Raw genomic sequence first — 144,179 nt, 5'->3', positions numbered from 1 at the left:
GTTTGTTTTTAGTTTTAGCTATTTTAGGGGGATATCTGTGTGTGCAGGTGACTATTACTGTACATAATTATTAGGCAACTTAACAAAAAACTAATATATACCCATTTCAATTATTTATTTTTACCAGTGAAACCAATATAACATCTCAACATTCACAAATATACATTTCTGACATTCAAAAACAAAACAAAAACAAATCAGTGACCAATATAGCCACCTTTCTTTGCAAGGACACTCAAAAGCCTGCCATCCATGGATTCTGTCAGTGTTTTGATCTGTTCACCATCAACATTGCGTGCAGCAGCAACCACAGCCTCCCAGACACTGTTCAGAGAGGTGGACTGTTTTCCCTCCTTGTAAATCTCACATTTGATGATGGACCACAGGTTCTCAATGGGGTTCAGATCAGGTGAACAAGGAGGCCATGTCATTAGATTTTCTTCTTTTATACCCTTTCTTGCCAGCCACGCTGTGGAGTACTTGGACGCGTGTGATGGAGCATTGTCCTGCATGAAAATCATGTTTTTCTTACCTTGCAGACTTCTTCCTGTACCACTGCTTGAAGAAGGTGTCTTCCAGAAACTGGCAGTAGGACTGGGAGTTGAGCTTGACTCCATCCTCAACCCGAAAAGGCCCCACAAGCTCATCTTTGATGATACCAGCCCAAACCAGTACTCCACCTCCACCTTGCTGGCGTCTGAGTCAGACTGGAGCTCTCTGCCCTTTACCAATCCAGCCATCTGGCCCATCAAGACTCACTCTCATTTCATCAGTCCATAAAACCTTAGAAAAATCAGTCTTGAGATATTTCTTGGCCCAGTCTTGACGTTTCGGCTTGTGTGTCTTGTTCAGTGGTGGTCGTCTTTCAGCCTTTCTTACCTTGGCCATGTCTCTGAGTATTGCACACCTTGTGCTTTTGGGCACTCCAGTGATGTTGCAGCTCTGAAATATGGCCAAACTGGTGGCAAGTGGCATCTTGGCAGCTGCACGCTTGACTTTTCTCAGTTCATGGGCAGTTATTTTGCGCCTTGGTTTTTCCACACGCTTCTTGCGACCCTGTTGACTATTTTGAATGAAACGCTTGATTGTTCGATGATCACGCTTCAGAAGCTTTGCAATTTTAAGAGTGCTGCATCCCTCTGCAAGATATCTCACTATTTTTGACTTTTCTGAGCCTGTCAAGTCCTTCTTTTGACCCATTTTGCCAAAGGAAAGGAAGTTGCCTAATAATTATGCACACCTGATATAGAGTGTTGATGTCATTAGACCACACCCCTTCTCATTACAGAGATGCACATCACCTAATATGCTTAATTGGTAGTAGGCTTTCGAGCCTATACAGCTTGGAGTAAGACAACATGCATAAAGAGGATGATGTGGTCAAAATACTCATTTGCCTAATAATTCTGCACGTAGTGTATAGTATGTATATGTCTATATTTACATATTGTTACCTCCGCTATAATTATATCCTTCTATACTTATGAAAAAGCAAATTGCTCTATCTCCTGATTCAGCCCCGCAGGTGCGATACTGTTTAAATTATAAATCCATTTGCTCTCATTTCTGAACATCAGTTTGATATAATCCCCCCCCTCTTGGGTCCTGTTTTATTTGTTCAATACCCCCAAAAGTAGAGCTCCCAAATTTCCATGTGTTCTCTAAAATGACGTTAAAGTGGGTGATCATAACAATTTTTGTTTATATTCCTTATATCCTAACTTATTCATGATTTTTAGTGGTTGTTTCGTTCTTCCCACATAATTTCTCACAGGGGCATTTTATATAGTAGAAAATTCCACTTGAGTGGCATGTAAGGTGACTCGTAATTTCTGTTCATTAATAAGTTCCATGATGGGTTTATTACATTTCAAAAATTGGCAAGCTTTACACATTTTACAGGGAAAAAAACTTTCATTTTATTTTTAATAATTTGATTATTTTGGTTTCCCATAATTGTATTCCTTTTGATAGAAGCAGCTATTAGATTCCCTAGATTTTTTGCTTTCCTAAAAATGAAACTAGGGTATTGAGATAATTTTTCTCCTATAACTTTATCTTGCTTTAAGATGTCCCAATGGCATTGTACAATTTAAAAAAAAAGTTTTTTCTTTCCATTATATTGAGTAATTATAGGGACTTTGTAATCAATTTCATTACTTTCTGTACTTACCCTCTCTTTAGCCACCTTTTGTAGGAGGGTATTTGTCTCAATTTGCTTTACTACTTGTTTTATTTTTTTCTAATTTATTTATTTTATAACCTTTTTCTTCTAATTTCATGTGATGGTTTCTTGCCTGGACAGGATTTACTTCACATCGCCAACGGCAAGTACTTATTGTGTTTTATATACATTGGTTGGATCTATTTATAGTCAGCACGGATTCTGCTCTTTTAATTATTCTTTAATGTCTGATTGCTTATTGGTTGGAAGAATTGCAATAAAGCTTTCCCATACTTAAAAAAAATTCTCAGTGTACTTTTTCTTCCCGGAGGAGGCCTCCACCCAATCCATCTTCATGATAAACGATAGCTTTTCTAAGAACAGTTTAAAAAAAAGCAAGTCTGGGTGTATCCATGTACACAAGGCTACTTTCACACTAGCGTTAATATTTTCCATTATTGAGATCCGTCATAGGGTCTCAATACCGAAAAAAAATAATAATAATAAACACTTCTGTTTTGTCCCCATTCATTGTCAATAGGGACAAAACATAACTGAACAGAACGGAATGCTCCAAAATGTATTCCGTTCCGTTCTCATACCGGAGAGCAAACTGCAGCATGCTGCGGTTTGCTTTCCATCCTGGGATATAGAGCAAGACGGATCCGGCATGACACACAATGCAAGTCAATCGGGACGGATCCGTTTTCTCTGCCACAATCTGCCACAATAGAAAACAGATCTGTCCTCCGTTGATTTTCAATTAAGTTCATGACGGATCCGTCTTGGCCATGTTAAAGATAATACAACCGGATCAGTAACGGAAGCATTTTTGCTCAACCCTACCAGATCCAGCAAAAATGCTAGTGTGAAAGTAGCCTAAGATAGTTTAGATCCCTGCCACAGCTATCATGTGAATGAGTTTTCTACTACCTGGCATAAATGGGAAATCAAGCTGGTCTCTGTAACCAAATATGGCCCAAATGGGTTTCATTGTAAAATATGAGACAAGATGTGTGGCTGCAAAAGTTGATATTCCTGTACCAAAATTGTTGGATAATTAGGCGGTCCCAGAGGCAGTGGTAAATATTAGCTGCATCAGCATGACTGCAGAAACTGCGATCTGTGGGAAATATACCCATTCTGTCACCTTGGACCTGAGTATTGTATGCCTTACGGACCACCTGGAGAACCAGGAATGTTCATTTATTGAAAACTGTATTGAAGCTGAAAATTTGTGTAGTCCGATGGGACATGAAGGTATTATTGGGTAGTATTGAGAAGTGTGTCTAGATATGTAACTATGAGCTCGGAGGTAAGGGAAGAATGTTATTTGAGCCTAAGGAAGATTTAATATGGAGATCAGACACTGAGAGCATCTTGTGCGAGTCCATATCCATGAGTTGTTTCAAACAAAGGATGCCCCTACAGCGCCAAGTATAAAAGGCTTGATGAGAGCAACAAGATATACAGGTGCAAAAAATTAATTTAATTAATTTAATTCTGTAGATTCATTACACACAGAGTGATCTATTTCAAGCATTTATTTTAATATTGATGATTATGGCTTACAGCTAATGAAAACTCAAAAGTCAGTATCTTCAAAAACCACAATATAAAGCCAATTAAAAATATTACTTTTAATATAGAAATGTTGGTCTACTACAGTATATGCATTCAATACTTGGTCGGGCCTTCTTTTACACAAATGACTGCATCAATGTGGCCTGGCATGGAGGTGATCAGCCTGTGGCTCTGCTGAGGTGTTATAGCTTCCTGGGTTGCTTTGCTAGCGGCCTTCACATTGCCTGCATTGTTGGGTCTGGTGTCTTTCATTTTCCTCTTGACAATACCCCATAGATTTTTTGTGGTGTTTAGGGCAGACGAGTTTGCTGGCCAATCAAGCACAGTGATACTGTGGTTATTAAATCAGGTACTTTTGGCAGTGTAGGAAGGTGCCAAGTCCTGCTGGAAAATGAAATCAGCATGGCAAACCATGCCCATATTTCAAATTTGCATGTACAATAGTCCAGGGAAACTTGGATCATAGGTGACAGGGCGCAGTCCAACTATGCCACCACCTGCTGGTTGAGGTTATGCTGCATGTCCCGCTGCTGAGTGCTCATCAGAGACTTCAGACTTAACTGGCTGCTTATGGAGCTGGTGCTGCTCCTGCCCCCCCTCCCTCAAAAGTCATAGAAGTGGAGTGTATGAGCAGAGGGTCCCCCTAGGTTACAACTTCCTGAGGACAGATGATGGTGTTCGTAGGCAGTGCCCAACCCACTTTAAAGCCTGTGCCTACAGTAGTCCATTTTTGCATCCCTCTCAGAAGGTCTAAAAAATGCCCCCATTTTTGACCATAAATAAAGGGTCTAACAATGTGAATAGCCAGTAGTCATCCATCTGCCGAATCCTGACAATGCAGCTGTCACTACGCAAACAAAAAAGCATGCTTCTGGCCATTGGCTCAAGGCAATTGGAGGGCCTCCCTGCCTCCATTTCCACTGCATACTGTCTTCGTCGGACTCGTCACCCTCCAGCTCTTCATGCTCCTCTCCTGTCGCTGGTGCAAATAAACCACCTAGTTATGTATAAAATTCAGGTACCACTGTGAACTGTGCCTAAAGGGAAGGGTGAGGACAAAGTGAAGGGCAGAGGAGGACATTGTCTCAGAAATCCCAGCATTACAACACACAGGCAGCATTGCCATCACCTGTCCAAGTTGCTGGTGTGCCTGGGCCGGAACCACATTTACCCAGTGGGATGTGAACAACATATATTGTCCTTCACCCTAGTTACAACTCCATACATCAGACACTGAGAGGCCCAAGGACTGGCCCACCTTCTGCTCAATGTACGTGTGCAAGGCTGGTACAGCTACATACAGGGAGTGCAGAATTATTAGGCAAATGAGTATTTTGACCACATCATCCTCTTTATGCATGTTGTCTTACTCCAAGCTGTATAGGCTCGAAAGCCTACTACCAATTAAGCATATTAGGTGATGTGCATCTCTGTAATGAGAAGGGGTGTGGTCTAATGACATCAACACCCTATATCAGGTGTGCATAATTATTAGGCAACTTCCTTTCCTTTGGCAAAATGGGTCAAAAGAAGGACTTGACAGGCTCAGAAAAGTCAAAAATAGTGAGATATCTTGCAGAGGGATGCAGCACTCTTAAAATTGCAAAGCTTCTGAAGCGTGATCATCGAACAATCAAGCGTTTCATTCAAAATAGTCAACAGGGTCGCAAGAAGCGTGTGGAAAAACCAAGGCGCAAAATAACTGCCCATGAACTGAGAAAAGTCAAGCGTGCAGCTGCCAAGATTCCACTTGCCACCAGTTTGGCCATATTTCAGAGCTGCAACATCACTGGAGTGCCCAAAAGCACAAGGTGTGCAATACTCAGAGACATGGCCAAGGTAAGAAAGGCTGAAAGACGACCACCACTGAACAAGACACACAAGCTGAAACGTCAAGACTGGGCCAAGAAATATCTCAAGACTGATTTTTCTAAGGTTTTATGGACTGATGAAATGAGAGTGAGTCTTGATGGGCCAGATGGATGGGCCCGTGGCTGGATTGGTAAAGGGCAGAGAGCTCCAGTCTGACTCAGACGCCAGCAAGGTGGAGGTGGAGTACTGGTTTGGGCTGGTATCATCAAAGATGAGCTTGTGGGGCCTTTTCGGGTTGAGGATGGAGTCAAGCTCAACTCCCAGTCCTACTGCCAGTTTTTGGAAGACACCTTCTTCAAGCAGTGGTACAGGAAGAAGTCTGCATCCTTCAAGAAAAACATGATTTTCATGCAGGACAATGCTCCGTCCAAGTACTCCACAGCGTTGCTGGCAAGAAAGGGTATAAAAGAAGAAAAACTAATGACATGGCCTCCTTGTTCACCTGATCTGAACCTCATTGAGAACCTGTGGTCCATCATCAAATGTGAGATTTACAAGGAGGGAAAACAGTACACCTCTCTGAACAGTGTCTGGGAGGCTGTGATTGCTGCTGCACACAATGTTGATGGTGAACAGATCAAAACACTGACAGAATCCATGGATGGCAGGCTTTTGAGTGTCCTTGCAAAGAAAGGTGGCTATATTGGTCACTGATTTGTTTTTGTTTTGTTTTTGAATGTCAGAAATGTATATTTGTGAATGTTGAGATGTTATATTGGTTTCACTGGTAAAAATAAATAATTGAAATGGGTATATATTAGTTTTTTGTTAAGTTGCCTAATAATTATGTACAGTAATAGTCACCTGCACACACAGATATCCCCCTAAAATAGCTAAAACTAAAAACAAACTAAAAACTACTTCCAAAAATATTCAGCTTTGATATTAATGAGTTTTTTGGGTTCATTGAGAACATGGTTGTTGTTCAATAATAAAATTAATCCTCAAAAATACAACTTGCCTAATAATTCTGCACTCCCTGTAGAGAGGAAGGGACTGTAGTACCAGCAACTTGGCCAGGTGCAAATTCAGCTTCTGTGCCGTTGGATGAGTGCACGCATACTGCTGTCTTTTTGCAATCGCCTCAGTGATCGATTGCTGTTGAAATAAGTGACGAGACGTAGCAGTAGGAAGAGCATCAGGAGCACTAAACATTGAAATAGTTGGGAAGGAACGACATCTTCATTCTGCTGATGTTGACAAGCACTGACTGCTTGACAGGGGGTGCAGGCTGGTGGGAGATGGATCAGGCTGTAACACTGAATGAGTGGCATGGTTTTCCCACGCCACTTTATGGTGACACTCCATGTGTTGACATAGGGCTGTCATGCCAACATTAGCACCCTGGCCCAGCCTCAACTTCTGCCCACACATCCTGCATACCACCACGCTAACGTCTTCCAATGACTTGGTAAAAAATGGCCATACAGCCGAGTATGGAATTTCCCTCTGCTGCTGCGTTATGTCTGCCTAGTGCTGCTTTAATGAACCCGTGCACTACAGGTGTGTTCCTCACAGGTAGTTTCCTGAGCAACAGATGGTGTACCCCTCCTGCGCTTGTCTCCAGATTTCCCACTCCTTCCACCCTGCTATCTGACGGGCAAGCTGCCACCCTGCTGTCTGACAGGCACGCTGCCTCCCTCACCCCCTAAAGGATGATTATGTCGCCTCTTTAACAGGGTCCCACGTGGAATCGGCTATAAAATCATCTACATATGTTTGCGAGTCACTTGTGTCACTGTCACCTGTCTCTTGTGCACGTCCCTGATCTCTCGCAACATGTGCTCCCACTCGAATGTCATCATCGAGTCAGTAGCGGAACTGTCCTGCAAGTCTGGGCTGGCCTGTACCTGCTGACTGTCCTCACAAAACTCATCCTCCCTGAAAAGCAGAACAGAGCTGGTGGCTATCATTACTTGGCTAGCAGAAGGAGCTTCCAAAGAAAGAGGCAGGTTCAGGACAGGTGAGGGCACAGAGGCAGTTCCTGGGCCATGCCAACTAATTGTGGTGTAACAGGAACCCACCTATTCCTGGCTGTGTATCTATTGTCACTTGAGATGATGTTGAAGAGTGAGTCAACCATTCCAGTACAGCTTGATTGTTGGTGAAAACAGGACCGCTGGATGACAGTGGCAGCTCTGGCCTGTTGCTACTACCACCGCCCCCTTCTTCTGCTGCTATAGCAACATTTTTGCCACTGCCTGTTCATTTGGATGGGTTAAGACAACTGTTGTTGGCCATAGTGTACAGTAACTGTATCACTAAAATAACGGATGAACTCTGAATGTCAGTGCACTAGAAAGTGATGCACACGGCGATACACTCTCCCTGCAGTTTCTCTGCACACTCTCTCCAATATTCTTTTTTTAAAACACTTTGCAGCAACACTGTCCCTAGCGCATGAGCACTTACCACATCTCTCCCTAAGTTAAGCTCACAGGACAATGGTGGAGACCGTGTGAGATGAGGGTTATATAGGGTTGGCAGCCTGCACGGCATTATGGGTGATCTTCCGTTCCCAGGCTTCTTACTTTCACTTTCACGTGGAGACCCATTTTAAGAAAAACTGATTCGTTACCATGAAGCGCAAGGAAATTCGGATTCATTTTCCTAAACTTCGAACCAAATTCTTTAAATGCTTCACTCAACTCTAGTCATGGAAAGGGGTTAACAAACACCAGGCCCTTCTGTCGTGTGTGGCAAAAAATGGCACCATATTGGATAACCTATTATGATCTTTTTTTTTACAAGGCCCCCCCCCCCCCCCTTCCACGTACAGCAATGAGTCGTTTTTGGGGTTCACTGGCTTCTCTTAAACTGATTTTCCGCGATAATTAAAAATTGGAGCAATGCACCTGAAGGCTGTAAAAATTGAAAGAGAACATGCTGGTGGGTTAACTAACACGAGTTTGCGATAAGCCTAGGGCACTACCAACCGTTCAATGGATTCACCTCGCAGTTGGTTTACTCGATACAACATCTCTTGATGAACCACAAAATGGGGAAACACCGACTCTGCCCCCGGTTGTTGTGTTTACCCATCTATTATTAATACATTTTCCCAGGCTAGGTATAGGGTTGGGTCCCGGTGTTGTGCAGTACCAAAATTATCCCTGGAGACATTGAGGTCGGCTAGCTCCAGACCTGGCAGCAAGTCCTCCCTGTCTCCCACCATCACACTTAGTGGGGTTGTCTCCCCCTCTTCCACCGAAGTGGCGGTCACCCATACTGCTGGCCCTTCGGACTCAGGTTCCCAGGGTTCTGGTCTCCCCCCTGAGCCGGGCTACTCTGCTAGTGTTACATTTGTGTCACGGGTTTCGGTAACTTTCATATCCGGCCATAGGAAGTCTCTCCCAATTATTAGTTCATACAGTAATTCTGTGGCGACAGCCACCTCATGTGTCCACCTGCCGGCCACCGTTGATAGAGAGACCAGGGCGGTGGGATAGTCTTTTAAGTCCCCATGAATGCACACAACGCCGACCTTTCGGCCAGTATACTCGACGGGCCACACCAGGGCAGCTCTTACCAGGGACACCGCCAAAGTGTCCCCCACTTCCACCTGGCACAGGTGGCTATTGTCTACAGTCTCAGAGGTACCTGTGTCACGCAGCTTCCTGGCATACAAGGAGTGGCGGTAGCCATAGATGGTATCCATGGGTTTACCCCGATGGGGACAGTCGGTCCTTATGTGTCCAGGCTCCTGACACCGCTAGCAAACCACCGGGGTTGGGTCTGCAGGGGACATTGCAGGTTTTGCTGGCACCGGCGGCTAGGTCTGGGGTGGAGATTTCCGGGTTTTGACTGGCCCCCTCCCAAAAGAACCCCCCGTGCAGATTTCTGGTAGCCTCATAGCGCTCCACCAGGTCGACCATCTCTAAGGCATTACCAGGAGACACCTGGCCGATCCAGTGATGGAGAGGGTACGGCAAAGCCCTTCAAAACACATCCGCCAACAGTCGGTCCAGCATAGCAGTGGGAGTCAATATGTCAAGCTGCAGCCATTTCTGCAACCGGTGTAGCAGGTCATAATATTCTGGTCTGGCGGGTTCAGCAGAGTTAAATTCCCACTGGTGCACCCGCTGAGCCCGGACGAATAAATTCACCCCCAGTCTCGCCAGGATCTTACCTTTTACGGTCGGGTGTTGGCCGCTTGATCATCGGGGAGATAAAAAAAACACTTGCTGGGGTCCAGAAGCCAGGAACGGAGTGACGACCTCAGCCCACTGGTCTCGGGGTAATTTTTCCATCATGGCCACCTTTTCGAACATCTCCAGATAGGTCTAGACATTATCCGAGGGGGACATCTAAGGGTACTTTCACACTTGAGTTTTTCTTTTCCGGCATAGAGTTCCGTCACAGGGGCTCTATACCGGAAAATAACTGATCAGGCATATCCCCATGCATTCTGAATGGAGAGTAATACGTTCAGGATGCATCAGGATGTCTTCAGTTCAGTCGTTTTGACTGATCAGGCAAAAGATAAAACCATAGCATACTATCTCCGGCGAAAAAAACTAAAGACACGCCTGAATGCCGGATCCGGCATTTTTTCCCATAGGAATGTATTAAATACCGGAATGCTGGATCCGTCCTTCCGGATCCGTCCTTGCAATGCATTTGTGAGACGGAGCCGTATCCGGATCCGTCTCACAAATGCTTTCAGTCAGCGGCAGATCGGCGGATCCGGCGGGCATTTCCGACGACGGAACTGCCCGCTGGATCACACTGCCGCAAGTACCCTTAGGGATCGCCGCAGACGGACAGCTTTCCGGGCATCGTGGACGTTCTGGGACGCTCAGGCCGCTTACAACACCATTACATGTTGTAATAACAGCGGGTTAGTTTCCTGCTGCTGCTTGTTAGCCTTCTGCTGCTGCAAGTTAGCCTCCACAAGGGCTTTCACGACCTCCTCCATTTTGTCAGGGGACACGGGTCGTAACCTTGCCGGCTTAATATAGGACATGCACTTGTGCCCAGGAAGAAAAAAAACTTTTCAGCCTTCAGGCCTGCCTCACTGCATTTGCCCGCATCCGACACCAATTGTGGGGTTTTGCTCTGGTAGGCAGGCCAGCGGACGCAGTATAGAGGCAAACACAAAGTCTTTAACTAAAACAGTTCGGTGTTTATTCACACATTAGGAAAAACAAAATGACCGTTCACAGTCTTGGTGTTTGTTCACACCATGCAATGTCCACAGAACAAAATCTTCACCTGGTTAGCAGTCTTTCCCCCAGCCGTCCACAACAGGCTTCAGGTGCTTATTTTCCAGCATGCGGCTTTCAAGCCTTTAGTACGGCACCAATTCACAGATCCCAAAACAGAGTCTCCACAGCTTCCCTGTCAGATGGAGAATCACCCACACACAGCTGTGACTGCTGGCTGGGTTTTATATAGGCCCAATAAAGACCCGGTCTGGAGCGTGGGGAGAAGCCACCCACCCAACACTTTGGCTACTCCCAGTAAGAGGAGGCCCAGATCGGCTTTACAGCCATACTAAACAACAAACGGTGTCAATCAGCACTAGCTGCCGCTAACACTTATAACTACCGGCTCTTACCTCACCGAGGCCAGGAACCTGGGTGACACGTACCTTCCATCAATGACGGCCCCTAGCGCCTTCCTACAACAGTGATGTCTGGTCTGGGGTCTTTATAGAAGGGGAGAATATGGTCTAAAGGTCTGTATGAGAGGGTCTTGGGCATATATGAGATATGTATGTTTGGGGTCTGGTAGGAGTCTATACTTATTGAAGGTTCAATTTTGGGTCTACATACAGGGAGGGACTGGTAAGAGGATATGTATGCAGGGGGGGTCTGGTCTGTATACAAAGGAGATTTATATAAAGCAGGCTCTGTATACAAGGAGGGTTTGGTCTGCGTTCTATAGATGGAGGAGTTTGGGGTGTGTATACAGGAAAAGTCTGGTGTTGGTATAACTCTGCCAGGAGCCCAACCCGACCTGTCTCTAATCTCCCCCTCATATTGTAAGAAATTATTATACATAAATATATATATATGAAATATATACTATGTATAATCAACCATCTTACTGGGTCTGATTTGAAGTTTGGGTGCAATATATGAGACACAAGAGTGACTGTATAAAAAAGGTATATTGTATAATGTGGAAAATCGATGTTACAGCTATTATTATTGACAAGAAAGAAAGTAATATTACAGAGATACCTGTACACAGCAATAACTCAACATCCTTAAACATTACAGAACATAGTTACCACACATGGGCCTCCGATCCCTGTCTCTCCTCTGGGCCCTACAGCTTCTTTTTCCAGCTCCCCCACCGTATGCCCAATGCATGGGTCTTTTATTTAAAAAAAAAAATTGGGAGTCAGTCAGCACATCCCAGCGCGCAGGTGCACGTCGCCATGGCTGAAAGCACAAAAGCAAAAAACAAATAACAAGGTAAATACAACAGTGCTATGCTCACTACAGGAAATGTAAAATGTTAATGCTGCGTTATAAATGTGAGATTCTCGGCAAATACATTTTGTAAAAAAATATTTGTGCCCATCTGCCGGCGTCAAGGCGATCTCTTTAGGACAGGAACCTACACCATACTGGCCTCCATTAAATTCAGGGAATGCAGGTTCCACATTCATGCTGATCCACACTACAGTATATTATACCTCTTATGCTGCCACAATTGCCTCCATTAAATTCAGAGGATGAAGGCTCCATATGCATGCTGAACCCACACTATAATGTACCTCTTTGGTGCTGTAGAAATTATCAAAGTATCCAAGTATCTGTTGGTTTCCCCACCTCATCAAAAATCTTGATCAGCCATTTATTTTAGCATTATGATACTTTGCCCTTATTTGCATACTTTGTGCCTTTTGTTCACTATTTACCAGCTTATATAAAAGATACAGGATACGCCAAGACCTTTATCTGTGAGAATTCAGAGTAAGGCCTCATGCACACAACAGGGTTTTTTTGCGGTCCGCAAAAAGGGGTTCCGTTGTTCCGTGTCCGTTTTTGTTTCCGTGTGTCTTCCTTTATTTTTGGAGGATCTCCAAACATGAAGGAAAAAAACAGACGCGGACGCAGATGACAATCTTGTGTGCATCCGTGTTTTTTCACTGACCCATTGACTTGAATAGGTCCGCGAACCGTTGTCCGTGAAAAAATAGGACAGGACTGGAAACACGGATCACGGACGCGAATGACAAACGGTGCATTAGCCGAGTTTTCCACGGACCCATTGAAAGTCAATCGGTCCGCAGAAAATCACGGAAAACGGAACAACGGACACAGGACACAACAACGGTCGTGTGCATGAGGCCTAACACAAAAGAGCTAGATACATACTAGTGAAGTGTATGCCATTCAGACATACACTCACATACCAGTGTCTCAATCTCTGATTCACACAAATAAATTAATTTTAATATATACACAATATAATAAAATATACTGCATATATTATTCCTAAAACTTGTATTTCTTATGATTTCTAAACTTTTGGAATGCTTGGGCTACTTTTGCCTAATAAGCTACCTGTCTGCTACCTCTGTTCTTGACCTCTGACAATCTGGTTTCCACCCTCTACTGAAACTGCCCTCAGTATAGTACCTAATGATTTCCTGACAGCTAGAAGTAATGGTAAGTATTCTCTACTGATTCTCCTGGATCTCTGCACAGCATTTGACACTTTAGACCACCAGCTATTATGCTCCAATCTATTAGTCTCAAGGACACTGTTCTCTCCTGGTTTTCTTCCTCCCACTCTCTCCGGCCCCTCTTTCAGCGTATCATTCTCTGGTTCTACTTCATCTTATCTTCCTTTAGCTATCACGGTTCAGTCCGAGGTCCTCTCAGCTATTCTCTCTACACGGCCCCTGTTGGACAGTCTATCAGCAGATTTGGTTTTTAGTACCGTCTATATTCCGTGAGATCACCCAAACACTACAACAAACAATCAGTGACTGCAGTCTCTAACATGTCCTCTCTCTATCTGAAAGTCAATATTCTCCCCATCCACTAACTTACCTAAACCAGATATCTAAATTTCAGTCTGTGCTACCACCATAACTCCTGGGCAGTAAGCCTGTTGTCTTGGGGTTATGTTTGACTTTCCTTTGATTTCTACATTTAATCACTTGTCCACTCATGTCACCTGCACCTGCTCCTTAAAAATCTGCCACTTTCTCATGGTGGAAACAGCCAGAAACTGTGTTTCTCTGATTTATTCTCTTCTTGACTACTGCAATTCATTACTAATCGGTCATTCCCTCACTAAACTCTCCCCTCTTTACTGTATCCTGATTGCAGCAGCCTGGCTCGTCTTTATGCCCAACCACTACACCAACACCTCCGTCTTGTGCCAGTCTTTGCACTGGTTACCCATCTACCACAGAATACAATTCAAACTTCTCACTCTCACCTACAAAGCTCTCCACAATGCTGCACCTTCTCCCTCAATTCTGTCTTCCACTCTAGCTGTGTTCTATGTTCTGCCTAAAAACATGCCTTAAAGGGGTTTGATTTAGCAGATTTTTTAGCACAAGCCTGCTGCCTGGCCCCTGAAACATAAGATTCACACTTACTTGCTCCCATCTGCTCCAGTCCTCCACACTGCCTCCATCTTCTGATCCCAGCAATATTTACTTCCATTGGGCCCATAGAAGTGAATGGGAGCGGTGGCCCGTCATGCACGGTGCGCTCCCAAAAACTTCTATGGGGAGAGCGCTTGGTGGTAGGACCTGCACCTATCAGACAATGAAGGCATATCCTAGTGATATCCCCCCATTGTCTGAGAGGAGACAACCCTGTTAAGGGAAAACAATTTGACCAGTCAGAAAAAGTCCAAGAAGAACCAAAGATGGAAGGGAGTAAAGAGAAGAAAAAGGGGATAGAAGAAAAGAAGGAAAAGGGAGAAAAAAAACCCACTATGGGGGTCATTTAATATACTGAAATACGCCTATATTAGGCATATTTCAGGCGCAGATGGCAGTGCATCTGTGACTTTTCCCGCTCATGCCAGGTCTAAAATTGTGGATGTGGCATCAGCGGGGACGGTCCGGCAGGCCCATCTGATTTACCATTTTCTATGCCTGTTTCAAAGGTCTAAATGTAAGACAGCAAGGAAGCAGTCTTACATTTAGAACTCACGAAGGATCCGTGGAAGTTATGCAGAGGCCAGTGCCTACTCATAACTTCGGCGGATCCACTGCCAGCTTAGGTCTTTATTAAAGGGGTTGTCCGAGTTCAGAGATGAACCAGGACATATGCCCATTTTTACCCAGGCAGCCCCCCTGACTTGAGCATTGGAGCAGTTCACGCTCCTATGCTCTCCTTTTCCCTGCACTGAATCGCATTTTCTGGAGTTCCGGTGACGAACCAGGCTCTCCATGGGGCTGTCAGGCGGAGGCTTCCACCCAGCAGTGAGCACGGTGACATCACTGGCACTGAAGGGCAGGGCTTTAGCGTTGCCCTAGCCTGTAAAACGGCTAGGGCAGAGCTAAAGCCCACCCATCAGAGCCGGTGACGTCACCGAACACACTGCTGGGCGGAAGCCTCCGCCCGGCAGTGTGCTATTGTAAATAAAAGAGCCCTTGTCCTGCGCGATCCAGCGCAGGGCAAGAGAGCACATCAGAGCATGAACCGCTCCGATGCTAACATCAGGGGGGCTGCCTGGGTGAAATTATGGGTATGTCCTGGTTCAGCTCTGACCCCAGACAACCTTTTTAAGACCGGTGTCTAAAATGCCAGTCTTAATAAATGTGCCCCTATGTCTTTGCTTTATCTAATTAAGTCACTTGCTTAAGAAGAATTACAATAAAGCTTTCCCACACTTTAAAAAATTTCTCCATGTACTTTTCCTCCCTGGAAGATGCCTCCACCCAATCAATCGTCAAGATAAACGATAGCTTTTCTAAGAACAGTTTGAAAGAAGGCAAGTCTGGATGCATTCACGTACGTAAGACAGTTTGAACCTCAGCCACAGCTATCATGTGAATGGATCCTATCATCTACTACATGGCGTACATGGGAAATCAAGCTGGTCTATGTAACCAAATATGGCCCAAATGGGTTTCAGTAGAACATATAAGACAAGATGTGTGGTTGCAAAAGTTTATATTCTGTACCAAAATTGTTGGATAATTAGGCGGTCCAAGAGGCAGTGGTAAATATCAGCTGCATCAGCATGACAGCAGAAACTGCGATCTGTGGGAAATACACACGTGGACAAAATTGTTGGCACCCTTCTGTTAAAGAAAGAAAAACCCACAATGGTCACTGAAATATCCTGAAACTGACTAAAGTAATAAAAAATGTATTTATTTTATGCATGTATATAGCGCTACTATATTCTGAAGCACTTTACAGACACTAACATCAAGCTGTCCCCAATGGGGCTCACAATCTTAGGTCGCTATCAGTATGTCTTTGGAAAAAAAATAAACATTTACTGATCAGACGTTGCTTTTGAATTGTGGTTCAACAAAATAATTTACAAAAACAAACTAATGAAACTGCCTGGAAACAAACGATGGTTCCTGTAGTCTAATATTTTGTTGCACAACCTTTTGAGGCGATCGCTGCAATCAAATGATTTCTGTAACGCTCAATGAGACTTCTGCACCTGACCACAGGTATTTTGCCCCACTCCTCGTGAAAAAAAAACTGCTCCAGATGTCTCAGGTTCGAAGGGTGCCTTCTCCAGACTGCATGTTTCAGCTCCTTCCACAGATGTTCAATAGGATTTACATCAGGGCTCACAGAAGGCCAGAATAGTCCAGTGCTTTGTTCTTAGCCATTCTTGGATGTTTTTCGCTGTGTGTTTTGGGCCATTATCCTGTTGGAGGACTCTTGACCGGCGACTGAGACCAAGCTTCCTGACACTGAGACACTGTTCTAAATTCAGCGTTTTTCAAGCAGCTTTGGCCCCATAAAAGTGATAGGGGCTTCAGTAAAAAACGCATTGGATCCGCAAGCAAGTGCGGATGCAATGCGTTTTTCACTGATGGTTGCTAAGAGATGTTGCTTGTAAACCTTCAGTTTTTTATCACACACGTAAAAAACGCATCAAGAAGCATCACACTCACGCGGAAAAAAACAGAACGCAATCACAGACAAAACTGACTGAACTTGCTTGCAAAATGGTGTGAGTTTCACTGAACGCATCCAGACCTAATCTGTCACGCTCGTGTGAAAGAGGCCTTAGAGAAGCTCAACCAGTATATACTGGAGCTTGGCCCACCAATTACGCAAAAAAATACATACAAATTTGGCTAGCTCACAGTTAATTTGTATATGGTATTTTTACTAAATCAATTAGACTGTATTACAAAACAGTGTTTCAATTAAAACCAGGGCCGGTGCTACCATAAGGCAGACCAAGCGGCTGCCTTAGGGCGCACCCTGGGGGAGGGTGGAAAAATGTGACATGGAGGGGGAGAAATGTGACATGGGGGGGGGGAGAAATGTGACATGGGGGGGGGAGAAATGTGACATGGGGGGCTGATGGCTGACATGGGGGCATGATGGCTTACATGGGAGCTCCAACAGTTGATGTATTTTCGCCAAGCTGCTTGGCAATTGCCCCGTAGCCCTTTCTAGCCTTGCGGAGGGCCACAATTTTGTCTCTGGAGTCTTTTGACAGCTCTTTGGTCTTGCCCATGGTAGTAGTTGGCGTCTGACTGACTGTGGGGTGGAAAGGTGTCTTTAAAGAGATCAGACAGGTGCTACTAAGTTAGATTAATGAGTGGAGTAGAGGTGGACCTTTTAAAGGCACAGTAACAGGTCTTTGAGAGCCAGAATTCTTGCTTTTTCTCAGGTGTTCAAATGATTATGTTCAGCAGTGCAAGACAAATAAATTCTTTAAAAATTATACAATGTGGTTTCCTGAACTTTCTTTCAGAGAGGGAATGCACCTACAATGTGAATTTCAGACCCCTCCATATTTTCTAAGTGGGAGAAATCGCAAGGTGTTTAAATATTTTTGTTCCTCGCTGTATACTCTCACTATACTCACGCATAAAAACTCATGTATATAATAAAAAGGTACGGCTTTGTTGTGCTTGTATTTCATTAATTAGGCATAAAGATCGTTTGCAAAGTCTGGGTCCGCGCTTATGCTGGGACCCTTGTCTTGACTCTATAGAGTCCTGATGATGTTTAGTTTACTGGCGCTCCTGTACATATGAAGGAACTTGTAGTGCCACTATACTCCCGCTTTTATACAGGGTACCTATAATTGTCTCAATATCAGATGCCCAGTAAATGACTCCTTATTAAATGTAGATACTGGCAAAAGTTCTGGGGATTGTAACTCTTGTTGAGATGCGGTCCTCCCTCTATGTTTGTATCGGACGTCTGCTCCGTTTAATGCCAGCTTGGATGGTTTAGCCGTTGGAGCCCCGAGACGCCGGAGACAGCGTAGATGTTGTTGTATAGATGGACTTCAACCGTAACTGTATGCCTTCAATATTCAACAAGTCGTGCCCACAAGACGCGTTTTGGAACATTGTGTTTCTTCCTCAGTGTTGACAAATTCTATTTTCCTATAGGGATCTGAAACAGCCTGGCATCGACTCTGTGTGAACTGACCCTCTACCCCATTAAAGGAACCCAAATATCTCCAATGCTGAATACAACCCCAAGGGCATCAAGGATCCAAATTCAAATATCTTCCTTGATTTACACTGACATTCTAGAAATGAAATACCCCCTCTCCAGTTCTCTTTCACTGACTGGATAGCCATGAACTTCATCCCCATTGGATTACTTGCATGACGTATTTTGAAGTGATTGGACGATGGGTGTTTCTCTGAACCTTTCTTGATGTTATTGACATGTTCAGTAATCCTTGTTTTCAGCGTCCTCTTTGTACGTCCTATAAATTGTTTTGAACATAGGCACTCTATTATATAGATAACTGCTTTACTATTTCAAGTGAGAGTTTCTTTGATCTCCCACTTCAAACCATTGACTGTGGATGTACCTATTTTTGTTTTTCTGTCAAAGTTTGTTTGCTTACAATATAGTCCACATCTATAAAAAAAAACTTTTACGTTTATCCAGGGAGTTATTATAGTTTTGTTTCTATTTCTTCTAACAGTTGTAGCCCCAAACTGAGAGCTTGGGTATATACTATTGGTGGTTGATTTGGGACAATGAGCCCCAAAATTTTGCCCCCTCAAAAGTTGTTCTGGGCTCTATGGTTACCATTCATATAATCCATCTCTTCAATTTTTCATCAATTTTCCTCTAGCGGCCATGTCTAGGAAGGTTCGCTACAGTCCCATAGACTTTAATCTTCTGAATAATATGTGTAACTGTAATAAAAAGAACATCAACCTGTGTGGAGATGATCTTATAGCCTTTACCTTTAACATGTTTGTCTATAATTTTCTTTCTAATCTCCTCTCTGATTACAAGTTTGAAGACACCTGTGATGCTAATTCCAGGGCACACCTTAGTTTAACATGTCCTTATTGTCAAATTATTTTCAATCTTTTCTAGCGATACCATCATTTTTGTCCAGGCCAGTTTCTCTAGGGAGAGTTCACATCTCTGTTTCATTTTCTGTTGTTCTGATCCGTCAGGATCCTGTTTACCATTTGGCATCAGTTTGAGCCATTTCCATAAAAAAAAACAAAAAAAAAAACGGAATGCACAGAACTTTTTTTTCTGCATAAAATACGGATCTCAGATGGAAATGGCTCAATGTGATGCCAAATGGAAAACGGGATCTGTTTTCTTTTTTTTTTACAGGATCATGTTTTTCTTCTTCTCTTCTTCTGATGGATAAGAACAGAAAATGAAAAGAGACGTGAACTCTCCCTAATTTTGTTTTTTAAAATAATTTGATTAAACCACAATTCAAAAGCAATGTCTAATTTTCATTGGCTGCTTTTCAGTAAATTGTTGTTTATTATTGATTTTGTCAGTTATTTCAGTGACCATTGTCGGTTTTTCGGTCTTTACCGGAAGGATTGCAGTAAATCTTTCTCGCACTCCACAGAACTTGCTGTAAGTAGGGTTCCAACTCCGTTTATAATAATTGATACAACTACAGCATTAGACTTTTTGCTCTTGATAATAGAGATTTTTATTATTTGACATGCGGCAATATTCATGTTACGTTTCGGCACGTAGAACAAAAGGGTACCAGCTAGTGTTGGGCGAGCATCGCGGTGTTCAGCCAAATGCCGCGTGTGCTCAAGCGCGATGCTCGAGTCTCATCCCCGCACGTTTGTTGGCTGCTACGCAGCCAATAAACGTGCAGGTAAGTACTGTCATTCACTGTAATGCCGTAGCAATGTTGGCTGCTGGCATTACAGTGATTGGCTGGCCGGAAACGCGTCATCGGGTGCTATATAGCACCCGATGACACGTGTTTGGCTCAGTATTAGTCAGGGAGAGCAGAAGAGAGAGATAGTGTAGGACTATAGTCCTTTTAAGGACTATAGTTGTATCTGGGAGCAATATATATTTTTAGCGCAACCTGCGCTAAATAGCTTGCAATTGTTTGGCCGCTGCAGACAGCGACATTATCTGCGCTACATCTCCTGTCTAACGTGTGCGCAGCCTAAAAATATCTGTGACATCCAGTGTACTTTTTCTGTAGACGGTGTCCACTGCGGACAGTTACGTTACCTGTGCTACATCTCCTGTATAACGTTTGCGTACCCGAAATACCAGTGACATTAATTCAGTGTAATTTTTTGTTAGCCGCTGGTGACAGCGACATTACTTGAGCTATACCTCCTGTTTAACGTGTGCATATCCTAAAAATATCTGTGACATTCTGTGTACTTGATTTGCGCATACACTTACAAAACCTGCGTTATATATAGCATATATACCATTTAATATGCGCAAGGCAAGCAGTAAGGGACAGGAAAGTGGCCGTGCTGCTGATGGTGCACGCAGAGGCCGTGGCCCTGGGCGCGGTGAAACTGTGCCTGCTGCCAGAGCACAAGAAACACACTCATCCACAATACCTAGCTTCATGTCCCAGTTTGCAGGGCGGTGCAGGAGTTCACTCTTGAAGTCAGACCAGTGCAACCAGGTGGTCAGTTTGATTGCAGCAAATAATGCTTCCAGTCGGTTAAGCACCACCCTGTCTTCCACAAAGTCCAGTCTCAGTAGACAAAAGTCTGGTCAACAGAATCCTCACCCTGATACTCCTTCCACCCACCATGGAGAGTCTTGGCAAACAAGTGATCCCACACTCGGATATTCCTAGGAGCTGTTTTTTATCACCATTCCTTAATTTGGGCCTTTCGCCAAGCCCGCTTGAAGAGGGACATGAGATCTTGTGCCCTGATTCCCAAACTCCGGAGCCTCTACAGTCAGAAGAAGATGATGGTGGGGAACGGCAATTACTGTTTCAAAGTCTGGATGATGATGATGATGATGAGACATAGTTGCCAATAAGTCAACCACAATTAGTGTCTCAAGAGTTTCATGATGAGGATGAGACGGTTGTCAATAACTAAGGTTGTTTTTAGGTTAACAAGTGAGGAGGATGACCAGAGTGAGGAAGTGGAAGAGGAGGTGCTAGACGATGAAGTCACTGACCCAACCTGGGAAGGTGGCAAGCCGAGCGAGAACAGCAGTACAGAGGGGGAGGGATCTGCAGCACCGCAACAGGCTGGAAAGTCAGTGGGGTGGCAAAAGGGAGAAGGCGGGCCACACCAAACAGGCCCACAACTGTTCCCCGGAGCACTCCCTTGCGGCAATCTCCCTTGCCAAGGGGTAGGTGTTCCGCAGTCTAGCGCTTTTTTGAGAAAAGTGCGGACGATAAAAGAATTTTCATTTGCAACCTGTGCCATACCAAAATGAGCAGGGGCGTAAACACTAGCAACCTCCCACCACCAGCATGATCCGCCACATGGCATCAAAGCACCCTAATAGGTGGGCCAAACGCCTGGGTCCACAACCAGTGTCTGTGGGTCACACCACTGCCTCCTCTTCCCCTGTTTTACGTGCGGCCAATCCCCTGTCCAAGACGCACACCCGGATGCCTCCTGCCATGCACCTGAACCTTCGCAAGCACCATCAGCTAGCACATCCACTTCTGTGTCCCAGCACAGCCTACAGATGTCCATACCCCAGGCCTTTGAACAAAAGTGCAAATACCCACCCACAGACTATAGCACTAATTGCGCACCTTTCCAAATTGCTGGCCCTGGAAATGCTGCCATTTAGGCTTGTGGACACTGAGGCTTTATGCAGCTTGATGGCGGCAGCTGTCCTGCGGTTCTCTGTCCCCAGCCGACAATATTTTTCACGGTGTGCCGTCCCAGCCTTACACCAGCATGTGTCCCGTAACATCACCCGTGCCCTCACCAACGCAGTTATTGGGAAGGTCCACTTAACGACTGACACATGGACAAGTGCTTTTGGCCAGGGACGCTACATTTCCCTGACGGCACACTGGGTGAATGTTGTGAAGGCCGGGAGCGAGTCGTACCCTGAGATGGCACAAGGATTGCGGGCCCTATTTCTATCAGGATTTCCGCCACCACCTACATTAGTGGCTGCAACCCCCCCTCCCCCTTCCATTCCACTTCCACCCCTGAATTATCATCTTTCAGCACCAGTCAGTAGCTGAAAGCAGTGTACCACTACAGTGGGGAAGCGGCAACAGGCCCTGCTTAAACTGATCTGCTCAGGTGACAAACAGCACGCTGCCGCAGAGCTGTGGCAGGGGAGAAAGGGACCAGACTGAGCTGTGGCTCTCGCCACTCAACCTAGAACCAGGCATGGTTGTGTCTGATAATGACCGTAACTTGGTGGCGGCTTTGGAGCTCGGCAAGCTCACACACATACTACGCCTAGCCAACGTGCTCAACCTAGTGGTTCAACGGTTTCTCAAAATCTACTCCAATTTGCCTGAGCTACTGGTAAAGGTGCACCACGTGTGTGCCCATTTCCGCAAGTCATCGACAGCTTCTGCCGGTCTGGCAACGCTGCAGCAGCGCTTGCAATTGCCAGCTCACCGACTGTTGTGCGACGTGAGCACGCGCTGGAACTCCGCGTTTCACATGTTGGCCAGGCTTTGTGAGCAGCAGAGGGCAGTAGTGGAATACCAGCTGCAACATGGTCATCGCCTTTGCAGTCAGCTTCTGCTCTTCACAAGCGACGAGTTGGCACTGATGTCTGACCTCTGTGAGGTTTTACGCAACTTTGAGGAATCACAGATGGTGAGCGGTGATAGCTCTATTATCAGCATAACCATCCCACTTCTGTGTCTACTCAAACGCTCGCTGCTCACAATTAAGGATGACGCTTTGCATGTGGAAGAGGTGGAAAGGGGGAAGACAGTACACAGTGCGATATACAGACCACCCTCAGTTGGTCTTCTCAGCGCAAATTGGATGATGAGGAGGAGAAGGAGACGGTTGCCTCCACTACAGAGGGTAGTCCCCATGGAGGTTTTATTCCATCTGTTCAGCGTGGATGGGTAGAAGAGGAGGAAAAGGATGAGGAGATTGAGAGTCATCCTCCTGATGAGGACAGCGAAGTCTTGTCTGTTGGGACTCTGGCACACATGGCTGACCTCATGTTAGGATGCCTTTCCCATGACCTTCACGTTATACGCATTTTGGCCAACACCGATTACTGGTTGTTCACCCTTCTCGACCCCCGCTACAAAGAGAACTTCTCATCTCTCATTCCTTTGGTGGAGAGGACGAGCAAAATGGTGCAATACGAAAAGGTCCTTGTGTAAAAATTGCTCCAAAACTTTCCAGCTGACAACGCTGGCGGCAGAGTACGTAGTTCCTTGGCCAACCTAGGAGGGGAGAGAAGGGGAACACACAACAGTTCCAACAGAGGCAGGGCAACACTCTCCAAAGCCTGGGACAGTTTTATGACACCCCGCCAGCACCCTCAACCTGATGCGTGGCCTAGTGTCACAAGGAGGGAAAAATTTTGGAAGATGGTGAAGGAGTACATAGCAGACCGTGTCAGTGTCCTCAATGATCCCTCAGTGCCTTACAACTACTGGGTGTCCAAGCTGGACACATGGCACGAACTGCCGCTCTACGCCTTGGAGGTGCTGGCCTGCCGTGCTGGCCTGCCCTGCTGCCAGCGTTTTGTCAGAGCGGGTATTTAGTGCTGCTGGGGGCATAATAATAGATAAGCGTATCCACCTGTCAACTGGAAATTCTGACAGGTTGACTCTTATAAAAATGAACAAGGCCTGGATTGCCCCTGACTTCTCTATTCCACCAGAGGAAAGCAGCTGAACATAAAGGCACTCTAAAATGTGTTGTTTATAATGTACTGAATACACTGTATTCCCATGCATCCCTTCCACCACAAAAAAGGGTATATGGTTCAATCTCCCTTTTCTCGTCCTCCTCCTCCTCCATCATATCAACATGCTTATTAGGCTGCCCTCGGTCCTAATGTTTTAGAGGGTCAGTTCAGCAGCAGGCCCTCACCCATAATGTTTTAGAGGATCACCAGCAGGCCCTCACCCATAATGTTTTAGAGGATCACCAGTAGGCCCTCACCCATGATGTTTTTGAGGGTCACCATCAGCTCAGCAGCAGACCCTCACCCCTAAATGTTTAGATGGTCAGCTCGGCAGCAGGCCCTCACCCCTAATTTTTTAGATCAATGATGGTTAACCTGAGGCTCTCCAGCTGTTTCAGAACTACAACTCCCAGCATTCCCACACAGCCTACAGCAGGGGTGTCAAACTCAAATTCATCGGGGGCCGCATCAGCAGTTTGGTCACCCTCAAAGGGCCGGTTGTATCTGTAGGACTATGTGTCCACTCTTTATTATCATAAATTATTGTCACTGCATTCAATTATTACTGTTTTTTGTAATAATGTAAGTAATAACTACAATCTGTGGGTGACTCTTATGGGGGATCTGTGGGTGGCTCTTATGGGGGATCTGTGGGTGGCTCTTATGGGGGGGGGGGATCTGTGTCATCCACAGATCCCCTCCATAAGTGTCCCAGTAGTAGTGAATGACCCTCAATACACGGGCTAGAGGCCGGCATCTGCTTTTATAATGACAGCGGGGCCCGTGCAGTGACTATTCTACTACACGGGCCCCGCTCACTGTATAATTGTATCTCTAATAGTTACCGTATGTATATAATCGCATAAGGAGCGCTGTGTATTACCGGTACTTACAACTACAAGCACTCGCCGAGAGGAGGCAGGAGGCAGGCCAGGAGGACAGGCGCTGGCAGCGTGAGTCATAAGTCATGCGCCCACGCCGCCTGCTTCATTCATAAAGTGGGCGGCGCAGGCGCGTGACGTATGACTCACACTGCCAGCGCCCGTCCTCCCAGCCTGCCTCCTCCCTCCTCTCGGCGAGCGCTTGTAGTAGTGATAATAAAAGGTGAAGGCTGGCGGCCGGAGGCGGCTACGCGGGCCACATGACAAGGTCTGGCGGGCCGGATTCGGCCCGCGGGCCTTGTGTTTGACACCCGTGGCCTACAGCTATCAGCCTACAGCAGGGCATGGTGGGAGTTGTAGTTTTACAACAGCTGGAAAGCGGCAGGTTGGCCATCCCTGTTTTAGATGGTCAGCTCCGCAGCAGGCCCTCGCCCCTAATGTTTTAGAGGGTCACCAGCAGGCCATCAATCATAACGTTTCAAGGGTGTATGATGCCCTCCTTTATGTGTAATAAAGGGTGTATTGTAGTGCCGGTTCCTTGTAATTTTTGGCAGCCCTTTCACTTAGTGCATAGGCTTTATGAGGGTAGGAGTCCCACTACCTGAACAATTGTGCCACAATGTGAATGAGGCCCTCCTTTATGTGATATACAGGTTGTATCGGAGTGCCTCTTCCTTATAATTTTTGGCAGCACTTGCACTTTACATACAAGTAAATATACAGGAAAGAATGTTTTTCCTCTAAAATCGATTTTATCTTTGTAAAAGTGGCGTACTACTCGGACAACATCGTTCCCACGAGTGACCTGGGAGTCCAAGATGCATCCAGACATCCTCCCCATGCTGTTCCAGAACCATTTTAGTGTTGTTTCAATACATTTCTGACCCTTTTCTGCGAACCAGACACCCTCCCCTCTTCAGAGCAGGGGTGCCTGGTTTAATACTCTGGTTCTCCCATTGTGCTCTGTAGAGTACCCGAGCATCCCGAGGTGTTCTACTCGAGCCCCCGAGCACTTTGGTGCTCGACCAACACTAGTACCAGCAATTTTTTCCACCTATGTATACCCATTCTGCGACTTTGTGGAACGAATCTTCTGGATTGTGGACCCATTCATGTCCACAGCACAGGTACGGGCACACATGCTGGAGTGCATGAGCCCTAAAGCAAATAGTCTAGATATGTAACTATGAGCCTGGAGATAAGGGAAGAATGTTATTTGAGCCTAAGGAAGACTTATAGGGCATCTGTCAGCAGATTTGTACCTGTGACACTGGCTGACCTGTTACATGTGCACTTGGTAGCTGAAGGCATCTGTGTTGGTCCCGTGTTCATATGTGTCCGCACTGCTGAGAAAAATTAGGCTTAACCTCTAGGACCAATGGGGCTGTTGCCGTTACACCTAGAGGCTCATTTGCATATATTTAAAGGATAACTGTCATATTTTCACTCAAAATTCAATTTTCATATATGTCGTTACTGCTGTGGTGATAATCCATAATCACTAATTATTGTGTTCACATACCCCTTGTTTAATAAGATTCCGTCCATAGCAACCGCTCCTCACAAGACTTCTCTCAGACTATCTTCTCAAGATGGCCGCCGATGCCCTTACCCTGAGGCTAAGACCCAGAATTACTTTGGCTCATCTCGGGAACGCGCAGCCTCACCTCAACCAATCGGCTCTTCGCAAATTTTGATCACGAATATGGGCACTATCCCGGTCCTACGGGAGCGCGCACGCAGCGTTCGGGACTGCCCACTACTACGTCCTCCCTCTTCTGTATATAGAAGATAGGAGACGGAGGACACCTAGCAACGCTGTTTTAGCCGCACCACGGAAATGCCTGGGGGAGGAAAGAACCTGCTGCAATTACTGGGTAATTCAATACCTCGGGAACTGAGGTAAACTCAGACCAATCCAATCACTATCTGCTGACAGATGCCCTTTACGGTGGGTTTGGCCCGCTGGGTACTGGTCCGGAAAACCCTTTCTAAATAATAATAATAATATTAATTTTATTTTATTTCTTTTTTTTAATTTTATATTATTTACAATTTATAAACCGTTTCTAAATAAATACTTAAAAAATCTCCCCATACAGGTGAGGACCCCCAGATACCAGCCCAAGTCTGGGGGCCTGATATATATAGAAATGTGTCATCCAGCAGCCCCACCCACCGCCTGTCAGCCGTAGTATGAATCCCATCCACTACACTGCAGTACGTGTATCGCAGGTAGACATCACAGTCTACGTCTATTACAACTGTGTGCCCCCCCCCGTAACCTAGCAACCGCCTGAACGATGTGCTCTATGGGCTGCAGCTTCTGCATATACCTCGCCAGTAGTGGGACGCGCGCACTGATTGGCTGAGTCTTCTACTTCTCCGCTTTCTATTGGCTGACGCTCTCTGGCCATACAACGTCACTTTCTCACACCATTCCATAGTAGTGTGCCGGCGAGCCGCTACGATTGGTAAGTGTGAGGCGCCGGTGGGCGTGTCCGACAGGTTCGTGCGGTACCCGCTGCGCTTTCCTATTGGCTGGGAGGCGGTGTCAGTCAGGCGGAGACCTTGCGGTGGCGCGGCGGGGCAGTGCTGAGGATGGTGCGGTTATAAGGACCATACTGCAGCTGCTGTGCACAGAGGTGAAGCGGGCAGCCAGGCACCAGCACCGAGACCCCAGCGTCCTATCAGCCACGTCCAGGTGAGGGGGGCACACTGCATGCAGGGGCAGCTATGAGCACATTGGCACCTGCAGCTGTGGGAGAACTAGAAGTCTCAGAATGCCATGCCAGCATGCTGCTGTAGAAGTAGTGCAGAGCTGTGAGTGTGGGACTACAAGCCCCAGCATGTATGGATGGATTCTTATGGTGTATGGTTTGTAGCAGATCAGTCCAGCTGTGGCTCTTCTCCTGTCATAGAACCAGAAGTCTCAGCATGCCTGGCTAGCTGGCTGTGCAGATCTCTCATTGGAGAACTAGAAGTCTCAGCATGCCTGGCCAGTTGGCTGTGCAGATCTCTCATTGGAGAACTAGAAGTCTCAGCATTCACTGCCAGCTGGCTGTGCAGATCTCTCATTGGAGAACTAGAAGTCTCAGCATTCACTGCCCGCTTACTTGGGGCAGGTGAGCAGTCTATGGCTTTCCTGATGTGTGGGACTAGAAGTCTCAGCATGCCTGGCCAGCTGGCTGTGCAGATCTCGCATTGGAGAACTAGAAGTCTCAGCATGCCTGGCCAGCTGGCTGTGCAGATCTCGCATTGGAGAACTAGAAGTCTCAGCATGCCTGGCCAGCTGGCTGTGCAGATCTCTCATTGGAGAACTAGAAGTCTCAGCATTCACTGCCAGCTTACTTGGGGCAGATGAGCAGTCTATAGATTTCCAGATGTGTGGGACTACAAGTCTCAGCATGCACTGATGGCTTCCTATACCAGTAGTGGAAGGGGGTAGAGCCAGATAGCTCCTTGTGCCATTTTGTCGTTCTCACGGATTTTGACTCTCGCCCGCTCCCCACTTTTCTATGATAGAAATCTCTTGTAATTTCCAGTAGGAGAGCATGGCTTCCGAATTGGGTGGCACCCCACATTGGTATGGTACCTATGGGACTGTGGTACCATTAATATCAAGGTGCCACCCCACTCTCAGTGCCATGAATACCATGCTGAAACCTGTAGTCCTACAGTAAACTAGCGCAGCGTCTATGACTGGGTCTCCGGCGTGAGGCTGGTGTGACGGAGGCGGCTGCACAATCTCATTAGCCGGGAGGATCCGGCCGTATTACCTTGTCATCACCTTCCTAGCAGAAAGCACAAGATGCGTATCTGGATCTAATCCTCCTCATCGACCATGCGCTGGCTAGAGAGTAACCGCCCCGCTGCGTCCAAAATCCCTGTACAGTACTCAGGGGCGTAGCTAAAAGCTCATGGGCCCTGGTGCAAGAGTTCAGCTTGGGCCCCTGTCCCTCAGTGCTTGTTGGCAAGGGGCAGGCGAACACATATCCTTCCTGCTGCCTGAGGTAAACATTAAAAGGGCACCCCCTCATGCCAAATTCTTAACCTAACCCCTTCCACCCAGAGGTGTAAATTAACCAGTATGCTCTTTCTATAATGCCAGTGTCTTATGTGGCACAAGGGTCGTTGGGCCCCTCAGGCTCCTGGGCCCGGTAGCGACTGCTACCTCTGCACCCCCTATAGCTACGCCCCTGATAGTACTGCCAGATACTTATCAGTACCGACTAATACTAATGATTCCCTGCAGGATCCCCTCCTACATGACATGAACGCTCAAAGATGGTGGGAATGACTCCTGTCTTATCACCCCCCACAGCCCCCGCCCTCATATACCACCCCCCATATTTCACAGGGGACCCACAGCCCCCACCCTCGTATCCCACCTCCCATATTACATAGGGGACCCTCACCCTCGTATCCCTCCTCCCATATTACACAGGGGACCCTCACCCTCGTATCCCACCTCCCATATTACACAGGGGACCCTCAGCCCCCACCCTCGTATCCCACCTCCCATATTACACAGGGGACCCTCACCCTCGTATCCCACCTCCCATATTACAGAGGGGACCCTCAGCCCCCACCCTCGTATCCCACCTCCCATATTACACAGGGGACCCTCACCCTCGTATCCCACCTCCCATATTACAGAGGGGACCCTCAGCCCCCACCCTCGTATCCCACCTCCCATATTACACAGGGGACCCTCACCCTCGTATCCCACCTCCCATATTACAGAGGGGACCCTCAGCCCCCACCCTCGTATCCCACCTCCCATATTACACAGGGGACCCTCAGCCCCCACCCTCGTATCCCACCTCCCATATTACACAGGGGACCCTCAGCCCCCACCCTCGTATCCCACCTCCCATATTACACAGGGGACCCTCAGCCCCCACCCTCGTATCCCACCTCCCATATTACACAGGGGACCCTCAGCCCCCACCCTCGTATCCCACCTCCCATATTACACAGGGGACCCTCAGCCCCCACCCTCGTATCCCACCTCCCATATTACACGGGGACCCACAGCCTCCACCCTCATATACCACCCCCCATATTACACAGGGGACCCACAGCCTGCTACCGCAGTACAATACATAGTAGCTTGTAGTCTGCAGATAATGTATCAATTTTTCTGGTGCCGATAGCAGAATATATATAGATTGTATGCTTTGTGCAAAAGTTTTTTTTACAGATTTGTGTGAGTGCATTGCTCAATGCCTATCAGTTTAGATGTCGTAGTAATCTCAGGGTACAATTGCATCCCCCAATTTTCCCCCGATATGCAGATTTGGGGGACAGATTAGCGGAACGGCTTAAAGGGGTTGTTTCACATGAAAGCACTTACTAATGTATTGTTATTACTATGGATGAGCGAATCGACTTTAGATAAAACATTTGAAGTCGATTCACATAAACTTTGTTTCAATACTGTACGGAGCGGTACCTTGGAACTGAACCAGAGTTCGGGAAATGTCTTTTTACAGTATAAATCAATTTATGAAGTTATTACCTGAAGTCTTGCGAGACTTCGTGTAGTAATAACTTTGGCTCATCGGAGCCAATACAATCTAATACGTCGCTCCGTACAATATTGAAACAAAGTTTTATGCAAATAGACTTCGGCTGTTTCATCCCTAGTTATTACCCATATTGCCTCCTTTGCCGGCTGGGCTTCATTTTCCATCACATTATACACTTCTCGTTTCCATGGTTACGACCACCCTGCAATCCAACAGTGGTGGCTGTGCTTGCACACTGTAGGAAAAGGCACCAGCCTATGTACACTGTGGCCTTTTCCTAGTGTACAAGCACAGATCCACAGATCCACCCCATAACGGTGTCCTCCACAGATCCCCCCATAACAGCGTCCTCCACAGATCCCCCCCATAACAGCGTCCTCCACAGATCCCCCCCCATAACAGCGTCCTCCACAGATCCCCCCCCATAACAGCGTCCTCCACAGATCCCCCCCCATAACAGCGTCCTCCACAGATCCCCCCCCATAACAGCGTCCTCCACAGATCCCCCCCCATAACAGCGTCCTCCACAGATCCCCCCCCATAACAGCGTCCTCCACAGATCCCCCCCCATAACAGCGTCCTCCACAGATCCCCCCCCATAACAGCGTCCTCCACAGATCCCCCCCCATAACAGCGTCCTCCACAGATCCCCCCCATAACAGCGTCCTCCACAGATCCCCCCCATAACAGCGTCCTCCACAGATCCCCCCCATAACAGCGTCCTCCACAGATCCCCCCCATAACAGCGTCCTCCACAGATCCCCCCATAACAGCGTCCTCCACAGATCCCCCCCATAACAGCGTCCTCCACAGATCCCCCCCCCCATAACAGCGTCCTCCACAGATCCCCCCCCATAACAGCGTCCTCCACAGATCCCCCCCCCATAACAGCGTCCTCCACAGATCCCCCCCCATAACAGCGTCCTCCACAGATCCCCCCCCCATAACAGCGTCCTCCACAGATCCCCCCCCCCCATAACAGCGTCCTCCACAGATCCCCCCCCATAACAGCGTCCTCCACAGATCCCCCCCATAACAGCGCCCTCCACAGATCCCCCTGCAACACAGCGCCCTCCACAGATCCCCCTGCAACACAGCGCCATCCACAGATCCCCCCGCAACACAGCGTCATCCACAGATCCCCCATAACTATGTCATACCCAGCCGCGTCAGCGGCTCATATGGGAAAATCCAAGCAAATAGACCTCTAGCACAATTCCCTTAAAATATCGCATCTCATATCGTTATCGCAATTTTTAGGGCCCTAATCGCAATCGCACAAAATTCCCATATCGTGCAGCCCTAAACCCTATCAACACTAAATCAAGAGAAATCAAGGAGGCTGTTAGATTCCTCCACGCTCAGCCAATCTCCTTGATTTCCTGACATCAGTCACCTGAGAGACCGTGACAGTATGTGATCCGTTTTTTGCAGATCGGAAACTGTAACTTATTAATCACCAAACACATGAGCAATATGGGCTGGGCATAGCATTTCTACAGTATGGATCCGCAAAATACGGATGTGTTCAGTGTGCGTTCTGTAAATTTTGCGGACCCATTGACTTGAATGGGGCCTCGGACTGTGATTTGCAAACGATAATAGGACATGCACTACTTTTTTGCGGAACGGAAAAAACGGAATGCACACAAAGTACCTTTAGTTGTTTTTACGGACCCATTGAAGTGAATGGTTCCGCATACGGTCCGCAAAAAGAACGGAAGCGGAAAGAAAATACGTTCGTGTGCATGAGTCCTTACAGACATGTGGCCAGTCTTATGCGTTAGGTGGATTGCCCCTTTAATTTGGGACCTTTCGGTTGCAGTGAGTACGGTTGATTTTTAAAAATGTATCTGCCACTCCATGGAAGGATGGGCATCCACGCCCACTGCTGGTTTTGGTTGGTATGTCTTCTGCTTGTACTCGGACACACAGCCACACGTCACTGATGTTTTACTTAACTATTATCCCCCCCAAAAAAGGTTTATTTGGGGTAATGCAAAGAGATGGCGACACACGCGGGTCACGTCTTCCTACTGTCTCATGGCACTGACACCTTTAGGCTTTGTTCACACATAACGGACATGCTGTAGATTTTCTGTCCACATTTGTGGGTGGAAGGTCCACAAAGTATTACATTACCAGCAAAGTGAATGAGATCTTGATAACTTTCCTCCAGGTGCCACGTAAAGATTCCTAGCTGACACTGAGCTTTTAAATCAACAGCACATCAGTTATTTGTGCTGGGATTTACCGCAGATTTTATGCTTTGCACATGTATTAGGTTTTTACACCCCGTGTGGGTGTAGGCTCTCCGCTCCGCTCCATGGTTTACCATATAAGTTTTCAGCCCCAATTGATATCAAGAGGAGCTTTTGTTTAGATGCTCTTGGGGTCTGGGGTCTTCGTCTTAGACACACATACAGGGACGGACTGGGAACTTAAACTGGCCCTGGAAAAAAAACTAAAAGTGGCCCCATGTTATAGGAGGGTACAAATTGACAGAAGGCAGAGCAACACAAGTAGGCGGGGCTAGCAATACCATAGTGCAGCGCAAAATACTGCCGCCTCTCTGTAGTATTTAACTGTATAACTGTCCCAAGGATGAGTATACAGTTGAAATCAGAAGGGGACCTATGGCCGCCAGCCAGATGCATAATTAATTAAAGGGGTTGTCCCCTGAAAAACATTCTACAGTTTTCAAACCAGCACCTGGATCTGAATTGTTTTGTAGTTGTATGTAATAAAAAATTTAGCATAGCCACTGAGTTATTCAATAAAATGTATCTGTATGTATTTTTTTTTTTTACCTGCTCACTGAGATGGCCGCACATGCTCAGTTTCATTCTTCAACTGCCTCCTGAGCTGTGATAGGGAGGGCATGGACACGCCCCCTTAGCTGTGATAGGGAGAGCATGGACACGCCCCCTGAGCTGCAGCACAAAGGACACTCCCCTTGATATAAATCTAGCAGAGCAATGAATGGGGAGATCTCTGGATCCATGTGAGGTACAGGGCTGGTTCTTATTACTGCCTAAATAAAGTACGTTAAAATTATTTTTATTAAATTATATATTAAGATATCTGCAACACATTAGGCTTGGTAGGGTGAACAGGGATATCACAGACTGATGATGCTGATCCCTATAATCATCACTACCACTAGAACTCCATAAAAAAAGGAGTCAATAATATATGGCGTATTCCTTAATTTATCTGGGGTAAACTGGTAGCTTCCATACATAGGCACCTGATTGAAACAGTGGGTGAATGTGACAGGTCTCTAGTATAAGAGACTCTGCACACCACACAGTGTCAGGTAGCACTACTAGGATAGCCCAAACCCCACTCGATAATAGTATAGGAAATAGGCCGTAGGCTTCTGCAGTCAGCAAATCAATCTGTAGTTGTAGCCACAGAGAATGATTGCTCGACGCGTTTCTCTTGTCCAACCTGTTGGTTGGTTCATCAGGAGCAAATAAATGAAGCCTCTGTTATCACCGCATGTCACCCTCTCACACCGGGTGCATTACAGAGTAACAAGAGGTCTCAGAGATCATTTGACTAAATGAAGAACTATATGCAGTTGGTATAATGTATACAGTCCTACATTACACATCAAGCTCACTGCCACCGTTTTAATATCATTCCCCTTACACTGGGGATAACGGTTGTTAATGAACTGGGTGTTTTAACAGAATGTGCTGGACGCCACTGATGACGTGCGTGCAGCAAGAGCCTTCGGCAATGTGGCTGGTTCTGGCTTTGTTAGGGCTCATGCACACTAATGTATTTTCTTTCCGTTCCGTTCTTTTTGCGGACCGTATACAGAACTATTCATTTCAATGGGTCCGCAAAAAAACGGAAGTTACTCTGTGTGCATTCCATTTCCGTTCCGCAAAAAAATAGAACATGTCCTATTATTGTCTGCATTACAGACAAGGATAGGACTGTTCTATTAGGGGCCAGCTGTTCCATTCCGCAAAATACATATGGTCGTGTGCAAAAGGCCTTAGAAAGAGGCTGTCATGTACTCTGTCTGATTTTCATTTTTTAAATTAGTCATGGAATAACCCCTTTAATGCCGGGAGTATCAGATCGTTATGTACCCAGCCGGCAGCTGTGAAGAGCGGCGGCCCCTTCCCGGGCTTCTTTTTTTCTGTAAGGTCAATGGCCAGTCCGCACCTGCACACATACAAGCAGGATTTCTAACTTTCCTCTACGTGGAGTCGTTCCCTTTGTTTGGCAGGATATATGCAAACATGGACTTTCTAGTAGCACGAATATCAGCCATACAGTTCTACCTGCAGAGTGCTCTTTATGCAGCCATAGGGGGAGATTTATCATCTTCCTTGCGCCTAAAAAGTGGCGTTAAAAAGTCGCAATTTACTTGTTTGAAACTTTTTAAATCTCTGTTTCTTTACTCATTTATGCAGCTACCTGTATAATGCAGTTCAATGCTGGCTGCCACTAGGGGGAGCACTCTACACACTCGGGTATGCAGCTACCTGTAAAATGCGGTACAATGCTGGCTGCCACTAGGGGGAGCACTCTACACACTTATTTATGCAGCTACCTGTATAATGCGGTACAATGCTGGCTGCCACTAGGGGGAGCACTCTACACACTCGTATACAGCTACCTGTATAATGCAATACAATGCTGGCTGCCACTAGGGGAGCACTCTACATACTCAGGTATACAGCTACCTGTATAATGCAGTACAATGCTGGCTGCCACTAGGGGGAGCACTCTACACACTCTGGTATTCAGCTACCTGTATAATGCAATACAATGCTGGCTGCCACTAGGGGAGCACTCTACATACTCAGGTATACAGCTACCTGTATAATGCGGTACAATGCTGGCTGCCACTAGGGGGAGCACGCTACACACTCTGGTATACAGCTACCTGTATAATGCAGTACAATGCTGGCTGCCACTAGGGGAGCACTCTACACACTCGGGTATACAGCTACCTGTATAATGCAGTACAATGCTGGCTGCCACTAGGGGAGCACTCTACATACACATTTATACAGCTACTTGTATAATGCAATACAATGCTGGCTGCCACTAGGGGAGCACTCTACACACTCGGGTATACAGCTACCTGTATAATGCGGTACAATGCTGGCTGCCACTAGGGGAGCACTCTACATACTCAGGTATACAGCTACTTGTATAATGCGGTACAATGCCGGCTGCCACTAGGGGGAACACTCTACACACTCAGGTATACAGCTCCTGTTTGAGTCTATGGGAGCAGTGTAAATATATTCAGTTAGCTCCCCCTAGTGGCCAAGCAGAATTTTGCGCAACCTCCGATTCCTCGCAGTGTTAAAATATATTGCAGTGCTTTTCCCTAAACATTTGGGCAGCTTTTATGAGGTTTTAGGCCATTGTCCGTATTTAATGACGTTCCGGGTCAGCCCTGGCTGAGCTGCTTATAGCTTCGCTCGGCGCTTTCAACGCTCATGGTTGTCAGCCTTTTACGCATGCGCTGTGAATGTGCCACGCACAATATGGCGGTTGGACCGTAGTAATTAGTCACATGACGCGCAGTTGACCTTCCTGGAGAAGCCGTCGCGCGGCTTCACTGTGTGGGAGGTTTCTTGCCCTGATCAAATATGGCGGCACGAGGCGTCGTCTTTGATGCCGCAGTGAGAGAAGCGCGCATGCGCAGTGACGGGCTGCGCCCGGCTGTGTCAGTGCAGGCTTGTGATGAGACCTGAAAGCGTGTGACCTCTCCGCAAAGTGACTGCTGGGGACACGGGCGAGCTGGCCGGTCATTATCAGCGGTAAGGGGGACAGCCACTGGGCTAGACTGCCGCAGCAGATGATGGGCTCCAGAAGAACTAGAAGTCTCAGCAGTCTTGTAAACTGGTAGCCAATAGCATGCTGTAATAGTCACTTGTAGCTTGTTGCTTTTGTGAGACTTCACTCCAATGCTGAGAGTTGTAGCCTCTGCAGCCATAGGGCTCGTTCACACGACCGTGCTGTTTTTTGCTGTCCGCAAATTGCCCCCCATGTGCCTTCCGGAATTTGCGTAACAGAACAGGAGGCCCATTATATAAATGCCTATTCTTGTCCGCAAAACGGACAAGAATAGGACATGCCTCATAATTTTTGCGGGGCCACGTAACGGAGCAATGGATGCAGACCGCACACGCATGTTTTGCTGACCCATTGAAATGAATGGTGCCAAAGACGTTTGTGTGAACGAGCCCATAGTCAGTGGTTTAGGGACCCATGTTCTGTAATGCCATGATATAGGACAGCGCTGATGGGGGCGAGAATGCTGGTGGCCCTGGGCGCTGGATCGGGGGGGCGAGAATGCTGATGGCCCTGGGGCCTGGATCGGGGGGGGGCGAGAATGCTGGTGGCCCTGGGCCCTGGATCGGGGGGGGGGGCGAGAATGCTGGTGGCCCTGGGCCCTGGATCGGGGGGGGGGGGGCGAGAATGCTGGTGGCTCTGGGCCCTGGATCGGGGGGGGCGAGAATGCTGGTGGCCCTGGGCGCTGGATCGGGGGGGGGGAGAGAATGCTGGTGGCCCTGGGCGCTGGATCGGGGGGGGGGGAGAGAATGCTGGTGGCCCTGGGCGCTGGATCGGGGGGGGGGAGAGAATGCTGGTGGCCCTGGGCGCTGGATCGGGGGGGGGGAGAGAATGCTGGTGGCCCTGGGCGCTGGATCGGGGGGGGGGAGAGAATGCTGGTGGCCCTGGGCGCTGGATCGGGGGGGGGGAGAGAATGCTGGTGGCCCTGGGCGCTGGATCGGGGGGGGGGAGAGAATGCTGGTGGCCCTGGGCGCTGGATCGGGGGGGGGGGGGGGGGAGAGAATGCTGGTGGCCCTGGGCGCTGGATCGGGGGGGGAGAGAATGCTGGTGGCCCTGGGCGCTGGATCGGGGGGGGGGGAGAGAATGCTGGTGGCCCTGGGCGCTGGATCGGGGGGGGGAGAGAATGCTGGTGGCCCTGGATCGGGGGGGGGGCGAGAATGCTGGTGGCCCTGGGTGCTGGATCGGGGGGGCGAGTTTTTTCGGGAATGTTCCTGATAATCTTATAATTACTGTCTGTAATACCCAGGATATGTAACGAGATGTAACATTCCCACCGCGACACACCCAGAGATTAGGTCTGTAATTGTGTTACCGCCAGACGGTGGGTGACGGCACACCGGCGGTCATCGCCGCACCTGCTGGGATCATCACCGACTTGTCCCAGGACTCTCCTAGATTCCTTGGTGAGATGTAATGCTGACCATGTATTTGTCTCGATCAGATCACCTATAAAACGGATTACGTCACACTCGGGCAGGAGCAGAGGACGCTGGTGGTTGTAGTATAATTATTATTATTTTATTTTTTTGCACGGTCCAAAGTTCTCCTGTCCCCGTTTGTGAATTTGTTTGGTCTTATGGTCAGACAGTCTGCTGGAGTGATCCATACAGTCTGTACACCGCTGGGGTGCGTCTGTTTCCCGTCATTGCAGAATTGCCATTGTTTTACGGTAGTAGAAAATCTCATCTGCCGCGTGTTGCTTTATACTGCGGGTTTCCACCACAGGTTTCATTATTTGCACTGCAGAGGGTAAAATCCACGAAATCTGCATGTAACTAAAGGGAGATGTACCGTTCATGGCTGCCACTTGTCCAGTGACAGGTTCCCCTTAAGGGGGCTTTCTGATTTTTGGATGAATAACATTTATGTTGTAACTTGCCTTCTTCAGCCGCTCAGTCCTCTAGAGGCTGGATCTTGGAGAGTGTCCGGGATCAGATCTCCCTACAGGTCCAGGGAAACCTTAAACCTATCAGCAGGTTTGTCCCTATGACACTGGCTGACCTGTTACATGTGCACTTGGCAGCTGAAGGCATCTGTGTTGGTCCCATGTTCATATGTGCCCGCATTGCTGAGAAAAGTGATGTTTTATTATATGCAAATGAGCCTCTAGGAGCAACGGGGGCGTTGCTGTTACACCTAGAGGCGCTGCTCTCTTTGCAACAGCCACGCCCTCTGCCCTTTGATTGACAAGTCGAGACTGAAAACGTCATCAAACCTGCCTGGCCATGTCAATCAAAGTGCAGAGGGTGTGGCAGTTGCAGAGCCTCTAGGTGTAATGGCAACGCCCCCATTGCTCCTAGAGACAGGTTTCTGCCATCCTCTGCTACAGTTCAGAAATTGGTGCATTTCCTCAGGTTTTATTATTCTTGGAAGTGATTATTATATATATATTTTATTGTTTTTTTTTCTTTTTCTTTTTTTTTATGGACTTTTTTGGGAATGTGGCGCACTGCACGGCGAGCGCACGGGGGTCATTTGTTTTTGACCATTTTCTTTTTATCCTTAGGAAACTCACTTTTTCCTGTTTTCCTCCCTTCTCTGTCTAGATTGATCACCATGCCTGGATCTCTTCCTGCCTCCGCTGAAGCCTCTTGGCCTAAAGATGTGGGAATTGTCGCTTTGGAGATCTACTTCCCAGCGCAGTACGTAGACCAGGAAGAGCTGGAGAAGTTTGATGGGGTCGGAGCAGGGAAGTACACCATTGGCTTGGGCCAGTCTAAGATGGGCTTCTGCTCAGACAGAGAAGACATCAACTCCCTGTGCCTGACCGTGGTCCAGAGGCTGGTGGAGAGGAACAACCTGTCGTACGACTGCATCGGAAGATTAGAAGTGGGAACGGAAACGATCATCGACAAGTCCAAATCTGTAAAGACTGTTCTCATGCAGCTGTTTGAAGACTCTGGAAACACAGACGTTGAGGGCATTGACACGACGAATGCTTGTTATGGGGGCACCGCAGCGCTCTTCAACGCTGTGAACTGGGTGGAGTCGAGCTCTTGGGATGGTAAGCTTTATATCAGTGGTCCCAAATCTGTGGCCTGCTGGGGACCCCTTTTTGTGAGCTCAGTAGAGTTCATGTGACCCTCTGTTACGTGGTCACACATTCATCTGAATGGGCGCCTTACAATACTCTTTCCCATGCTGGAGTTTAGCAGGACTCCCCCAGCCTTCCATCGTAGCTGATCAAGGTGGAGACTACCTCCTTTTAAGAGGGGGTTTTCGGCCCAAGACGATCCCTTTAACTCTCAGAATTCTGTCCATCCAGGCTATTTCGGCAGCACCCTCTTGAACTGAATGAGACTTATTTATTGGATTTCTTTCAGCCTAGCTCCGGATACTTTATGCATTTTCTGTCTAAATCTCCCTAAGACATATCTGTTTAACCCTTTCCCACCCAAGCACCATACATCTTGGGGCAAATTCACATTGCATTTTTGGCGTTGTTTTTCAAGCCTCTAAAAAACCTCCCATTTATTTCAGTAGGGGGCAGAATATGTTTTTTTGTTTTTTTTTCCCATGCTGGAAAAAAGCGCAGCATGCTCTCTCTTGGTGGGGAATCCGTGCAGATTCTCCCATTTGAAATGAAGCGCCAAGACCGCGCTGAAAATTAGCCTGTTTTTCAAAATCCATTATGTGAACTGACCTTTAGGGAGATAACGGCTGCCAGTTAAAGTTGCGCCCTGTAAATGAGCAGCCTGGGATACAGATTTTATTTGGATACAGCTGCCACGCTGATTAAATGGCCAGGGCCAATTCCGATATTGGCCATTACACCCCTTAGTTGCCGCAGTGACTGTTGACTGCGACATCTAAGTGGCTTTGCAGAGACTGGGCTCTCCCCCTGTCACCCCATCCCAGACTGGCAATTGTTTTGTCATGTCGGCTTATTAAATGCCCCTGTGTCCGCCATGTATATTTGCCACTTAGGCGCTGCTTTATAGATGGTCAATATGACATTCGAAATGGTGCCATTGAAATGTGCCTTTTTGCTGTGTATAGTAACATTGATCCTTTTCCTGCAGGACGCTATGCCCTGGTGGTTGCTGGAGACATTGCTGTGTACGCCACAGGAAGTGCCAGGCCAACAGGAGGGGCAGGAGCCGTTGCGATGCTCGTGGGGCCAAACGCTACCCTCGTATTAGAAAGAGGTTAGTTTATTTGAGTACTTGTTGCCTGGACACAGCCCTTACTATATATACCGGTAATGTCCTTCACTATGATGGATGATACAATGCCGCCCCCTAGTGTCCTGAAGCAGAAATTGTAGATTTTTGGGTCAGAAATCTTTGAAAATGTAATACCCCCCCCCTCCCCCCCCCCCCAACAAACACGCTGAGCGGTGTCTTTCCTGATATTGTAGGGTTGCGTGGAACACACATGCAGCATGCTTACGACTTCTACAAACCGGACATGGTGTCTGAATATCCAGTTGTTGACGGGAAGTTGTCCATCCAGTGCTATCTCAGCGCATTGGATCGCTGCTATTCCACTTACCGCAAGAAAATCCAGGCACAGTGGCAGAAAGGTAAGTTGTCTTCTGGCTCCCGGGCAGAATTGATGTTTATGTGTGTCTTCTGCAGAAATGATTACATAATTTATTTTCTTATTTTTTTTTATATATAGAGGGAATTGATAGGCCATTCACTCTGGATGACTTCAGCTTCATGGTTTTTCACTCTCCTTACTGCAAACTTGTGCAGAAATCTCTTGCTCGTCTGTTACTGAATGACTTCATTAGCGATCCAAGTCCAGACACGGAGAGTGGAGTCTATGCTGGCCTCGACTCATTCCGGTAAGAGTCTTTATATAATTGACAAAGTATAAACTGACGGTGGTGCTGGGTCAATGATCACACAACCAAGGCGGTGCCCCCTTTATTTTGGGTTCTGCAGCACGGTAGATGTTGAGGCAGGGTCACATTAAATTCTGGGTGGCATTTCCCGTTGCTGTGATACAGTTTGCCACTGAGCGATTATACAGATGCTGGATATCCTCCTGTGGTCATTCAAAGCTCTTTTAGCTTGGACCTGTAGTTCAGCCAAGGTGGTGGGAGATCCGTGTTCCCCCCCCCCCCCCCATCCAGTCCCAGACATTCTGGATGTGGGAGAGATCTAGTGATCGAGCTGTCACTACTGAAGGTCACAGTGATGGAAATCGCCTACTGCCATCATGCATAGTGCGGGGACACACAGGAGTTCCAGTCTGATCACGGGTCTACTGTCCTGTACTTACAGTACATTTGCAGTCGGGTTTAAAGCCACAGCATCGTAGATCATATGATGCTGTGAGTTTGCCTCGGGCAAGCTGTGGACATCTGGGAAATAAGGCTGTCACGCAGCATGTTTTCATGGACCACATACAGCACTGTGGAAGCATCCGTCTCTTTGGTCAACGGCTCATGCACACGACCGTTGGTTGTTTTGCCATCCGCAAAGCATGGATACTAGCTGCGTGCATTCCACATCCAGATCCTAATAGAACAGTCCCATCCTTGTCCGTAATGCGGGCAATAATAGGACATGTTCTATTTATATGTGGAGCGGCCATACGGATACGGAATGCACACGGAGTCATTTCCGTCGTTTTTGCTGCCCCTTTGAAGTGAATGGTTCTGCATACAGGCCGCAAAAATAAACGGCACGGAAGCAGAAAAAAAAGAATACGTTTGTGTGCATGAGCCCTAAGTGACTATTTGTGGTGCTCTCTGTACCCTGGGACGGTCTGTGGAATGGTTATGTCCCAGGATACAGGAGATCGTTCACAGTAGACGGGAGCCGGAGCCCTCCTGACACGTCTGTTACACCGAGCACTTGTTTCCCTGTGAAGTTACAAATCTGCAGCATTTTTCACTCAAGCTGTTCGGTAAAGGCTGTTTTGCCTGTTCTCATTTTAGGGATGTGAAATTGGAGGATACCTACTTTGACAGAGACGTAGAAAAAACCTTCCTGAAGTCCAGTGCCGAAGTCTTTGATCAGAAGACAAAAGCGTCATTGTTGGTTTCCCGAGAGAACGGCAACATGTACACCCCCTCTGTATATGGCTGCCTCGCCTCTGTGCTAGCTCAGTGAGTACTATCTCTATGCAGACCAAAACCTGACGTCACAAAAACGTAAAAATGAATTTTTATAACGCTGGGTATTTATTTTTTGCTTTTTAGGTATTCCCCTCAGCAGTTAGCAGGGCAGAGGATTGGAGTGTTTTCCTATGGATCTGGTTTTGCTGCTACTTTATACTCTATTAAAGTTTCCCAAGATGCCACGCCTGGTAAGAACAGAATTGTCTTTTTATTATTACTATTGTCCAAGACTTGGAGAAGAGGCAAAAATGTAAAATTGGGGAATTCTTAGTTAACAGAGGAGGTTCCTCATTCAAGAACGTCATCTTTCATCCAGAACGAAGAGCTGCAAAGGCGGTTATCACTTTGGAGGAGCTGGCACTTCGTTGCATTGCATTGTTTCAGTGCCCTCTGTGTAAAGCTTTTTTTCCCATGTGCTGGCACTGCTGGAGACTTAAAGGAGTTGTTCATCCATGGGAACCTTTTCTGCAGACTCCCCTCCCCCCCAGTGTGGTTGGACTTGCGGTGGAAGACATACTTATCTGATCCCACAACTGTCTTCCATCCCCATTGTGCCACCTTGGCCTCGGGTCTCCCCATGTCAACATCTGGTGACTGGCTGCAGCGGTAACTTGTCACCCATGTGTCAGAAGTCACTGCTGCGGCCAGTCACTGGCTGCAGCAACCACATGACCAGGGTCAAAGTGGGGGGTCTGCAGAAAATGTGCCCAGTGGAGAACAACCCCTTTAAAACACTTGCTACTGGATTGCAGATCACAGGGGTCCAAGCAGAAGGACTCCTTATTGTAGAGGGATTCTCTAAAGCAGAGATGATCTGAGTAGTAATTCATTTGGTATTACATATCTGTCATCTGTAGTGGAATTGTAATTGTGAAGGTGTAGCGATAAAGAAATGGTATGTGTGAGAATCGCTCACTTATATTCTGCCCGGACTGTAGCGTACGTCTGAGCATGCACCATGCTGTCTTCTGTAGGCTCCTCTCTGGATAAGCTGACTTCCAGTCTGTCTGACTTGAAAGCAAGATTGGACTCCAGGAGAAACGTTCCTCCCAGTGTCTTTGCAGAAAACATGAAGTTAAGAGAAGACACTCATCATTTAGGTATGAGCTACTGATGAATTACTAAAGATGATGGATCGAAATGATCTTCTACTTTATACACCTAAACAAAGACTCTTTCCATTTGACTAGTTGGTTGCTCTTTTCTGAACCTTCCTTTCTCCTGCAGCCAATTACATACCTCAGGGCTCTGTGGATGACCTGTTTGCTGGCACATGGTACCTGGTGCGGGTGGATGAGAAGCACAGGAGGTATTATGCATGTACCTCATTACTGAATGATGGTCCTCTGGAGGCAACGCTGGAATCGGTCCACTCAACAAACTCTAGTGAGGTAATTACACCTGTATACTGGGCAGCCCTTGACAATTTTGACAGCTACGCTATTCATGCCCCTAGTGGTTGAGGGCAGATTGGCCACAGAATTTGGGTTAGTGCCATGGCCTTTTTCTGTGTCTGTGACGTCTCACATGGTCTTTGTGCAGATCAGTCCCATTCAGGACTGGCAATACTAAGCATATCCACTATACATTGTACGGTACTGCGGTTCTGGTAGTGAGCTAGGAGGCTGCAGCACTCTTCTGAGCATAGCCGCTCCTTGAAACAGCTGTACAGTGCCTGGAGTCCGATCCCCACCAATTAGATATCGATGACCTATCCAGATAACTCTCAGAAAACCCCTTCAGCACCGCCACCGAACATCATATGCAAGGTTTAGAAATAGCTCCTGTTTGCAGGCGCCATAGCTGCCAGGTTTCTGCTGTTTTAACAGTAGAGATCCGGGGTTAATGTCTGCTATCAGTGATGATGCCGATAGCAAACATTTGAAGGGGTTATCCAAAATCTCTGATTATACTTACCCCGCTCGTGTCGCTCCTGATCCCTGCACGGCCGCCGCTGCATCTCCCTCATGTGTGATGATAGGGAGACTCATCCCCTAGCGGGGGACGGGGAGATGCAGCGGCGGCCGTGGGGGATCAGGAGCGACGTGGGTGCAGGGAAGCAGGTAAGTATATGAGGGGTGGGCATTAGGGGGGCATGTTTTAGACATTGGATAACCCTTTTAACCTCTTGTCTGAGGCAGCTTTACCTGGTTGCTCTTTTTTTTTGTTTGTTTTTTCTTGTTTTTTTTAAGAGTTCCAGGCTATTACAGCTGTTGTTCTACTAGAGGCCTGCAGGTGGCAGGCCTCCATAAGACAATAACAAATCTGCTATAGATTGTGATGCTAATTCATTCCATTGTAAAGGGGAAGCGATCTGAAGATTGCATATTCAGGATTCAAGTCCCCTACAGGAGGCTTAAAAAGAAGATTAAAAAAAATGTGGACATATTTAAAAAATATATATATATATATAAAAAGAATCTAAAAATTCAAACCCCCTTCTCTTTTTCCATGATTGGAAAAAAAAAAAATATATTTGCATCGCAGCATCTCATAATGCCCAAACTATTAAAATATAAACTTATTTATCCCATACGGTGAATGCTGTAGCAGAAAAAAATAAAATAAATAAAAGCAGCAGATTTGTCGGTTTTTCATCGCTTGATTGACCCACAATGCTATTAAAAACCTGCAGATAGTCACCTGGCTCCATAGACATAACTAAAAAAAATAATAAAAAATTATGTGGGGGTCATATGGTTTATGTAAAAAATCCGTTTTTGTTGAAAGTCTTTTTATTTAATTTTTTTAAGTATTAAAACACAAGAAATAAAACTATACAAATTTGGTATCGCTGTAATCGTACTGACCCTGGGAATGAAGTTGACAGGTCAGTTTTACCACCTAGGGAATTCCATAAAACTCTGGCGGAATTAAATATTATTTTTTTTTTCAATTCCTCCCTATTTGGAATAGTTATTTTTCTGCTTCACACTACATAGTATGCAATATTAAATGGTGCCATTAGAAAGTACAATAAAAAAAAAACGCAAGCCCTCGTACGGCTATGTGAACAGAAAAATTCAAAAGTTATGACCCCTGGAAGTAAAAAAGAAAAAAAAAAAAAAAAAAAAAATGGAGATGCAAAAATGGAAAATTGCCCGGCCCTGAAAGAGATAAAGAAACAGCAAAGCTGCAAGAGGGTGCTGACACTGTCTGGTCTTCTATAGTAGACAACGCACTGGGGTAGGGCTACTATTGCATCCAGTTACCTTACAGCCAGATACAAGTTTGAACTGGGTTTAAAAAAAAAAAAAACAAGGAAGGTTTGCTTATTTGTGTTAGATATTCACAGTTTATGTAGTGTTATGTCCTAGTTGTAAACCTGCTTTCTTTCTTCTTATACAACAGCACTTCCCAAGCCCTGCTAAGAAGGTGCCAAGAATCCCCACAGAGAAAGAGGCCATTTCTGTCGAAAGCGGAGAGCACTGACATGCCTCTTCCCGAACCGACGCATTTCACGTTCGTGGATTCAGATACAAGATCAACAACCTCCCTGCACCTTTATCATTTTTAACAGAATCGCTACAGAATATAAATGGTTATAGAATAACTATACATCTATATTGTACATAGGAAAGGGCTTTAGCACCTGGTATCGGCCGTCTTCAGAATATTTTCTATCTTTTTTAAGAAAATGTAAAAGGTATTTGGTACCTTGGCTCAGTGCTTTGGTTAGCTCCACTGCTTTCTAGGTATGATTGTTCAGGGAATGTCCCTGTCTTCTTTAATCTGGAACCATTGTGTTTTGAACAGTGAACCCGTCATTTTAAACGTGTAATTTGTCCACTGCCCACCCCAAGGGTGGCCACACGAAAGCCTCTGCTCTATCATTGTGCAGCACTTTACACAAGCTCTGTCGTGGTTGAACAGTGTCCGTGAATTGCTCAAATACACAATTTCTCCTCTTGTTTCAGCAAGTCGTCCAGAAACCCGGTCTCTTACAGTATTTATTTTTTTCCTACCTGCCTGGGTTGTGTATGTACAGAATTGTCCCCAGGAGAAAGCTTTGACGATCACATTGGTGCTAAACATTTTGGGTCATACCAAACTGTAAAAAATGTAGAAAATTAATGTAAATTGCATTTTTTTTTTCCAGTTTTGTTTAATTTTCTTTATTTCTTGTCTTGAACTCTTATCGGTTCCTTACACCTAGTAGAAGCAGCCATTTTGTACACACATAGATCCTAAAGGAAGAAGTACATTTCCTTTATACTTCTGTCCTCCTCGGGATTTAGAGCAATTGGAACTGCAGCCCACAAACGACACAAAACCAGTGACGTTAGTGTGGCCCGTTTCCCATCGAGGTAACCAGTGCTGCCTCCCCTGTGTGAACCTGACCAGAAACTTCTTAAAGAAATATCCCTTAAAGGCCATGTCCACCTTCACAACCTTTTATAATGTATTGTAATTGAAAAATAAAACAAATTTACAAGTAGTCGTGATTGTAAATGTCCTTTTGTTGATCCATGTGTCTCCATGGTAACAGACTACAAACAAACCCTGTGTAGTCTGATACTGCAGACATACTCTTTCTGTTCCCTATTAGCTCGAAGTAGAGGACTCCCAGGAGTATGTTAATATGAACACATACGTCTACATAGGAGCTGTATACACACAGGACATTTTTAATGAAGACCGTTTGCTAAGTTTGTTAAAATTTGCTAAGTTTGCTTTCTATTTTAAACGGTACAGTAAACTAAAATTAGAAATGTGATTTTGAAGGTTGGACATAGCCTTTATAGGCAGCGTAATTTAGGCTACTTTCACACTAGCATTAATGTTTTCCGGTATTGAGATCCGTCATAGGGTCTCAATACCGGGAAAAAAACGCTTCCATTTTGCCCCCATTCATTGTCAATGGGGACAAAACGTAACTCAACAGAACGGAAAGCTCCAAAATGCATTCTATTCCGTTCTCATACCGGAGAGCAAACCGCAGCATACTGGTGTTTTCTTTCCGTCCTGGGATGCGGAGCAAGACGGATCCGTCATGACCCACAATGCAAGTCAATGGGGACGGATCTGTTTTCTCTGACACAATAGAAAACTGATCCGTCCTCCATTTACTTTCAATGGAGTTCATGACGGATCCGTCTTGGCAATGTTAAAGATAATACAACCGGATCCGTTCATAACAGATGCAGACGGTTGTATTATCAGTAATGGAAGTGTTTTTGCTGAGCCCTGCCGGATCCAGTATAAAACGCTAGTGTGAAAGTAGCCTAAAAGTGCTGTATTTTACAGGGATATTTTCAGTTCACAAGTCGCATTAAATTTTGTTGTGTAATTTTCTCATGATTTGTATAATATTTTCTGTGTACTACTCTACTTTGTACAGTCTGATTTTCATTTTTTTTTGTTGTGAAGCAATTATATGAAATGTACAGTACACGAATGTAAGGTTAGTGCTGATGTTTAAAATATAGGCAAATGGTTCTAATAAGGATCCCTTCTAAAGCCAAGGGAAGGGTAAGAAACAAAATCGCAAGTGATGTAAAAACTTTACAAATAAAGTTTTCACTGTAGTTTGTATGGCTGGTGTATTATTATTATTATTATTATTATTATTATTATTATTATTATTATTTATTTATTTTTTATTTTATTTATTTTGTTAAATCGGAACTCTCGCCAGCTTCATAATACTAGAGGCAGTAGGCAGTCTAAAGATGCGCCAGTTCCATCACTGTGGCTGATTCTGGATGGTACATTTGGGTCATCTTTAGACCAGTATATACCACTTATTTGTTGGCTTACTTTGCGCCAAAATTATGGCTCACGGGAAGGTTTATCAAACTGGTGTGAAGTAGAACTGGCTTTGTTGCTCATAGCAACCAGTCAGACTCCACCTTTCATTTTTCACAGCTCCTTTGGATAATGAAAGGTAGAATCTGATTGGTTGCTTTTGGCAACTAAGCCAGTTCTACTGTACACCAGTTAGATAAGTCTTCCCCCCCACAGTGTTGCCAATTGAGACACCCGTCTCCATTACTTGCCCAGAGAAGCAGATAAAGTCTCGAAGGCTCTTAATAAATATGTTACTCTGTTGGCCCCATAGAAGTGAATGGGGCTTCTGTGAAAAATGCATTGCACCCGGAAACAAGATTGCTAGGAGATGCTGTTTGTAAACCTTCAGTTTTTTATCACGTTAAAAACGCATTGCACCCGCGCGTAAAAAAACTGAACGCAGTTGGAGACCAAACTGATGGAACTTGCTTGCAAAATGGTGCGAGTTTCACTGAACGCATCCGGACCTAATCCGTCACACTCGTGTGAAAGAGGCCTAAATGTCTTCATGGCACCACTTATCTTTCTGAGTAATTTACATTTTTAAATGTAGTGTTTCACTGACATTATTTCTACTATTAGAAGTAAATTATGGAGGTCATTTATTAAGAATGGTGTTTTAGACGCTAGTCCTAATAAGCCCCTGCTCTGGCGGTGGATCTGCCGAAGTTGTGTAGAGGCGCCGCACTCTAAACCTCGGCTCATCCAGTGCTGGTCTAGATGTAAGACCGCTTCTTAGCTGTCTTACCTTTAGATCATGTTCTACACCCGAAGCAGGCATAGAAGATGATGAATGAGACCGGCCTGCCGGACCATCCCCTTCCACACCCACTTTTTTAGACCTGGCATGAGCAGGGAATAAGACGCAGCAATAACCTTTGCGCCGCAATCTGCCAGAAATGCACATAATATAGGCATTAGAGATGAGCGAATTTCATGCTATGAAATTCGTTCACGCTTCGTTTGGTGGTAAAAGCAGAATTGCGTTATGGATTCTGTTACCACGGACCATAACACAATTCTTTGAAAGAATACATAAGCGCATAAGGCTCCGTCCCGTTTACGTTTTGCAGCCCATAGACTTCTATTATGACGAAATGCCTCTAAATAAAGGCATTCTGTCATAGAATTGCGCTATGGTCCGTGGTAACTGAATCCATAACGCAATTCTGCTTTTACCACCAAACGAAGCGTGAACTAATTTTAAAAATTTCAAAATATGAAATTCGCTCATCTTTAATGGGCATATTTCTGATCGTAAATGACCCCCTATGGGTTTATGAAGACCAGCAGACCACCGGTGGTTGCATTTAACTTATGACAAGGTGATGGCTTGTCAGTCCATGTGCCTGATTAAAATCTGCTCCAGCTCATCGCTGGCGTACATCTGTCATCATTTATGCCAGCAAACTGGTGTATATGATGATAAACGAGTTGGAGCTGAGTGCGCTCACCCGACTCTTAAAGTGCCCCCTTTTTTAAAAGTGGTGAGAGCGGCAAATAGGGTAAATAAATATCCCCCTATGTCTCTATAACCACTGGTAATCCAGAAATTGGTCTCATTAAAGGGTTTGTCCCACCATGACTGGGTCGGCATTTGGTACTCCAGCTGCATGAAACTACGACTCCAAGCATGTACACTTTTTCACCTGTTCTTGTAACTCCCATAAAAGTGACACATTTGGGAGTGCAGGAGGTTTCTGGTCCCTGCACTATTGCATGCCCTGTGCATATGTCCGATTAGGGTACATGGGTGTCAGAGTCCTATCAATGGCTCGTGTTCTGACAGACCCAGGCTTTCGATTTGAATGACAGTCATGTAGTACTCCATTTCACCTGCGGGAGCCACTGCTCGAGATGTTCCTGCCTGATCCAGGCCGAACGTCCTTTACCTTAATTTCTTTTTGTGTGCAAGTGATATTGTACTGTTAAAAAAAAAAGCCATTAATGACCATATGCAAATGATAGTAAAATAGTGATTTATAGAACACATTTAACATCGGAGACCAAAATAACGCTGCAAGGCATTCATTACAACCTGCACTGAATTACAATGGGTGTCCTTCAGCATGCACTACAGAATAACACAAAAAATACAAAATAATACAATATTTAAATATTCAGTCAAACATGGTGCAATAATTTACAGTTAGAAAAAAAAAAAGCTCAAAATGAGGTTAAAGTGCACAACCAGTGAATGATACGGTATAGAGCCATGTGGAATATTGCTGCTGAATGCACATATGAGGATGCAAAGAGCTTACAGGATTCTCAAGCAGATTGGAGGATGTGGCATCAATGCTGCCGACTACCCGGGGACCTTATACGTGTGTTTGCCATCCTTTTTCTATAGTGGGTACTGCATCCTAGCACTAGATAGTAGACCGTTTCCTATGATGGCTAGCAGGTTTGTCAGGGGTCCTGTCTGTGTACAGAACTTTCTCCACTGCAAATAGCATATATCAATGGGAAAGATATGGCCAGAATCGGTTGATTGAATCCTTGCACAGGATGGGCCTTCTGAGATGTTCTTCTGACACATGATAGATGTTAATGGTGTAAACGCAATGCCATTGAGCTGGATCATTAACATCCTTGCCCTTCTGCTTTCTGAGTCTGTATATGTATCGGTTCTTGGATCAGGATTCAAGCAGATTTGGGGATCTCCCCAATCGTTTCCAGGTCCTGAAGGTGACCTCTGAGTTCTTCAGTACCATATGTACCTGCAATGCATTACAAAGCAAAAGTTAAAACCCAATCGCTTTGCCAAAATGATGAGCTGCTAAAAGCCGCTATGTAGAGGGAAGGATTTCAATCTGAGGGCACATTCACATGACCATTGCCGTTTTGCAGTCCGCATTTTAGTCCGTAGCGTTTACGCATCCGTTGCACAAAATACTGCCCTGTGAATGTACCCCAAGCTGTAGATCAGGGGTCACCAACTTTCGGCACTCCAGCTGTTAAAATTACAAATCCCAGCATGCTCCATTTATTTCTATGGGAGTTATGAGAAGAGCAGAGCAAGCGTGCATGCTGGGAGTTGTAGTTTCACAACACCTGGAGTGCCGGAGGTTACCCATGTTGTAGATGAAACGATGATTGTTTTATTCAGTGCATTGCAGGTCATTATAGTAAAAAAGATCTGAAAGGCAAAGACTGTCATAAAGGCTTTTCATGCTATGCCTCCATAGCAACTTTTGGTCTTGCGATGGTCGCTCAACCTCCGGGTTATCCTATAAGGCAAAAAAGTTGTGCGACAATAGCAAGAATGCGCCATAGAACGGACTTCCACTTCCTAGCCTTAAAGAGGTTGTATGAGATGAAAAAAAGATGTTTAATCGGGTATAAAAAATCATGGTTAAAAACCCCTCAGAGGTGGTCCCAAGCCTGGCTAGTACTCGCTAGAAAACTCTGCCCAACTCCTTACCCTTGATCAACGGCGACATCGCCATTGCCTGCACTGAAAGATCCAGGTATGAGCATCGCACCTGCCGGGTTTAGCACCATCCTTGGGTTACTTGTGGCGCTATTAACTAGTGCAAATATAGTATGTGCCCACATGTTTCTAAGTGCTCTGTGAGTCGCTTGGCAGGCATAATTCCCCTGACTCAACACATTGGGCCAGATATATCATGACTCTGACAGCTCACTCCACTTTCACATATGGCTAAAGTCAGTTTTAGCCAAGTCAGATTTATGATCGGCCCTTTAAGACTGTAATAAATGTGGTTTGACGGTAGCAGTTTATCCGTCAGTAAGCAGCTTTACAAAAGTCGCACATCTTTACGAAAAAGTCGCACGTTTTTATGAAAAAGTCGCATGTTCTATTAAAAAGTCTCATAAGATAAGCCGATAAGCATGGTCCTCACTGGAGTGAAATTGCGCAATTTTTTGCGACTTTTTTGCGACTTTTTAAATAGTCTCAATAGTAAATCTGTGTAGAGATTAATTTACATAAGAAAACACGCCCACTTTCAGAAAACTGGCGAGCATAGTGCAGAGCAGAAAAAAGTCGCAATTTTTTGCGCAGTTTTAGTGATTGCTCAAAAATTTGCGACTTTTTCACTCCATTATTCTGACTTGAGCTAATGATAAATCTGGCCCATTGCCTGCAAGTTCCCTTCTATGGGTCTCTACATCACTCAGAAGTCATTGTCCGGCCCTTCAGTACGTTCTGTCCTCGTCTAAAGGGTGATAATGAAATGTTATTATTGTTGCACCACCATAAGAGCGCTAGAGCAACATTTTACTTTATGGCAAGCAGTAAATGCAATTAAGTGTATGAATCCTTTCTGACATCATTAAAGAGTTTGGGGTTGTGATGTAGATGGCCTATCCTCCTAATAGGTCAGTAACTGATCTGTGGGACACCTGGCACCCCCGCCGATCAGCTGTTTGAAGAGACAGTGCTGCTACCATGATTTCTGCAACCTACTAAGCGCAGCGCCGTACATTGTATAGTGGCTGTGCTTGGTATTGCAGTCGAGGCCCATTCACTTCAACGGGACTGAGCTGCACAAAGGTCATGTGACCGATGAACGTGACATCACATGGCCTATGAAGAGGAAGAGCCCGCGGTGTGTCGTAGCCTCTTCAAACACCTGATCGTCGGGGGTGCCTGGAGTCAAAGTCCCACCAATCACTGGTGACCTAGATCAGTGGTGGCGAACCTATGGCACGGGTGCAAGAGGCGGCACTTAGAGCCCTCTCTGTGGGCACCCACACCCTGGAACAAGTCTAAGGTGTACCAATATGCCTTAGGCCTCAAGGACAATTTGCGGTCCCCAATGCATGGGCGGCGGCCGGGACGGATCGAGACCCATTCAACTTAAATGGGTCCTTGATCCGTCTGCACCACACAAAAAATAGAACATGTTCTATTTTCTTGCGGTGCGGAGGCACGGACAGAAACACCACGGAAGCACTCTGCACCGCAGCTCTGGATTGCGGACCCATTCAAGTGAATGGGTCCGCATCCGTGATGCGGGGTGCACTCGGCCGGTGCCCGCATATTGCGGACCCGCTGTTTGCAGCCCGCAATACAGCCATGGCCGCGCAACAGCCGTGTACATGAGGCCTTAAACCTTTCCTGCCATTCACCAGCACAGGGCGTGCTATAAACAGCACAGGCAGCGCATTGATAGGCAGGCTATTATAGCTAAGTGATAAAGTACATGGAAGATATACTGTATCGGACTGTAGTATTCAGGGTAAATTGCTGTGTTGGCACTTTGCGATAAATAAGTGGGTTTTGGGTTACAGTTTGGGCACTCGGTCTCTAAAAGGGTCACCATCACTGACCTATACTGAGGATTAGCTATTAATATCAAACATCTGGTAAACCCCTTTAACCTACAGGATTAGTCAACTCTAAAAATGCTACAACCGAAAATACACCCAGGAAGACTATTTTTATCAAAAATAGTGATTTCCCCAAAAATGATCCTGCCAAACAGCGGTCACCAATAACTGTAAAGCTTAATTGCTTGCAAATGCCAGACATAGGAAAACTACTTCATGTTATCAAAAAGTTTAGTAGGAAATCCTATCAGGTAAACATTATATATATGTATAGGGACAAAGACAAAGAAAGTAACAATTAGGCCTCCTGCACACGGCTGTGTGTCCCCCGTGGCCGGGTTCGCAATACACTGGACACCTGCCGTGTGCATTCCGCATCACGGATGCATTCACTTAAATGAGTCCGGAGATACGGAACGGAAGCACTACGGAGCGCTTTCGTGGGGTTCCGTTCCGTGCTTCTGTTCCGCAAAAAGATAGAACTTGTCCTATCTTTTTGCGGAACGGACGGATCGTGGACCCCATTCAAGTGAATGCGGTAGCAATCCGCATGCGGCAGCCCCACCGTCGGTGCCCGTGCATTGCGGACCGCAATTTGTGGTCCGCAGCACGGGCAGCACACATTCGTGTGCAAGAGGCCTTATGTTGTGACTCCAGGTTGCTTGGCAAAGCCTTGTAACATGTAGTTCCATGCAATGAAACAGTCACAAGAAATTCTGCCATACAGTAGTCCGCCTCTCCTGGGTTCACAGACTTGTTTCAGGTCCCTTCCACTCAAGAGAACAGATAAAAAAAAAATCCCACTACAAACGACACCATATTATGGCGGTTTTTACCCCTAGAAGCATTGCGGAAAATGTAATTGTACAGTATCTTCAGTATTGTCCTAAAAGATTTCTGGAATTTTTGAAAAAAATTGCCAAAGAGCAGAGAATGTGAAAAAATTCTACACTCACCGATGAATCCCTGGAGTACTGCCATTCTGCAGGTCCCAGCCGTTCTGTGTTTTTTGCCCGGCAAGGATGATCAGTGATTGGCTGCAGCGGTCATGTGTTCATGTATGGTAACATCACCAGTAAACAGGAACCGTCAGACACCACTGGACTGGAGCAAGTGCTGCTTGGGTTATTTTATTACGTTCCCTGCTCATGGAATTTTTTAAAATCCTGGAAACCCATTTAAGGGTCCATTCACACGTCCGTTGTTACTTTCCTGATCTGTTCTGTTTTTTGCTGAACAGATCTGGACCAGATCTGGATCCATTCATTTTCAATGGGTCCTGAAAAAAAATCTGACATTGTGCTGTCCGTTTTTTTTCAGGACCCATTGAAAATGAATGGGTCCAGATCTGGTGCAGATCTGTTCCGCAAAAAACGGAACAGATCAGGAAACAAACAACGGACGTCTGAATGGACCCTAAGGAGTATATTATGTCATGGGACAAGCAAAGGAGCAGGGAGGATTACTGTGATCTTCCTATCATCTTCATTAAAAGATATTGATGACTTATCCTCTGGGTGGTTTATCAGTATCTGATTAATGGGGGTCAGACCCCCAGCACCCCTGCCGATTGAAGAGACCATAGTGCTCTGGTGGGCGAGGCGGCCTCCTCACAACTTACCAAGCACAGCGATGCACATTATATAGCAGTTGGTATTTCAGCCACTGAACTGCGCCTAAGCCGCGTGACTGATGAACTTGATGTCACCGGCCTGGCAAAAGGCTGTGGTACTCACTGGACCACCGCAGCCCCTTCAAACAGCTGATCAGCGGGGTTGCTGGCTGTCAGACCCCACCAATCAGATATTTATCAAACTCCTGGAAAACCTGGAGATGTCACATGTTCACGTACCCTGATGTCGTGGGTGTATATGAATTGTTAACCTGTCTTTATCTAATGTTCCCCAACAGTCTGGACAGCATCATAGACAATAAACTAATCTAATATCTGGGGCAGTTTTAGAGAAGATTTGCTCAACCTCATGAAAGAGCAATTCCACCAGCAAAGTACTGATACATAAATCCAATAATCATCCATGATGACAACACATCATTGTAGCACTTTTTTTTTTCTTCCAATGTCTCCCCAAAAGCCGTTTTTCTTGGTTCCAAAATTGTGGACTACAACAACCTGCAGCAAGGCACTAGAGTCAGGCTTCTAGTATGGACAGCTCTCTGTGTTCTGTTCTCATATGCATTGCCTACCTATTTACATGATTGTAGCACTGAACAGAAGAATTATGTAGATGTATCATGCCCCTGGTAGACTACCAGGACCCTGATGTGTCCTATTATACGTCAACAGGCTCAATTGGTATTCCATGTTATAAACAGAGCCAAGATACCAGTATGAACCGTGCAATATACCACTGCATTAATGGAAACTGCCTAATGTGTGCCCCTATGACATTCATACTGGTGTGTTCACCCATGTTATCCTGTCCCATGGCCAAATGCTATCCGATAGTGTTCATTCTGTCACGAAATGGAAGGGTAGCATAGCCTGGTGTGCTATTCTACATGGTTAAAATATGGAAACCTGAATTTTTTTTAAATAGTATTTTGGTTAGAAAACGTTATCCCCTGTCCACTGGGAAGAGAATAATTGTTAGATCAGTGGGGGTCTGAATGCTGGGACACCCACAACCATGATAAGGAGGCCCAGTTTCCACAGTGTAATGGAGCGATGGTTGAGCATGCCCACTACCATGGCTATCTCTAGTAGTCCAATAGAGATAATGGTGGGGTATTGGGCATGCTCAACCCCATGCTCTATTCCTACATGGTCTGAGGGGCGGTGCATGACACTGAGATTTAAAGAATACCAAAGAGTAAATACCTCTGTCCCGCCGCCCTCAGGCCTGGACGAGGCATATGTTTTACCTGGATCATTGCATCTGTTACCAGTGACAATGAGAACCCTGATCTAGAGATCTGGTTGACCAGTCTTTTGTACAAATGATTCATATTTTACGATGGTCCGGTAAGTCGTTTGTCACTGGATCCAGACACAGAGGTCTGAATCTCTAGACCAGGACTATTATTGGCAGCAGGAACTGTAGAGTAATGGTGGAACATACTAAAAAAAATAGTAACCCAATATTTCTAATGTCATAATAGTCCTTCCCTTAAAGGGGTATTATGGTCGCAAGAAGATATCCCCTATTCATTGGATAGTAAATAATTATTTGATCAGTAGTAGTGGGACCTCTCCCCAAACATGAGAATGGGCGTCCCATGCCCCCATCTGAATGAAGCCAAGCATGTACACTACTCCTTCATTTAAACTCTGGACTGGGATAGCTGAGCCCTGTACTTGGCTATCTTCAGCATACGCTTCGAATAGAGAGGTGGTGTGCATGCTCAACCATTGCTCCACTCAAATAAGGGACATGGGATCACTCTTCTTGTGATCGCTGGGGGTCCTTGAGGTCAGACCCCACACTGATCTAACAGTTACTCCCTATCTAATGGATAGAGGTTAACTTCTTGTTACCAGAATACTTATTTAAAGGGGTTGTGCAGGTCACCACTGGAGCCAGTGATTGACTAAGCAGTATTTCCTGTGTGTCAAGTGGAAACAGGAAGTAGAGATCAGTAATGATCCAGTAGAAGGTAAGGACTAAGGCTACTCTCACATCAGCGTTGTGCTGACCGATTTTGACATCCGGCACAGGATCTCAAAACCGCAGCACAACGCTTCAGTTTTGTGCCCATTCATTGTCAATGGGGACAAAACTGAACTAACCGTAACGGAGTGCACCAGAATGCACTGGGACTACTGTTGCTTCTTCTATTATTGTGTGGTTGTGAACTTGATAGCATTGGCACATTGAAACCCCTTAGAGCAAGTCATTTATACAGTAGCTGTTTGTGGGTGAAATATTTGCAAAGGTGTTAAAGGCATCACTGAAAAATTGTGTAAAAAGATAAAAAGTAAGCAGCCTGTCATCTCTGGGACATAGTCCATTTTTAAAAATTTGAAACATTTTATAAAATGGAACAAAATTTAGACGTGTGCCTGATTTCTCGGCGGGTTCGGTGAGGCCTCTTTGTGGGCTTTTCTTTCGGTTCTGGATTGGTTATGATTGGAACGCTCTCCACTGTTCTTTTCTTCTGGACTCTGTGGAGTACAATCCGATATATCCCCGTTATTGAGCTGCGAGAGTCTCTGCCCTGGTTGTTAAGAATATGATCCTCCATAATGCCCAAATTTTCCAAAGTGTTCTTCACTTCTGTTTCATCGTCCTTAAGGGTACCTGTATCCAACAGGTGTTTTGGATCCAGACTGAAAGGTTCTAATGGTTTTGGATACTGTATACCATGCATCCATTCACTGTTCATGATATAATCCACACTGCATCTTTCCGAAGGTGCAGGCTGAAGCATCCCTTTGATCAGCCTCTGGCAGGGTTCGGATATGTACGGAGGAATGGTATACGTTCCATCAAGAATGCACTTCTTTAATTTGGCCACTGTGTCTGCTCGGAATGGCATACTGCCTGTCACCATAAAGTATAGGAGAATGCCCAATGCCCAGATATCAACAAAAATGCCGATGTAGTGTTCATCTCGGAAAAGTTCTGGGGCAGCATATGGAGGAGAGCCGCAAAAGGTGTTCAGAGTCTCGTCTTTTTTACTAATTGTGCTAAATCCAAAGTCTCCGACCTTCACGCATGTGTTGCTGGTGTAGAAGACATTTTCGGCTTTCAGGTCTCTGTGTATGATTTGGTTATCATGCTGAGGATTAAAAACAAAGTTAATCAGAGGCATAATTAAAGGATTAAACATCTTATAATTATTCTTGGATGGATCATTATGAATAAAGAACAGAATGTGCCGAACTGATTTGTAACATGGAGCAGAAGAACAGATTTGTGAATTTCCATTGACTAGTAATCTGAGATTTCTCTCCTGCTGCCCCCATTCTTTGGAACCTGCTCTTTGGCATCACAAGGTACTTTAAGGTTGCAGTCCCATCTCAAAAATGTATGGTTTATTGTTAGGATGTGGGGTCAGTAGAGTTTAACTCTAGCTGCATCTTGAGAAGGAAGGAGTCACAGTGCCGATTCAGTGCTGCGGCCCCTTCACAGTCTGTTCCTGCACAGTCATCCACGGAGCAGCACAGCTCAATTCAAGTGAGGTGCAGTGCTGAATCAGCAATGTGCCCCTTCATTCTTAGGGGTCCCAGGGGTTGGACTCCTACTCAATGGTGTACCTTTAATGAAGACAGGCCACCACTGCTATGGGGCCTGGGGGGAGGGCCCCACACTGAAGTGCTTCTTCTCTTATGATATGCAAACACTGAATTTTCATGCAGCTGCCACTACGGGGAGCTCAGTGCAACAAGATTATTACAGCTTCCATGGTAATTGTATTATTTCCTATGCACTGAGCTCCCCCTAGTGGTGGCTGCAGGCAGAAAGCTTTGTAATAGAAGGGAAGAAGAAGATTTATCAATGTATTTATGCCAGTTTCCTTAGCAAAATGGTGGTCAGAACGAGCGCCATATTTTTGAAGCACCTGTTCCACTTTTCCCAACATAAAAGTCAGATAAAATGGGTGAGGCCAATGGTGACCTTCACTGGAAATCTAGAGCGTGGTGCTTTGCTTTCTGCATTGCCTGAGAGTAATTGATGCACACATACTCTGAGACTAGGTAGGGCAGGGGGGGCCCCTACCAAGTTTTGCTATAGGACCTTATGAGATCTGTATACACTCTTGCTTCCACAGATCATAAATTGATGCCAAATCCTACTGAACTGTTATAATTTTATTCTCCTTAAAGGGGTATTCCAACACAAAAGGTACTGTTTAATGGGATATTCCCACACAATATTCCATAATTGCCTGATCGGTGCAGGTCCTGGGTTTGGTGATTTTCACACATTTCGTGGTTGAGCTTACAATTTCATAGCTCCCATAAGCTATATTGGAGAGGGCTACACATCACAAATGGCAACAAGTGGTCTCCAGAGGTGAGACCTGCACCCATCATGCATGTAAAACGTGTTCCATATGTATGCCATAAATTCCTATGATGGGAATCCTATGATGGGAATCTGAAGACTTCTGAACTCTGCAAAACTTTTTGAAATATCCTGAAATAAACAGATGTGAAGACACGTGAAGGAAACGCCACAACTATAAATTTGGAAACCATGCCTTACCATATGCTTCACAGCAGACACTATCTGTGAAAAGATCACTTTGCTTTCCGATTCAGATAATTTTCCGTCTGTGTTAATTTTGGCAAAAAGCTCCCCTCCTCCCGCGTACTCCATCACAAGATGCATCTTAGACAGAGTCTCCACCACCTCATAAAGTCTGATGATGTTAGGGTGATGCAGTTCCTCCATACTGGAAATCTCTCGTGACAACAGGCGCTGTGTCTTCTGGTCCAGCTTGGTCTTGTCCAATATTTTTATTGCCACTTTTTCTAGAAAAAAAAGAACACATATATCTTTAATTCCATTAAATAGAAAAGATACAAGAAAATGGTTAGACTTCAGAGATCTCCTTCCCTGGTGTGACACCTGAATACGGCAGGGTTTTCTGGGATTACTATAGTTTTTAACAGATATGCTCATGTAGTTGCTTAGCTGGTGTACATCTCCCTCTGCTTTTTTTTTTATCACTTTGGACTCTCCTGACCTCACCATGTAAACCAATTCCTCTGGTTTGTTTCCATCCTGTAGGCAGCACTTCCTGTTCCTGTATCCAACCAAACCCATGATGCACTTCTCCAGCTCCAGCATCAGCTCCTCCCACCCAGCTAGTTACATAGACACTTCCCTATGACTGCCCCGCCCATGGACATAACAGCTGCATGGACATGGTCACGTGACCACAGCCCAGAACAAGAGATAGGAGCAACAAACATACATGACAAAATTACAGATAATAAATGATTGTTTTAAAAAATGTTGATACAAACTGGAAAACCCCTTTAAGGCAGAGTTCACCATTTGGACATCTGTATGAAACTAACTCCAGAAAACGTCATCATAAACATGCCCAATTATTTTCCCTGACATCTGTCAGTCATCTGTCAACCCCGCCGAAATTAGCAGGTTTACCCATACACAGTGTTGGACTGACTTACTAGAGTACCAGAGTATCCTCTGACCCCAAAGGTCCAAAGAAAAAAATAAAACATTTGGAGTGGTCTTTAATGCAGACATTAAATTGCCACTAGTGTCTATATCTTTATTGATGATTTGGGGGTTGGGCCCCGAGGTTAACTTTCTATGGTGGAACCCTATTCTGACCCTGGCCTTACACATTAGATGTACCTTGGGCTGAACCTGCCAATTTTTGAGGTACTTGCTGGCTATCTAATGGGCGTTACAAATGGTCCCCTAACTTTCCCACAATGGCAGTTGTCATGGTGAAAGAAGGATAGCGCACATTGGATTTCAGTATGCCTAATCCTTTCCTCCCAGAGTTTTAATGCTTCTCTACCCTTTGAAAACACATGCACTTTTGGCAAAGGCAAGCATGAAAGTCTATGAAGGAAGGCGAGAGATGACCATCCTCCTGACCATTATCAAGACAGCTTCATTTTTTTCATGGACACTGGAAAAAATTCCCCTGTTTTTATGGACTCTACAGGAATTTATGGACCTTTGCAACCCTGACTCGCAGTGGTCCTCTAGATTTATTACACATTCCCGTAGAGCAGTGTTTAGCAATATGAGCCGTGGCACTATGCCCATCCCCAAAGTTCAAAAGTGAACATTTCCCCCCCAAAAAAACATATAAAAGTTCTATTTATTCTACCGCCACTGTAGTAAAGTCAACGGCAGCTTTAAACTGCTGCACTTTCTACAGTGTGAATCATGTAGCATTCATCTTGTGCGACGGATGACGGGAACTTGTATCTCTGCCCAGAAACAGCACAGTCAGGATCAGAGTGGGTGAAGGAGGCTGACAGGAATATTTAGGGACTTCTGAGAATCCACTCTATAGGGTCTCATGTGTCGTGAGCAGCCCAAGTGCTAATTGTTATATACAAAGCGAAACACTTCACACACCCAACATATTCTAATAAGAGCGATTAAAGGGGAGGTGCAGCAAATAAAAATTACTTTTTAAAGTTTTTTTTCCAGGATGTTTTAACTGATATCCTATCCTTTGGATAGGTCACCAGTATCTGACTGGTGGGGGTTCGACACCCAGGACCCCCACTGATTAGCTGTTTGAGAAGGCACTGACGCTGGCAGTAGCGCCTCTCCGTTCTCTCAGATTACCAAGCACAGCTCCGTACATTGTATAGCGGCTGTGCTTGGTATCACAGCTCAGCCTCATTCACTTCTATGGGGCTGAGCTGCGCCTAGGCCAAGTGACCGATGAACGTGACACCACATGGCCTAAGCTCCGAGAAGGCCGCGTTGCTACTGCAAGCGCCAGTGCCTTCTCAAACAGCTGATTTGCGGTGGTCTTCTCGGGTGACGGACCCCCACCAATCAGATGCTGATTATAGTGAATGGGGTCGGGGCGGACTTCCGGCAGCACATGTGCAGACGTTAGTACGGATCTGGCAGGGGAACAATCCTAATGCCAGTGTGAAAAAAGCCTAACTGAATTTGTCAGTTCACATGGATGATTTTCAAAATACCCGTGTAAAAAATCAGCGCTGAATCCAAGCAGATTTTTACTCCTTTTTGCGGACAAGAATAGGCAGTTGTATCAATGGCTGCCTGTGCCGTTCCGCAAATTGCGGAACGCACGCGGACGCCATCTGTGTTTTGCGAATCCGCAATTTGTAGACTGCAAAACACACAACGGTCGTGTGCATGAGGCCTAAGGCAGAAAACAGTCCATCTACTGCAACCAATAATGTGCATATCTCTTATATATATAAAAATTTGTTTCTGTCTGTCTAGATGTTCTTTATGCGCGACCAAACGACTGGACCGATCTTCACCAAATTTGGCACACAGGTACATCAGGTGTCCGGGAAGGTTTTAGACTGGGATTCAGCTCGTACCGTTACTGAGATATTCCCCAAAAATTTGCCCCCCCCCCCCCCCCAAATACAAGCCTGCAATTCTTTCTCTTCAAAGCCCAACTGCCATAAACACAGTTTTACTCCAGGTTTCCATAACAATCCAGCCATATTTCTTTACTGCTTAAAGGGGCGGTCACTTTGAAAGTCACAGGTAAAGGGGCCGGTCACAGTGAAAGTCACAGATAAAGGGGCAGTCACAGTGAAAGTCACAGTTAAAAGGGCGGTCACAGTTAATAGGGGCGGTCACAGTGAAAGTCACAGTTAAAGGGGCGGTCACAGTGAAAAGTCACAGTTAAAGGGGCGGTCACTGTAAAAGTCACAGTTAAAGGGGCGGTCACTTTAAAAGTCACAGTTAAAGGGGCGGTTACTGTGAAAGCCACAGTTAAATGGACAGTCACAGTGAAAGTCACAGTTAATTGGGCGGTCACAGTGAAAGTCACAGTTAAAGGGGAGGTCACTGTGAAAGTCAGTTAAAGGGGCAGTCACAGTGAAAGTCACAGTTAAAGGGGCGGTGAAAGTGAAAGTCACAGTTAAAGGGGCGGTCACAGTAAAAGTCACAGTTAAAGGGGTGGTCACAGTTAAAGGGGCGGTCACAGTGAAAGTCACAGTTAAATAGGCGGTCACCGTGAAAGTCACAGTTAAAGGGGCGGTCACTGTAAAATTCACAGTTAAAGGGGCGGTCACTGTGAAAGTCACAGTTAAAGGGGCGGCCACTGTGAAAGTCACTGTTAAGGGGGCGGTCACTGTGAAAGTCACTGTTAAAGGGGCTTTCACTGTGACAGTCACTGTTAAACGGGCGGTCACTGTGAAAGTCACTGTTAAAGGGGCGGTCACTGTTGAAGGGGCAGTCTCTGTGAAAGTCACTGTTAAAGGGGCAGCCACTGTGAAAGTCACAGTTAAAGGGGCGGTCACAGTGAAAGTCACAGTTAAAGGGGCGGTCACAGTGAAAGTCACAGTTAAAGGGGCGGTCACAGTGAAAGTCACAGTTAAAGGGGCGGTCACAGTGAAAATCACAGTTAAAGGGGCGGTCATAGTGAAAGTCACAGTTTAAGGGGCAGTCACATTGAAAGTCACAGTTAAAGGGGCGGGCACTGTAGAGGTCAATGTTATGGGGAAACTGTTGATATTTTTTTTACGACACACGGAAACATAAAATGAAATAGATGATATATACCCGTGCGAAGCCGAGTCCTTCAGCTAGTATTATATATATTACAAGAGGAAGGCAAAAAGAAATCCTTCCAAACTCAAATCCCTGGATAATCACTAATCTAGTCTAGTGATCCTTACTCCTTTATCATAGTGGTAATTAGGACTTCATTTGAAAATCAAATATCTTCTGTCCAAGAGTTCCATAATCTCACTGCTCTCACAGAAGAAACCCCTTACGTATTTGTATATGTAGTCAATGCCACCTTGCCATGGTTGCATGCATAGGTAACCAAATTAAATAGACCAATTTTTTTGATTTTGCACGGTACAGCAATGCCATTGCAGGAAAATACACAAAACCAGGGAGGGACCACCAGAGTATTGGCACTGAAGAACTCCCAGACAACTCTTTTAGGGTACATCCACACAGGAGGACTCCACTGCTGAATTTGTGTTGCAGAAATTCTCTGAAATCTCCAAAATCCACTGTGTACACTGAAATCTCATCTACTTCGTCGGTGCTGTAAATGCTACAACCTATCTGCATGCAATTTCAGTGCAGGGATTTCACAGCATTTACGTTGTATGTAGCTATACACTAAAGGTTATCATGAAGCAAGAAATCAGAGGCCTAACTTGAAGCTCTTGGGAACCCAACTATCTAACAGAGGCAACTTCTGCCTGACTCTGTCCAGCCCCTATAGTTACGCCTCTGCAGAAAATACATGAAGGACAACCTGAAACCTGCTAGATCTGTATATGTTTTAAATAATAATTTATAATCTTATAGAATAGACATGAATGTTACCTTTGGTAAGTACATGAATCCCAAGTTTCACTTGTGAGAAATTTCCACTTCCAATTTCTCCACGCAACCTATAAAGACCGATTCTTTTACCCAGAGCCATCTCCTTGACTGTCTTCTCGTCACGTGACATGTCTTGGTTGAGCTTCTCAAAGGGTGTTAGCTTGCGCTGTTTCCCCTCTCCATCTTTTTCATAGCACTCTGACCGGACATAATCTTCCAAGCTGTCCTGGCGGTTCCAGCGGGAGTACCGCTGGTTGCCAGGACCTCCTCCATTCATATACATTGCCGTCATGGTCAACATTTGGGCACCTTTTGTTAGTCGTCTTATTATACAATGGTAGAATATAACAGTCACAGACCACAGGTCACAGCCAGATGGTATCAGAAGTGTTCAGAATTGGGGGAGGAAGCTCATATATTTGGAACAAAATGTCTTAAAGTCCCTTGAATGGTAGCAGCGAGTCTTATAATCCCCTTAGAAAATAAAAGTTCTTGTCTTCAGACAGTGCTTCCAGGAGACCTCATGTAGGAGACACTACGCCTCCCCTTGTCGTTGCACCACATGAAGATATGTCAGAGTTCTTCTTATGTCTCATTCTCTAGTTTGATGCAAGCACTGCCGTACCCTACCTCCTCGGCTCTGAAGTGTCTACTCTTGAGGCACAGCTTCCAGCCTTAGAGAAGGATGCAGAAGGTCTGCAGATGCTGGCTTGTGCTCCTGGGATAATAAGTCACTTTCTGAGTCACATGATGGAGCAGGATTAAGCGGCTGCAATGTCACATTAGCCTCCTTAGCATGGACAAGTCTGCATTAGACGCTTGAGCCTTCTGAAAAGTCTGGAGAGAGATAGAGAATGTCATTAATACTTAAGTAAACCATGTTTTCCAAACATATGGGGGCCTGGTGAATGAAGGACAGAATTAATGTAAGAAATGTAAACCGCCTAGTAATTCCTAGTAAATAATACCACATATGTTTTTTTACATGACCATAGTATGGTTCTATACATGATCCAAGTTGTATGGAGCCGTAATCCTACACTCATAGAAGTCTATGGAGCTATAATGTACCTCTGTATGCCTCAGAGGTTTACACGCTTTTATTTCATCTTTCTTTCATCCTTCGCAGTTTCATGCATTGCTGCACTTACATTGGCAGCTCATAGAGAATTCATCCAGAGCTTCCTGGTTTATGAATATAATGCCACACACAGCAGCCATAACTACAGGCAGTAGGAGACTATATCGCAGAGCACACTTCACATGAGGACAACCATTGACCATATGTTCTGTTAGCCCCATCATGATGATGATGATCTAATGGACATGGGCTGTTCACTTGGTGGTCAATCATCTGTATGGCTGCCATGCAAAACTACATAGTCCCTGTAGCAACCCCTGCAGGAAAAATTATAAGGGGATAGCATGGTACCTCAGCAAAACAGCTGCATATCCAGGGTCTCGGGTGTCGGACCCAAAACCATCAGCTGATTGTCACAATGGCTCTCACATTAAAGGGGTTGTCTATGAAGAGAGACCCCCTTTAAGAAGTTATATGGCTGTAGGGACCAGAAGAAACTTTTTATTTTGGCTTCCTTCGGGCAGTTATAACATTTTTTACTTTTGCATTTAGGCAAAAGTATTGGGCTTTGTTTTTGCAAGACGGATTGTCCTCTTTGTTCTGATGGATGGTCTATGGACTGATCTCATTCATTTGTTTGCGTCCAACGTATCAGCTTGTATTTGTCTTGTTAGGATGTAAATTATCATTTTCCCCCAACCCAGTATTTGTGACTTTTTATGCACCACTGTGTTTTGACGCCACCCATGCCATTTTCCAAAAAGAGGGGGCGTGGCAAGGGAGGGGGCGAGGCCAGAAAACCCGGCATAGTTATCTCTATTTACGCCAGTTCTCTGGCGTAAATCAAGACAGAAATATACAGCAGCTTGGACCGCTCAGACTGCCAGAGGATGCACTTAACGCAGTGAAAAAGTTGAAAAGGTATTCATACCCTTTAAACTTCTCCCCCAATTCTTTTCACGTTACACCCAAAAATTAAAAAAATAATTATTGGAAAGTTATGTGATAGACCAACACAAAGTAGCAAGTATGTGTGAAGTGAAAAGAAAATAATACATAATAATAAAATTTTAATAAATAAAAATCTGGAAAGTGTGGAGTGTATTTGTATTCAGCCCCCCCTGAGTCAATACTTTGTAGGACCACCTTTCTCTACCACCAAGTCTCTACCAGCTTTGCACATCTAGAGGCTGACATGTTTACCCATTCTTCTTTGCAAAATAGCTCAAGCTCAGTCAGATGGGATGGAGAGTCTTTAAACTGAAATTTTTAAGTCTTGCTACAGATTCTCAATAGGTATTAAGTCTGGACTTTAACTGGGCCATTCTAACACATGAATATGCTTTTATCTAAACCATTCCATTGTAGCTCTGTAGCATTGTAGTTTAGGGTTGTTATCCTGCTGGAAGGCGAACCTCTACCTTAGTCTCTAGTCTTTTGCAGCCTCCACCAGTTTTCCCTCCAGGATTGCCCCGTATTTAGCTCCATCCATCTTCCCATCAACTCTGACCAGCTTCCCTGATGAAGACAATAATCCCAACAGAATGATGCTGCCACTACCATGTTTTTATGGTGGGGATGGTGTGTTCAGTGTGACGTGCAGTGTTAGTTTTCTGCCTTACATATTGTTTTGCATTTAGGCCAAAAAGTTTAACTTTGGACTCATCTCACTACAGCACCTTCTTCCACATGTTTGCTGTGTCCCCTGCATGGCTTATGGCAAGCTGCAAACAGGACTTCTTATGGCTTGCTTTCAAAAATGGCTTTCTTCTTGCCACTCTTCTATAAAGGCCAGATATTTGGAGTACACAACTAATAGTTGTCATGTGAACAGATTCTTCCACTTGAATGACCATGGCCTCTTGGCTGCTTCTCTAATTAGTGCTCTCCTTGCCTGGGCTGTCAGTTTAGATGGACAGCCATGTCTTGTAGGTTTGCAGTTGTGCCATATACCTTCCATTTTTGGATGATGGATTGAACAGTGCTGTGTGAGATGTTTAGAGCTTGGGATATTTTTTATAACCTAACCTGCTTTATATTTCTCCACAACTTTATCCCTGACCTGTCTGGTGTGTTCCTTGATGTTCATGGTGATGTTTGATCACTAATATTCTCTAATAAGTCTCGGAGGCCTTCGCAGAACAGCTGTACTGAGAATAAATTACACACAGGTGGACTCTATTTTCTAATTAGGTGACTTCTGAAGGCAATTGATCACACTGGATTTTATGCAGGGGTATCAGAATAAAGAGGACTGAATACAAATGCGCACCACCACACTTTTCAGATTTTTAATTATTAAAAATGTTGAAAACCATGTATCATTTTCATTTCACTTGACACATACTTGCTACTTTGTGTTGGTCTATCACATACATTTCCAATAAAATACATTTAAGTTTATGGGTGTAACGTGAAAAAATGTATATGGAGAGGCACATTAGGCAAATCCTGCGGCAGGGCAGGGGATAAAAACAAACAAAAAAAAATGGTATATGATATATAATTCTCCCCTAAATCTCTGGGATCTATAAAAATGTTTTTTTTTTAAATCATTTAGCTTAATTGAAAACAGATTGGACAACAAAATCAAAATGCATTAAATCCTTTTTCATCAACTTTTGCTACTGTACAGTCAGAGGTCAAATATGATATGCTAGTCAGTACCTACAGGAGATGATTACATGCCATTTATTTTCCTCAGATCACTCCTTGGCTGCTTTATAGCTCAGCTACATTAGTGTGAAGCTGTGATCTGTAACTGCAGTTAAGCTACAGTGACTGTAGGGAGTTAGAGGTAGTCTGAGACACTCCCCCTGTATCATCATTGGTTCATGCTGCTGCTTAGTCCCTCCCCCTGCAGCACTGCCTTTACAATTTGTCTTCTGTATATCTCAGGCTAGCCAGGATGTCAGCGCATGAATAGCTGATTCCTGATAAATTAAGGGCAGAAAAATTATAAAGTACAGATTACTAAACCAGCAAAGATGATTATAAGGTAGCTGACACATATTTATTGGAGGAAATCCCCCCCCCCCCCCCCACACACACACACACACACACCCACACCTTACACACACATTTATATAGAGCAAATTGCATTTATCATGTAGAGGAAGTTAATACAAGGCACTTACTAATGTATTGTGATTGTCCATATTGCCTCCTTTGCTGGCTTGGTTCATTTTTCCATCACATTACACACTGCTCATATCCAGAGATTACGACCACCTTGTAATCCAGCAGCGGTGGCTGTGCTTGCACACTATAGGAAGAAGGGCCAGCCTATGTGTGCTTCAAAAGTCCCGGCCACTAGAGAGAATGCCACCTTTTCCTATAGTTTGCAAGCAAGACCACCTCTGCTAGATTAAATGGTGGTCGTAACCATGAAAACGAGCAGTGTATAATTCCATGAAAAAAATGAATCCAGCCAGCAAAGGAAGAAATATGAACAATCACAATACATTAGTAAGTGCCTTGTATTAACTTTCTCAACATGATAAATGCCATTTGCTGAAATGAGACAATCCCTTTAATAGGAAAACAGTGATTGTTCCATGGACACCAACGGCAAACAACTGGGGGTTACAAAAATGTTTTAGAAAAAAGCATAAAAAGCAAAAGAATAAAAAAAATCTAATCAACCTCAATAAAACTGAAGTAAAAATTATGCACACTCCCAAAAAGTTATGCACACTCCGAATATGAATAAAAACTATAGCTCACCCCACAAAAATACAGCCCTAATGCAGCTCTCTGAACGGAAATTTAAAAAAGTTATGGGTGTCAGAATATGGCGATGCATAGATATATTTTATTTTTCAAAGTTTATTGTTTTAAAGGATAACTGTCATATTTTATTTTATTTTTTGCTAAAGTGTAGGGCAAGTGATAGGTAACAATTTTGCAATAGACTTTATTTAGCCAAAACGTTTATTTTTGGTAGAAAACTGGGTCTGAAATGGCCCTTAGCAGCACTCTTTAAAAGAGCGTTGCTAAGGTCCATCCGTCTCCGATTAGAAAAGGGGAGACGGGCTGTGCAGACGCTGTGCTTCTGCCTCGTGCTTCCCTGGGAGACAGAAGGCTGGGCACAGGGGTCTTAGGAGTTAAAATTACATGTATATTCCCCCTTTCTATGCAATCTAATGCTCCGTTACATTCACTGACCTGCGATCCCTGTGATAATAATTCATGAAGCAGCCACCGGAAGTAGAAGCACTGTGCGCAGTGAGCCGGCTGCTACATGAATTATTATCACAGGGATCGCAGGTCAGTGAATGTAACGGAGCATTAGATTGCATAGAAAGGGGGAATATACATGTAATTTTAACTCCTAAGACCCCTGTGCCCAGCCTTCTGTCTCCCAGGGAAGCACGAGGCAGAAGCACAGCGTCTGCACAGCCCGTCTCCCCTTTTCTAATCGGAGACGGATGGCCCTTAGCAACGCTCTTTTGAAAAGTGCTGCTAAGGGCCATTTCAGCCAGTTTTCTACCAAAAATAAACGTTTTGGCTAAATAAAGTCTATTGCAAAATTGTTACCTATCACTTGCCCTACACTTTAGCATAAAAAAATAAATAAATGACAGTTATCCTTTAAAGCATTAAAAAATAGCAAAAACATTATAAATTTGTAATCGTACTGCAGAATAAGGGTAATGTGTCATCTTTACAGCCCAATAAATGCCATAAATACGAAACCAATTGAAAAATGGTGAAATTGCATTTTCTTTCCATAATCCACTTCCTTAATATTTTTTTCCAACATTCCAGATGATCGTAGTGTCTTTAGAAAGTACTTTCCTGCAACCCCCCCCCCCCCCCCCCCAAAAAAAAACAAGACCTTATACAGCTATGTGAATGGAAAAGGTAAAAAGCTATGGCTCTTGAAAGGCAGGAAGACAAAAAAAATTTATTGCCTGCACTATTAAGGGGTTACTTAGCGTGTGTCTAGCAGTGGAGTCTGCTTTCATTCCCATGGAGGTTACCATAGAGAACATGGAGAATGTCAACACTCCAGTGTACCAAGCTTTTCCTCACTGAACCCTTCTTACCTATTCTTATAGGCTCCACACCAACCTCCCAAATGTTGCCTGATTCTTGCACAAATGGAAATGTGGGCATGTCAAACAACGCTTTGGCTGGACTGGCACAGAACCTCGTTCCAGCCCAGTTTTACAGCTGTAGAATTAGTGGAAGGTGTGATCTACAATCTGTTCCTTCCAGCTTTACAACATCCCTGACAGCTTGGCATTTATGATGTTGTCATAAAGGTATTTTTTAATCTTCTGGAATGGATTATTTATGGACCATATATAACGCCAGACGTCACCCAATGTAATAAAAGTGAGATGGGCCCTAAAGGTCATACGTCATAGGGAGTGCGCACAATGATGCATGCACCATAGGGACATCTTATACACCTGCAGAGGTGGTCCAGCATCGGTTTTGTACATGAACGGGGTTGTCCAACCCAAGAAGAAGAGGCTTCCACTAACCCTCTCACCTGCTAAAGATTTTGGACCTTAAATGCAGTGCATGTAAGAGGGGTGAACCAAATACCCTTCACAAGATAATGGACTGCACTCTATCCTTTTACGGATTACTGTCTCTTCACAGGGACTATTCGTTTGTGAGGGATACCATTTATATGTGTGATGTACATCCTTGTATATACAATGTGCACAGTATATATACCGTATGATTTTCTAGTTTACAGGTCGGCTGGATGGCAGGTTGTGGTGCGCCGGGATACCGCTGTGTGAGGCTGTGACTGTACGAAGGAATGAGTCTTGGATTGGAGTCTTGGAGTCTGGTCATGTGCACTCACCAGACATCTATGGCGCTTCTTATCACTGAGGAAAAACAGGAACACTTATCAGACAATATTCATTTTTCTTCATTTACAGTTGCATCAGATGTTTGGCTTTTCCAATAGACATAGGCTGTCGGTGGGATTCTGACCAAAATCTGCCTAAGGGCAGTGTCACATACCGCTATACAGCTGCATTTCAGTGTCTGTACTTCTGCCATAACAACAGGACAACCTGTAGTCCTAATGAACCTCCCTTAGGATTCTACAGTAAATCCTAATACAAAGGCTAAAATACTGATATACAACCTCCACAATCGCCTAGAGCTGGCCATACACCAGCAGTCTGAGTCGTTTATCTGAGTCTGCATGTGTTCTCATTTGGGAGACTCCTTTGGTGGGGGCTCATCTCCGATTAATACAAAGGTTTGTGCGCGGTTGCAATTCATCATGTCCAATCCTTCTTTACCCCATTGTCATTTATCTGGGGAGTGTACCCATAAGATACCTGGTTTAGCCGAAATCTGTGGGTCTGGCTGACTTTGATTGTATGAGAACATGCGCTGACATTGCACTGACACCATGATGGACCTCCTTTCTCATATGTGACAGGATAAGGACTCATCATTCTGCAGACGGGCTGGCTGCACCTATCGAACAATTGACATTGAAGATCTCTCATGGGACGGCCACCCATTCATAGCCATAGTGAGATTAAATAGGTCTTCCGGGAGAAGAATATTGATGACCTGTCCTCAGGATAAATGATCAATATCAGATCAATGAGGGGTCTGACTTTGCTTGGAAATAAGAATTGCTAATTTTCTTCTACAGGTGAAACTCGAAAATTTAGAATATCGTGCAAAAGTCCATTTATTTCAGTAATGCAAATTAAAAGGAATTGCATTAATGCAGCTTAAAGTTAGAATTTTGTGAAAAGGTTCAACTATTCTAGGCTCAAAGTGTCACACTCTAGTCAGCTGATTAATCCATACCCCCTGAGCAAAGGGCACCTCAAAATGGTGACTTTAGGGTTTCATAAGCTGTAAGCCATAATCATCCAAATTATAACAAATAAAGGCTTGAAATATCTCACTTTCCATGTAATGAGTCTCATATATTAGTTTCACCTTTTAAGTTGCATTACTGAAATAAATGAACTTTGCACAATATTCAAATTTTTCGAGTTTCACCTGTATGTATTTGAAAATGAAGACAAATACGGTACATAACCCCCCCAGAAGGTTCACCAGAATAATAAGGTGATGCTAATTAGTGACCTTCATTATCCTTCCTCTTACTTAAAATCTATTATTGGCCCGCTTCTGATCTTAACCCCTTAGTGACCAGCCTGTTTTGGGCCTTAGTGACTAAGCCATTTTTTTCAATTTTTCATTGTCGCCTGCGAAGAACTATAACTTTTTATGTTTCTGTCGATGTAGTTGTATGAGCCTTTTTTTTTTGCAGGACAGTTTTTAGTTTTTAACTGCACCATTTTGGGGTACACATAACTTACAAAATAACTTTTATTAAAGGCTGTATTACACCTAGCGATAGTCGGGCAGAATATCGGTAACAAGCATTGGTTTGTAATACCAGCCTAACTTCTGGAAGGGTGATGGGAAAAAACTGCAATACCACCACTGAGTTTTTACCTTCATATATAAATAACAGGATAACTTTCTATTTTGGGTCTGTACAATTACAATGATACCAAATAAACCAAATATTTTTTGCAAATTTTATATACTTTTGCACCATAAAAAAATATAAATATATAAGAAAAATGTTTTTGCATTACCGCATCCCAAGACCTATAGCTTGTTATATTTATTTTTTCAGTGGCGCTGTGTGAAGGCTTGGATTTTTGCAGAAAGACTTGTAGTTTTCATTGATATCCTTTTGGAGTACATATTATTTGATAGTTTTATCCTCCTGACTTCAATGAGAAGCTGACTTTTGTAAGGCCTCATGCACACGTTGTTTTTCTCGGCCTCCGTTCCGTTTTTTTTGCGGATGGGGACCCATTTATTTTGATGGGTCAGCAAAAAAATGCTGATAGTTCATCCGTTTGTGTTCCGCGTCCGTTGTCCGTGTTTCCCTTCAGCAAAAAAAATTGTGCATGTCCTACTTTTTTCACATTTGCGGACAAGGATAGGCATTTATTACAAGGGATTTTTGGGAAAAAAACTGATCCTCTAAAAAAAACGAATGCCGCATCAGGCTTTTTTTGCGGACGCACAATTTGCGGACGCAAAAAACAATTCTAAAACCTTCAATGTCCTCAGATCATTAAAATACAGTCCTTTAAAGGCCAACTCCTCCTTTTAAACCATTGTGATTGCATTGCTCAAATGCACCAAAAATAAAAATGCAACTCTGCAAATAATCTTGATTTAAAAAATTCCTATTATTTTGTATCTACAGCTTCTTTGCAGACCTATGTGTCTCCAAGGTAACAGACAATAAGCAGCATTTTTTGCTTAATTACATTTAGTAAGTTTGGTAGAATACATCTGTAAAAGCTGTTACACCACCAAGCATCATCTTCTTGGACCGCTTTGACATGAAAAGGAGAAAAATAGGGTACAGTCACGCAAAGAGATAATGGTATGCCAAAAAGCGTTATGACTGTATACTGGCAAAACCGTATGTAAAGAATTGCAGTCTCACCATGTGTATAACACATGTGGTGGTGGTGTGGATTCCTGCCGACACACATTAACATTCCTTGATGTTAGGCTTGTTCTAAAGCATCAAACTAGATAAATGCTCATCATAGAAATGTTGAGTTTAGCCGGTAAACATAGTGTTACTAGGAATTCAGCAGGGAACATGAAACTTCAAAGGGATGCCGCCGTCTCAGGAGGGTGTTATGTAACTGCCAGACTATGAGAATACAGTGCACAACGTGAGGGCTACACCAGGATTGTCCTCTTATGGAAGTGAAGAACAGAATAAAAATAGTGCCGGTAGATAAACGTCAGTGTGCTCGCCGCTTCTGCCCAGCGATCTGTTATTTTTTGTCACAACATAATTTATTTTAAAGACTGTTACGTAATACAATGTACACGGTCTGTGTTGTTTTAGCATTTCATGATGATGATGATGATGTATAGTCTTGTGTACACGCAGTCTTACCCTTAGGGCCTCGATGCGCTTAGCTGGCTAATTCAAGAAGAAGGCATGACACTTTACCATGGGCCGCAAAGGCCTAGAGGATAAGGCACCTATTCCAGAGACCAATTTCCTAGCACTTATCAAATGGAGAATCAAGAAAAAGGAAGGGAAGGTAGGGGAATCTCAAGGTTCAAAGGGTTCGGACGAGATATAGAGAATGTGAAGAGAACAAAATTAATAAACGTGAGGAAAAGGGTATCTTTAAAATAGAAGGGACATTATGTCACGAGGGTGTCAAGAGCCACGCCTGACTCCGTTGTACCCGGGGTCAGGAGGTCGCAGCGGTTGGCTGCACGCTCTATGTCAGATAGGGAAGTTTCCTTATTGTAGCTTTCTGGGTTTGCTTTACAAACCCTTTTGGCTCACTCAGGGATCCGTAGCTCCTTCTCTCAGCTGTTCCTTGTCCAGCACTCCCAATCCTCCTTATATTCCCCTCTCACACTTCTCTGGTTGCCAGATATAGAGCTTCCTGCCTGGACTTCTATTCTGACCCACTGGAGCTGTGTTGCTGCGTTCTCTGAATGTTGCCTTAGAACGCTACCCTCCGGATCCCTGTTGGACCTTTGTGGACAATTGTTGCCGTCCACCTGGGTGTTTGTGTTTGTCTGTGTTTGTCTGTCCTCTCCCTGGTGTTTCCCTCTTAGTGCAGTGGTGAGGACTAGCGATCCCACCGGCCCGTTCATTATCTAGGGCTCATTTCAGGGAAAGCCAGGGTTTAGGCACGTGATCGCCGCACGGGTGAGGAACCCGTCTAGGGACGTCAGGGCAGGCAGGTGCCAGCTGCAAGGTGAGTTAGGGGTCACCACCTTTCCCTCTCCCTTGGGCAGGGCTTTCCCTGTTTTCCTCCCTGTGCGTGTTGCCGGTCATTACACATTACCAACCGTGGATTTATAGACTAAGATTTAGGGAAAAAAAACAACATTATATGAACCAAAAATAAGTGTTACATAGGAAGATCAAACGCCTGTTTGAAAAATAAGGTTTTCAGTGCACGTCTGAATGAGAGAAGACTGGGAATCATTTTCAGGGCCAGAGGTAGGTGGTTCTAAAATCTGGCCCCTTGAGCCGAAAAGGATCTACCTCCACGTCTGATCTTGTTAACTTGTAGGATGCTAAAATTTGCAGAGTTACTAGACCTCAATGTCCTCAACGGGGCCCCACACCATGGAATACCCTGGAATTTAAAGAGAAATTGCCTGTGATCATTCTGTTCCTGCTGAAGGTCCCGGATACCGTCACTGCCTGGAAAATTGTTTGGTACTTGTAAAATTCTGCCATTGTTCCCGCTACACATTAAGTGGCTGAACCCATACTCTGGCCAATCGCTACACACATCCAAAGAGTCGCGGATGTTTCAAACTTTTATGTTTCAAACTTTTTATAAAGCAATGATGAGAGTCCAAAATATTTTACCCCAGAAAGCACAGTAACCCTTTCAGATGATCAGTGTTGGTGGTCTTGTTTGTGCTATTTTGCCGTTTTAAAGTAGATAGTAGAAGCCCCTAATAGCGAAGGACATATGTTAGATGCCCTTTTTGCCCCTGTTATAACTTACTCAGGGGCGGAACTAGTGCCGTAGCAGCTGTAGTCTGCCACCACATAAAGATAACTGTGTGTGTACTGGCAGGCGAGGCCCAGGCCGTATGGATGTCTGTCATCCGTTACAACCCAGCCCTCATTTCCTGACCATGCTCTCTCCAACAGGCGTGATGCTAGGGAATGGCGCTAGGTGTTTATTGCTGCTTTTTATTTTATTTATACCACAGGGGCTTAGCTAATGTAAGGGGGGCACTATGGGAGTACAATTACTGTGAAGGTGGCATACTACTGAGTGGTTGGGGCTTGTTTGGCAAATGTCGGTGGTCTTGACTAGCCGCGGGAGGGGAGGTTACAAGAAGTTGATGGGAAGGAAGGCATAAAAAAATAGGCCATAGTGGCCAATCTTTTCTAGTTACTCCTCTGAATATACTGCAGGCCTGTTTTCAGTGCCCTCTAAGATGCATTCACAGCACCGTATGTATTTTGTAGTCCGCAAAAATGCAGATCTGCAATAATGCAGACTGTCCATGTGACATCCATCTTGCATCTTGCATCCGTTTTATTTGTGGACCTATTGCAACAATTGCGGACAAGTATAGCACATGCTCTATCATTTTTTGAGGGGTTGCGGAATGGACATATGTTTGCGGTCTGCACATGGTGTGCTGTCTGCATTTTTTTTTTTAATTAATGGATCCGCATTTGATCAGATCACATGTTGGCCAAACATACGGTTGTGTGACTGGGGCATTACACTGTAGAATACAGATGTATATACAGACAGAGTGGTTTTACTGCCCCACGAGGTTCCATATTAAATAAAAAGAGAAAGCATTGTGCATTTCATTTTGGAAAGTAGGTGAAATACAATCCTAAGAACCCGGTGATTATCATAAGACAATTGGTTAGTGCTGAGCATCAAGTCTCCTGGGCCAGACAGGATTAGATATAACATTGCTAATGACACACAGGTGAAACACCTACAGGCTTATGCAAATCCATGAACCAGACTGACATTATGAACGGCTGCCAGGAAAAAGCCAGCACACGATATTCCAGAGCAAAGCACACAGCTGAATGCTGACTACAAAGTGCCGGGCGAGCTGCATCAGCCGCGGGAAGAATGGTGCTTTTGGGTTCAAAACAAATTTCTATTAAGAACAGCAGGTAGAGAATTGTTTTCCTCGTGACTGTGGAGAAGATTTTCATCAGATCTGAGTCACGGGCAGCCAGTTTGTTATGCAGCAGGGAATATAGTTTAAAGAAACACCAAAGAATAGGGACATGACTACCTGGATATTGATTCTGACAGAGAGCTGCCATGGGGCCCTGCAGACATAGGGTCCTGCCTCAACCAAATTCCTTAAAGTGCATTTACACGCAACGAGGAGTAGCCAATTGTCGGGAAGGAAGCATTCCTTCCCGTCAGTTGGCTGCTCGTTAAGTGGAGGTCAAGATCTGCATTTTCATACGGCGATCTCCTTCACAGTATGAGGACGAGGGATTGCTCGTCCCCATATAGCTGCATTGTTTCTGGGCAGCAGATCGCTGTTTAGACAGGACGATCTGCTGCCCAGACACAAAAATGTACCTGCCTGCACAAACTACAGTATCACCCGATGAATGTTCGTTCCTGATAGTCTGCCCGATTATCTGGGAGTCTAAATCCACCTTTAGGCCTCATGCACACGGCCATTGCGCGGCCGTATTGCGGCCAGCAAATAGCGGGACCGCAATATTCGGGCACCGGCCGTGTGCTCCCCTCATTATGGATGCCGACCCATTCACTTGAGGGTCCGCAATCCGAAGCTGCGGTGCGGAATGGAGGCACGGAACCCCACAGTAGCACTACGGAGTGCTTCCGTGGTGTTTGTGTCCGTGCCTCCGCACCGCAAAAAAATAGTTCTAATTTTTTACGGTGCAGACAGATCACGGACCCTTTCAAGTTGAATGGGCCTCTATCCGTCCACCACACGGATGTTGCCCGTGCATTGCGGTCCCCAATGCACAGAACGGTCACACAATGGCTGTGTGCATGAAGCCTTAGAGATGAGGGGCAATTAAATGGAAGGTCTGCCTTCAAAATCAAGGCACTCTGCCAATAGTCCTTATTCAAAATATCCTATTGTTTAGTGTCTCTGGCCTTTATGCCAACCAATTTGTTTCCATAGTAACAGACTACAAACCCTGTGCAGTCTGATCCTACTGTTATATTGCCATCTTTCTGAAAGGGGGGCAAAAGCTAAATGACCTGCAAAACGGAACCTTATCCCATGACTATGTCTTACGTGAACTATGTTTACTTTGTTTTGGACTGATGGTATCCTACTGAGGTTAAAGGGGTTCTCCAGAAATTAAGAAAATGAAAATACTTAAATATTACTTTAGTATAAATATATTTCCAAATAAATTTCATTAGCTAAAATGGTTCATTTCGTCTAGGAGCAATCATTAGGAGAAACAAAATGTCCGCTGTCCTATTAGTAGTGATGGATGAACATCGGCCGGGATGTTTCGCAAAGGTGCGTTCGCAATCAAATGTTCGCAAACCAGGCATTCACGGTGGGCCCCATTCACTTTAATAACAGGCGAACCTGAAAAAGCTTCAGGTCATATTTGCAGCCACCAAATACTTACTAGAAGTTCACAAATAGCTCCACAACATGGACAGTGACATACCAGAGGGGGATCAATGGCAAAAATTCCCACAAAAAAATATGTATTTTAATCAGGGGCCATTTTTATGCGTCTTAAAGGGAAACTCTCAAAAATGTGCCCTGCTGGAGCCTAGAAAAATGTTATTTTAGGCCACGGGAGTACAGGCCTCAAAAATTGTGCATTCACGTGTCAGAAAAGAACAAGTGATTATGTGGCTGGAGCTATATTAGATGGTCATTGAATAACAATTTTACTGCAGGCCAGTGGGACTACAGGCCCCAAACATTAGGCATTCACCTGACAGAAAAAAACTAGTGATGATGTGTCTAGAGGTACATTAGGCGGTCAGTGGATAACAATTTTACTGTCGGCCACTGAAGTAGAGGCCCAAAAAATTTGGCTTTCACCTGACAGAAAAGGCCTTTTATGCCGCTGTATATACATAAGACAAGGACCATTCTTTGTTCTAGGTGGTAGAAGAAGGTATATACCACCCCTCAATCAGTATTTTGTGGAAACAGGTATATAGAACACCTAAATCAATATTTGGTGGAAGCAGATATATTCTCACCCCTCAATCAGTATTTTGTGGAAGCAGGTATATTAAACCCCTCAATCAGTATTTTGTGGAAGTAGGTATATCGCACCCCTCAATCAGTATTTTGTGGAAGCAGACATAGAGAACCCCTCAATCTGTATTATCTGGAAGAAGGTATATCGCACCCCTTAATCAGTATTTTGTGGAAGCAGACATAGAGAACCCCTCAATCTGTATTATCTGGAAGAAGGTATATCGCACCCCTCAATCAGTATTTTGTGGAAGCAGGTATATCAAACCCCTTAATCAGTAGTTTGTGGAAGCAGGTATATCAAACCCCTTAATCAGTAGTTTGTGGAAGCAGGTATATCGCACCACATAATCAGTTTTTTTGAGGGCAACAAGTATATCACACCAGTTGCAAATAGTTGTTCCAATAACGCTTGTCCCTCTATATACCTGCTGATCGCAGCAGAACCGCACACAATTGCTGCACAATACAAATGCACTATAATATACAGTACTTTCTATGTTAGAAAGTATATTATAGGTATATCACACCCCTCAATCAGTTTTTTTGGGGACAACTGGTATATCACACCAGTTGTAATTAGTTATTCCAATAGTGTTTGTCCTTCTATCTAGCTGCGGTATCGCGGCAGAACTGCACACAACTGCTGCACAATACAAATGCACTATAATATACTTTCTATGTTAGAAAGTATATTATAAGTATATCACACGCCTCAGTATATCACACCTATCGATAGCAGACCTATACCAGTCCTTAAAAGAACTTTTTGGGCCCTATTAGCTAGCGTTTTGTGTCTCTAACAGTCTGTCCCTGCTCCACAAAGCAACCTCTCCCTACACTGGCAAAACACAGAATGTAAGATGGCTGCTAGATCGGGTTCTGTTATAGGGTGGGGGGGGGGGGGGTGTCCGTCCATGTGCTGAAACGTCTCAATTTGCTGTCCTGTCCCACCTGGTGGATGTGTCATGGGTCAAAGTTCGGCGCAATGCAAAAGAATATGGGCATGCGACATCGCCATATGTCGCATGTCCGGCGAATCGCGAACGAGCAAAGTTCGTCGCGAAACGACCGCCGGGCGAACCGCAAGGCCATCTCTACCTATTAGTACACACAAAACCTGTCGTGATCGTAAAGAGCTGCCTCATCCTTCTCTCTGCTCTACTGGTCAGTGATTATGATCCTGAATACAGATGATCAGATCCTCAGCTGAATCTCTGTAGGAATGGAGTTCATGAGGAGACATGAAGTAAAGAGAGGACGGACAGGACAGGCTGTAAGCTGTGGTAATGGAGACTGCATACAAGTGCTCCTGCTTATTATCTACAACCCCACTATCCTCTCTGTACTTCATGTGTCCTAATGAACTCCATTCCTACAGAGATTCATCTGAAGATCATATTAGTTTTGAAAAAAATCCTGGATAACCTCTTTAAGCACCAAAATGTAGTTTTTCCACTTTGGACCCACAGTGAAAGTACTATTTTCAGTTTAGGACTCCCTTATTATGGCCCAGTCCATATGTTTTGGATACAGTGGAGAATGGTTACAGTGAGGATCTTTACACAGATTGTTCATTGGTTTGAATGGAAAACATGTAATTCTTACTTTCCCCTGTGGTGGCGCTGTGAAAACAGAACACTTACTGACCTGTTTCCGCATAGATTATAGCTGATTACAAAGTGTGGAAGTTTGGGTTGGAACACAGTTAGTTTCTAGGTTAGTATTGTAATGATACATGGTAATCAGGTAAGAGAGTGCATTATGGTAAGGTGAGAGGCAAACAATAATTGGATTATAATGAGTTTAATAAGGCATGGGATTATAGATCTAATTGTGATGTACTATTTGTACCTTTAGGGCTCTTTCACACCTGCGTTCTTTTCTTCCGGCATAGAGTTCCATCGTCGGGGCTCTATGCCGGAAGAATCCTGATCAGTTTTATCCTAATGCATTCTGAATGGAGAGAAATCCGTTCAGGATGCATCAGGATGTCTTCAGTTCCGGAACGGAACGTTTTTTGGCCGGAGAAAATACCGCAGCATGCTGCGCTTTTTGCTCAGGTCAAAAATCCTAAAGACTTGCCGCGCAAGGCCGGATCCGGAATTAATGCCCATTGAAAGGCATTGATCCGGATCCGGCCTTAAGCTAAATGTCGTTTCGGCGCATTGCCGGATCCGACGTTTAGCTTTTTCTGAATGGTTACCATGGCTGCCAAGACGCTAAAGTCCTGGCAGCCATGGTAAAGTGTAGCGGGGAGCGGGGGAGCAGTATACTTACCGTCCGTGCGGCTCCCGGGGCGCTCCAGAGTGACGTCAGGGCGCCCCAAGCGCATGGATCACGTGATTGCATGGCTCTGACGTCACTCTGGAGCGCCCCGGGAGCCGCACGGACTGTGAGTATACTGCTCCCCCGCTCCCCACAACTACTATGGCAACCAGGACTTTAATAGCGTCCTGGGTGCCATAGTAACACTGAACGCATTTTGAAGACGGATCCGTCTTCAAATGCTTTCAGTACACTTGCGTTTTTCCGGATCCGGCGTGTAATTCCGGCAAGTGGAGTACACGCCGGATCCGGACAACGCAAGTGTGAAAGAGGCCTAACAGTGAATACTGGGAATTGTTTCTCTGGTGCTACTCTCTCCCTGCAGGCATCAATTTTCCTTTCATCTTGGTTTACTTCGGGTTTGGGGTTTGGAATGAAGCTCGGGGTTTTGGTGGAGCCCTATCTAGACAATGTGGTTCTTTATTTTTTTTAATCTTCTTCGTTTCCCTTTCCTCAGGCGGCAGGCACCTGGTGCTCACTGGGTGGGTCCCATAGGCGCCAAGGGTGAAGTTCTTATCTATTCACATGCATGACCTAAACTCCCCTCAAAAGAGATGTCCAACATGGAGGGAAGCAGTCAAATCTGGTTGTGAGTCCCATTTAATAAGTAAAAACAATATCAGGTTTTTAACTAGCTTTTTTCCCCATATTTTCCTTGCAAATGATCCAAAAAAAAAGAGTGATGTTATAATAGCAATCAAAAACAGAGTAGCTATAAATTAATTGAAGTGAAAGATGACATGGGTAGATTCTTATTAGTTAATTGTAAAATAAAGAACCAGACACATACTTTTGTGAATTTATATGCCCCAAATTCCGGTCAATTATAGTTTCTTAAAGAGGTTTTTATGTAGAATCTAAGAATTCAGAGGGGCCCATGTTATTGTAGCTGGAACTTTAACCCCTTCTACATCGGGCCAGTTTTCACCCTCCTGCCCAGGCCATTTTATGAAAATCTGACATGTGTCACTTTATGTGGTAATAACTTATGTGGTCATAAACTTGAGTCAATATATATGAAAAAATCCCAAATTTACCTTTTTTTTTTAAATTGCAGTTTTCAAAATTTCTATTTCTTTGATTTAAAACAGAAAGTAATACCTCATAAAATATTTATTAGTTAACATTATCCATATGTCTACTTTATGTTAGCATAATTTTGTAAATGTCATTTTTTTTTTAGGACTTTAGAAGGCTTAGAATTTTAGAAGCAATTCTTACAATTTTTAAGAAAATTTCCAAAACCCACTTTTTAAGGACCAGTTCAGTTCTGAAGTCACTTTGTGGGGCTTACATAGTAGAAACCACCCATAAATGACCCCATTTTAGAAACTACATCTCTCAAGTTACTCAAAACTGATTTTACAAACTTTGTTAACCCTTTAGGTGTTCCAAAAGAATTAAAGGAAAATGGAGATGAAATTTCGAAAATTTCACTTTTTTGGGCAGATTTTCCATTTTAATACATTTTTTCTTTAACACATCAAGGGTTTACAGCCAAACAAAACTCAATATTTATTACTCTGATTCTGCGGTTTACATAAAAACCCCATATGTGGTCATAAGCTGATGTAAAGGCACACGGCAGAGCCCAGAAGAAAAGGAGTGCCGTATGGTTTTTGGAAGGCAGATTTTGCTGGACTGGTTTTTAGACACCATGTCCCATTCGAAGCCCCCCTGATGCACCCCTACAGTAGAATCTCCTAAAAAGTGACCCCATTTTGGAAACTACGAGATAAGGTGACAGTTTTATTGGTACTATTTTGGGGTACATATGATTTTTTATCGCTCTATATAACGCTTTTTGAGGCAATGTAACCAAAAAATGGCTGTTTTGGCACCTTTTTTAAAAAAAGTTTTTTACAATGCTTATCTGACAGGTTGGATCATGTGCTATTTTTATAGAGCAGGTTGTTATGGACGCGATAATATAAAATATGTCTACTTTGTTTCAGTTTTACATAATAAAGCATTTTTGAAAAAAATTATGTTGTGTCTCCTTTTTCTGAACACCATATTTTTTTAATTTTTCTGCTGATCATCTTGTGCAGGGCTCATTTTTTGCAGGAAGAGTTGAAGAGTGGAACAGTTTTTATTGGTACAATTTTTTGGTCCATATGAATTTTTTGGTCCATATGAATTTTTTGGTCATTCATTATTACACTTTATGGGGCAAGGTGACCCCAAAATTTTTTGTTTTGGCAGTTTTTATTTAATTATTTTTACAGCTGTCACCTGAGGGGTTAGTTATTGATATTTTTATAGAGCAGGTCATTACGGATGTGGCAATACCAAATAAGTATACTTTTCCTTGTTTATTTAGGTTTTACACAACAAAAGCATTTTTGAAACTTATGTTTTAGTGTCTACATAGTTTGAAAGCCATAGCTTTTTTAATTTTTGGCCAATTGTCTTACGTAGGGTCTAATTTTTTGCGGGATGAGGTGACAGTTTGAGTGGTACTATTTTAGAGAGCATACACCTTTTTGATCGCTTGGTGTTGCACTTTTTGTGAAGTAAGGTGACAAAAAATTGCTTTTTTGGCACTTTAAAAAAATAAAAATTACGGTGTTCACCTCAGAAGTTAGGTCATGTGATATTTTTATAAAGCTGGTTGTTACGGGTGCAGCGATACCTAATATGTCTAACTTTAACCCAATAATAGCATTTTTAAAACAAAAAAAATGATGTTTTAGTGTCTCCATATTTTTTTTTTATACACAGTTTCTTTTTTTTACAGTGTTTATCGGACGGTGTGAACCATGTGATATATTTATAGAGCCGGTCGTTACGTACGCGACGATACCTAAAATGTGTGTTTTTTCATTTTTTTTTTAAATTTTTATTATAAAATCTGGGGAAAGGGGTGTTTTTTCTTTTTTTACTTGAAACTTTATTTTTCATTATTAAAAACACTTTTTTTTTACTTTTTATTTTATTTTATTTCTGTCCCACTCTGGGACTTCAACTTTTGGGGGTCTGATCCACTCTGCAATGCATTACAATTAGGAATGAGTGAATTTCATATTTGGAAGTTCGCTTGGGGGTTCGTGTTGTGGTATTTACTGAATTGCGTTATGGATTCTGTTACCAGGGCCATAACGCAATTCCAGAGAGGACTCCAGCATAACGAAAACCGGACGGATCTGTTATGCAGGCCATAGACTTCTATTATGACGGAATAAATAACGGAATGCCTCTAAAGGCATTGTGTTATGAATTCCGTCATGGAATTGCGTTATCGTCCGTGGTAACGGAATCCATAACGCACTTTATTAAATATCACAACACGAACCTGCACACGCACTTCAAAAAATGAATTTCGCTCATCTCTAATTACAATAAATCTGTATTGTAATCCATTGCCTGTTAGTGTATTACACTGAGTAATACGCTAACACAGGGATGGCCAACCTGTGGCTCTCCAACTGTTGTAAAACTACAACTCCCACCATGCCCTGCTGCAGGCTGATAGCTGTAGGCAGTCTGGGCATGCTGGGTGTTGTAGTTTTGCAACAGCTGGAGAGCCTCAGGTTGGCCATTCCCACGGCTAAGAGGTTGCCTAGGAGACAGGCCTGGGGCTTGATCTCCTCGTCTTCCATAGAAAGCAGGTCCCGATGCCTTGCAAGGCATTGGGCTGCCTTCTTACCCATCGGGTCCCCGTCACCGCAGAGTGAGAACCCAATGGGCTCCTTCACTGACAGCAAACGCCTTCTATGCAACGCTCAGCGCTGACCGCCGCATAGAAGCGGTTAATCCGTCGGCATTGGCTTTTACAGTAGGGGCCCGGCTATCAGTGACTGCCGGGCCACTGCAGTAATTGGGCGGGCACCGCTCTGGTGCCTACCTGATCACCATGACTTAATAGTACGTCAAAATGTGGCAAGTCATCTCTCGCCATGACGTACTATTACGTCATGTGTCAGGAAGGGGTTAATATGGTTATCAATACAGATATGGACTCCTCTGGAACAGCACAGTAGTCTAGAGAGTGGGGAGTTAGGCTTCACGATATTTGCCGTTATTTAAATGGTTCACATAAGGATTAGGCTACTTTCACATATGCTTTCTGACATCGGGCATGAGGTTCCGTTTTGTCCCCATGCATACTGAATGGAAAGAGATCTGTTCAGGGTACATCAGGATGTCTTCTGTTCCGTCAGCATTCCGTTTTGTGTCCGGTCATTGAAACTGAACAAACCGGATCCATCACTAAAAACAATGGTCAATAGGATCCTAAAAAAAATGGATCCAACACCCATTAACTTTCAATGTATTTAGTGACAGATCGAGTTTCTTCCGTTTCGATTTCACACAACCGCATCCTAACGGAACAGATCCACCCTGATGTGCAAAATCAAAGCAGAACCGTTTTGGTCAGGTTTTGAGATACTCTGCTGGATCTCAAAACCTAAAACCAAAATGCAGTGAAAGTAGCCTTACGTATATTTTTCCGGTCGTCACAATTTGTATTCAAGTATAGATTTTTTGAGGTCTAAGTGCACATGACCTGCCCAGAGGAGGCGCATAAAAGAGATCCCACTATGACACCACAAGCTGGACTTTGGGTGGGTATACTGGATCTATTTTAAAAGCACAAGTTAAGCAATATGAATTAGGGGGAAAAGTGGGAAGAATCTTGAGTAATAAAACTAGAGATAAACATCAGATTACTATGACATTCATTACAAATAGATTGGGTATAGATGAAATCTGCCTGTTAGATATTGTAAATGTGTTTGCCGATTACTACACAGACCTTTATAATTTAAAAGGAAATAGTTTGACCTGCCAGCCAAATGTTACCGATATATATAGAGGGCTTTCTCAATAGTGTTAACTTGCCAAACTTAAAGGGAACCTGTCACCGGGATTTTGTGTATAGAGCTGAGGACATGGGTTGCTAGATGGCCGCTAGCACATCCACAATACCCAGTCCCCGTAGCTCTGTGTGCTTTTATTGTGTAAAAAAAACTATTTGATACATATGCAAATTACCCTGAGATGAGTCCTGTACGTGAGATGAGTCGGGGACAGGGCTCATCTCAGGGTAATTTGCATATGTATCAAATCGTTTTTTTACACAATAAAAGCACACAGAGCTATGGGGACTGGGTATTACGGATGTGCTAGCGGCCATCTAGCAACCCATGTCCTCAGCTCTATACACAAAATCCAGGTGACAGGTTCCCTTTAACGGCTGACCAACTGAAGATATTGAATCCACCAATTGATCAGGCAGAAGTTTTGACGGCAATAGCGCCTCTTTATGTAAAGGCGAAGAATTACGTTGTAGGAAACATTTCTGGTTAGGATCTTTAGCCATGCATGTGTAGGTGTTCCATTTCCAAAGAAATTTACATTAAATAGGGGATAACAGTTAGATTGGTGGGAGTCCTACTGCTGGGACCCCACCGATCATGAAAGAGAGGGCACCATAACCTCTGCAGCCGTCTGAAATGAACAGAGTGGCCACGCACATTCCTGACCGGCCGCTCCATTAATTTATATGGGAGTTCCAGAGATAGTCGAGTACAGCACTATGTGTGATGACATTTTTACTGCCTGGCCCAAAGTGCAGAGGGTGTGGCAGTTGCAGAGAGAGCAGAGCTTCTAGGTGTAATGACAACGCCCCCGTTGCTCCTAGAGCCTCATTTACATATAGTAAAACTTCATTGTTCTCAGCAATGCGGGCGCATATGAACACGGGACCAACACAGATGCCTTCAACTGCCAAGCGCACATGTAACAGGTCAACCAACTTCATAGGTACAAATTGTGAAAGGAACCTTCGAAGCAGCAGAAATAGTACAAAGCAGAAACCCCTTTAGGTCTCTTTCACACTTGCGTTGTCTGGATCCGGCGTCTACTCCATTTGCCAGAATTACATGCCGGATCCGGAAAAACGCAAGTGAACTGAAAGCATTTGAAGACGGATCCGTCTTCAAAATGCGTTCAGTGTTACCATGGCACCCAGGACGCTATTAAAGTCCTGGTTGCCATAGTAGTAGTGGGGAGCGGGGGAGCGGTATACTTACAGTCCGTGCGGCTCCCGGGGCGCTCCAGAGTGACGTCAGAGCGCCCCATGCGCATGGATGACGTGCCATGCGATCACATCATCCATGCGCGTGGGGCGCCCTGACGTCACTCTGGAGCGCCCCGGGAGCCGCACGGATGGTAAGTATACCGCTCCCCGCTCCCCACTACACTTTACCATGGCTGCCAGGACTTTAGCGTCCCGGCAGCCATGGTAACCATTCAGAAAAAGCTAAACATCGGATCCGGCAATGCGCCGAAACGACGTTTAGCTTAAGGCCGGATCCGGATCAATGCCTTTCAATGGGCATTCATTCCGGATCCGGCCTTGCGGCAAGTGTTCAGGATTTTTGGCCGGAGCAAAAAGCGCAGCATGCTGCGGTATTTTCTCCGGCCAAAAAACGTTCCGGTCCGGAACTAAAGACATCCTGATGCATCCTGAACGGATTTCACTCCATTCAGAATGCATTAGGATAAAACTGATCAGGATTCTTCCGGCATAGAGCCCCGACGACGGAACTCTATGCCGGAAGACAAGAACGCAGGTGTGAAAGAGCCCTTAATGATGTATTTTGTGTCTGTTCCATAAACATCTTATCACTTTACGGGACAAGCATCATTTTGTGCTAAAATATCAAGCCTCTCTATCACAGCGCCCCCCGTGGCAGAATGTATGCTTGCATGTTCATGCCTACATCATGCTCCCACTCCAGCCCTTCACCTTCCCCCACTTCCTGAAAACAAAAATGGAATGCTAAGAAAACGACTACGTTTCTAAAACCATAAACAGCAATGAAGTGCAAGCCGCGAAGAGCAAACATGAACATTTTTCCGTTACATTATTTAAATAAATCTGTATACAGCAATTGCACATTTTTTTCCTGAGTAAATGTTGCCAACAAAGACACATTTGTAAAGCTCCAGTACTAAATGCTGCACTGATTGTGACCCTCCACGAGTATTTCTGAAGGTTCCTGAAGGACTGTACATGTTGCCTGTTTTCTAGATATATTTTTACCCATTTATATAGCAATCACCTATTCCGCAGCGCTGTATACAGATTGTCATGACCCCTTTTGGGCTCACAATTGAAAATTCCTAATTAGTATATTTTGAAGTGTGGGAGGAAACTGGAACCCCCCAGAGGAAACTCACACTTAGGCCTCATGCACACGACCGTTGTTTTTCTCGGTCCGCAAAACGGGGTTCCGTTGTTCCGTGATCTATTTCCATTTTTATTTCCGCGTGTCTTCCTTTATTTTTAGAGGATAACCAGACATGAAGGAAAGTAAAAAAAAATCTAAGTCAAGTTTGCCATGAAAATTATGGGAAAAAAACGGACGCGTGGACGCGGATGACAATCTTGTGTGCCTACGTGTTTTATCACGGACCCATTGACTTGAATGGGTCCGCGAACTGTTGTCCGTGAAAAAAATAGGACAGCTCCTATTTTTTTCACGGACTGGAAACACGGATCACGGACGCGGATGACAAACGGTGCGTTAGCCGAGTTTTCCACGGACCCATTGAAAGTCAATGGGTCCGTAGAAAATCACGGAAAATGGAACAACGGACACGGGACACAACAACGGTCGTGTGCATGAGGCCAAACAGGGAGAGAACATATAAACTCCTTGCAGACATTGCACTGAGTTGGATTTGGGACAAGGACCCCAGTACTGCAAGGCATCAGTGCTAACCACTGAGCCACCGTGCTGCCCGTGTTACATACCCCATAAATATTCTCCAAGGTGACAATATTGCGATCGCATCATACTTGCCAATTTTTGCTGAAAACAAAGTGAGGCAACTTGAAGTGCAGTGACAACATTTTTTCTGAGCTTTGACGCACCCTTTTTCTAAGAGTGGGTTCACATGACATTTTTTCCATCCTTTTAACGTATACAAAAAACGTATACGTTAAATGGATGCGTCAGGCTGATGCCATACAATGGCATCCATTCACCATACAGTTTCACTGTAAAAAAAAGTATGTTTTTTTACCATTTAAAAAAAAAAGTTTTGTTTTTTTTTTACCAGACTGTGCAGGATATATGAATGTTTTTTTGTATCTTTTTTCTAACGTATATGTCAAACGGAGGCATAAAACATGAAGTGAACCCACCTTAAGACCACACCCCCTGATGTCATCATCGTCTTTATTATAAAACCATGCCCCTTTTTAATAAGAGCACATCTTCTTTATTATATAACTATGCCTTTTTAAAAAGGGCACACCCCCTGATGTCAGTCACATCCTCTTTATAGTACCACACCTCTTCTTTTATAAGGCGACACCCCCTGATTTCATAGTCACCTCCTCTTTATGATATCACCACGTCCCTGTTTTGTATGGTGCACCACCTCCTCAATACACAATGGCTGCTGGGGCCATATCAGATAGAGTGCATGGACAACTGCTTTCCAGAAGAAACAATCCCTTCATGTGAAACTTGGGAGATTTGCCACCTTTCGGCAGTCTGGGAGATCTCTCCTTTTTCAAATAATATCCATGACATTCCAAGAGAGTTGGCAAGTATGGAAAATAGTCTGCACATGGCATGGTCCTATCAGGTAGCTGTAGGGAAAGCATGGGCCAAGGGTGGCACCAACAAGCCATTCTGCCTTAGTCAGGGCATTTAGAAACAGTGCTAAGACAGCATGCTGAACTGGGCCCTCTAGCCTGATAAGGCTCAAAAGGTTCTCCTGCCCCATAAAAGGTGACCAGTCCTATAAACTAGTAGCTAAGGAGTCGGACACTGTCATAGATTCTGCATTAGGACCTAGGAACTTGTTCGATGGTGTTACCACTGGATCCACAGATGATGAGCAAAAGATAACATTACAAGTCATCCATGAAAAGCAGTGAATGGTGGTGGTTTTGTAAAGCTGAGGCCACCTTCTAAGTGATAGAAGGTGGTACAACCTCACCTCAATGGACACTTAGCATGGGTCTCTCTCTATAGACAAGACATTGAAAATCATTTTAAAAACATCTGGTGTTCCATTTAAAGTGGATGTTACTTAGGGTACCTTTTTAGGGAGAGCTCGGGAATTTTTTCCTGTCCTCGCCGGAGCTCTACCCCCCTTGTCTAGACTCCTCTTCCTGCTTTGTGTAAATAATAGAGGATGTGAGAACAGATCTGAACGCCCAGGCGACTTCTTACATTCCACCACTTTACTGGGACGCTTATTTTTCTTTCCACTGAAGATATGGTAGAAAGTTCTCTTATTGTGTCCTGACATGGACAGAATCAGCCACAATAATACTCATAAAGTTGTTCTCCTGCTCTACATCCCTTCTTTATAAATCTTAAATGTCACCTAGTGAGATATAGTCCCATAATACATACAGTACCATGAGAGGTGCAGTTTATAGGGATTGCAAAGGCAGCAGGCTTATCCGGGCTGGAGTGGTGGCTCCATCTGCTACATAAGACATTGGTATTAGAAATGGCACATGGTCAGTGGGTGCCTTCTACAAATTTTACATTAGGGCCCAGAAGCTTCGAGAATGTGACCCGGTACTTCTTTTGACCACAAAATCCACAGACGCCAATGAACTGTTTTATGTGTAAGAAAAGTGTAAGGCCACGTTCACACAGCCGTAATATTGCCACACTTAATTATTCGTATTATGGTCATAACACATAGTTCCGCATGGTCTATGCTGATGTAAATCTGCTTCAGCAGAATGTTACGCGGCCCAAGCATTGCAGGCGTCATACTGGCGCTAAATGGACAACCGTGTGGTAGTAATCTTACATTTTATGCAGGTAAACACAAGAACAAGGGGGCACAATCTGAAATTAGCTGGTGGTAAGATCAGGAGCGATGTCAGGAAATATTATTTTACTGAAAGAGTGGTTGATGCTTGAAAAAAGTTCCAGCAGATATGGATGGGAAATCTTCAGTAAGTGAATTCAAACATGCCTGGGATAAACACACGTCTATCCTAAGATAAAAAAAAATATACAAAATGAAATAATATAAGGGCAGACTAGATGGACCGGTTGGTCTTTTTATGCCGTCAGTCTTCTATGTTTATATCTGATCTCTGAATAAAGTCCTTGCAACATTTCCTCACAGACCCTCTGCATTCCATGGAAGAGGCGTTCTAAGAGGTCTCCAGATGTACCTTCTGCCATACTCTCTGAAAATGGAAAAGTACAAGACAACCCTCACCCACTGGAAGTAAAAGAAACCAACCAACGCAGCGTACATTATTCCAAGTTGACTTAATAGTCTGTGCCCCCCAGAGGACTTGCACATCTTTATAGTTACCAAAATTGCAGTCACAGGCTTAAAGAAAATCATGTTAAAGGGAGTCTGTCACCAGGAAATTCACTGATAGACCAGGCATAATGTCTTGTAAGGCTAGCTTGCAAATAAGCAGTTAAGTGCACCGAGGGCGGGCCCAAGCTACTCTGTGCAGCCTTGCTCCTCCTGCTTTCTCTGCCAGCCCCTTTGTCTCCATTTTGCTTGACAGGACCAGGCAAGGTGTATATGCGGGGACCTGGTCCTGTCAATCAAAAAGGAGAGGGTGGGGCTGGCAGAGAAAGGAGGATGAGCAAGGTTGAACAGAGTAGCTTGGGCCTGCCCTCGGTGCACTTAACTGCTTATTTGCATATGGATTAAAAGTAAAAAAAATGTAGCAGTAGATCGCTAAAGTGAAAGGTATCATTGCATTAATCTGAGCTCACCCTACAAGGCCATATAAAGCTATACCTGGATTATTAGTGTTATATGCAGTGGCTGGGTATGGGTCTTCCTGACACTGTTGAGGTGCGATAACATGTTCCTGCTGAGGGGATGGTAAGGGGTGGTGCACCCCAATGCGAAATAAGTCCAGAGAAGTCAGGGTCCTCAGTAAATCAGTGTACTTCTTTACTGGAGGAACTCAATTGCAAAACAGTATAGGCTAGGCTCTCAGCTGGCTTCTCCAGTCATCTCCCGGGCCAAAAAAGGTTTAATGCTAAGGAAATGCCTGAGCTAAGCTGTCCCTCTCTCTCTCAGAAGGCTAGTACCCTGGCTAAAGGCTGGTGGTACAGGGTCTGTGGGTCAGCATCCCCATCTCAGCATTTTCTTCTGGTCATTCATGCAGTCTGGCAGAGTCTCTCCTACTAAGCACTGGTCCCTATCTGCAAACAACTAAGGCCTCGTTCACATCACCATTTCTCCTTTCCATTCTCCGGCTCCATTGAGGAGCAGGAGAACGGAAAGGATGGATTCTGCAGATAACTGAGACCTAACTGAGCGCAACGGAGCCTAAAGACCCCATAGACTATAATGGGGCCCGTTTGGTGTCCGCTCAGAATATGATTTTTGAGCGGAGACAAAAGTCCTGCATGCTCAGTTAGGTCACAGTTACCTCTAGAATCTGTCCTTTCCGTTCTCCTGCTCCTCAATGGAGCCAGAAAACGGAAAGGAGAAACGGTGATGAGAACGAGGCCTAAGGGCTCTAACTGCTCTTATAATATACAGTTTCTGGCTGAACTAGAACCTTCTAGTGGGAGGGGTGGAGTGGAGAAGCACAGCCTAAACAGAAACAATGTTACAATTTTGGTCTATCATGGACTTGCAAAGAGCTTTAATGCAGGTCTATGGAAATGAATAAGCAGTTTTTCCAGACATTAACAACAGAGCTAAATCAGACAGTCATAAGGCGAATATGCCTTTTTTTTTCCTTCCAAAACTTTGCATAGGTAGAAACTCATAAAGTCTTGGTATTAGCTGACTGTGCATTAACCCTTTCAACAGTGCAGTGCAGCTATAGTGTGATAACAGTGCAAATGAACAGGATTCATTACAGTAAACATATAAATGCAGTTCAACAACATGAACGTTAACCAACAGTGCACGTTAACCCTTCAAAGTGCAATAAAGTAGGGAGTTGATGACTTTGCAAAGTAGTAATAGTGGCAAATGACCACAATTGTCGATATTCCAAAGTACCCCTGCTCCAAGGCACTGCATGTACACCAAATAAATTTGTAACTACATCATCAGAATCACCACATTGAGAGGACGTGCACTCCGTACACTACGGTCTATCATCCTTATATATAAGGATGGTTGAACATCAGATAAGTGATACAAGATTGATTAAGGGTTAATTTGATTTATCAAGAATAATTCACTGAAGACTTCAAAAGACAATTAGACTTCAAAGGACGGAAATATAAAGGCTGATTATGATTACAGAGGCACATCCACAATACCTTTGTGATTGTTCCCTATTGTCACCTCGCTGCTCAGACCCGCGCCCTCTCACTTTGAACTTCTCAGCTCTCGGCTCATCCACAGGAGACAAGCATCAGATTAATGAGTTCTCCCCACATCATACGATGGTTCTTAGGAAATATACATATATGGCTAAAACACCATTTGGGAATGTGACTGTGTGCTTGGTAAATGCAGATGTAGCAGGTTTGAATTTGCTGTTTAACTCATTGAGATATCACTATGGTTTATAAACTCAGCTCTGCTGTATCCAGCGTGCACACATGGAGGTGTCCACAGGGGTCTATAGAGGAGTATGTATCAATCAATACACAGTGGATGACATATGCACAAAACAAAACTCGCCCTCCCACCACCCCCTCTGCAGCTGCGGCCCCCTCAATACCAGTGGAGCTGGATTTCGCCAGAATACACGATAAACTTATGGCGCATTCAGTACTTTCTATTTTAGCCATATTATTATATAGATATAGCAGAGCTGATCTTGCTATATTATCAACATATTCTCATTTACTCTCATCATACCCAGAATGCACAAACAACACAGCTCCGAAGAGTTTAATGACCAATTCCTTTCTGCTCCATCTGTATTTCCCGATGCCTCTTTAAAGAACCAACAATGATATGATTTATTGCAATAAAATCAACATCACAGAAAGACGGGTAAGGCCTGTTTCACATCTGGGTGTTGCCGGAATTCCATCAGGCCTATTAACTATAATGGGGACCAGCGGAGATCAGGCCGCAACCTGGCAAATATGCTGAAAATCAGGCCGTGTCCGGCATCTCTGGCAGGGAGCATCCTGCTGTCGGAGATGTCAAACGCAGATGTGAAATAGGCCTAACTAGATGCAGCATATGAACAGGACCCGCAAGGATCTGAAAGGACTTTACTTCTGCAATGAAGATGGGGACTTTGATTTCAAGAAGTATTGGAGAACAAATGTGCAACTTGTGCAGCTGCTGTGGGGAACAAGAGTATTGATGGTACCTTATGGACACATCTACATGGGACTGAAACAATGCTGTGGGACTCAATATTTCACATTACGCGGGGTGTCAATTTTCTGCACCGGATTTGACCCGCCATGCGGATTTTGAAACCCACAACATGTCAAATGTTTGGATTTTCATTGCAGATTTTAGCCTTTGCAAAGGACAAGAACGACAGCAAGTAACACTTGTGGATCTTGGTGCAGAAATGCAGCGAAATCTACACAGAAATTTGCATGCAAAATGTGCATAAACTACACCCTAAATCTCCCTAAATCTGCAGCACGTCAATATATCCTGCAAATTTTCCCTACAGATTTCAACCTTTGCAAATCTGTGGCAAATCGGCATGTACAGTACATCATCCAGATTTTGCTGCACATGAGCTGTTAAATTGTAGCACCAGTGCTGCAAGACTATGCTAGAACTACACAGCTCTGTTCATTTGCAGTTCCCCAGAGGACTACTGCAAATGGTTAATTTAATGTTGCCAAGTCAAATAAATTATTTTTAAAGCACTTATTACTTTATGCACTGTGTATACCTAATACCAATGTATGGGCAACAAAGGGTTAACACTGCAGGCTGTTTAGGTTACCAGAGTGATAAACTGGGTCTTCCCCCTGCTTAGTAGGTTGGAGCATGAGCTACAGAAAAGACCTACATGTGCAAGACTAGGCCAAAGTCCAGAGAACCGTTCGCTTTTAGACTGCAGCTGCCCAAAAAGCTCTAGAACAGGCATGCTCAACCTGCGGCTCTCCAGCTGTTGTAAAACTACAACTCCCATCATGCCCTGCTGTAGGCTGATAGGTGTAGGCTATCCGAGCATGCTGGGAGTTGTAGTTTTGCAACAGCTGGAGGGCCGCAGGTTGGGCATCCCTGCTCTAGAAGATCTAGAACCACAATCAAGGCCTTTTAAGATAAAGACAGCTAGGTATTTGCTCTTTTATGGCAGAAAGATTTTGCTGCTATGGAAATGGTATATTACTTTGGCACCCACCACACTTTGAGATGGACTGGTAATCCTTATCTAAATTCTGTACCCCTCAGCTCGGAAATTGCAGAAAGGGTTAAAAAGAACAGGATATCATATCTATGGTCAATTTGGAGAGACTGTAACGTGTACTTTGAGAGAGACAGGGAGTACGACTACCATCATTGTTGCTGCCTATTGAAAGGAGACTATACGGTGATATACTTTGGAACTGTGCTTTTTGCTGCTGTGTGAACTACTACTCTCATCATTGATATAGTAGACTATGGGGGCGATTTATTAAAACTGGTGTGCAGGAAAACTGGCTTAGTTACCACTGCAGCCAATCAGACTCCACCTTTCATTTTCCAAAGGAGCTCTGAAAATGAAAGGTGAAATCTTATTGGTTGTTTATTGCAACCAACCAGTCTAATTATTGACCCCTTCATCTATCCCCTGGCCCTGCATCCGTCCTCCTGCCTTGCACAATGCCATTTAGTCGTGTAACTAGAAATGACTGGGTCCCACAGCAAATTTTTGAAGGCGCTCCAGCACCTTTTTTGCAACCCCCTCCTCCCGTGCAACCCCAACTTCTGTGGCTAGTCTAAATCACTCTTTTAGATGAAGCCCGGCAGCCGCTCCATTGGTTTCTTACACATATACTGTATATAATGTTATTATATAATACTGTTGAGGAGGCCATGACAATAAAATCTGTTAATCCTCCTCCTGGGTGGGTCCTTTCTGAGTTTGGGCCCCAAAGCAGCTGCTTCCCCTATAGCTACACCCCTGCTGCCAATCATCTACCATCAAGTTCACCCCAAGTACCCCAGACAGGAGCCCCAGAAATTCAGGGAGTGCCATGAGGGAAGAAAGAGTGCTCCCTCCATTCATTGTGCATGGCCTAGGGAGCACCAAAGTGAGGACTGCCACCGTGAACTACTACCACCAACATAGCCACTACAACTCTTCCCATCATCGCCTTCCTTCCGAGTCACTGCACATTGTGTAGCAGACAGAACTGCAGCGCTGCGCCTTCACTTCAATGAACCATGGGACCAACATAGCGGGGCACATTTACTAAGATGGGCTTTTTATGCCGATCCTAATTTCCCCCTTGCGCTGCTGTTAGATTTGTCTAATTGAGGCACATCTTTGGCAGTCCTTGTGCCTGGCGTAAAAACTATTTTTTTTGCTAAATTTTTTGCCTGTTTTCTGGCATAAATGTCAGTAAATTTGCTGGGGCCCCTGACACGTCCCCAATCCCCATTACGCCCCAACTGGCAGACAAGGCTTAAGACTGGCCTTGCAACTAAATATTGTCACACGGCTGGTTAAAAAAAATTGGACTTGCAACTATTTTACGCCTAAGTAAATGTGCCCCAGTGTTCTCGAACAGGGGCCCTATGTTGCTTGTACCATTTTGGATCAGTTAAGGTGGAGGCTGAGCGGGGGATCCCTGCATGAGGCTTTCATAATGGAGCTCCGTACAGACAAATCTAATGTCCTTATTGTGCTTTTTTTCCTTTTTTTTCTTTTTATTATGTAGGTAAACCCCTATTCCTATGTACAGCACTCTGGAATTAAAGGTGCTTTAAATAAAATAATAGTCTACGGAGCTGAATACTACACATTGAGTCTTAGCCCTGTTTGATTGTAGCCACTAACACTATTAAAGCCTAGTTTTATATGTACTACCCCTTTAAGTCAACTTACCTTATATATGATTGACAACCTCAGCGAACAGTGGATCCATACTACTAGTTCCCCAGTAGATTTCGACTCTTAGTGATCCTAGAGCTTCTCCAGAACGTGCCGTCTTCTGTCGGGGTCTTGAGGCGTGCTCCCTATTTATTCAAAAGGCCATAAGAAATCAGAGCTGTGCAGATAATCTGCTCCGCCAGCCTGGAATACTACAAGCGTTGTGATCCGGCTGGTGAACAAGACGCGCGCTTGGCTGTGTTTGTGCAGTTTCCTCCGATTTACGTACTCTCACTAAGCCAGCCTGTCTGGCTCTGAATCTTCCTGTGCTGTTCCTGCAGGTTACACAATGCACTGCTGTGCTAGATAATTGACACACTCTTCTCACGGAGCAGAACCTCAGGAATAGCACATCATGGGGAGTGGCTGACATTCGGAGGGTCACGCAAGAGTCAGACAAGGACAAAGGGTTAAAGATAGAAAGTAGCACAAAACTTTCAAGCTGGTACAAAGCATCTTTATATACAGAGCATGCTAAGGCGTAGTTCACGGCCAAATCTTCCATCCTGTTGGGTCTGAGTAATGAGTAACCGTACACATGATATATATCAGAGCAGCAAACAACTTGGCAGGAATGCTCCTGCTGTAGCAGAGCGGTGTTTGTGACTTGGCACAAGACATCATCCTATCGTGATGCGATATCTGTATGTTTAAACAGTTAACGTTTACAAATTGAACTCTGCTACATTTACATTCAGCTACGGTTGCAAGAAAAAGTATGTGAACCCTTTGGAATGATATGGATTTCTGCATAAATTGGTCATAAAATGTGATCTGATCTTCATCTAAGTCACAACAATAGACAATCAGTCTGCTTAAACTAATAACACACAAATAATTAAATGTTACCATGTTTTTATTGAACACACCATGTAAACATTCACAGTGAAGGTGGAAAAAGTATGTGAACCCCTAGACTAATGACATCTGCAAGAACTAATTGGAGTGAGGTGTCAGCCAACTGGAGTCCAATCAATGAGATGAGATTGGAGGTGTTACAGCTGCCCTGCCCTATAAAAAACACACACCAGTTCTGGGTTTGCTTTTCACAAGAAACATTACCTGATGTGAATGATGCCTCGCACAAAAGAGCTCTCAGAAGACCTACAATTAAGAATTGTTCACTTGCATAAAGCTGGAAAGGGTTATAAAAGTATCTCCAAAAGCCTTGCTGTTCATCAGTCCATGGTAAGACAAATTGTCTATAAATGGAGAAAGTTCAGCACTGCTGCTACTCTCCCTAGGAGTGGCCGTCCTGTAAAGATGACTGCAAAAGCACAGCGCAGACTGCTCAATGAGGTGAAGAAGAATCCTAGAGTGTCAGCTAAAGACTTACAAAAGTCTCTGGCATATGCTAACATCCCTGTTAGCGAAGCTACAATATGTAAAACACTAAACAAGAATGGATTTCATGGGAGGATACCACAGAGGAAGCCACTGCTGTCCAAAAAAACATTGCTGCACGTTTACAGTTTGCACAAGAGCACCCGGATGTTCCACAGCAGTACTGGCAAAATATTCTGTGGACAGAGGAAACTAAAGTTGAGTTGGTTGGAAGAAACACACAACACTATGTGTGGAGAAAAAGAGGCAAAGCACACCAACATCAAATCCTCATCCCAACTGTGAAGTATGGTGGTCAGGGCATCATGGTTTGGGGCTGCTTTGCTGCATCAGGGCCTGGACAGATTGCTATCATCGAAGGAAAAGGAATTCCCAAGTTTATCAAGACATTTTGCAGGAGAACTTAAGGCTATCTGTCCACCAGCTGAAGCTCAACAGAAGATGGTTGTTGTAACAGGACAACGACCCAAAGCATAGAAGTAAATCAACAACAGAATGGCTTAAACAGAAGGAAATACGCCTTCTGGAGTGGCCCAGTCAGAGTCCTGACCTCAACCCGATTGAGATGCTGTGGCATGACCTGAAGAAAGCGATTCACACCAGACATCCCAAGAATATTGCTAAACTGAAACAGTTCTGTAAAGAGGAATGGTCAAGAATTACTCCTGACCGTTGTGCACGTCTGATCTGCAACTACAGGAAACGTTTGGTTGAAGTTATTGCTGCCAAAGGAGGTTCAACCAGTTATTAAATCCAAGGGTTTACATACTTTTTCCACCTGCACTGTGAATGTTTACATGGTGTGTTCAATAAAAACATGGTAACATTTAATTCTTTGTGTGTTATTAGTTTAAGCAGACTGTGATTGTCTATTGTTGTGACTTAGGCTACTTTCACTCTTGCGTTCGGTGCGGATCTGTCTGGTGTCTGCACAGACGGATCCGCACCTATAATGCAAACGCTTGCATCCGGTCAGAACGGATCCGTCTGCATTATATTTCTGAAAAAAATCTAAGTCTAATTGTAAGGCCTCTTTCACACGACAGTATGTCCATTTCAGTGTTTTGCGGTCCGTTTTTCGCGGATCCGTTGTTCCGTTTTTTGTTTCCGTTGTGCTTCCGTTTCCGTTCCGTTGTTCCGTTCCGTTTTTCCGTATGGCAAATACAGTATACAGTAATTTCATATAAAAAATTGGGCTGGGCATAACATTTTCAATAGATGGTTCCGCAAAAAACGGAACGGATACGGAAGACATACGGATGCATTTCCGTATGCATTCCGTTTTTTTGCGGACCCATAGACTTTAATGGAGCCACGGAACGTGATTTGCGGCCAAATATAGGACATGTTCTATCTTTAAACGGAACGGAAAAACGGAAATACGGAAACGGAATGCACACGGAGTACATTCCGTTTTTTTTGCGGAACCATTGAAATGAATGGTTCCGTATACGGACCGTATACGGACCGCAAAAAACGGCCCGCAAAACGGAAAAAAAAAACGGTCGTGTGAAAGAGGCCTTAGTCAGACGGATTCATCCTGACTTTGCATTGAAAGTCAATGGGGGATGGATCCGTTTGAAATTGCACCATATTGTGTCAACGTCAATTAGATCCGTCCCCATTGACTTACATTGTAAGTCTGGACGGATCCGTTTGGCTCCGCACGGCCAGGCGGACACCAAAACGCTGCAAGCTGCGTTCGGGTGTCCACCTCCTGAGCGGAATGGAGGCGGAACGGAGCCAAACTGATGCATTCTGAGCGGATCCTTATCCACTCAGAATGCATTGAGGCCGTACGGATCCGTTCGGGGCCGCTTGTCAGAGCCTTCAAACGGAACTCACAAGCGGAACCCCGAATGCAAGTGTGAAAGTAGGCTTAGATGAAGATCAGATCACATTTTCTGACCAATTTGTGCAGAAATCCTCATCATTCCAAAGGGTTCACATACTTTTTCTTGCAACGGTATTTGCTGCACGTATGTAAAAGGGTGCACATGCATAATATAAAACAAAACAAGCACAGTAAGCATGAATAACTGGTCGACTTCTGGTATACGGGGGAGAGGTCCCAGCCCATGAGGGCTTACAATCCGTAACAGAAGAGGTCGGAGACAGTAGGTGAGGGTAGAATATGCTTATTAGGCTGGGTAGTTGTAGACTTTCTTGAAGAGATGAGATTTCAGGTTGCGTTTGAAGTTTTCCAAGATGGGAAGAGTCTTGTGAGGATCGGAGATTGCATGTGGGGAAGTATCAGGAGATTAGGTCAGAGATGTATGGATGGAGGTTGTGGACGGCCTTTTCTGTTGTCAGTATTTTGAAATGAATATACTGGGCAATCAGAGTTGCCAACCGTCCAGAAGTTCCTGGTCAGTCCATAAAAATACGGCACTTTTTTTGAACAAAAATAAACATGTCGTGACTTTTTTTTTTAGGCCGGGGGTACTTGAGCAGATCATTGTGATCATGAGTATCTTCATTTTATGGCTTTATCATTCATTGTGATTTTTTTATACATTGTCCAGAAAAAAAAGAAAAATTCAGTTTGGCAACCCTGTGGGAAGTCAGTGAGGGGATTGGCAGATAGCAAAGGTGGGGAGAAATGAGGGGAGAGGTGGATTAACTGGGCAGCAGAATTAAGAATGAATTGGAGGGATGCAATGGTGTTAGATGTGAGGCCACAGAGGAGGATGTTGTAGTAGTCTAGGTAGGAGATGATGAGGGCACACATTAGCATTATGTGCCCACCACCATCCCGGTGTATGGGGCAGGCATGGGCACTGCATCTCTCACCTATCTCAAAGGCCTCTGCCTTCTTGTAGCGGGGATGCCGCCATACTCCAGTGTCCTATGTTGGGGACAGCCAGCCCCATATTGAAAGGCCTCTTCCTGTCTTTCTTTCTTGGCTGGTCACCATTGGGAATTTAAGGTACCTTCCCCTGAGCTTTAAGTTCCTAGCTTGGTAGTGTCCATTTAAAGTGCGCTTCTCTGTTAGTCTGCGCATGTACTGAACTTTGTCCATTAGTCATCTCTGACTCTCCACTGCCTGCCCTGACCTCAGATTGTTTTATGGATACACACAAACTCTGCCTGCCCTGTCCTGGTAAGGGGTAGGAAAGATGGAGCAATGCACAAAAGTGTACAGGTTTTACCTGTAAATGTTAATACATGTACAGTGTGTGATTCCAAACTGTATGTCTCAGCAGCAAAAGAGGACTGAATATCAATACATACATCTATCGTATATCTCTACATATGTATTTTTGTAGTCTATATTTGAATCTATATCTATTATCATCTTTGTCCATAGACAGTAGGGGTGAAACGCAGACTGTGCCACTGAACAGATTTGACTCGGGGCTTCTCCTTGTACAGGGATCTGGGCTCGGCTGCAGGAGAACCAGCAGGTCTCTACCTATTGAAGTAATCTTTATTCAGTGTCAGCTGACCCAAGTGAGTCGAAAGACACTGGTCCGTGGCACCAAAGGGACAGAGTAAGGTCAAAGGACAACCCAGGGTTGGGGCAGAGAGAGTTTTCATTACAGTAAACAGGCAGATGGTCAGTGGAGGTGGCACAGGGTCAACAGAAAAAAGTCAGGCAGGAGCCAGGGCAGGCAGCACAGGGTCAATCCCAGGAAAGGCCACCATTGCCTGGGGACCGATAAGGGACTCTAAGAGCTGGGAAGAAAGCTCCCCCTAATAGCACAGAGAATTGCAGGCTGTAGGAGCGGAGGCCAGGAGAGGCCTAAAGCATGGAGCAGGCAGAACTACACACACTCCGGTGACTGAGTCTGCTGGGAAGAAGTAGATGGATGCCAGCAGTCAGTGCGGGAGAGGTGAGTATCCTGGTGGTAATGCCCGTGGGCATGGACTGCCAAAATTACAATATGCCTTATAAGAGTGAGTGAACTAAGCTCAATTTAAAAACCCTTCAGCAATCCATCAAATTAATTGCTGTCACAAAACAATTCTTCAGTTCTATATATTCTGATTTATACTAGCCAGCAGCATCTCTCGGCAGATAATAAGCTTCTTCTGGTACAGGATATACTGTACTAGGTAATCCATCCAGGATTTCCTCAGGGCTCGGCCTGGCTTAGTAATGCTCAAGTTCACACAAACACAGCTGCTTGTCAAAGAAATAGGCCAAGAAGGCAGCAAAAATGACCACAGGCAGAAGAAAGACATAATGACCTGCAAGACGCAACTCAGAGACTCACTAATGCAACAAGAACTCTAACCAATGAGCAGATGCTGAGAGGAACCTAAAAATATTTCCAGATCATAGTCAAAACATCTGAGAGACGAATCGGTGAAGCTAGGTCCTGTATCATTTCATGGATTGTGAGAACACTGGACCAAGAGCTGAGAATCCTTTCACTTGAGGGTTCTACTCTGGCTTTTCTTGCTTGTCTCATATCTTCTATATTTGTCACCTGCACAAATTGACAAATGCCATAATGCAGAATGAAATGTTCCTCAGCCTAGTAATTCCAAAGTTGGCCGTATACATTAGCTCTATGTCAGCCAAACCAGCTGAATTCAGCGGGTTCTGCTGACCATCTAATGTGTATGGGGCCTCCCGACTCTCCCTGGAAAGCTGAAGTTAAAGTAGATAAGGATCAGGCAAGTTGGATTTCAACATCTACTTTTGTTCTTGGGAGGTAAGCCTTTCCCCATGTACTACATATGCCTGCTTGGCCAAGCATGCATATGCATAGGTGGACTGGGATCAATAGCTGCCACTCGAATGAACGTTTGATCCACTGCAATGACGTGACATACATGTTGGACAAACAGCAATCTGACCCTGCCCCCACCATAAAGATGATCAGGATGGATGTGGTAAAAAAAACACGGCTCATGAACTGATGAAGACTGATGAATCCAATAAAAGGGAATAAAAATGGTCATGACACATACATACTGCTGTAATTTAATTAAACATCTATTAAACAGTTCACAGTTTACAAGACAGTCCTGATTTGTAGCCGGTCAGGGTTTGGCCTTTTAGGAAAGGGACCAACTAACAACGGGTATATGTTGCATGCGAATTTTCCAGTAAAATGAATAATCAGGACTCTCAGAGGACATCACTTCACCTGGGGTAAGGTCTCTTGTGACTTGGTGTTGGTTGTTTGGATTCTCTTGTGACTTGTTAGTCTTTTCAGTTTATGTAGTTAAATCCCACAATAAGGTTTCCAATTAACAATGGCCCTGTGAATACAAATTTAAATTACCTACCAAACATCCCATTACACAATACTCATCCTGATTTATAATTTTCTTGCTATTAAAGGGGTTGTTCACCTTCCTACACATTTTGTACAGACCCCACGGCACAGTGCTAATCATACTTACTGTACCTAATCCCTGCCGCTGGTTCTGGCTCTATTGCTAGCCCGCCGGCTCTGCAGGTCCCATTGTACTGACATCTGGTTTGACACCGGGTCATGTGACCACTGCAGCTAAATTATTGACCCATATGGAACGTGACCAAGTGATTACTTTTGCTTACACGCCTGAGCATGGTGGATCTCAGGAGCACCTCTGATTCCTCAATATTAGGTGGACAGAACATCTCCAATAGTAACAGCTAATCATTACAAAAAGGTGCCTAGTCGTCATTCACACCCAATGACCACCACACTCATTAGATATCTGGGGGGGTGGGGGAAAGTGCAGCGAGCCTAGAGGAGGAGAGAGGAGAGGACATGAATCATAGTAGCAAGAATGGTGGTTGTAGTGGTTACTCTCTCTGATGCTCTCCTCGGCCATGCAGTGATGGGAAGTGCACACCTTTCTTCTTTTTGAGGTACATCCTGGTCTTTGGGGTTCTTCAGCCTGATGTTAGTTTGGGATGCCCTTGATGGTGATGAATGGTGAGGTGCAAGGCAGTTGCAGATATTGATGCACTGCGGCAGTGCAGGAAAAAATTAGGTCTAGTAAACAGCAAACAGTTCTTTCAGAAGAGCCAAATTTGAGTACATTAGTCACAGTTCTCAGCATGGACTGGCAGGTGCACTTTTTTCAGCAGTTTTTACAGGTCACGCGGCTACAGTAACAGTTATAAGGCACGGTTGTCTCTTTGGAGCAGTTCTCACATTGCTCTTCTTTGCCTGACTTAAAGGGAACCTGTCACCAGTTTTATGGTGTCCTAACTAAGGGCAACATAAATAAGTGACTGATTCGCTTAGCAAAATGCTGGGTCACTTTCTTTAATTGACCCAGTCAATCTGCCAACATCTTGTATTGAAAAGCTCCAGCTGATAATGATGAGTCATGAATATTCATGAGCTCCTGACTCTCCCCGCCCACCTGCTGCTGAATGACAGTTTGTTTCCATAGGAATCAGCAGCAGGGGAGTGGCTATAGCGCTGAATTAAATATACGCTGGACTCAATGACATCACGCTGGACTCGAAACAGCTCATTAGCATGCGGCATGTGGCATCTTTGTGTGTATATTATCACCAGTAAGTGAATACATCTAAGGCACTTTTTAGTAGTTAATGATTGTATATAATTAGTTATATTATAATCAAATATCCACATGACAGGTTCCCTTTAAGCACTCTTTCTCTTGTTCTTTTGTCTCCAGTTTTATTCCATTTATTGTGTATGCAGTCTTATAATTACTGTGGCCTAGGTGCTAAAAACTAACACTTTACTGTCAGTCCTGTCCACAAGATAATTAATAAAGAGATTATAGAAAAGTAGCCCTGGCAGAAGTCACGTTGATCAATGCTCCCCCTGGTACTCCACTGCTCATGGAAACAAATATTGTTTATACAGCTGAATAAAAACAATTGACCTGACAAACACAGTACTGAATGGGTAACATGTAGGAACATGACTTCTCTCGAGGTCTCCAAGGTGTCAAGTCCCAATATTAAATATCAAGTTAAAGACGGGTGCCAGCTACAGCGGTATCATACAATTTTATATCTGAACACACCAAGACCTGACGTGAACAGCCAGATCCTGCAGTCTTGTATATGAGCACATGCATACTTCTGTGGCCTTACATGTTTTAGTTGTAGTAACAAAGTATAAAAAAATATATATACTGTACGAACTCGGCAAAATTAAAAAAATGTTCACAGGCCACAAACTAGACCAAAAAGGGCGATGTTAATGCAAATTGTGCATTAAAGGGGTATTTCTGTCTGTGGGGTAGTGTCCCTGGATGGATCACAATCTAGGCTGACATATGTGCCTGATTTGGAATGCATTTAGATAAAAAAATATTATTGGAAGCTTTTGAAAAAAGGAAATTTAAAGAGTAAAACATCATGTGACTTTATGACTATTACAGAACATGCCATGTAACATGATTGTGGTCATTTTCCTGTGGGACGTCGCCTTCTGTTCAGAATGTTCTGCTGTCTATATCTGATAAATCTCCCCCTTCCTGTTTTCCGTTAGCCACACACACTGAATAGCGGTCGGCTGGATATTTGTTTGGCGGACAGCTATGTCTTCCTACTCTCCTATACACATACACGTTCGATTAAGCAGAACACATATATGTATTCAATGGAGGGAGAGGAGAAAGCTGCTGCCAGACACCTCCAACAGCCGCTCATCCATTGGGACAGCAAAAGGATCTAGCAAAAATATTCATTGGCACAATCGTTTCCATCCTCTACATCAGGGCTGGCCAACCTGCGGCTCTCCAGCTGTTGTAAAACTACAATTCCTACCATTCCCTGCTGTAGGCTGATAGCTGTAGGATGTCTGGGCATGCTGGGAGTTGTAGTTTTGCAACAGCTGAAGAGCCACAGGTTGGCCATCCCTGCCCTACATCATCTCTTGGGAGCTGAAAATATACTATTGTGTACAGGAACCTTAGGTAACCACCGAGTATAATCTAGTCTCTAACAAATTCACTACAATGGGACTGAGCTGCAATACCAGACACAACCTACGGAGAAAAGTGGCGCTATTCCTGGTACTCACAGGAGCGCTGCTGCCTTCTCAAGACAGCTGATCAGATACTGATGACCTATCCAGAGGATAGTTCATCGTTTAAAAAAATCAAAGAAAATCCTTTTAATCTAATAGGTCTCAGACTAAGGCCTAGTTCACACGAACGTTTTTTTTGCGGGTGTACGGGCCGTTTTTTTGTGGTCCGTATACGGTCCGTATACGGAACCATTCATTTCAATGGTTCCGCAAAAAAAACGGAATGTGTTCCGTATGCATTCCGTTTCCGTATTTCCAGTTTTTCCGTTCCGTTGAAAGATAGAGCTTGTCCTATATTTGGCCGTAAATCACGGGTCGTGGCTCCATTCAAGTCAATGGGTCCGCAAAAAAAACGGAACACATACGGAAAGTGCATCCGTATGTCTTCCGTTTCCGTTCCGTTTTTTCTGAACCATCTATTGAAAATGTTATGGCCAGCCCAATTTTTTCTATGTAATTACTGTATACTGTACATGGCATACGGAAAAACGGAAAGGAAACGGAAACACAACGGAACCCAAAAACGGAACAACGGATCCGTGAAAAACGGACCGCAAAAAACAATAAAAGCCATACGGTCGTGTGAACTAGGCCTAAGGAAGAACCCTGAATAGCCAGAGTAGAATCCATCCTAGGGGGTCTCCTGAAGGCCTGGGCGACCTACAAAAGGTTGAAGAGGCGTGTGTTGACTGTAGATGATTTTTTTTCTAATACGTTCCCTTTAACTTATCTGATAGAAACATTTCCTAACCATCCAATAATAACCTTCTTAGTAAGTAAATGTCAGACCCGTCTGTACATTGTGTAGTGCGCTCACTTGTCCTTATGGTTATCAGATCTCTGCTGGCGACGTTCTGTTGTAGCTGGCACAGAAGCGGTGACTCTGGAAAGGACTGACTGGCACAACAAGTCAGTTTACAGCCAGTATATTTTTTTTTTACTCATTTTCTATAGGACAATGGCATTGACTATACAGGTTAGGCCTCATGCACACGACCGTTGTTGTGTTCCGTTCCGCAAAATGGGGTTCCGTTGTTCCGTGATCCGTTTCCGTTTTTGTTTCCGTGTGTCTTCCTTTATTTTTGGAGGATCTCCAGATATGAAGATAAGTAAAAAAAAATCTAAGTCAAGTTTGCCATGCAAATGATAGGAAAAAAACGGACGCGGACGCGCGAATGCGGATGACAATCTTGTGTGCCTCCGCGTTTTTTCACAGTCCCATTGACTTGAATGGGTCCGCGAACCGTTTTCCGTGAAAAAAATAGGACAGGTTATATTTTTTTGACGGACTGAAACCACGGATCACGGACGCGGATGACAAACGGTGCATTAGCAGAGTTTTCAATGGACCCATTAAAAGTCAATGGGTCCGCAGAAAATCAGAAAAAACTGAGCAACGGACACGGAATGAAACAACGGACGTGTGCATGAGGCCTTATAATGAGACTTGCTATTTAACTGGCAGCGGATCTACTCAACAATTAACCCAACTTTAGAGAAAATGACGGATGATTTATTTTGGATGGGTGGAAAGGGTGAAGAGAAAGCTGCAGTCAAAAAAGAAAAAATCACCATTGATCACGTGGAGTTTTGTATGTGTCCTGTAACTGCACCAAGAGCATGGAGGCATCTATACCACCGATACGGGGCTTCCGGTTTACTTTGTCCCAAGGGGGGTGAGAGCCAGTGTGGTGGTCTCCACATGTGCTGAGCAGAAGAGTCATGAAAATGGAATTGAGGGCACCAGTGCAGTTTAAAGTGTGTCGTCGCGTCACCTGAAAGATGCTTAACCAGAGTGGCCACCTTTAGTTTTTTTTTTTTTTTGCAAAACCCCTCCAGGCCAGATGCTGGGCCCACAGCTCCTTTACTCCTCAACCATAGCTGCCTCACTCAGCTCCCCCGCTGTCAATTTGCTTTGACGCCGCATCGGTGACCTGCCGCTTGCATCACATGACCAACAGACATGACGCAAAGGTAGCAGTTCACCACTGTGGCCAGTCATTGGCTGCTGCAACGTCGAAGCATAGCTAGGACCCAGCGGTGGGGAGCAGGTAAGTATGCATCCATCCCTTTGTAAGTCTGGCCAGCAGGGTGTTTTGCCAAAACCTCCCCAAAATGTGTCCAACCCCTGGCCTTTCATTTTTTTATTTGCTACGGGGCTCCTTGTTCTCTCTTTACACCATTGAACTCCACATTGAGAAGACCATGTGCTTCCGGTTTTATTGTTACAGTATGGTTTCTACATTTTTGGAGACTGTGGCTGTTATCAACTGAACACTATGGGGGTAATTTATCAAGCCCTGCACTCCCGAGACCCGAATTCTGGCTTCAAAAAGTCACAGAACAGGGCTTTACAACCTTTTGGGCTTATTTATACAAAACAAAATTTGCAACATTTTTTATTTTCCCACCAATCACAAAATTTGTAACCATTTCAGTTTCTATACACAAAATTGAGATACTTCACAAATATTTAGCTTTACTGTTATCTTAGAGTTCAGTAATAATATGCTGTATTCAAAATCCTGCTGGTTGCCCTTGGAAACAGACAACAGTTTACCAACTACATACAAAGTGCCAGCTTCAAGTGTTTTTCTAAGGGTCCATTCACACGTCCGTATGTGTTTTGTAGATCCGCAAAAAAGCATGGACATCGGCAATGTGCTTTACGCATTTTGCGGACCGCACTTCGCCGGCACTCTCATACAAAATGCCTTTTCTTGTCCGCAATTGCGGACAGCACATTCCGGCCCCATTGAAGATGAATGGGTCTGCACCTGTTCAGCAAAATTGCGGAATGGATGCGGACCCATTTTGCGGACGTGTGAATGGACCCTTAGGCCCCTTTCACACGGGCAAGATTTCCGCGCGGGTGCAATGCGTGAGGTGAACGCATTGCACCTACACTGAATCCGGACCCATTCATTTCTATGGGGCTGTGCACATGAGCGCTGATTTTCACGCATCACTTGTGCGTTGCGTGAAAATCGCAGCATGCTCCTCTTTGTGCATTTTTCACGTAACGCAGCCCCTATAGAAATGAATGGGGTCGCGTGAAAATCGCAAGCATCTGCAGCCGGCATCTCTTCTGTCTTCTTTCTTCAGGACCTGGGTAAAGGACCTATGGTGACGTCACTGCGCTCATCACATGGTCCATCACATGATCCATCACCATGGTGATGGATCATGTGAATGACCATGTGATGAGCGTAGTGACGTCATCAAAGGTCCTTTTCCTCACAGATAAAGACAGAAGAGATGCCGGCTGCGCGAACAAGTGGATTAAGGTGAGTTAAAATATATATTTTCTTTTTTAACCCCTCCAGCCCTATTGTACTATGCATTCTGTATTCAGAATGCTATTATTTTCCCTTATAACCATGTTATAAGGGAAAATAATACAATCTATACAACCTTGAACCCAAACCTGAACTTCTGTGAAGAAGTTCGGGTTTGGTTACCACAGTCGGTTTTTTAACACGCGCGTGCAAAACACATTGCACCCGCGCGATAAAAACTGAACAACGGAACGCAATCGCAGTCAAAACTGACTGTAATTGCGTACCTACTCGCGCGGGTTTGCCGCAATGCACCAGGACGCATCCGGACCAAATACGGACACGCTCGTGTGAAAGAGGCCTTAGAAGTTGGGGTCAGATGGAAGTAACACAAGACTGCATGATCAGACTACACAGAGTGTTATTTTGTAGTCTGTAACCATGGAGACAAACTTTGCAAAAAAACTTTGTATATAGAAAATGGTAGGACAGGAGCAATGCTACATTCACTAATAGCAAGTAGAGATTTAGAAAACAGTAATTAATAGAAAAAACATTAGGAGGAAAATTAGTCACGAGGGAAATTTTTGCAGTCAAATTTCCTTGTCTATGTTGACATAATATCAGTGGAGTGAGATTGGGGGGGGGGGTGGCAGGGGCTGGGCGGGTTTGCAACTCAAAAAAAAAAGTCAGATTTAATAAATAAGGTATATACCTAATTAAGGCCTCATGCACACGACCGTTGTGTGCATCCGTGGCCGTTGTGCCGTTTTCCGTTTTTTTTCGCGGACCCATTGACTTTCAATGGGTCCGTGGAAAAATCGGAAAATGCACCGTTTTGCAGCCGAGGCCGTGATCCGTGTATCCTGTCCGTCAAAAAAATATGACCTGTCCTATTTTTTTGACGGACAACGGTTCACGGACCCATTCAAGTCAATGGGTCCGTGAAAGAACACGGATGCACACAAGATTGGCATCCGTGTCCGTGATCCGTGGCCATAGGTTGCTTTCATACAGACGGATCCGAAGATCCGTCTGCATAAAAGCTTTTTCTGATCTAAGTTTTCACTTCGTGAAAACTCATTTCCGACAGTATATTCTAACACAGAAGCGTTCCCATGGTGATGGGGACGCTTCTAGTTAGAATACACTGCAAACTTGGTACAAGACTGCCCCCTGCTGCCTGGCACCACCCGATCTCTTACAGGGGGATATGATAGCACAATTAACCTCTTCAGGTGCGGCACCTAAAGGGGTTAATTGTACTATCATATTCTCCTGTAAGAGATCAGGGCTGCCAGGCAGCAGGGGGCAGACCCCCCCCTCCCCAGTTTGAATATCGTTGGTGGCACAGTGTGTGCCCATCGCCCCCCCCTTCCTCCCTCTATAGTTAAAAATCGTTGGTGGCACAGTGTGTGCCCATCGCCCCCCCCTTCCTCCCTCTATAGTTAAAAATCGTTGGTGGCACAGTGTGTGCCCATGGCCCCCCCCCTTCCTCCCTCTATAGTTAAAAATCGTTGGTGGCACAGTGTGTGCCCATCGCCCCCCCCTTCCTCCCTCTATAGTTAAAAATCATACTTACCTGCTTGCTGCTGCGATGTCTGTGACCGGCCGGGAGCTCCTCCTACTGGTAAGTGACAGTTCTTTAGCAATGCACCGCACAGACCTTTCACTTACCAGTAGGTGGAGCTCCCGGCCGGTCACAGACATCGCAGCAGCAGGCAGGTAAGTATGAATCTTCTACAATTGTACTATTGCTAAGTAACCATGGCAACCAGGGATGCAGTAGCTTCCTGGTTGCCATGGTTACCGATCGGAGCCCCAGCGATTAAACTGGGACTCCGATCGGAACTCCGCTGCCACCAATGATGGGGGGGGGGGGGAAGATGGAGGGGGGCGATGGTGGGCGCACACTGTGCCACCAACGATTTTTAACTATAGAGGGAGGAAGGGGGGGGGGCGATGGGCACACACTGTGCCACCAACGATTTTTAACTATAGAGGGAGGAAGGGGGGGGGCGATGGGCACACACTGTGCCACCAACGATATTCAAACTGGGGAGGGGGGGGTCTGCCCCCTGCTGCCTGGCAGCCCTGATCTCTTACAGGAGAATATGATAGTACAATTAACCCCTTTAGGTGCCGCACCTGAAGAGGTTAATTGTGCTATCATATCCCCCTGTAAGAGATCGGGTGGTGCCAGGCAGCAGGGGGCAGTCTTGTACCAAGTTTGCAGTGTATTCTAACCTGAAGCGTCCCCATCACCATGGGAACGCCTCTGTGTTAGAATATACTGTCGGAAATGAGTTTCACGAAGTAGCTCATATCCGACAGTATATTCTAACGTAGAGGCGTTCCCATGGTGATGGGGACGCTTCAAGTTATGTTCGGGTGTCCGCCTGGCCGTGCGGAGGCAAGCGGATCCGTCCAGACTTATAATGTAAGTCAATGGGGACGGATCCGTTTGAAGATGACACACTGTGGCTCAATTTTCAAACGGATCCGTCCCCATTGACTTGCATTGTAATTCAGGACGGATCCGTTTGGCTCCGCACGGCCAGGCGGACGCCAAAATGACTTTTTTTTCATGTCCGTGGATCCTCCAAAAATCAAGGAAGACCCACGGACGAAAAAACGGTCACGGATCACGGACCCACGGACCCCGTTTTTTCGGACCGTGAAAAAAAACTGTCGTGTGCATGAGGCCTAAGGCTGAGTTCACACTTCAGTTATTTGATCAGTTTTTTCCATCAGTTATTGTGAGCCAGAACCCGTGGAGTGCTTCCATGGGGTTTCGTGCCGTACTTCCATTCCGCAAAAAGAGAGAACATGTCTTATCTTTTTGCGGAACGGGCAGATCGCGGACCTATTAAAGTGAATGGGTCCGCGATCCGCTGCGGCTGCCCCACGGTCGGTGTTCGTGCATTGCAAATTGCGGGCCGCAGCACAGCTAACCATGCACAGTTTTCCACCCACTTTTGAAAACTGGCTAGAGTGGCATAAAAATAACAAACAGGGGTTTTTCTTGTTACTAAATTTGTGACTTTTTTTATGTCTTAAAAAATAGCCCAACCCAAATCATAAATTCCAGAAAGATGCTGGATTCTTGTTTGTAGAATGATTACATTTTATTTTTTAAAAAGAATTGTTAAACCTCGAGGGGGATGAGGATGGAGCACTTTGTACTACCCCATTTAATTAAGCAGGTCCCAATCCTATAAGCTGCTCACTCAGGGTCCCTCACTGCCAGGAGAGTAGCCCGGCTATAATTGCAGGCTGCTCATTAATAGATACTCTCCACTCCGACTAATAGCCCTCCTTCTGCTATGGGCAATAGAGGCTAATTGTTATCCTCGAAGCAAAGTACATGTATGACAATACAAAGATTCAAAATGCGCCATGATATCCAGTACTTCTGCTGAGAAAAAATGATTCATACTGGGGAGACATCTACTCATGCACGCCTCTTTCCTGACAACAATTTAGGCCTCATGCACACAACCGTTGTTTTTATTCCGTGTCCGTTGTTCAGTTTTTCGTGATTTTCTGCGGACCCATTGACTTTCAATGGGTCCGTTGAAAACTCGGCTAATGCACCGTTTGTCATCCATGTCCGTGATCCGGGGTTCCAGTCTGTCAAAAAAATATAACCTGTCCTATTTTTTTCACGGAAAACGGTTCGCGGACCCATTCAAGTCAATGGGTCCGTGAAAAAACGCGGAGGCACACAAGATTGTCATCCGCGTCCGTGCGTCCGCATTTTTTTCCTATCATTTGCATGGCAAACTTGACTTAGACTTTTTGTCTGGTGATCCTCCAAAAATAAAGGAAGACACACAGAAACAAAAACGGAAACGGATTACGGAACAACGGAACCCCATTTTGCGGAACGGAACACAACAAAGGTCGTGCGCATGAGGCCTAAGGCTCCATTCACACGTCCGCAATTTCGTTCCGCATTTTGCGTAACGGAATTAAGGACCCATTCATTTCTATGGGGCAGCACGATGTGCTGTCCAGACACGGAATTGCGGGTCCGCACTTCCGTTCCACAAAAAAATAGAACATGTCCTATTCTTGTCCGCAATTGTGTGTTTTGCGGATTCGTGTCTCCGTGGAATGGAGCCTAACTGTAAAAAAATTGGAACAAATCAAAACCAGGGACATGCAGCCTGACAACACTATATCAAAGCTTATAATAGAAAAAAGAAATGCTACACCCCAGGTGCCACAGAGATTCTGTCAGGAACTACGTCATCTGCTTGCTGCCACACAGCCTGCATCTGCCACTAGGTGGAGCTTACAGCGTGCAGATTCAAGCAGCCACCACTCCTGGTGCATTTGCATGAGCTCCCCCTAGTGGAGGCTGCAGGAAGCCAGTTTTAGTAAGGCAGGAAAAACAGATTTATCATGAAACTGATTAGCACAGAATTTTGAAACCTGAAAGCAGATGATGGAATCTGACTTTAATAAAAGCACAGTATATTTGGCAAAGTGGAACTGAAGACGGGTAGACCCCTGCTTCCTTTTCTTCTATGTCAATGTCCCCCAAGTAGCACTAGGCCATAACATAGTGATTGTAGTGAAGTATAAAAGTAGTGTAGATGCCAATAGTGGTCAACTACAGCTTTAATATTTTTCTGTACAAATTAGAAAACCTATATTACTGAACTATGAGCGACAGCGCCATTTATATAAAATAGCAATATACAAGACAATGCTTACCTATATTTCCTTAGTCCGTTCCACGAAGGATGGGTTTACAGCTATATTCCTCTGAGAAACGCAGAAGGTAAATGTTCCTGGGTGCACACGGACGATGATGGTGTCCCAAGGGCCCAGGGACACAATGTAGTCATTGACTGGCTACGGTACCCGGCTGAAATGCCTAGCAAACTGCATATCAAATCTCATCTGCCTCCATAAAGACGTAACGCCACTTGAATCATTGGTTGGCTTGTGCCAGTTGCATTTGTCTTTGTTGAGTTGAGCTAATTACCGTAAAACGTAATTAAATGACACGGATTACAATGTCGTTCAGTAGCAGGATAAAAGCCACGGCTTCTGCAATGACAAATCTGGAATACATCTCGTTAATCCAGTCTATTTTCTGTAGGAACAGGGCTTTCCTTAGACCAGGCACATGTCCGTGTCCGTGCCTGTTATGTAACAAGCGGCTACAGCACAGGAAGCATGAATCTATAGACTCAAATTTATTCAAGTGGAATTGGGCTTTTAAGAATATTTCACAGTTTGACTGGGGTTTAGAAAATCCACTATGAAATACCCTATTGGAAAATTCTTGATTATAGAGAGGGATCCCCCATTCAGGACCCTCGTCTATTCCTCAGAATGGAGAGCTACAGAGAGCATCCCTTGCTCTCTAGAGGACCTATATCATCCGTGCAATACACAGACAGCTCATTAAAGGGGTATGCCCATCACAGACAATGGAGACATATCGCTAGGATATGCCTCCATTGTCTGATAGGTGTGGGTCCCACCTCAGAGAGTGAAGCAGGGAAGGTGGCGCCTGGAGGACCCTGGGTTTTCCAGGGTCCTGGCCACCTCCAAGCGCTCTCCCCATAGAAGTGAACGGGAGCGCACTGCGCTTGCGCGGCCACAGCTCCCAGTCATTTTTATGGGGCCAATGGAAATAGCTGAGCCAGCACTTGACTATTTTCGACGGCCCCATAGAAATGAATGAAGGGCGGCTGTGCATGCGCAGTGCACCCTCCACAACTTTCAGGGCTTCGTTCTCGATGTAGGCGCGAGTCCAGAGGTGGGATCCACACCTATTAGAAAATGGGGGCATATCATAGAGATATGCCCCATTATCTGAGCTGGGAATACCTCTTTAAATTAAAGGGCCACCTCTGAGACCTGCCCCTGTCTCTAGAATGGGGCCTCCAAAGTGAAGCCATGGGCAGCCATGGATGCATGGTGTGATCCCCATCCATCGCTATAGGAGTTCCAAAAATAGCCGAACGAGTGTGCTCGTTGTTTTCGGAAGCCCCATAGTGGTGAATGTAGAATGCACCGTGCAAGCACAGCCAGCCCTCTATTCACTGCTATGGGACTGCCGGAAATAGACGAGCGCCCGGCACTCTCCTTCTGGTGAGTGGAGGGTGGCCACTCATTCTCGTCTGCTCTCTCTTCACTTTGAAGGCCCTGTTCTAGAGGAGCGGGTCGTAGAAGATTTCAAAAGTAGAGATTTTTTTTATGCACAATAAAAGTTGAAAAAAAAATGTATTTTATGACTGACAGAAATATTATCCATCTGTCAGAAATATATTAGCTGTTCATCTCCAGTGATAGTTGTTATGGCTATTACTGGGTATCGCTAGAAAAGGACACGGGACAGAATAGCACAGTATGCTATGTTTTCTTGTCAGGTAAAATACTGGGTTTTCTAATGGAAACAAGATCCCATTATAGTCAGTGGGGTCTGTCAGGTGCCGCTTGTTTCCGTCATTCCACTTCATTATTTGAATTGTTCTCCTTCAATAATGGATGGTTTTGTAATTGTAATTTTTTCTCAACTTAATTTCTGCTTTTATCCTTTCAAAGAAAAAAACAACCATACAATGTACTAATATGATATACTGTATATCAAGACCCAGCAGTAACAATTTGAAAGGAGAGACAGAACAAAAGTTAAAGTCTAAATGCTGACAGTGCTTGGGGATACCTTCATTGTGGTAGGGCTGACTCCATAGAGTGAAAGTACCAGAAAATTACTACTAAAATCACTGGCACTTCTATGGGTTAGTAAAAATAAAATACTGCCACTGACCTCCTACCACAAGTACTGGCTAGGCTGGTAGTTTACATTTCAGGTGGCAACTCTTATCGACCCATGATTCAGATACCATCCTGAGGATCACTTCATAGTCTAGTAAAAATTAAATCTTAGCACTGGGCTCCTGCCACAAGTGCATGCTAGGATGGTGGTTTACTGGTCAGGTGGCAACTCAAACCAACCCATGGTTCAGATACCATCCTGAGGATCACTTCATGATCCACTTCATGGTCTAGTAAAAATTAAATACTAGCACTGGGCTCCTGCCAGAAGTGCATGCTAGGATGGTGGTTTACTGGTGAGGTGGCAACTCTAACCAACCCATGGTTCAGATACCATCCTGAGGATCACTTCATGGTCTAGTAAAAATTAAATACTAGCACTGGGCTCCTGCCACAAGTGCATGCTAAGATGGTGGTTTACTGGTCAGGTGGCAACTCAAACCAACCAATGGTTCAGATACCATCCTGAGGATCACTTCATGGTCCACTTCATGGTCTAGTAAAAATTAAATACTAGCACTGGGCTTCTGCCACAAGTGCATGCTAGGATGGTGGTTTACTGGTCAGGTGGCAACTCTAACCAACCCATGGTTCAGATACCATCCCGAGGATCGCTTCATGGTCCAGTTCATGGTCCACTTCATGGTCTAGTAAAAATTAAATACTAGCACTGGGCTCCTGCCACAAGTGCATGCTAGGATGATGGTTTACTGGTCAGGTGGCAACTCTAACCAACCCATGGTTCAGCCACCATCCTGAGGATCATGGTTCAGATATTATCCTGGGGATTATTTCATGGTCTGGTTTATTGTGAAGATCGCCCCATGGTTCGAATGTTATCCTGGAGGATTCATCTCATGGTTTGGAGGATATCTGGGAAGTCATTGGATGGTTCAGATACTATTCCAGGGATCTCCATATGGTTCAGTGATGGTTATCAAACACTGTTTTATCCATGACTATATGAGTAATTATAGTATAGTGCTATATGGTACCTGTATAATAGTACAGAGTGTGGTCGCTATGTCTGTGCTCAGGTATAATTTTACATTAGCTGTGGCATAGAAATAATATGAGTGATTTCATAAAAGAGGCTAGCATACAGACAGTGAACATCGGCATTATTTTTTTAATTACATGTCCATTCACAATTGTGCGGGCAGAGTTGCTCAGTAATATTATTGGCAGTAGACCCCCATTTAGCGACAGCTGTTATTACGTTCTCTGTCACGCAGCCATATCTTGATAATGCATCTGAATAAACAGTACAACATTCCTGTAGTCTGGGGGAGACGGTTGCCTATTCCAAGCTCTAATTAGCTTAGCGCTGTGGGTGGTTTATTGTTTCTCAGGGCACAAACATTCACATATTAAAAATATTTTACAAGCGTTCATCACACAATACAATGATAAACCTACCGCACCATCACGGACTTACAGAACAAACAAACACTGTGGAGGGGAATTAATTTACTCCTAAAACCAATCATATCTGTCTAAGTAAATCATTGTACTGTACTCCCTATAACAGTGCTGTAGTTCCTCTGTTATTCCACCTGGAAATGTATGAATCAATTGATACACGAGGCACGCTTCATCAGACGTTTTGTCAAGTTCCTGGACAAAATATCGTCATAAGACGGTGCTGTGCAGTGGCACCATATGGTGGCATAGAGTGCCTACAGCTTCAGATCGGCGCATATGTCTTGCCATAGGGGGTTATCTTCCTGGCTCCAACTGTCTACAGTAAGTTAGATATAGCACCATAAGCTGATATACAGACGTGGACAAAATTGTTGGTACCCTTTGGTCAATGAAAGAAAAAGTCACAATGGTCACAGAAATAACTTTAATCTGACAAAAGTAATAATAAATTAAAATTCTATAAATGTTAACCAATGAAAGTCAGACATTGTTTTTCAACCATGCTTCAACAGAATTATGTAAAAAAATAAACTCATGAAACAGGCATGGACAAAAATGATGGTACCCCTAACTTAATATTTTGTTGCGCAACCTTTTGAGGCAATCACTGCAATCAAACGCTTCCTGTAACTGTCAATGAGACATCTGCACCTCTCAGCAGGTATTTTGGCCCACTCCTCATGAGCAAACTGCTCCAGTTGTGTCCGGTTTGAAGGGTGCCTTTTCCAGACTGCATGTTTCAGCTCCTTCCAAAGATGCTCAATAGGATTGAGGTCAGGGCTCATAGAAGGCCACTTTAGAATAGTCCAATTTTTTCCTCTTAGCCATTCTTGGGTGTTTTTAGCGGTGTGTTTTGGGTCATTGTCCTGTTGCAAGACCCATGACCTGCGACTGAGACCAAGCTTTCTGACACTGGCTAGTACATTTCTCTCTAGAATTCCTTGATAGTCTTGAGATTTCATTGTACCCTGCACAGATTCAAGACACCCTGTGCCAGACGCAGCAAAGCAGCCCCAGAACATAACAGAGCCTCCTCCATGTTTCACAGTAGGGACAGTGTTCTTTTCTTGATATGCTTCATTTTTTCGTCTGTGAACATACAGCTGATGTGCCTTGGCAAAAACTTCGATTTTTGTCTCATCTGTCCACAGGACATTCTCCCAGAAGCTTTGTGGCTTGTCAACATGTAGTTTGGCATATTCCAGTCTTGCTTTTTTATGATTCGTTTTCAACAATGGTGTCCTCCTTGGTCGTCTCCCATGTAGTCCACTTTGGCTCAAACAACGACGGATGGTGCGATCTGACACTGATGTTCCTTGAGCATGAAGTTCACCTTGAATCTCTTTAGAAGTCTTTCTAGGCTCTTTTGTTACCATTCGGATTATCCGTCTCTTAGATTTGTCATCAATTTTCCTCCTGCGGCCACGTCCAGGGAGGTTGGCTACAGTCCCATGGATCTTAAACTTATGAATAATATGTGCAACTGTACTCACAGGAACATCTAGTTGCTTGGAGATGGTCTTATAGCCTTTACCTTTAACATGCTTGTCTATAATTTTCTTTCTGATCTCTTGAGACAGCTCTTTCCTTTGCTTCCTCTGGTCCATGTCGAGTGTGGTACACACCATATCACCAAACAACACAGTGATTACCTGGAGCCATATATATAGGCCCAATGGCTGATTACAAGGTTGTAGACACCTGTGATGCTAATTAGTGGACACACCTTGAATTAACATGTCCCTTTGGTCACATTATGTTCTGTGTTTTCTAGGGGTACCATCATTTTTGTCCATGCCTGTTTCATGAGTTTATTTTTTTACATAATTCTGTTGAAGCATGGTTGAAAAACAATGTCTGACTTTCATTGGTTAACATTTATAGAATTTTAATTTATTATTACTTTTGTCAGATTAAAGTTATTTCTGTGACCATTGTGACTTTTTCTTTCATTGACCAAAGGGTACCAACAATTTTGTCCACGTCTGTACATTTAAAAAATCCACCTTTTCGCTTTTGATCTCTCACAAGCGATTCACCCCATCCCCCAAACATAACTTAGTCAAATTCATGACTGGCATGCCTTGATCTTGATAAACATCTAAAATCATTAGAAGAGAAGAAACGAGGACTACTTCTAAATCACTCTGGCGATCAAAGGCTGTATGCTCTGTAATTATCTTCAACAAAGAAATTGCCTTTATAACAGGCAGCTTTTAGAATTTTTCATATTTTTTTTACCACTCTGCTTAGACTAAGGGCTCGTTCACACAAACGTGTGATGCCCGTTGCCGTATTGCGGACCGCATTTGGCCATTCTGCATCACGGATGCGGACCCATTCATTTCAGTGGGTCCGCAAATCCGGAGATGCGGACCGGAAGAACGGAACGGAACACTACGGAAGCACTACGGAGCGCTTTCTGGTGTTCCGTTCCTTGCTTCCGCACTGCAAAAAGATAGAGCAAGTTCTATCTTTTTGCGAAACGGAAGGATTGCGGACCCATTCAAGTGAATGGGTCTGCGATTTCCATGTGCCTGCCCCACAGACGGTGCCCGTGCATTGCAAACCGCAATTTACGGTCCACAGCACGAGCCCTAAGGGTGGGGGTGAAGTTACTAATATGTGTGTATGTACAGTATATATTATTTCTATACTTTACTTAAAATAGTAAAGGCTTTCTCCATTTTGGACAATTGTTAGACTATAAGCTGATTATAACGTGTCATCCTGCTGGGACCAGCGATCATCTGTAGAGAGCATTCACACGACCATGTGAAGCCCGTGCCCGTATTGCGGACCCCATTTGCGGATCCGCAATACACGGGCACCTTTCCGTGTGCATTTCGCATCACGGATGCGGACCCATTCATTTCAATGGGTCCGCAAATCCGGAGATGCGGAACGAAAGCACGGAACGGAACCTTACGGAAGCACTACGGAGTGCTTTCTGAGGTTCCGTTCCATGCTTCCGCACCGCAAAAAGATAGAGCTTGCTCTATCTTTTTGCAGAACGGAGGGATCGAGGACCTATTCAAGTGAATTTTCAATAAGCAAATAAAGTTGTTCGGATTTCTTTGAAAAAGAATTGAAAAAAAAAAAGTTTCTGTGGGCAGGATTTAATTTCCAGGAACGGAATCTGCATAAAACGGATGACATACGTAATGACATACGAAGGTCTTCCGTTTTTTGTGGATCCATTGACTTTGTATTGTACCAGGATCAGATTTTTGCGGAAAAGAATAGGACAAGTTTTATATTTTTTCGGACATGCGGAATTTTTTCCAGGACCCATTGAAAATTAATGGGTACAGAACTGGTCCAGATCTGTTCCGCATAAAACGGAACAGATCAGGAAAGAAAAAAACGGACGTGTGAATGGACCCTTAATCTGTGGGGATGTGTTTAATTTTCCTGCAGCGCCACCAAAGGGCAAATAAAGCATTGCACAGTGGCCATTCAAATCAGTGGGTTGCCTGTGTAACGTGGGACAGGACAGGTCCTCCAGAGCGAGGTGTGCAATTTGTAATTACTTTCCACTCTGACTCATGCACATGACTGTATCCGTTTAACGCGCCACAAATTGCGGATCCACATAATACGGATACTGTTCGTGTTGCATACGCATTTTTTGCAGACCCATTGACATCAATGGGTCCAAGAATAACACTTTGCGGACAAGTATAGAACATGTTCTAGTTTTTTGCAGAACGGACATACGGATTCAGAAAGAACATGGATCATCTATGTGTTTCTGCATCCGAATGTCCGTTCCACAAAAAGATAGACTATGTCCGCAAAATACGGACCACGGACCCACTGAGAAAAGGACAGGAGCCAATATAATGAATCTTTCTTAGTAAAGCAGAAGGTAATGATTGAGAATCATACAATTTCCCCTGATCAGACACAAGCCTCTGATAATAAGCCCATTCAGAAACGTTCCCGTCAATGTGCTAAACGTTGCTCAATGTCCCACAGCTCATCGCCATGAATAGCACTTATTGTTAGTATTGTTAATAACACATTTCATAATGTCACAGTGAAAATGAACCGCACAACAATACAGAAATGATTTCTCAGTAAGATAATCATGAAGGGTAAGGTATATGGAAAATTACAGTAACATGGACATAACTGTCACAGATAGAAGAAAATAAGTGAAAAAGCATGCAGTTTATTTTTTTTAAACTTCCAGTTTTGCCCCCTTGGTTCTGTTGGTTTTATTCACAAGATGAAGGTGGGCTACAGTTATATTGCAAGTATTATTGCAGAGAAAAATTAAGTTTCATATATATATATACAAATGAGCCTCTAGGAGCAATGGGGGCGTTCCCATTGCACCGAGAGGCTCTACGGTCTCTGCAGTTGCTACACCATCTCCACTTTGATTGACAGGGCCAAGAAGATTGTGTCTGGTCCTGTCAATCAAAGTGCAGAGGGTGTGGCAGTTGCAGAGAGAGCAGAGCCTCTAGGTGTAATGACAACGCCCCCGTTGCTCCTAGAGGCTCATTTGCATATATCAAAACATCATTTTTCTCAGCAATGCGGACACATATGAACATGGGACCAACACAGATGCCTTCAGCTGCCAAGCGCACATGTAACAGGTCAGACAGTGCCATAGGTACAAAGGTGCCCTTTACGATCTGCCAGTCCATACTGCTGGGACTACCTGTATTTGTACATTGCCAGTAAAGGACTGTTTATTGTTACACAAAACTGACCTCGTCATTGTGGAGCATTGATTACATCTAGGTACCGTCTACTTGACTTGCTCCCCACAGTGCAACAACACCAAGGGCACCCCACCTACCACCAGGCAAGAAACCCCAAATTAAGATGTGCCCAGAGGGGCACAGAGGGTGTACCCCTCCCTTCACTGTACATTGACCCAGGGAACACTGGAGCAGGATCACCACTATGAGTAGTAAGACCACAATCACTGCCACTGCTACCACTATCATCCTTTCCGCCTCATGCCAGCCCTGCAGGCTGCTGCATCCAGGTGATAGCAGATGACATGCAAGATCCTCTGCAACATCATCAGCTTAAGACCATGTAAGTTTCAAATACTACGGTATCTAGCAATGGTTGACACAGTGTGGCTCTCCAGCTGTTGAGAAATGACAACTCCCAACAGGCCCGCATGAAGGGACTTGTAGTTGTACAACAGCTGTAGTCACATGTTGCATACCTCTGCTGTATTTCACTTGTGATCTATGTGCATTTGCCGGGCATTACTCTATATAGAGAAGGGGTAACATGATGCTCCCTGTGCTAGAGGGAAAAATCCTAGTCATGGGTCATTCAGCCACAACGTCACCTGCATTGTATATATGACAAGCTGTATATCACACTGCAAGGGTTATATAGAAGCCGTATTCACAGCTCCACCAACAGTAATCAAAGCTCAATTGCCCCAATACTTAAAAGTCTCCACACACATGACGCTACCATATGCGCCCTCATCCCACTTCCTCCCTGGCTAATTCTTGTGGACGTAAAGGCTATGTACACCTTTGGTGGCAATATTTTATTAGTACATTGTACTCATTATGAGGTAAAAATCTTTTTTTCAATTGGCCTTTATTTAAAAAAACAAAAAAAAAAAAACGTGGAGCCCTTTTCCTTGTACAGAGCTGAGATGCTCTAATAGAGGGATCTGAATTTTCTCTATCTTCTGTCAGTTGGGGAGCTGATAGGCTCCTTATCTCTGATCTCTGACCCTATAAACACTCAAGCTCAATTCCTATCTTACTGATAAGAAAGTGGCTTAAATAAGTCTTTATGACCTTTTAGTGATATACAGATAAGGGTTATTAGATGACCTTCACAAAGTGAAAGTACCATTAACACAGCTAGAAAAACAGTTTTTGTCAAAACAGCTCAATATTGTTAACAAAGACCAAGTGAAAAAAATAATTTTTATCCCAAAATGACTAAAACGCAATCATTAAAAAAAATGGCCCCCAAAGGTGTACATAGCCTTTAAATCACATAATGCAATATAATGTTCTTTAAGCAGCAGTATAATCAGGACACTGCATGGCACTATTATATGTTCACTACATTATGTAGACACTATATGACAGTATTACATGGGCACTCTACGGCATCATTGTTCGCAAGTGTATAGCTGTATTACGCAGCAATGTGTGGCCTATTTTCTCTCTTGCCTAAATGAGAATGGAGAGAAAATAATTGTAGGAACTGGACCTGTCACCTCTCCTGACATGTCGGTTTTACTAACTTCTTGCATTCCCCGTGTAATACTGCAGCATCTTTTTTAAATAATAAATGTTGTTCTTTTCTTCTATTATTCCTACCAGAAGTTTTTGAATGAATTGCTAGCAGTCTGCAATAAAGGTTCATCTGGGTGTTGCCAGTTGGAGAGGGGTGTCCTTGCACAGTCTGACACTGTCGAATCAGTGCTGCCAGTGTCATAACATTTAAGAAGACACCCTCAACTGGCAACACTCAGCTGGACCTTTATTGCAGACTGTTAGCAATTCATTCATAACTTCTAGAAGGAATACTAGAGGAATGACGCAACATGGAGTTATAAGAATAGATGATGCAGAATTGTTAAAGGGGTTGTCTGGGTTTACAGCTGAACCCGGACATAGCCCCTTCTTCACCCAGGTAGCCCCTCTGAGATGAGCATCGGAGCTGTACTGGGCAAGGGCTTTTTTATTTATAGTTATACAATGCTAGGCAGAGGCTCCCGCCTAGCAGTGATCCAGGTGACGTCACCGGCACTAATGGGCGGTCTTTAGCTCTGCCCTAGCTGTTTTACAGGCTAGGGCAGCACTAAAGCCCGTCCATTAGTGCCGATGACATCACTGGGAACACTGCTAGGCGGGAGCCTCCGCCTAGCAGAGACCCGCTACGTCACAAGATGTAAACAAGGCGTAGAAAATGATGAATGAGACGCCCCCTTCCCCGCTCACGCCAAGTTCCTCTTTTTTAGACCTGGAGTGAGCGGAGAAGAAGTCGCAGATTCTGTCGCAACATGGTGTGCGACAGAGTCTGCGCCAGATATATGCCACAAAGGTGGCGTATATCTGTTAGTTAATGGCCTCCATAGTGCATGTATATATATATATATATATATATATATATACATATATATATATATATATATATATATAGATCAGCCCTCAGGAACTGAATTCTAACATAGTCTATAAAAGTCAGATAACCTCATAGTCTCTGTGATCCAATACTGTTCCTGCAGATCTGAGGGGCCCGGTAACAGACTTCATATGTAACGGACAAGGTATCTATAGATAGATCTCTACACTTGCCTTGACCTGAGATATTATGGGTGTCCCATAGATTTGCTCTTTTCCTGGAAATCTGTGTGCACATCCTTTGCTCGGTTCAGTTACATTTGTCGCATCCTAGAGAGCCCCATTAACGCCGTCCCAGTAGAGAACGGATAGCCTTTTATTGATCCATAGACAATCCCCGCAGACTTCAAGCAATTAGATTCACTGAGAAGCTAATCCGTCCTATACCTCCACTACGTCAAAGGCTCAGAGACTCCGCTGGATGGAAATTTTTACAAAAACACATTATACAAGACATTCCCAGTGCATTTCATGGTCATAATCAGCAGGGATGACAGGCACAAGCAGCAGCAATCTGCATAGAGATAAAGCGAGGGTCCTGAATGTGTTTACCTTCTGCTGCTACATTGCTGGCGGTCTGTGGAGCTGCAGGGGTTGAGCAGGCAGGGCTTTATGGAAGCAGGACATGCAGGGAGGCTTCATGTGTTGTTGTTGCCGCCTTCGCTGCTGATGCCGTCCCTAATGTTCTCTACCAGGGCAGCTGTTTTCCAATTTGCAAAGCCATCCATTCTAGAAAAACAGGGAGGATCTCTGTGAATGGGAATGGTGCGTTAGCAGGAAGGAGGGTGGCTGACCGCAGACCCTCACCCCCCTGATGCTGTGTTTGTGGTGGGAGGTGGAGGAGCCGGGACTATAGCTATGGCAACCAGAAGGAATTAGCAAATGTAATGCTTTCTATTTCAGGTGGCTTTAGGTTCCTGAGATGTATTATCTCCTCGGATCCTATTAGTTTTACCTACTCTTTTTGTACGGTTTGTTACGTAACAAATAGAATTATTATAAACTGCTTTTTTTCCCCCTTTGCTTCTTGCCTCCAGGATTTTGGCTGAAAAGAGCTTCGATTAAGGGCTCGTTCACACAAACGTTTTTTGCGTTCTGTATACGGGTCGTTTTTTGAGTTCTGTATAAGGTCCGTAAATGGAACCATGCATTTCAATGGTTCCGCAAAAAAATAATGTACTCCGCATGCATTACGTCTCCGTATTTCCGTTTTTTGGTTCCGTTCAAAGATAGAACATATCCTATTATTGCCCGCAAATCACGTTCCGTGGCTCCATTCAAGTCAATGGGTCCGCAAAAAAAACAGAACACATACGGAAATGCATCCGTATGTCTTCCGTATCCGTTCCGATTTTTGCGGAACCATCTATTGAAAATGTTATGCCCGGCCCAATTTTTTCGATGTAATTACTGTAAACTGTATATGCCATACGGAAAACTGAATAAAACCGGAAACAATACTGAAACAAAAAAAGGAAAAACGGATCCATTAAAAACAGCCTGCAAAAAAAAAAAAAACACTGAATAAGCCCTAAGGCCCCTTTCACACGAGCGTGACGGATTAGGTCCGGATGCGTTCAGTGAAACTTGCACCATTTTGCAAGCAAGTTCAGTCAGTTTTGTCTGCGATTGCGTTCAGTTTTTTCCGCGGGGGTGCAATGCGTTTTGATGTGTTTTTAACGCGCGTGATAAAAAATGGAAGGTTTACAAACATCTCTTAGCAACCATCAGTGAAAAACGTATCGCACCCGCACTTGCTTGCAGATGCGTTTTTCACTGAAGCTCTATTCACTTCTATGGGGCCAGGGCTGCGTGAGAGACTCAGAATATAGAACATGCTGCGTTTTACACGCAACGCAGAACTGATGCGTGAAAAATAACACTCAAATACACAGACCCATTGAAATGAATGGGTCAGGATTCAGTGCGGGTGCTGTGCGTTCACGTCACGAATTGCACCCGCGCGGAAAACTCGCTCCTGTGAAAGGGACCTAAGAGCTTCGACACACAGGGCAGATTTAAGCTCAACCCTATTTTAACATTTAGAAAATTTCTGTGGTATTTTTTTTTTTTTTCTTGGAAGTGGAGTATTTTTTCTTAGCCCTAAAGGCTATGGACACGTTCAGGGCAATTTGTTTTTATGAACGCATTTTCTTGTTTCAGACTAAAAATTATTTTTTAATTGGTCTTTATTAAAAATGTTGTCATTTTTGAGATGCAAGGGTTAAAATACTTTATTTGCAAAGTCATATGATGGCTCATGTGAAGCCTTATCTCTGACCTCCTGACCTCCTAAACACTCACTAGAGCTAAATATAGCTTAGGCTGAATTCACACCAGCGTTCAGCCTTTCCGTTCTCCTGTTCCGTTATAGGAGCAGAAGAACGGAAAGGACGCATTTGGCACATAACTGAGCCTATAACAGACCACGTGAACTATAATGGGGTCTGTTAGGAAGATTTTTGAAACAGAGACAAAAATATTAATGAAACAACCACAATTGCAACTTTTAATGCAATACCCAGAGGCGGATTGGGAACTCAAAGTGACCCTGGAAAAAAGCGTAAAAGTGTCCCCATGTTGTAGGCAGGGTCACGCTAAGTGGGCGGGGCTAGCAAACTATTAGGCGTGATTCACCCTGCATACCCCCCAAATTTTGAAAAGCCAAAGGAGGGATAATAGCTGGAGGGTGCTTAGTGGCCCAATGCCACCCAGTGTCACACATGAGTTATGCCCCCTTTGTGCCCTCACACAGTATTTATGCCCCCCTTACAGTAGTGATGCCTCCACACAATAAAGTTGCCTCCCTGTAGTGTTAACCCCTTAAATACTGGGACCTTTTTTTGCATTTTCGTTTTTTTGGCCTCCCCATGTTCCAATAGCCATAACTTTTTAAGTTTTGCGTTCATATAGCCATATGAAGGCTTATTTTCTGTGGAATAAGTTGTATTTTTTAAGGGCACCATTTAATTTACCAGGTCTCTTATTGAAAATGGGAAAATTCTTGGTTGGGTTAAATAAAATAAAAAAGACAACTCTGCCAAAGTTTTTGACAGCACTGTGCGCTACAGATGAGATGCTTATTCTCCTGCTCAATACGAATACAGTGATACCAAACTTGTATACTTGCTTTTTTTTTTACTTTAAAAAAATAAAAACCTTTGAAAAAATAAAAAATTTCTTTGAATTGCCTTTTTCTGACAGCCATAACTTTTTTATATTTCCGTCCACAGAGCTGTATGAGAGGTTACTTTTCAGGGACGAATTATAGTTTTTATTGGTACCATTTTTGTGGTACAATACGACTTTTTGATCACTGTTACTCAGTTTTTTGGGGGAAAAGGTGACTAAAAAATGACGAATCATGTGTTTTTTTATTTATTTTTTGTTACGCCATTCACTGCACAGGAATTTTTTATATATTTTAATAGTTCAGACATTTTCGGACGCGGAAATACCTGATATGTTTATTTTTTTTAATGTTATATTTTTATATGTAAAATTGGCAAAGGGGTGATTTAAAATTTTAATATTTTAATGTTTTTTCTTTAACTTTTTATTTTGGAATAACTATTTGATCTCTTGTCCTATTCACCCTAATAGAGATCTATTAGGGTTAATAGGATTCTGACACTGTCCCTGCTGCGCTGTGGCTCATGCACAGCGCAGCAGGGAACTTACCATGGCTGACCTGAAAGGTTTCAGCAGCGTCCAGGCTGCCATGGTAACAGATGGGAGCCCCACAATTTTACTGCGGGGGCTCTGATTGGAAGGCAGAGGGAGCTGCATCCCATTGCTTTACCTCACAGAGGTTAAATGGCGGTGCTTGGTGGGATTGCCGTTCCCTGTCAGTGCAGATGGGTGCCTGCTGTATAATGCAGCCAGCACCCGATGTGTATGGAATGGGCTCACCGCAGGAGCTCACTCCATACATTCACTTCAACCACTGTGAAGTAAGACTGGGTTCACAACACGTAATATATAAAAAAAAAAGTATATGTTAAACTGGTGCCTCAAACTGATGCCATACAGTGGCATCTCTTCATCATAGAGTTCCATTGTAAAAAAATAAAAAAAAGTATAATTTGTTTTTTACGAGACTGTGCAGGATAGAAGAATGTGGTGTGCTGCATTTTGTATCCTTTTTTTTCTAATGTATACATCAAACAGAGACATAAGACGTGATGTCAACCCAGCTTTAGTCTGTTGTGACTTCCATCCAGCCATTGGGTAACAAAGGACCTGACAGGTGGTATTGGCGGCCTATTGTTAAGAGAAGGGCTGGCAGCATGATAAAGAGATGGCAGCAAGGCCGCCAGCGACATTTACATCATATGTGACTGATATCAGCCGCTCCTCTTATAATGTAGCAGCTCTGATATAACTTCCAGAGACATTTAGATATGTGACTGATATCAGCCGCTCCTCTTATAATGCTCCAGCACTGATATAACCTCCAGAGACATTACATCACATCAGCCGCTCCTCTTATAACGATCCAGCACTGATGTAACCTCCATTCATATCGATATGGGACTGATATCAGCCACACCTCTTATAATGCTCCAGTACTGATACTGATATAACCTCCAGAGACATTACATCATATCAGGCGCTCCTCTTATAACACTCCAACACTAATATAACCTACCTGGATATTCTGGACCCCAGGCGTTGTCTTCCAAAGCAGCAAATAAGGGGGGTAGTTAACTTGGGGATAAAGAATAAATTAAGGCCAGACCTTGTGATGAAGTTCAATAACAGTTTTACTGGGCATAAACGTTTCTCCAAAAGGGTTACAGACTTTGTCTTGGTTCCAGCAGGCTTTAGCATTAAACTCTGGTAGGCAAACTTGTCTCTGCTACATCTGTTGCTCTCTGGCTCTGCTATACTAACAGGGTAGCTGTATAACTTAGCTTCCTCTGGATACTGCAACCTCTCTTGGAAGTCTTTCTCTTAAGTAGTACCAGGGAACACTACTTCCTGGCTTCTGAGGCTCTAAGCTGTGGCCTCCATATCCAGAAGAGCTGAAGGTGCTCTAGCTGGCTTGGGCACGTCCAGCAGGGACGTGGCCCCGTACAACCTCCCTTAGCAGGGGGTAAGCTGGACCTAACTCTAACTAGAACTCCACCCTTCCTGCAGAAAGTGTGACACGCCCACCACACCACAGGAGGGGGGTTAGAATGGAAAAGAAGGTTCCACTCTATGTAACTATAGCTCTGCATTGTTTGCTGCCACCTGCTGGTGAACCAGGCACATTACCTTTGAACATAACAGTTACATTAGAAATAGGAATGCACAGTGTTTGGACCTGGAATAAATACACGTGATGACATAAGGTTAACCAATAAAGACAGTAGCAAGGTGCAAAGGTGGTAATGCCACTCTGGGACGTTACATTGCCCCTTACTTAAAACCAATCCACCCTTGGCTTGTGCTTAGGAGGTGCTCTAAGGGTACCAAGGAAAAGTTAAAATGCTGCATGAGAATATAAACTATTTTTGTTACTAGGGAAGTACACATAGCAACAGCTACCACTAGATTCCTGCCCTTATGAGTAGGGTGTCTATTCACAGTTTGCCCTCTCGGTAATAACCAGTCAACCAAATAGGAGGGTGGCTTGATCCTGTATTCCCTTCCAAGCACCAAGGTCTATAAATAGCTTTTCGCCTTGATGACTAACAGGTAGCTACAAAATGTGACTTAAGATGGTATGCAAGGCCTTAGGACACACTAAATTAGGAGAAGGAGGTGGTGCTTTCCAATATCTCCATGAGGACTAATCCCTCTAGACATAGACATACAATAGCAGCGAGGTTACCCTTGACAATGTTAGATCTGCTTGTAACTTACCACTTGGTCCACCTTGTGTAGCAAAAATACAATACAATGCCTAGGAGCTAACACAAGGTGACATAAGACCATTAGTATTAACGTCCTCAGAGGCAGTCCATATGAGCAATTAAATAAAGTGCTAGCTATCTGGCTTAACTGTATAAAATGCAAACACCAATTAAAGTGCATAATATCAATATTGCTGCACCTGCAAAAGAATACACACAATGGGTACAATACTTAAATGTTGCTGAAACCTGAAAAGGTTAGTGCAGAAATAGTGCAACAATTAAATAGTGCAATAAAATCACATTAGAGTCTCTTCTTCCATGTTGGCGGATGAAATGCACCAAACTGGAATCAAGTAGTGCAAAAGGTTCCTTTGTAATCCATGGGAAATAATGTCACTATTTGTAATCCACATGGGTAGAAGAATAGCAAAGGTACTGAGAACCCTTTTAAGCATAGGGGGCTCCCAATTAACCTGAGAAGGGGGGGGGGGGGGGAATTGTGCGTAACCGTATGCAACTTGGAGGTATTTTACAAGTGGGGGGGAGTCCTAACAGATGTGTCCATCTGGATGAGGAATAAAAAGGCAACAAAAACTCAAAGCCAACATTTCCTCACCCTTCAAGAATAGTCCATGCCGTGGCTCCCATAAATCCTTAATTTTTCCTTTAAATTCTGCAGAAGAAGGAAGATTAGCTCTTCAGAGGAAGGACCTTAGATCCTCGACACTCCTGCTGCTGCTGAAGGCCATGAGAGGTGTGTCCTGGCTTTTGTAATCCATCCGGGGAGCAACAGTGGTGCTCTTTTGACACCTACCGTCGGACCTTGGTAGTGTCCTGGTTGTCACACTTTTCATGGTTGCCGTGACCCTCTGCTTCATCGGTCCCGACGCTCCTGCCACAAAAAAGGGATCCAGTACCTCTGGCTGTAAGGGTGCTGGTGAGTAATCTTCCTCTTTGGGTGGTGATAATTCCTGGGCGACTCTTCTTGCAGCTGACTCCAACTTCCAGGGCAACTGGTACTGTATGACCGTCGGGATGAATGTAAAAGAGGTGCAGAAACCGCAGCCCAATTGATGAGTTGGTGTTGGGGGCGTAGGAAATCCCGGGATGAGTGGCTTTGGCTCCAGTTGGGGTCTCTCCTGAAAGTGAAGCACTCCCCCTGCGGTCTCCTGCAGACAACGGACACATCCCGCAGCTGCTGGGCTCTCCTGCCAGCACTCCGGTGCTGACGCTGGAACAAGAGGCTTTTTTAGCAGGGTCAATCCGGTAGCGAAGGGTCCCTTGGGGGACTCCATGGGAGTGAACTCCATTTGGTCTCGTTTATACAGGCTATGCCGAGCGTGAGGCAAGTAGGGGCGCTTAACCGAGCATCTATTCACAAAGAGCTCCGTCCCGGTCTCATCATCCTGGATGAACCCAGTGCCTCTCTCTACAGAGAACCATAGCACCTTCCCGATTCTCCTCTCCAACACTGGGTTGTGGGGTAGAGGTCGGTCCAGCAAACAGACTACCCAGTCTTCAATAGCCTTGCGGTAATCCCAGACAGAATGGGCATGGGCCGTGACTCCTTTAGGTACCATCGGATTGAGGCCTTCAAAGCTCCCGCTCTTCCTGGGTGTCAGAGTGGTAACTCCAGCCGCCTCTGCCGCGCCAGCCGGCACGGGGAATGCTCCAGACTCCTTCATGGGTCTCCTTATGAGCCGCGACACCTGGATCTTTGAAGGGTCGTCGCACAGGTCGGGCAGGTCGGTCCCATAGATCATCTCCCCCAGTTAAGCTTTGGCACCAAATGTCTTGCCTTCTCTCTCACTAACTGATGACAGAGGAGGGACTTTAGGGGAGGAGTTTCCTCTCTTCACATTAAAACTGGTTTGTTGTTCCCTGTGGGCAAGACTGGATTTTCCCGCTCTAGAACTGGACGTTCTATGTTTTTCCTGCTCTTGGGCTGTAGAAGAAGGTACGCCATCACAGGCAAAGATAGCTGATTAACCTTTCGGACACCGGAACGCACTTTTTTGCGCCTGTCGCTCCACAGTAAATGTAATAAAGTCATTGTTAAAGTTTTTTTTGTCAATTGTCTATAGGCTTTGTGGTACAAGGTCACACACGTAAATCCTATTCATGACGCCAAATGCAACGTCCGACAGCAGCAAAGGGTCCCATTAAGAAATATTCATGATGCCAATTGCAGTGAAGCAGCAACGGGACAGAGTCCCTTAAAGAAATGGTGTTGGTGGTGGTACCCAGGTGTAGGAATGGCCGAGTGGTATAGGGTGGCCTACAATGTCCTTTACTGGGGGGTAGTTAACTTGGGGATTAAGAATAAATTAAGTCCAGACCTTACTTGGCATATGTAAGTCGTGAACGGGGAGGGCTCCCCAGTATACAGCAAGGCCACGCGGGTTGATAAGGAAACTTTGTACTTTTTTTTAACAAATCAAACCTAGAAAACACCACAGACACAACAGTATGGAAATATATGTATTTACAGTTCTGGGAGCACTCACCCTGGTGCTGCGTCACTCGCCGGAATATGTTGTGAAAGGTGTTTCCCAATTTAACTATAGGCAAGACCGTGTGTACGACTGCCAGAACTATATTATCTCCCTGTAGCATTATAGATCCGCTGTAGTGTCTGCAGAACCATCCACCGATGGCACAGCACAGGGTTCACAAACTTATCACCCAGCAGAGTATCAGATCCAGACCTACCGGAACCTCTATAGACCAAAACACCACACAGCAATACAGATATACACAGAGTACATTATACTCCAGATGCAAAGTCACTGTTCATGTCTGACCGGGCGAACCTAACGCGGTGGCGTGCACAGCAGAGCCTACAAGTTGATACTGTGCCACTGAAAAAGAACAAACCTAACTGATGGTGTGCACAGCAGGGCCTACAAGTCGATACTGTGCCGCTGAGTCACCAGTGTAGACCTACACAGAGACAAGTTGATCCTTTACCTTTAGCGTGCACGCTGTTCACGATTTACCAAATCCGTATCTGCTATGGCTTTCCTGAAGTCATCACAGGGAAGCTACTGGTATCAGTTGCTATAGAAACACAGAACTTCAGCAAAGCTCCTCAGAAAAACTATTTGTTTCACTGAATAATCTCTCTCAGACTCCTGCAGCAGAGACAGAGTCTCTCACTTCCTGCAGCCTTTGAACACAGTTCCAGCCAGCTCATAAGGGACACAGCAGCATCTGGTGGCTGGAGTTAGTACTACTGGCAATAACAGTCTATAAGTTCCTAACACTGAACTGATGCAGCCTGTGTGTTTCATAGGAGCACCCTGCAAAAATTCCCAGTTCATATGAAGGTCCACTTAAGGGTATAGTCACACAAACGTTTCTGCAAACGGGTTACAGACTTTGTCTTGCTTCCAGCAGGCTTTAGCATTAAAACTCTGGAAGGTTCCACTCTATGTAACTATAGCACTGCCTTGTTTTCTGCCACCTGCTGGTGAACCAGGCATATTACCTTTGAACATAACAGTTACATTAGAAATAGGAATGCACAGTGTTTGGACCTGGAATATAACCTCCAGAGACATTACATCATATGTGACTGATATCAGCCAATCCTCTTATAACACTCCAAAGCTGATATAGCCTCCAGAGACATTGCATCATATGTGACTGATATCAGCTGCTCCTCTTATAACGCTCCAGCACTGATATAACCTCCAGAGACATTTACATTATATGTGACTGATATCAGCCGCTCTCCTTATAATGCTCCAGTACTGATATAACCTCCAGACATGCCCCAACAACATATCAAGCTTAACAACTAACCTTATAACCATAAAACTTACCTGGCCGCCCGGCTGTAAAACCCAAACAAAAATAGGACTAATTGTCATAAACAGAATAGTATATAATCAACAGAAAATAACAAACATAAACATAAGTAAATAAATAAAGTAACTAAATAAATAAAGGCAAACTTTGCAAAAAAAAAAACAAGGCGACTTAGCCAAATATATACATAATCATTAATATATATATATATATTTTTTTACATATATACATATATATATATATATATACACACACACATACACATACACATACACATACATTATTATTATTTTTTCCTTTTTTTTTTTTCTCCCGTCACCTGTTTATAGAAAAATCACCAACCTATCCTATTCTATCCCTACTCACACTATCCTTTTACCCATCACCCGACACCCAGGGCTGATCTTCGCCTCATGTCTCTATCATGTCCGCATAGTCCAAGGCCAGCCCTTCCTTCACCACCCACATCTAGCCCCTCGCTCCTTCCATGTCCGCATAGTCCAGGGCTAGATGCAGGCCTCCCCACTCCAAACACAAAAGGACACATAAAATTATCCCCCCCTTCCTCACCCACCCAACCGAACTAATCCCAACTTTCCCTCCTCTAGCAAAACATAACTCACATAACTACATAACAATCTCCCGAAGGCCCAAGTTCGGTCTTTGCAAGCCTTTTTCAAAACCTCAACTTACTACAAAACAAAAATCTAGTGTGGAAGCGTCAGCCCACCACCAGGAACAGTACGACTAGACTTACGGTACATCAAAAGCAATGCCTCTCCAGAGGAGAGAGGCCCTACTGGTACCCAGTCTCTCATACTCAAGAGAACGCACCTTCACCAGGCCACCCAAGATGTTCCTACAAACCTCGTCCACCGGGAGGACTTTCTGCTGCGTAGAAACTAAACACTGTGCGTTCCATGTGTAGAACCTAACCACTATGCTAACTAAAAAACTTGTGCACGGGTCCCTCCTTCCCAGGTCTCTGAACACTCCGTAGGCCCACTCTGCATAGGGGAGGCTGGCTAGCCTGAGCCAGCCAATGGAAGCTCCCACCCGTTCATACACCTCTGTATTAAAAGGACAATGAAGCAGGAAATGCTCCATACTTTCCAGTATGGAGCCGCACTCCTCCCGGGGACAACCCCTTTCCTCAGAGTTCCTGTACTTCAGGTTGTCCCTTACATACAGCCTCCCGTGAAAGCAGCGCCAAGCCAAGTCCCAAAACTTCAATGGGATCCTTGCAGAATTTAGCAACTGTAACCCCTTGTCTAGATCCCGGCTTGGGCAATCCTTCAGGGCCAGGGGCTTCTGAAAGTGGGACAACAAGACTCTCTCGTCAAGGGATCTCCTTGACAGAGTCCTGATTTCCCTCACCTCCAAACCCCACCGGCGGATCACCTTCAGAATCGGGGTGACATAAGCCGGAAGATATCTGTGAGGCGCATGCAAGTCCTTCACTCGCCCTCCTGTCTCCCATTCCTGGAAGAAAGGCCGAAACCACCCCCTGCAGGAGACTATCCACGGAGGAGCCCTCTCCATCCAGAGGTTTGCCAAATTGATCTTAACAAAGGTGTTCACGAGAAACAACACGGGGTTGACCATAGATAACCCCCCTAGTCTCCTTGTGCGATAAGTCACCTCTCTCTTGATCAGGTTCAGCCTATTCCCCCATAAAAGCTGGAAGAACAGGCTATAAACCCGAGTCCAGAGAGGCTCTGGCAAGATACACACGCTACCCAAATAGATAAGCAAAGGGAGAAGGTAAGTCTTGATCAGATTCACCCTTTCCCTGAGGGTCAAAGACCAACCCTTCCACTGGCCGACCTTCTGAGCGGCGATCTTGAGCCTGTCGTCCCAATTTTGGGTGGGATAATCCCTGTGGCCGAAATGGATGCCTAGAACTTTTGCTGATGACTGGGGCCCCGGAAGGGTGTCCGGGAGATCGAAAACTGGATCACCCTCTCCCAGCCAGAGACTCTCGCACTTATCCCGATTGATCATGGACCCGGATGCCTCCGAGTAGCTGTCCACCTCAGACATCATGTACTCCGCCTCCCCTCTCGAGGACATGAAAACGGTGACATCATCGGCATACGCCACTGCCCACAGAGTGGCTTCCGGTGCTGCCGGATCCATCTCGACTCCCGCCAACGGACCACGATCGATCCTCTTAAGAAAGGGATCGATCGCGAACGCGTATAAAAGCGGGCTCAAAGGACAACCCTGACGAACGCCAGACCCAACCTCGAAAGAGCAGCCAGACCAACTGTTCACAAGCGGGAAACTCTCCGCCCCCGCATACAAGATCTTTAACCAATCAACAAACCCCCCCGGCAGTCTGTACTTCAGAAGGACCGACCAGAGGTACTCGTGGTTCACCCGATCAAACGCCTTTGCTTGATCTAAGGACAGCATGTACCCCTTCCAGTAACCCGCTCTACTCCGCTCCACTGCCTCTCGGACACCGAGCACAGCACTAAAAGTACTGCGGCCTGGAACCGAGCAATGCTGGGCCACCGAAAGGAGCTGGGGCGCAAATTTCACCAACCTATTGAACAGTATCTTGGCAAGAATCTTTCTGTCCGTATTGAGAAGTGCTATAGGACGCCAGTTCTCAATACGGCTCGGATCTTTACCCTTTGACAGAAGGATCAGGGCTGACCTCCTCATTGACTTCGGCAGAGTGCCCGAGGATAGAAACTCATTGAATACCTCAGTCAAGAGGGGACATAAAGAGTCCTTAAAGGCCTTATAAAACTCGGATGTTAAGCCATCCGGGCCTGGCGACTTCTTCACAGCTAACCCTTCCACCGCCAGGATTACTTCCTCCTTCCTGATCTCTTCCACCAAAACGTCAAAAGAGAGGTGAGCTCCCGACTCAGGGGCGATGTCAGCCAGGAAAGCCGACATCTTGTCCCGATCCAGATCCTTCTTTCCCAAGAGGCACGAGTAGAAGGATCTGATGACTTCCAGGATCCCCGATCTGGATCTGTTCAGAGATCCCGTACTATCGACCAGTCCTGTCACCAACTTACTACTCACTGACATCTTGCAGTTTGTGTAAGGGTCGGGCAAGCGGTACTTCCCGAAGTCCCTCTCGAAAACTAAAGATATAAAGATATGTGCCTATCGTACTGGCACCCCTTGAGCAAAGATTTCACCCTGGAGATATCCTCGCGGCTACCTCCAGTCGAGACCAGACGCTCGAGTTTCCTCCTCAGACCCTGATACAGGCGGTACCTGTCCAGGGACCTGAGGCTCGAGAGCTGGCGGAAGAACTTTGCCGCCCGATCTTTAAATATCTCCCACCACTCTGACTTAGTATCACAGAGATCCAGCAAAGTTACCTGACTCTGAAGGAAGTCCTCAAAGGATTGTCTCACCTCCGTTTCATCCAGGACTCCCGAATTCAGCTTCCAGTAACCTCTTCCCATTTGGGGGGACTCTGAAATATTCAAAGAAAACATAATCAGACAGTGATCAGAGAACCTCTACGACCCTTAAGGGAGAGAAAATAGCCTCCTCCTTTAAATGAAACCTGTCTATTCTAGACCTAGTCTGACATCCTCTATAATAAGTGAAACCCCCGTGGCCTGGGGTATGCCTGATGTGGACATCCACCAGGCGAGCCTCGCTAGCTACACTATTCAAAGAGATGCTATCGTAAGCCAGCCGGTCTCTGGTGCCTCCCCTATCCTGGGACCTCGTGATCGTGTTGAAATCCCCTCCAAAGACCACTTGCCGACTCGTAAAAAGAAAAGGCTTGATCCTCATAAAGAGACTTTTCCTGTCCCGTTTGGTCTGGGGCCCATAGATGTTAATTAGGCGCAGTTCTTGTCTCTTCATGAGGACATCCAGGATTAAACACCTCCCCATTTCCAACTTGATCACTCGTCGGCTTTCTACCGGTGCGGTAAAAAGGACCGCCACTCTGCTATGCGGCTCGGCCGCAAGAGACCAGTAGGAGGGCCCTGATCTCCACTCCCTCCTGGCTTTGTGAATCGCTGCCAAATCTGACAGCCTGGTCTTTTGCAAAAACAAAACGTCAGCCCCAATTCGGCTGAGAAAATCAAAGGCCGCGAAACGAGCCGCATCCGACTTAATGCTGGCGACATTAATGGTCGCCAGTGTCAGCAGAGCGGGTGCCGCCATACAGAGTGATCGAGTTAGACGGCCTTCTTCCCAACCATCCCTCTCCCGGGGATGTCTTCTAAGGCGGCACGACCCCTCTTGAGGGAGACGGTGGTGTCCATCTCATTTGTCACCACCGCCTCGCCCTGCGCACCACCCCTGGCTTCCTCGGTCTCAGGGCCCGGTTTTGCCACCCCTCCTGAGGACCTTACATCCCCACCAGAGGGGGGCGCGGGGCCTCCTGAAGGCCTTCCCTCCTTTGCCCCCTGGCTCCCACCTTCAACCTCCTCCCCAGAAGAAGAGGAGGCGGAGGTCTCATCCAAGGTGAGAAACCGGTTGGAGAGCTCCAGAGGGGAGTCGGTTAGGCCCTCCCTGGCTACTTTGGTCGAGCCATGTCTTTTCTTAGTACAGCGTTTCCGTCTGATTCCGTCTACAGTGATGGAGCTCTCCCCCTTTTTGAGGGCCTCCAGCAGTCGCTGCTGCAAGTCACCATCACCGGACCGTTAGAGCGAGGAAGCCAACGAGGACAGCCCCCCCCACGGCCGCAGCCACACTGGCATAACTTCTGCCAGGCACCACGGATGCGGGAGGGGCAGCCGAGCCGGCCCCCCCTCCCCCACCATGCCTAACGCAGATACTGCACCCCGTCCCCCCGGAGGGGCCACACGGGGACCCGCAGCCACTTTCTCAGTGGCCGATCGCCCCCCCGCATTCACCCCACCACCAGAGACCGGGCCCGCAGCCCTAACACACTCCGCCACACTCGTTTGGCCACCGACCCCAGAAGCCCGAGAGGCTACGGAGGCACCGGCTGGTTTAACAGGCGCACCAGTAGCTACTCCAGCCACCGGTGTCCCACCGACCCCCACCTCCATAGCCCCCCCAGCCCCAGAGGCCAGAGACACATCACACGTTTGTCCGCTAGGAGCAACCCCTTTTCCAGGAGCCGCCTTCCGCGAACAAACCGCTGGGCCAGCAGACACTTCCATTACCGAATTCATTACAGCATTCATATTCATATCTTTGTTATCACTGCTGGCCTCTCTCAATACTTGGGCGCTGGTCACAATTACCTCCCCCTCTCCAGCGCTTGACTCAGCACCGGAGGAGGAGGAGGCAGAGGCCCCAGCAATAAGCCCGGTCTTTATATATTCTGCTACTGCACTGGGGGATACGAACCCCGCTTTTAATCTCTTAGCCTTTTTGGCCCTCTTAACATTCTTTATATTTTTTACTTTATTGGGGGACTGGTGTGCTGTAGAACCACTGCTCCCAGCCACACCAGTCCTCGCTTTTCCTGCTTTTCCTGCTGCCGCCACTCCCGCCGCCACTGTGCGCTTCCGCTTGTGCGCGTCCCCGGACACACACCCAGCTCTGCCCCCAGACAAGGGAGCATCGCCGGGAGCATCCCCAGGCACGCCCCCAGCCGAGCTCACTACACCGCCTCCTGTCTCCATGTCCAGGACCTTTAGGCTCCGCCCATGTGTGGGAGGAGCAGCATCCCCGCCGTACCGCCTCAGCTCCACGCCACAAGCGCTCACCGAGGCAGTGGACGGGGACACTTTTTCCATGGGAGCGGACCCCAGCGCCAAGCCACTCCCCCATCCCACAGGGGAGCAGCCCACAGTGCCAGGGGCTCCCAACTGGCCAGCACCGCAGCTAGCCCTCCTCTATTGCCGGCAAGACCGGCATCCTGCGCTATCTTTCCTGCACCTGACCTTGCCATGACAGCGGGACCCAGAGGACCAACCTGCGGCTCAGCCTGCATGGACTTTTCAGCCCGCACAGAGGGAGCCACAGGAACATATACATAGCGTATTTCAAATTTTTGGTCTTTGTTCTTTTTGCTCTTTTCGGTTTTTTTTCTCTCCTTCTCTGTCTTTCAGTAGTTCATTGCCAAAGGCAAAATCCTTGAAACTCTATGGGGGATTCTAGCAGCCAATCTGTTCCATCAGACCCCCACCGCTTCCGTTCTCTTCCTCGCAGAAGTCGCTTACATAGGAGGCGCTGTCGTCAGATGGAGGTAAACCAACTTGTTCAGCTGGGATCCCACTTCTGCACTCCAGGCTCTGCAACGGCTCTCGGAATTCTGGGGGTGCAGGGGCAGGCTCAGGCTGGGCTTTCACCCTGGACCCAGTTACTTCGCTGGGTTTTGGGTTATCCACCTCACTATCACTGCTCCCCACACTGCTCCCCTTTCCTCTCCATTTCCATAAAGCGGTCCTCATTTACCAGCTTTTCTCTGAAAGGGCCGCTTTTATTCAGCAGCCTCTCTTTTTCCACCTCGGCAGCTTTAATCACCACCTTTAGTTCCCTGATCCTCTCCGCTATAGGGAGTCTCTTTCTGCTAGAGGTATTATTTGATTTAATCCTTTCAAGCTTTAGCTTATTTCTCAGAGCTTTGAGGTGTCGCCCCAGCTCCTTATACTTCTGTAGGTGGGCTGCTACCCAGGAGCTGTAGATGGTGGTGGGCTCTCCCTCCCACCGGGACCCCCAACCTACCTGGGACGACACCTCCATAGCCTCCGCAGGGACTTTACCTTTCTTTCTTGGGTCTTCATGGGGGACCTGGCTATTGTCACCAGGTTTTTTAACCCCACTTCCGCTCAGGGCCGGTTGCCTGGACCCCCTGCTCCCCCCGACCCTGACCGGAGAGCAGGTGTCCTTGTCTTGGACACCATGGTCCAAGACCCCACCAACTCCCTAGGGAGAGGCAGGGTCTGGACTGGAAGTAGCTGGTAAAACTCCCTGGAAGACAGGTGGCTCTACAGGGGAAAAGTTGGTGAATCACCCTGGAGCACAAGCTGGGATGCAGGAGCTCCACCCAGGCACGTCTGATCACTACAGCTGCTAGCACCAGACTGAGCTCAGCAATCTCTGCCTCTGTGTCTCCTACACACTGCTACTCTTTTTAATATAAAAGTACAAAACTTTACAAAATAAAACAATTTCAAATAAAACAATACTCATAAAACAATGTTATTACTGGCCCAGCCACATCCACACTCACACTCACATTCATGCCCCAACAACATATCAAACTTAACTAACCTTATAACCATAAAAACTTACCTGGCCGCCCGGCTGTAAAACCCAAACAAAAAATAGGACTAATCGTCATAAACAGAAAAGCATATAATGAACAGAAAATAACAAACATAAACATAAATAAATCAATAAAGTAACTAAATAAATAAAGGAGACCTTTGCCAAAAAACAACAACAACAAGGCGACTTTGCCAAATATATACATAATTATTTATATATTATTTTTCCAAATTATTATTATTTTTTTCTCCCGTCACCTATTTATAGAAAAATCACCAACCTAACCTATTCTATCCCTACTCACACTATCCTTTTACCTATCACCCGACACCCAGGGCTGATCTTCGCCTCATGTCTCTATCATGTCCGCATAGTCCAAGGCCAGCCCTTCCTTCAACACCCACATCTAGCCCCTCGCCCCATGTCCTCCCATGTCCACATAGTCCAGGGCTAGATGCAGGCCTCCCCACTCAAAACACAAAAGGACACATAAAATTATCCCCCCCTTCCTCACCCACCCAACCTAACTAATCCCAACTTTCCCTCCTCTAGCAAAACATAACTCACATAACTACATAACATTCTCCCGAAGGCCCAAGTTCGGTCTTTGCAAGCCTTTTTCAAAACCTCAACTTACTACAAAACAAAAATCTAGTGTGGAAGTGTCAGCCCGCCACCAGGAACAGTACGACTAGACTTACGGTACATCAAAAGCAAAGCCTCTCCAGAGAGAGGCCCTACTGGTACCCAGTCTCTCATACTCAAGAGAACGCACCTTCACCAGGCCACCCAAGATGTTCCTACAAACCTCGTCCACTGGGAGGACTTTCTGCTGCGTAGAAACTAAACACTGTGTGTTCCATGTGTAGAACCTAACCACTATGCTAACTAAAAAACTTGTGCACGGGTCCCTCCTTCCCAGGTCTCTGAACACTCCGTAGGCCCACTCCGCATAGGAGAGGCTGGCTAGCCTGGGCCAGCCAATGGAAGCTCCCACCCGTTCATACACCTCTGTATTAAAAGGACAATGAAGCAGGATATGCTCCATACTTTCCAGTATGGAGCCGCACTCCTCCCGGGGACAACCCCTTTCCTCAGAGTTCCTGTACTTCAGGTTGTCCCTTACATACAGCCTCCCGTGAAAGCAGCGCCAAGCCAAGACCCAAAACTTCAATGGGATCCTTGCAGAATTTAGCAACTGTAACCCCTTGTCTAGATCCCGGCTTGGGCAATCCTTCAGGGCCAGGGGCTTCTGAAAGTGGGACAACAAGACTCTCTCGTCAAGGGATCTCCTTGACAGAGTCCTGATTTCCCTCACCTCCAAACCCCACCGGCGGATCACCTTCAGAATCGGGGTGACATAAGCCGGAAGATATCCGTGAGGCGTACGCAAGTCCTTCACTCGCCCTCCTGTCTCCCATTCCTGGAAGAAAGGCCGAAACCACCCCCTGCAGGAGACTATCCACTGAGGAGCCCTCTCCATCCAGAGGTTTGCCAAATTGATCTTAACAAAGGTGTTCACGAGAAACAGCACGGGGTTGACCATAGATAACCCCCCTAGTCTCCTCGTGCGATAAGTCACCTCTCTCTTGATCAGGTTCAGCCTATTCCCCCATGAAAGCTGGAAGAACAGGCTATAAACCCGAGTCCAGAGAGGCTCTGGCAAGATACACACGCTACCCAAATAGATAAGCAAAGGGAGAAGGTAAGTCTTGATCAGATTCACCCTTTCCCTGAGGGTCAAAGACCAACCCTTCCACTGGCCGACCTTCTGAGCGGCGATCTTGAGCCTGTCATCCCAATTTTGGGTGGGATAATCCCCGTGGCCGAAATGGATGCCTAGAACTTTTGCTGACGACTGGGGCCCCGGAAGGGTGTCTGGGAGATCGGAAACTGGATCACCCCCTCCCAGCCAGAGACTCTCGCACTTATCCCGATTGATCATGGACCCGGATGCCT

The 144,179-nt window shown here is 45.0% G+C and overlaps 2 protein-coding genes across 11 annotated transcripts; one reads left to right on the top strand and one right to left on the bottom strand.

Moving 5' to 3' along the window:
• The first annotated feature begins 27,315 nt into the window (after window positions 1-27,315).
• Window positions 27,316-46,629, top strand: HMGCS1 (3-hydroxy-3-methylglutaryl-CoA synthase 1). Of its 3 annotated transcripts, none has more exons than XM_044276206.1 (10): window positions 27,316-27,450; window positions 38,662-39,119; window positions 40,138-40,263; window positions 40,476-40,640; window positions 40,739-40,907; window positions 42,009-42,179; window positions 42,273-42,379; window positions 43,166-43,291; window positions 43,419-43,582; window positions 45,543-46,629. In XM_044276206.1, the coding sequence occupies exons 2-10, from the start codon at window positions 38,672-38,674 to the stop codon at window positions 45,621-45,623; spliced, it is 1,557 nt and encodes a 518-aa protein (XP_044132141.1). In that variant the 5' UTR covers window positions 27,316-27,450; window positions 38,662-38,671; the 3' UTR covers window positions 45,624-46,629. The 3 variants fall into 3 exon arrangements, with proteins under 3 accessions (XP_044132141.1, XP_044132142.1, XP_044132143.1); XM_044276207.1 differs by lacking the exon at window positions 27,316-27,450 and adding an exon at window positions 35,952-36,081; XM_044276208.1 differs by lacking the exon at window positions 27,316-27,450 and adding an exon at window positions 37,367-37,518.
• Window positions 46,630-49,943: 3,314 nt separating this feature from the next.
• On the bottom strand, window positions 49,944-138,460 carry NIM1K (NIM1 serine/threonine protein kinase). Of its 8 annotated transcripts, none has more exons than XM_044276205.1 (6): window positions 125,932-126,216; window positions 71,031-71,188; window positions 64,256-65,092; window positions 59,453-59,721; window positions 57,304-58,022; window positions 49,944-50,704 (listed from the first exon to the last, which is right to left on the bottom strand). In XM_044276205.1, exons 3-6 carry the CDS (start codon window positions 64,554-64,556, stop codon window positions 50,689-50,691), a joined length of 1,305 nt encoding a protein of 434 aa, XP_044132140.1. In that variant the 5' UTR covers window positions 64,557-65,092; window positions 71,031-71,188; window positions 125,932-126,216; the 3' UTR covers window positions 49,944-50,688. The 8 variants fall into 8 exon arrangements, with proteins under 8 accessions (XP_044132140.1, XP_044132134.1, XP_044132135.1 ...); XM_044276199.1 differs by lacking the exon at window positions 49,944-50,704 and adding an exon at window positions 138,389-138,460 and having other exon boundaries at window positions 54,706-58,022; window positions 125,932-126,108; XM_044276200.1 differs by lacking the exon at window positions 49,944-50,704 and adding an exon at window positions 103,872-103,986 and having other exon boundaries at window positions 54,706-58,022; window positions 125,932-126,215.
• Between the last annotated feature and the right edge of the window lie 5,719 nt (window positions 138,461-144,179).

This window comes from Bufo gargarizans, chromosome 1 (assembly GCF_014858855.1).
Source record: "Bufo gargarizans isolate SCDJY-AF-19 chromosome 1, ASM1485885v1, whole genome shotgun sequence".
Lineage (NCBI taxonomy): Eukaryota > Metazoa > Chordata > Amphibia > Anura > Bufonidae > Bufo > Bufo gargarizans.
Note: the sequence above shows the minus strand (reverse complement) of the source record. Positions and strands in the feature narration are given on the sequence as shown.

Bases quoted from the DNA above. Each gene is read 5' to 3' on its own strand.
- HMGCS1 (XM_044276206.1), top strand. From the start codon at position 38,672: ATGCCTGGATCTCTTCCTGCCTCCGCTGAAGCCTCTTGGCCTAAAGAT. The intron at 39,120-40,137 runs GTAAGCTTTATA...CTTTTCCTGCAG, and splicing joins GGAGTCGAGCTCTTGGGATG to GACGCTATGCCCTGGTGGTT. The intron at 40,641-40,738 runs GTAAGTTGTCTT...TTTTATATATAG, and splicing joins CCAGGCACAGTGGCAGAAAG to AGGGAATTGATAGGCCATTC.
- NIM1K (XM_044276199.1), bottom strand. From the start codon at position 64,556: ATGTTGACCATGACGGCAATGTATATGAATGGAGGAGGTCCTGGCAAC. The intron at 59,722-64,255 runs GTAACATTCATG...TTTTTTTTCTAG, and splicing joins GATTCATGTACTTACCAAAG to AAAAAGTGGCAATAAAAATA. The intron at 58,023-59,452 runs GTAAGGCATGGT...TTTAATCCTCAG, and splicing joins TGTCTGCTGTGAAGCATATG to CATGATAACCAAATCATACA.